The sequence below is a fragment of the Schistocerca serialis genome, chromosome 2 (genome assembly GCF_023864345.2).
Source record: "Schistocerca serialis cubense isolate TAMUIC-IGC-003099 chromosome 2, iqSchSeri2.2, whole genome shotgun sequence".
NCBI classification, from domain to species: domain Eukaryota; kingdom Metazoa; phylum Arthropoda; class Insecta; order Orthoptera; family Acrididae; genus Schistocerca; species Schistocerca serialis.
This window is the reverse complement of record NC_064639.1, coordinates 137272342-137416520: the sequence shown is the minus strand read 5'-3', so window position 1 is coordinate 137416520 and position 144179 is coordinate 137272342. Positions and strand designations below refer to the sequence as shown.

Genomic DNA, 144179 nt, shown 5'->3' with positions numbered 1-144179 from the left:
GGGCACCCTAAACAGTGAGGGGTCGCGTTTTCTGCCACAGAAACGATTGTTGTAGTCACCTGTTCATCCATCACATCGATGTTACCGTGTGGGGGAGATTCAACAGTGACAGCAGAGGTGAAAGTTTCCCAGTCCGCCTCGTTTAAAGCCTATCTGAGCAGGCGTCTGTGAGCCTGACGCCAGGGCAGTGATAGGAAAATGGGGAAGTGGTCACTACAACACATGTCGTCATGTGCTCTCTAGTGGATAGATGGGAGAAGTCCTAGGCTGAAAATTGATAAATCAATGGCCGAGTAACTACAATGAGACACACTGAAGTGTGTGGCGGCCCCAGTATTTAAGAGGCAGAGGTCAAACTGAGACAGTAAAGTTTCGAAATCTCTGCCTTGGCCAGTAAGCACGGTACAACCCCAAAAGTGGTTATGGGCATTAAAATCTCCCCAAAGTAGGAAAGGTTTAGGGAACTGATCAATCAGTGAAGTTAATACATTCAGGGCTCTGGAGGGGGGGGGGGGGGGGGTTGCTCCTGAACTAGGTGGTGCCGAGCAGGCAGCAGGAAGGGAAGTGTCCCCCACCATCAAGGAGGCAGGTGTAGTCGTCCAGCTCTGAGAGGTGACTGGGGCTGGTGGACCTAATGTGGCACAAACTGTTGTAGCGGTGGTGTAAGACGATGTTGTGCATACAGGATGTAGGCGTTCAAATTTCCTCTTAGCCTCGGTGTAGGTCAGTCGCTCCAGGGTCTTGTACTCCATGATTTTCGTTTCTTTCTGGAGAAACCTGCAGTCTGACGAGCAAGCCGTATGGTGCTCCCCACAGTTGACACAGATAGGAGGCGGGGCATATGGAGTATTGGGATGTGATGGGCATCCACAATCTCGACTTGTGACGCTGGTACAGCGAGAAGACATATGGTCAAACTTCCAGTATTTAAAGCACCGCATTGGGGATGGGATAGAGGGCTTAACACCACAGTGTTAGATCATCACCTTGCCCTTCTTGGGGAATTAATCACCTTCAAAGGCAACGATGAAGGCACTGGTGGCAACCTGATTATCCCTTGGACCCCGGTGGGCACGCTGAATGAAATGTATACCTCGCCGCTCTAAATTGGCATGTAGGTCATTGTCGGACTGCAAAAGAAGGTCCCTGTGAAATATGATACCCTGGGCCATATTTATGCTCTTATAGGACGTGATGGTTACAGAAATATCCCCAAGCTGGTCACAAGCGAGTAATGCCTGTTACTGGGCAGAGGATGCTGTTGTGATCAAGACTAACCCAGCTCTCATTTTGGACTATCCCTCCACCTCCCCAAACTTGTCCTCTAAATGCTCAACAAAAAACTGAGGCTTCACCATCATGAAAGAGTCCTCATCAGGTAATGAACAAGGTACCAAGTGAATAAGAGCCACTGCCATCCTTAGCCTGACGTTCCTGCCATGGTGCGGCCAGTGAGAGGAACGATTTGGGGGTCATACTTCTGTGCGTTGAATTGAGCCTGAGAACGCTTAGAGACTGCTGGTGTTTGACCACCAGCAAGAGATGATGTACTACGCTTCATCACATGCCATCCGCACCGATGCCACCCACTCCGACCAGGGGCTCTCCTCAAGAGCGTCACCCAGCAGCAGCAAAGGCCATTGTCGGGAGTCTCGATGCCCCAGGGGGATGGGCATCTACCCTTTGGCGTACATGGGGAGTTAATGGCGCAGGCATCAGCAGAGCGATCCCCGTGTGGTCAGGGGGCTACAACAAACAGGGTACATGGCAACCCCACCACAACGGACTGGCTACTGCGCTGGATATCAGGTACAAACAAGTCCATTACCATCGTCAGCGCAAAAAAGCATAATGCACAGTGGATGGAGGGTGACCGCGCCGAACAGCTGGAAAATGAGCAGAAGGGCAGATCCACACCAATGTAGGATGCGAAAGGTCTCATCGCACGATGGACATGATGTGGTGTCACCGCCAGACACCACACTTGCTAGGTGGTAGCCTTTAAATCGGCCGCGGTCCGTTAGTATACGTCGGACCCGCGTGTCGCCACTATCAGTGATTCCAGACCGAGCGCCGCCATACGGCAGGTCTAGAGAAACTTCCTAGCACTCGCCCCAGTTGTACAGCCGACTTTGCTAGCGATGGTTCACCGACAAATTACGTTCTCATTTGCCAAGACGATGGTTAGCATAGCCTTCAGCTACGTCATTTGCTACAAGCTAGCAAGGCGCCATTACCAGTTACTATTGATGCTGTAAAACATGTACCGTCAAGAGTGATGTTCACCAATTATGGATTAAAGTTAAGTATTCCAGAAGATACGTATGTTTTTTGCTAGTCTCAATTCCTTGTCCTGTTCCAGACCTCACGCCAGCCTGCGTGAGCTTAAACGCGTGCCTTTCGGCTTGCTATTAGTGGGTTGGCTGTCTTGCCAATCCACAACAAGTGGCGACGAGGCCACACCGCGTCCGTAACTATACTCTCCTGATTTACTTGTGTAATGGCTTCGCCACAATCTCCAGATGTACTGTCCGAATTTTGTCGCTTACAGAATCAACAGATGCAGGCCTTACTGGATGTCCTTGGACAGCTCGTCCAGGGTCAACGGGCAATGCAAAACGATGCGGCAGCCGCCGCTCCACCGCTCGCGCAGCCACAACACGCGGTTGCACCAACTTTTCATCCTTTTGATGCTGCACTGGAAAGCTGGACGGAGTGGTCACGCCAATTTGGATTCCATCTCGCCGCCTACAGAATTCAAGGTAATGAGCGGCAGCCTTTTCTCCTTTCCTCTGTAGGCGTCCAACGTACCGTGTGATAGTGAAATTATTTCCCCGACGTGACGTAGCAACTCTGTCCTACGACGAAATTTTGTCTGCATTAGATGCATATTTCAAAGACTCAGTCAATGTAGTTGCAAAAAGGTATACCTTCTTTCGTACAAAACGTATGGCAGGTCAGACTAATAGGGAGTGGGTTGCAACTTTGCAAGGCCTTACTAGGGATTGTGCTTTTGAGTGTCAATGTGGACTCCCTTATTCAGATACTATGGTATGTGATGCAATTGCACAGAACGTTTCTGATGTTCGTATAAGGGAACAGGTTTTGAAACTAGTCAATCCCTCCCTTCAACAAGTGATGGACATATTGCATCGGCAGGACACACTTGACTTTGCTCAGGAATCATTTGAAACTTCGCCACCCGTGTGTCAGATTAACCGGCCCACCGGGCGCGCTGCACGGAACAGTAAACAGCCCTCGCGCCCATCCACCAGGCTCTCAGCCACGTGTGCCGCTCAGGCAAGCAAATGCAGTGCTAAAATCATGCCCGCGGTGTGCTACTAGACATTCGCGTGAGAATTGCCCATCACACCAAGCTATTTGCTTTTTCTGTAATAAAAAAGGACATGTTCAAAGTGTTTGTCAGAAAAAGCCCAGATCGGACATTCACACCCATTCCAGGCCCTTTGCTTCGCGCCGGAATCGGAATCGAACCAAGGATGCTCGTGTAACTTCGCCTATGGAAATTCATGTAGTTCATTCCACTCCGCCCAGTGCTACTCTCTCTCACAGTGACTGTGTTCGTCCCACAAATAGTGTGCGTCGACATCGCCGGAAATCCCGTCAAGTCGCAAGTGATTCTGTACTAGAGTCAGTTCACGTTGCACGAGACAGTCACTCTTGTCGTCAGCAGGACAATAAACTTTTTGTAGACTTGGACATTCACAGCAAAGTGATACCATTCCAGCTCGATACCGAAGTTGCAGTTTCGCTAATCAATCACAACACGTACAAACAGCTGGTCACACCTCCGTTGCGTGCCGCAAATGTTAAGTTAAGTAGTTATTCAGGACAAGTGATCCCTGTGTTAGGGCAGAGCAGCCTTCTTGCAACATTCAAGGGACAAACAAAACTTGTGTCATTTTACGTCCTTTGTTCTTCTTCTGCAGTGAACTTGTTTGGATTCGATTTACTTCAGTTGTTTCACTTGTCTATAGTCAATCAGGTCCTATCAGTGAACCAGACTGTGCCTTCAGCCAGTGTTTCTCGTCTATGTGACGAATTTGCAGACATTTTTGCACCCGGCCTTGGTTGTGCTAAGAACTATAAAGCACATTTGGAACTGAAAGTAAACGCGCAGCCGAAATTTTTCAGAGCGCGCAATGTTCCCCACGCATTGCGTGATGAGGTCGCAAAGACATTACACGATTTGGAATCCCAAGGTGTAATTGAACGTGTGCAAGCTTCTCTCTGGGCATCACCCTTAGTAATTTTGCAAAAACCTTCCGGAAAATTGAGACTTTGTGTGGACTTCAAGGCAACAGTGAATCCCCAACTAGTGACTGCAACTTTTCCTTTACCCCGCCCGAAAGATGTTTTTGACAAACTGTGCCTGGGTAAATATTTTTCGAAGTTGGATCTAGCAGATGTGTACTTGCAAATACCGGTGGACGAAGAATCCCAGCGCGTCTTGGTGGTTAACACGCATCTTGGTTTGTACCGATTCAAACGACTGCCATTCGGGTGTGCATCCGCTCCTGCATTGTTTCAGCAATATCTACAAACTGTTTGTGCGTCGGTCCCTACTGCAGCAAACTATCTGGACGATATTGTGAACTCCGGAAAGACGGAAGAAGAACATTTAACCAATCTCAGAACATTATTTCAGGTCTTGCGATAAAATGGTCTTCGCTTGCGGAAGGACAAATGTGTGTTTTTTGCTCGTGACTTACCCTATCTGGGACATGTCCTCAATGCCCAAGGCATACAGCCCAGTCCCGAGCACCTCCGTGCCATACAAGACTTGCCTTCGCCGCAGAATTTGAAGCAACTACAGAGTGTGCTGGGAAAAAATAATTATTATCATCGCTACGTGCGCCACGCCTCTTCCATTTCAGCTCCGCTTCATCGCTTACGCCGTAAAGGTGTTCCGTTCGTCTGGACGACGGAACGCGAACGCGCCTTTCACCAGTTGAAATCGGCGTTGCTTTCTAATACTTGCCTTACGCCATTCGATCCCCAGAAGCCCCTTTAGTTGATGGTGGATGCATCGGATTTCGGGATCGGTGCTGGGCTTGCGCACAAAGATGGTTCGCACGATCGCCCTATTGCCTTTGCGTCCAAATTGCTCTCGTCTGCGCAACGAAATTATTCACAGATCGAGAAAGGAGCATTGGCTCTCGTATTTGGTGTTACAAAGTTTCATGATTTCTTGTATGGTCGTCACTTTTTTTTTTTTTTTAAATCTTTATTCTCAATGCATATATGATATAATACAACCCACCACCTTATACAATTAGTGGGTCCTAGTTGATACAGTTTGGTGTTAGTACTACAGCTTACTCTATATTTGTTTTCTATTGCTCTCACTATGGGCACTACTCTTTTATCTTCCTATGTTATTTTATCCTACTTATACTAAGCTACTTCTACCTGCAGCGTTACAAATGTGCCAGCAAGTATAAACCTACGTTGTTGGCCCTGTTCACCGAGCTAATCCCGGTGAACGTGCCCCTGGCACCGGGCTGGCCGAAGTTGTGGATCGCTGCAGCACTTTACCATCATCACAGACCACAAACCTTTGACATCGCTTTTTCATCCGACCAAGCCTGTACCTCCAAGTACAGCGCAGAAATTCATTCGCTGGTCTATTTTCCTCTCGCAGTACCGCTACAATATCTTGTATCGGTCCACTGCTAAGCACGGAAACGCCGATGCGTTGTCCCGTTTGCTTGTTGCTGAGGACAGAGCATTCGATTCCTCCGAACTTGCTTGCATGTTCATTGATTCGGAAACCGATGACGTGGTCGAATCGTTTCCGATTGATTTTCGTCGTGTAGCTACAGCCACAGCTGCCGACCCTGTCCTAGCTACCGTTCTGCGTTTTGTTGCTACGCAATGGCCCTTGTCAAAGTCACGGATCGAGGATCCGTTGGTTCGACGATTTTTTGCTCACAAGGAGAGACTTTGTGTACGACGTGGTGTTTTGCTGTTGCGTTCTGATAATGATCAGTCCAGGGTCGTGGTCCCACGTTCGTTACAGTCCTCTGTCTTACGGCTTCTCCATCAAGGACATTGGGGTATAGTGCGAACGAAACAACTTGCTCGTCAACACTGTACTTGGTCCGGAATCGATGCTGCGATTACGAATATGTGCTCTTCTTGCCTGGCGTGTGCCGAACAACAGTCCGCACCGCCGCGGAAATTCTTTGCATGGCCAAAAGCCACTTCCCCTTGGCAACGCTTACACATCGATTATGCTGGTCCGTTTTGGAATGCTCGATGGTTGGTTGTTGTAGATTCATTCAGTAATTTTCCTTTTGTTGTCCGTATGTCTTCCACAACGTCTTCGGCTACCATCCAAGCGTTATCCGCTATCTTTCGCATTGAAGGTCTTCCACAGAATATTGTTTCCGACAATGGCCCACAATTCATGTCCGCAGAATTTCAGTCATTCTGCAAGGCCAATGGTATTCAACATCTGACGTCCGCGCCGATTTCGCCACAGTCAAACGGTGCCGCTGAACGTTTGGTCAGGACTTTCAAGTCACAGATGTTGAAGTTAAAAGAGTCGCATTCTCGGGAGGACGCGTTATTGCTCTTCGTGTTCTCGTATCGCTCTCAGCCTCGAGGTGGTCGCTCGCCGGCTGAGTTGCTGCACTGTCGCCCTCATCGCACCTTGATGTCTTTGCTCCATCCGCCGCATCAGGTTGCTGTGCAGCGGCAGACACCTGCTTTTGCTCCAGGCGACGTTGTCTACTATCGCAACTATCGAGGTTCACCGCGTTGGCTCGCAGGGAGCATTCTTCGCTGCCTCGGCCCCGCTATGTATCTGGTTTTGGGGGCCTCTGGTGAGGTGCGTCGGCATCTCAATCAGCTGCGCCTCTGTCGTCGCACGGGATCTGCCGCTCCCCGTCTGCTTTCAGCGACGGTGCCGTCCGGTCAGCGCCCTGGGGACCCATCTACTGGCTCGCCTCAGCCCTAGGTGTTACCGACGCTGCCTTCCATTTTGCCCCATGGCGACGTGCCGCCGCCGCCGCCTGTTCTCCCGCCGGCGACGCCCGCAGTGGACGCGTCGCTGCAACCGCCGGGCGCCTCCCAGGGGTCCCGCGCCGCCGATCGCTTCCCGTGACCAGTTGTCCTCCGCCGTGGAACTCTTGCCCGCTCCGGACCATATGTCGTCTTCACCCGTCGGGTGCCCCGGCCCGATGGAGGTCGACCCTTCGGCCCCTCCTGTCTCTCTACGGGCGCATACACCGCATGTTGGCGTGCACCCTGGAGCTGGTTTTCAGGCGTTTCCTAGCTCCCCTCGGACCGAATGGAAGGGTGCGGGTGGCGCAGCCTCGCCTGTCGTTATGCTCCCCACCTCGTCGCATACGCCAACATGGGGTCCTCTCCACGGCGGGCGGAAGCCTTATGCCACAACCGTCCTCTGATTTGCGGGGGAGGAATCTGGTGTCACCGCCAGACACCACACTTGCTAGGTGGTAGCCTTTAAATCAAATGGCTCTGAGCACTATGGGACTTGACTTCTGTGGTCATCAGTCCCCCAGAACTTAGAACTACTTAAACCTAACTAAACTAAGGACATCACACACATCCATGCCCGAGGCAGGATTCGAACCTGCGACCGTAGCAGTCCCGCGGTTTCGGATTGCGCGCCTAGAACCACTAGACCACCGCGGCCGGCAGCCTTTAAATCGGCCGCGGTCCGTTAGTATACGTCGAACCCGCGTGTCGCCACTATCAGTGATTGCAGACCGAGCGCCGCCATACGGCAGGTCTAGAGAGACTTCCTAGCACTCGCCCCAGTTGTACAACCGACTTTGCTAGCGATGGTTCACTGACAAATTACGCTCTCATTTGCCGAGACGACAGCATAGCCTTCAGCTACGTCATTTGCTGCGACCTAGCAAGGCGCCATTGCCAGTTACTATTGATGCTGTAAAACACGTACCGTCAAGAGCGATGTTCACCAATTATGGATTAAAGTTAAGTATTCCAGAAAATACGTACTTTTTTTGCTAGTCTCAATTCCTTGTCCTGATCCAGACCTCACGCCAGCCTGCGTGAGCTTAAACGCGTGCCTTTCGGCTTCCTATTAGTGGGTTGGCTGTCTTGCCAATCCACAACACATGATGCACCATGAGAGGCGCTCTTCCCCAATTGGCTCGCTCTCCGGGAAAATTTTGAAATATGGAGGTCAAACCCTACAGGGGACCATCACATAAAATGTGTTAGACTCCATTTAGTCGCCTCTTACGACAAGCAGGAATGCCTCAGCCCTGTTGTAACTCTTGGACCCGCAAGGGGAAAAAAATCATGCCTGTTTTTAGGTGATTAATGAAGTTGTGAAAAACCTCAGAATTATTTTATGTGAATGAACTGGGTGTCATGTTATAGCAACATACAATTCGGTGTAGCTATCGATACAGGAAACTTCACGCAAAGCATAGTTGACTCGGCTCTTTTCATTCTTAATTAGAATTATGGTTTACAAGCTGCAGTTGTTTACTCCTTTGGTAGTAGTTTCACTAACGAAACAATGATTTCCGCATGTAAACCGTATGACTGTATGAAGGAACTGAGTGGTTGGGAATAGATATTGTGCTATGGGGTGTGAGAACATTGCTTACAAGCATATAGAGGACGTCACATTTATTTTCACTACCCAAAAAAGCTTTCTGTGCAGAACAAAAATAAAAGAAACTGTTTTGTGCAAATGTTGGTTATCTACCTACGGGACAATAACCGAGATGTTTGCTAACTTAGTAACTTTGTTCGTTACGGACTTAACAGCAGTACCTCTTCTTTTAAACTTTACCCAATGTTTGTGCAAAGACGTATCACCATGGACCACTTAAGTAAACATGCACGAGCATGCACGAGCGGTGGGACACAGCCTCTCCGAGGTAGCGATGAAGTGGGGATTTTCCCGTACGACCATTTTACAATCGTACCGTGAATGTCAGGAATCCGGTAAAACATCAGATCTCCGACATCGCTGTGGCCGGAAAAAGATCCTGCAAGAACGTAGTAGAAGTGCAACCCTTCCGCAAATTGTTGCAGATTTCAATGCTGGGCCATCAAGAAGTGTCAGCGTGCGAACCATTCAATGAAACATCATCGATGTGGGATTTCGGTGCCGAAAGCTCACTCGTGTACCCTCGATGACTGCACGACACAAAGCTTTAAACCAGGCCTAGGCCCGTCAACACCAGAATTAGACTGTTGATGACTGGAAACATGTTTCCTGGTCGCACGTGTCTCGTTTCAAATTGTATTGAGCGGAAGGACGTGTGCTGGTATGGAGAGAACCTCATGAATTCATGGACCCTGAATGTGAGCTGAGGACTGTTGAAGCTGATGGAGGCTCTGTAATGGTGTGGGGCGTGTGTAGTTGGAATGATATGGCACCCCTTATACGTCTACATCGACTCTGACTGGTGACACGTACGTAAGCGTCCTGCCGTATCACCTGTATCCATTCACGTCCATTGTGCTTTCCGACAGACTTGGGCAGTTCCAGAAGAACAATGCGACATCCCATATGTCCAGAATTGCTACAGAGTGGCTCCAGCAACACTCTTCTGAGTTTAATCACTTCCACTGCGCACCAAACTCCCCAGACACGAATATTATTTAGCAAATCTGGGATGCCTTGCAACGTGCAGTTCAGAAGAGATCTCCACCCCCTCGTACTCTTACGGGTTTATGGACAGCCCTGGAGGATGCATGGTGTCAATTCCCTCCAGTACTACTTCAGACATTAGTCGAGTCCACGCCACGTCGTGTTGCGTCAATTCTGCGTGCTCGCGGGGGCTCTACAAGTTATCAGGCAGTTGTATCAGTTTCTTTGTCTCTTCAGTGTAATAGCCATTAGTGTGCTGCTTCAGGAGTGGCTTTTACGTAGGCCTTGACAATAGTGTCCAGTCCATTAGCATCCTTGGTGTGCTTCGATGTAAGTGTAGTGGATTTTAGCTTCTCAGTAGTTCACTCTGTGCACATTCAAAGCAACCGGCTTATTGTCTCACAATAAGAACCCACATACAGTTAACACATAGTTCACAGGTCGTAGGAAGGCAGTGCAAAAACCAACTAGTCCATAACACTATGATCGACAAAGGTCACTATGTGTGGAGCATGGAACTATATTGCAGTGCCCTTCAGCGTCATCTTTCAGACACATTCAATTAGCATGACTGTTTCTGTAATAAAGTGTTTTGTGAGGTAACAAGATTATGCTCTCCATCCATAATTGAATCTGTGCCAAAACGAAGCTAAAAGGGTTTGCCAACGCTTGATCTTCGGGAGCAGATTTTTTTTTCAAACAGCAGTCAAGAAACTGAAATTAGTATCGTGAACTATTTGGCCATATTCCGAGTAAAAGAAGTGTGTTGTCACACATCGACCTCACTAAAAGCTGTGCGTTGAATCGGTGACTATTTCTCCACATTCGTCACAAGTGCCTGAATATATGTGAAAAAAAAGAGTGGGCACGATGGAACAGTAGTTGGCGAAAATACAGTAATTACAATTAGCTGAAGCCAAATGGGGATCAGAGTGGCAGGAAAAGAATAGGAATCGGCGTTAGCCAATGTTAAATGAGGCACTTTGCCAGCAGCGCTGCAGATTCTCGTTTATTTATTTAAACTTATGCAAAGAAGCGTTTAACTCTATCTCTAGTGATTCACTGACACTATGGGTACTAGGAAAGGATTAATAAAGCTCTGCAGAGAATTACACCGTAAATTATGTTCCTCTCACTTTATGGCATCGAGCGAAGGAAGCCTCGCAGTGAGAGATTTGCTAAGCCAGTCAGGTTAATGCTGATAAAATGTGTGACGTTAAGTACACCAATTTTGGGACCACCACATGCGTATGCAACATGTTAGACCATTTTATTCTTGTGTATTATCAGTCAATAGCTTAGTACATTCGGAACCTTTCTGTATATTTCGTCAATAAGGTACTTAGCACTCGCCTAAAATAAAAAGCACTAGTCCATACAGCCCTGTGCGACTGTGACCTAGTTCAGTTGGTAAATTCCATTTATATGATCTAAAGATATGTGCATAATTGCATGTATACGTTAACAGGCACAGTTAAAGTTATTCTTAATAATAATAACGTAAAACCGAGAAAGAAGCTTTCAGAAGAATCAACCATGTGCTCAGGGGTTTTAAGGAGAGTAGGAGAATCGTAAAAGAAAATAAGCAGTACATATGTGCCGTGTTACAGTCTAGATAAAGAATGAAACGAAGATGTAATAGAAATATAGATAAGATAACTGTGAAAAATTTAACATAAGTAACCGAACGAGGTGGCGCAGTTGTAGGTCACTGAACTCGCATTCGGGAGGATGACGGTTCAAATCAGCGTCCGGCAATCCAGATTTAGGTTTTCCGTGATTTCTCTAAATCGTTCCAGATAAATACCGGGATGTGTTCATAGAAAGTGCGATTTCCTTCCTCATCCTTGGAACAATCGAAGCTTGTGCTTTGCCTTTAATAATCTCGACGTCAACGGAACAAACTGTAATCTTCCTTCCTTCCTTGCCATATGAAGGCAAATGTCAGTTGAGCAGCTTCCAAGACACCCAGAAATAATTTAGTAGACAATGGAAGCAGGGGTAAACGAGAAACATCACTGCCGCGACGAATTTTGCACAGCCCACGTTATCGAAGAGATGCAGTGTAGTAGATATGCACCGATCCGAAACTGGAATGAGGTATAAAAAGGAGGGAAACAACTTAAACCAGTGAAAGTACTTATTAAAAAGGTTCAGTCTAGATATAGCTGCCATGAAAAAAAACCGAAAGACGATGAGGATTTTTAGTAATATCAGTCGTATGAAGGGAGTAGGATTTGTCATGAATAGGAAGATCGGGCTGAGACTGAATTACAGCGAACAGTTCATCGATAGGATTATACTCAGCAAACTCGAAAGAAACCCAATGGCAGCAGACATAGATCAAGTACACTCGCATTCACAAGTAGCAAATGAAGAGATAGAGAAGAAATAAGGACAGTGAACGTTCATGTCGTATGTAAAGGCACGTGGAAATCTAATAATCATGGGTGATTGGAACTCTCTGGAATGGAAAGGAGCAGAGCTGTTGCAGAATAGGAATGAGAGAGAAGAGGGACTAATTGAGTTCTGCAAGAGATTTCAGCTACAGTAACAGCGAATACTCTGTTCAAAACGCGAAAGAGGAGGAGATATTACTTCCAAAAGTCCTGGAGGGGTACCTATTGGTCAGACAGAGATTCCAAAATCAGGTACTAGGTTGTGAGTCGTACACAGGAGTAGTTAAAGATTACGATCACAATTTAGTAATGTTGAAGAGTAGACTGAAGTTGAAGGTTATTGATACTGCGACAATTAATACAACAGCAGGCAGTTCGTATGAAGGCCGGACATCTTTAAAATGGACAATCACAGAAGCTGCACAGACAAATACAGATAAAAGGAAAGAAACCTTGGCTAACAGCAGCATTATTTCGAGTGGACGATAAAAGGAAGCTCTTTAATATCCAAAAGAACATAGCAGTACAGCAACTTCAGTTGTTTAGGACGCATGGAAGGAAAGACGGAATGACTCGGGAAAAGTGCGAAGGAATTAAAAAAGAATTTACCTTGGAAAGAACGATTCAGGGTACAGAAAAGTCTGGATAACCTCCGGTGAAATTAAAAACAAAAACTTCAATGTCAACATTGTGAGAGTTAAACATAGAGGGAGCGGATAGGGGGAAAGAGTACATCAAAGGGCTCTACGACGGGGAGGAAGTGTCCGATGACGTGATATAAGAAGGAATTGAAGTCAGTATGAAGATATTGGGGATACAGTATTCAGAGCTTTCGAACAATTCGGACGAAATAAGGAAGATAGGGCAGAATTTTTGAAATTAAGTGAGGGAGTTGTGAACCAACAAGACTCGCCGTTTGTGTGGGTGGCTGGTTCCTGCAGTGAGGGCTGAGGGAGTTCAGTGAACTCAGCACGCAAGGACATTCCTTTTTGTGAGCACTGCTAATCCTGTCAAAGACTTACGCCGTCCTCTGCCACAGTAAACGGGACAAAGGTGGCTGCTCCCAAAGATTCGAGTAGCCTGTGTTTACCCTCCGTCGCCCGCATCCGGTCACTCACCTCACCCGCTGAGGGCAAGCCCAAATGAGAGAATACTGTAAGGGTCATGCGTTCATTCTCTGCTAATTACCGAAAGAATGAAATCAACACGCATTATAGAACTAAAAGAAATTAAAGGAAATCCTCTACAATCATCACACACTTAAACTGGTGACACCGCTCCTTTGCATATATACCGGAAATCAATGAGTTAGACGTATCATAGTGAGGAATTAACTACGTTGAGTAAAAGAGAACGAAACACAAGGCTGGTCACTGCCTGACGTGCTTAAAATAAAGCAAATTGTATTTGACATTGAAATGTGGGAATGCCATTCTTCTAATAAAGTAGATTGCATGTATCTCGTGGGATAAACGCGACCTTTTTGCGGATGTATAATTTCTATTTTCCACTGCGATGTTATAATTGCCAGTATGCACTTACACTGATCACCGAAAATATTATATCCGTCTACCTAACAGCGGGTACGGAAAACGGCGACGACGCGTCGTGGCATGAACGCTGTGAGGCCTTTGTCGATCACTGGAAGGAGTTGGCACCACCGCCTGATTACCTTAAATTCCGGGAAGTGGGGCCATGAGACTCTGACGCCACTTTCAGTCACATCCCAGATGTGTTCGATGGGGTTCAGATCTGGGAAGTGAGGGGACAGCACATCAGTTTCTCGAAACACTCCATCACACTCGTGGCCTTGTCACATGACCCATTATCTTGTTCAAAAATGCCACTACCATTGGGAAACATGATCTTCATGGCGAGGTGTACGTGGTCTGTAACCAGTGTACGATACTCCTTGACCGTCATAGTTCCTTGAACGAGCCCCACTGGACCCATGGATGCTCACATGAAAGTTTCCCAGACCACAATGGAGTCGCCGCCAGCCTGCCTCCGTCCCACAATCAAGGACCTGTTCCCATGGAAGACGATGGATTCGCGCCATCCCATCAGCTTGGTGAGGAAGGTATCGGAATTCATCAGACTACGCAAAGCTCTGCCACTGCACCAACGCCAAATGTCGATGGTCAAGTCCCCAATTCAGTCGCGATTGCTGATGTCGTGGCACATGCATGGGAGGTCCATCGTTACGAGTGTTCGGTGCACTGTGTGTTCAGACACACTTGTTCTCTGCCCAACATTAGCGTCTGATCTTATTTCCACCACAGCTCGACGCCTGTCCTGTTTTATCAGTCTGCCCAGCCTACGTTGTCCGACGTCGGTAAAGAGGGGTGGCCGCCCAACGTCACGAAGTCTGGGCGTGGTTTCACTCTGGATTCGCCAATTGTTGAAGACATTCACAATGGCACTCCTCGAACACCGGACAAGTCGTGCTGTTTCCGAAATTCTCGTACCGAGCCTCCGAGCCATCTGAATCAGCCCTCGGTCACACTCAGATACACGGACAGAACGCTCAATGACACTACTTGCTTGCACCTTAGGTGTGTCTGACTAGCAGTCATTTCTCGCCAGGTGACGCTGCTATCGCCTTGCCGATTTTATATGCATAGTAGGTCTGCGGTCATAATTTTCTGGCTGATAAGTGCCTGTAAATTCAAATAATATTTTGACATTATGCGATGTATTGGTATTTCCTTTATGTCTTGGTGAGTATATTTTTTATCTCTACCTCTGTATTTTCGCTTGTTTATTGATACGCATAATTTCCTTCTGGTAATATGTAAAAGAACTTTCTGATAGGTATATTTACTTATTTATTTTTGTGTTACCATGGATCAAATGACAGTAGTCTGCAGAATCGCTTAATCTATGTAAATAAATAAAATGCGATCGAGGCAATTCATTTTGCATAAATGCTTCATCATGATTAACGACCTCTATAACCGTTTTCTGTCTTGTTGTGTACTGGTTGGTCGACCCATTGTGGTATCTCATATCAATGAGACGAATAGCAGGACCAAACCGAATTTGTATGTAAATATGCCCCTCTTTTAACCATAATCTGTCTTAAATCTCTGAAACGAAATACCTTGCCAAGTGACTGGAAGAAACGCACCCGTCTACAAAGAGGGCAGCAGAAAGGATCCAGAGAACCACCGTCAAGAATTCTTGACACCCATTTGTTGTAAAGTCTGAGCACGTATTCTGAGCTCAAACGTAATGAGATACCTCGAAGAGAATGACTTCCTTCATTCCAACCACCATGGAATCCGAATACGTTGGTCATGTGAAACTTAACTCGTACTTTTCTCACACATCCTGAAAACCATGAATCTAGGAGAAACTAGGAAGTTAGGTAGATACAATTTTTCTTGATTTCGGAAAAGCATTTAACTCAGTATTACACATAAAATTACTATCGAAAGTATGATCATATGGTGTAAAGAGAAATTTGTAATTGAATTCAGGATTTTTCGGAGGAAGGATGCACCATGCTATATTGAATAGACAGTCACCGGCAGATACAGAACTAATTTAGGGCGTGACACAGAGAGATGTCTCAGGACTCTTGCTGCTCATATTGTGTGTTACTGACCTTGTCAAAAATACTAATAGTATCCTCAGATGTTTCCCAAATATGCAGTTACCTATAAAAGCACAGTATAAAAAACGCTATGCATTCAGCCAGATTTTGATAGGATTTCAAAGTGGTGCAAGTACCGACAACTTTCTTTCAAATGGTCAAATGGCTCTGAGCACTATGGGACTTAACATCTGAGGTCATCAGTTCCCTAGAACTTAGAGCTACATAAAAGTAACTAACCTAAGGACATCACAAACATCCATGCCCGAGGCAGGATTCGAACATGCGATGTTGCGGTCGCGCGGACAACTTTCTTTAGATGGTGAGAAACGAAAAAGTTCGCACTTCAAAAAACGGTAAACTGACTACAATAACAATGAGCTACACTCCCAACATGCTGACTCATACAAATACTTGAGCTTAAAGATTTGACAGAATATGAAATGGAACCATCACACAAACTCAGACATAGGTAAAGAAGGTGGCAGACTTAGGTTGGCTGGTAGCATGCTAGAGAAATGCAGTCAATTTCGAATACAGTGTCTACTAAATTTCACATAACTTCACTGGACGTTGCTAAGACTTTTTAAAAGTTAAATGTATAGCTTCTATCACGATGTAGGCCAACAGAAAGAATCTACCCCATAATATAAAGGGTGGGGCAAACAATACTGGGCAGAAATTATTTCTTACTTTTTAAGATACGCCACTCAGATTATCCACACGCGGGGAGGATGGGTGAATACGATAGCCTGTATTAAGGTATATGATGTATTCTCTGCGCCACTTTTATTTTACTGCCCTTTAGATCATAACTACAGACGGATTCCGTTACTGTAGCATTTTGTTCTTTGGTACAATCAATGCAGTCACTAGCTGGCGTGACGATAGATGCAGAAAACATGTGTCCCCCGTTCTTGTCTTTAGTGTAGCTCATATTCAGTATGTTATCAGGAGAAAGAAAACTGGCGTTCTACGGATCGGAGCGTGGAATGTCAGATCCCTTAATCGGGCAGGTAGGTTAGAAAATTTAAAAAGGGAAATGGATAGGTTGAAGTTAGATATAGTGGGAATTAGTGAAGTTCGGTGGCAGGAGGAACAAGACTTCTGGTCAGGTGACTACAGGGTTATAAACACAAAATCAAATAGGGGTAATGCAGGAGTAGGTTTAATAATGAATAGGAAAATAGGAATGCGGGTAAGCTACTACAAACAGCATAGTGAACGCATTATTGTGGCAAAGATAGATACGGAGCCCACACCTACTACAGTAGTACAACTTTATATGCCAACTAGCTCTGCAGATGACGAAGAAATTGAAGAAATGTATGATGAAATAAAAGAAATTATTCAGATTGTGAAGGGAGACGAAAATTTAATAGTCATGGGTGACTGGAATTCGAGTGTAGGAAAAGGGAGAGAAGGAAACATAGTAGGTGAATATGGATTGGGGGACAGAAATGAAAGAGGAAGCCGCCTGGTAGAATTTTGCACAGAGCACAACATAATCATAACTAACACTTGGTTTAAGAATCATGAAAGAAGGTTGTATACATGGAAGAACCCTGGAGATACTAAAAGGTATCAGATAGATTATATAATGGTAAGACAGAGATTTAGGAACCAGGTTTTAAATTGTAAGACATTTCCAGGGGCAGATGTGGACTCTGACCACAATCTATTGGTTATGACCTGTAGATTAAAACTGAAGAAACTGCAAAAAGGTGGGAATTTAAGGAGATGGGACCTGGATAAACTAAAAGAACCAGAGGTTGTACAGAGATTCAGGGAGAGCATAAGGGAGCAATTGACAGGAATGGGGGAAATAAATATAGTAGAAGAAGAATGGGTAGCTTTGAGGGATGAAGTAGTGAAGGCAGCAGAGGATCAAGTAGGTAAAAAGACGAGGGCTAGTAGAAATCCTTGGGTAACAGAAGAAATATTGAATTTAATTGATGAAAGGAGAAAATATAAAAATGCAGTAAGCGAAACAGGCAAAAAGGAATACAAACGTCTCAAAAATGAGATCGACAGGAAGTGCAAAATGGCTAAGCAGGGATGGCTAGAGGACAAATGTAAGGATGTAGAGGCCTATCTCACTAGGGGTAAGATAGCTACCGCCTACAGGAAAATTAAAGAGACCTTTGGAGATAAGAGAACGACTTGTATGAATATCAAGAGCTCAGATGGAAACCCAGTTCTAAGCAAAGAAGGGAAAGCAGAAAGGTGGAAGGAGTATATAGAGGGTCTATACAAGGGCGATGTACTTGAGGACAATATTATGGAAATGGAAGAGGATGTAGATGAAGATGAAATGGGAGATACGATACTGCGTGAAGAGTTTGACAGAGCACTGAAAGACCTGAGTCGAAACAAGGCCCCCGGAGTAGACAATATTCCATTGGAACTACTGACGGCCTTGGGAGAGCCAGTCCTGACAAAACTCTACCATCTGGTGAGCAAGGTGTATGAAACAGGTGAAATACCCTCAGACTTCAAGAAGAATATAATAATTCCAATCCCAAAGAAAGCAGGTGTTGACAGATGTGAAAATTACCGAACAATCAGTTTAATAAGCCACAGCTGCAAAATACTAACACGAATTCTTTACAGACGAATGGAAAAACTAGTAGAAGCCAACCTCGGGGAAGATCAGTTTGGATTCCGTAGAAACACTGGAACACGTGAGGCAATACTGACCTTACGACTTATCTTAGAAGAAAGATTAAGGAAAGGCAAACCTACGTTTCTAGCATTTGTAGACTTAGAGAAAGCTTTTGACAATGTTGACTGGAATACTCTCTTTCAAATTCTAAAGGTGGCAGGGGTAAAATACAGGGAGCGAAAGGCTATTTACAATTTGTACAGAAACCAGATGGCAGTTATAAGAGTCGAGGGACATGAAAGGGAAGCAGTGGTTGGGAAGGGAGTAAGACAGGGTTGTTGCCTGTCCCCGATGTTGTTCAATCTGTATATTGAGCAAGCAGTAAAGGAAACAAAAGAAAAATTCGTAGTAGGTATTAAAATTCATGGAGAAGAAATAAAAACTTTGAGGTTCGCCGATGACATTGTAATTCTGTCAGAGACAGCAAAGGACTTGGAAGAGCAGTTGAATGGAATGGACAGTGTCTTGAAAGGAGGATATAAGATGAACATCAACAAAAGCAAAACAAGGATAATGGAATGTAGTCTAATTAAGGCGGGTGATGCTGAGGGAATTAGATTAGGAAATGAGGCACTTAAAGTAGTAAAGGAGTTTTGCTATTTGGGGAGTAAAATAACTGATGATGGTCGAAGTAGAGAGGATATAAAATGTAGGCTGGCAATGGCAAGGAAAGCGTTTCTGAAGAAGAGAAATTTGTTAACATCCAGTATTGATTTAAGTGTCAGGAAGTCATTTCTGAAAGTATTCGCATGGAGTGTAGCCATGTATGGAAGTGAAACATGGACGATAAATAGTTTGGACAAGAAGAGAATAGAAGCTTTCGAAATGTGGTGCTACAGAAGAATGCTGAAGATTAGATGGGTAGATCACATAACTAATGAGGAAGTATTGAATAGAATTGGGGAGAAGAGAAATTTGTGGCACAACTTGACCAGAAGAAGGGATCGGTTGGTAGGACATGTTCTGAGGCATCAAGGGATCACCAATTTAGTATTGGAGGGCAGCGTGGAGGGTAAAAATCGTAGGGGGAGACCAAGAGATGAATACACTAAGCAGATTCAGAAGGATGTAGGTTGCAGTAGGTACTGGGAGATGAAAAAGCTTGCACAGGATAGAGTAGCATGGAGAGCTGCATCAAACCAGTCTCAGGACTGAAGGCCACAACACATGTGGCTGAATGAGACCCCTATGCCGTAGTGTTTCAAAGAAAACTTTTGAAGTACCTAAAACGTAAAGCATCTGTATATAACATCAAAATTTAACTAAACGAGGAAATCGTTATCATTATATTACATTATAGGACAGTAATGTGAAATTTGTACGAGGAATCATCTCTGCCATCTGGCGACTGGCTCAGACCCGAAAGAAGTTACGGCAAAATAAATCATTGATTAAGAAAGTGAAACTATTGCAGTTTTTTCTTGAATGATATTTGCGAAAACAGACGCGGTGTTTGCAAACCCATATGTGTGTAATGAGTCTGTTAAGCTCTTCAAGTTTCATAACAAATAATTCCAGAATGGCAAGGCAGCTCATTTGACTCACATCGGTGCTACTACCAGACAGAAACTAATAAACCGCAACCAAGAAAAATACCTGGGCACCCATGGTAGAGCATAGACCGCAGTACGTAACCAGACACTAGTAAGAGCGATTATATTCGGGCTACACACACCTCATCGTAACCAAGGAACAATTGCTACCGCTATATATATACTAAAGTACGGTATGTAAGTTATATCGCAGCACTAGAGCTAACGATATATGAAGTGGAAAAATAGAAGAAGAAAATGATGAAGAAAAGACGATCGAAATGTAATCGAGCTCCCAGAGAACTGTTGAAGTAACCTTGGCGATATTCAACATTGTGATATATGCCAACGGGATACCTACATCGTATTAAGTCCGTTAATGTGTTTTTTTGTGTTTTCATACTTTTATCCACCACCCTATAGCTTTACGAACGTCGATGGTTATATAGGGTGAGTCACTGACTATTGCTACCAAGAACAACTCATAAAGTATGGTAGGAGATGAAAAGTTGCATAGGACAACGGGGGCCATAATATGACGTTGGTTTTTTGTTGCTAGATGGGGTCACGTCAGAGATATGAAGGTCAACTTTGCTTTTTTTTTTAATCGGATGATATAGTTTGCTATTTATCTTCTGATAGCGGCTATTGAGACGACTCCAATGATGTGTAACAGTATGGTCTTTGAAGGTCAATGAAGGTAAAAAAGGTGGCATGACCGTCCATTTACAGAAGGTGTTCGAAGTGATAACCATTGGCATCTGTGCAGCGCTGCAGCCTTCTTATCACGGAATGAATGGTATTCTTCATCACATGGGCACTTATCGAAGCACAGCAGTGGCACGAGTACCAATTTCCGTTTCTTCGTTAGTAACTTCCCTTGGCCGAATAGGTTTCCGATGCCTTACAGATCCAGTTGTTCTCAATTTTCCATACACATATTTAAATGTACGACGTGTAGGGTGAGTATGTTGAGGATATCTTTCAACGTATAAGTCTCCAGCTCTCACTGAATTTCGTTGGCATTCTCCGTAAATGAGAAGCATATCCACTTGTTCTTCGAAGGAATACATCATTCACATTCGCTTCGTTCGACGGTACTGGTCTTACCGTTCCTATTAGTGTTGTATTGCGAAACCGTCGAATGGTGTTTACACGTCAATGGCACGTAGGATGCATACGCGGTATTCGGCGAACATTTGTTATTTGCATGATATACGAGAGAGAATAGTCAGAGAGTGTGCTTCGATAAGTGCCGAAGTGATAAGGGATACCGCCGGCCGTGGTGGCCGAGCGGTTCTAGGCGCTCAGTTCGGAACCGCGCGACTGCTACGGTCGCAGGTTCGAATCCTGCCTCGGGCATGGGTGTGTGTGATGTGCTTAGGTTGGTTAGGTTTAAGTAGTTCTAAGTTCTAGGGGACTGATGACCACAGCTGTTAATTCCCATAGTGCTCAGAGCCATTTTTGATAAGGGATACCACTCAGTCCATGATAAGAAGATTGCAGCACTGCATTGATACCAACGGTCACCATTTCGAACACCTTCTGTAAATGGATGTTCATGCCACATTTCTGACCTTCAAAGACCTTACTATTACACATCACTGGATTCGTCTCGATAGCCTCTATCAGAATATAAGTACCAAACTATAGCACCCCATTTAAAAAAAACAAAGTTGACCGTCATATGTCTGAATAGACTCCATCTAGCAACAAAAAACCAACCTCTTATTATGGCCCCCATTTTCCCATGCAACGTTTGTCCCAAAAACGTTTCAGCTACCACCATACTTTTGGATAGTTAGTGACCCACCATATGTATACGGCCGGAGATCCCTCTACTTATGAACATGACAGTATATGCATTTCCTTTCTAATTGTGTTCGTGCACATTTGTAGCATAGCTGATAAACACAAAAAAACGGGCCTAATACGGTGTAGGAATCCCGTTGGCATTCTGAACAACTTCTAGTCGTCTCAAAATGGATAAATACAGGGACTGTATGTCTTTCAAGAAAATATTGTACCATTCTTCCTGCAAAATAGTGGCAGGCTCAGGTAACGATGATGAGGTGGATTCGAATCGAGCACACTTCTCTCCAAAGTAGACAGCAAAGTCTCAATAGCATTGAGATCTGATGAGTGTGTGGTCACAGGAGACGTGACAGTTCGTCTCCGTGCTCACAGAACCGGTCTTGGACGTTGCTATCTGTGTGAACAGGGGCCTTGTCGTCTTCGAACACAGCGTCACCACTAGTGACCGGAATTATCAGCCACAATTGCCACATAAACCTTGCCAGTAATGCAGGCTTCCAGAGTAGCCATGGGGTCCATGGAATACCACCATATATCTGCCCTAATCATCAAACCATCCATTCCTCCACCCCCTTCCATATTTCATTCTTGGGACGTAACTAGAAGTGGTAGATAAGACCCATCCGACCAAATGACCTTTTTCCAATGCTCGATAGCCCAGGTTTTATGACTTCAGCTTCATTTTTTTTTTTTTTTTGTTGCGGGCATTTGCGCCACTGATGAATCCTTTCGGGATTCCAGCTCATTCTGTTAATTCCTGCTTACGGAGATCCATTCGTGTTTTGTTGCTGACAGGGTTCGCGAGTATGGAATTCAGATCTGCAGTGAATTTTGCAGTTGTCTCCCCTCATTTTTGGTCACAATCTGCTTCAATGAGCGTCTGTCACGATCACTCACTTTGGTCCGCATTGTGACTTAGCGGACGCTGTTCTTCGGCTTTCCCTGCACGTGGTGTAAATCTTCGATACGGTGCGTCTTGAAACACCAAACCCTTCGCCTAGCTTGGTTACGGAAGCACCCACCATTCCAGCACCAACAGTTTGCCCGCGTTCGAATTCTCTCGGCTCCGACGTAATGCACTCACAACTACACAGAGCACTGTTTGACCACCGCTGGCACTTGTAACGTACTACAGACATTGCACAGATGCCGTTCATAGTCAAAAATAACAGCGCAACTTTCAGACATGGCTAGAATCTATATTTATCTTCAAGCATGTAGTTTTTGCTGTGTGTCTATGTTTTTGCACAATTCTTGTAATTTGAAAGAGAATATACTATCGCAGGAGATAAGCCCACGGTGGACATTTTACATCCAGTTATCCAGTTTGGAGCAATACTCGTTAAAATAACTTCTATACATACATTTAACACATGAAGCGTCTGCAACTCCTAACAAATATATGGAGAAAAGATTCGTAATACAAGTCATTCTCATATCGAAAAACGTTGACGAAATGAACAGAAACTCATGAGAAATAGGGTCAGAGATCACTCTACTCATGAACATGAGTGTATATACATTTAGTTTTTAATGATGTTGGTTCATATTTCTAGCATTTTTAAGATAGCCTCTAAAACAGTAGGGCGTATAAACTTCTTGCCGATGGTAGGAGTTTTTTCCGTAAAAGCGCTGCACTTCCATCGTGCTTTGAGTGCCACCCACTATGAAGGTGCGACGTTGTTTAAGTGTCGAGGTTGACGTCACGTAGAGTTCTCCCAACGCCTTTCATTGTCAGGCGGCGGAGCAATGGACACTACTACAGGTGTACCCGATAATGGACTGCTAAACGGCGGCATTCGCGTGAACCCTATAAAGCAAGCAAGAGGAGCGTTTAGCACTGCGCGAAGTCGTACCAACACAGTCAGCAAAAGCGAGTTGTCAGTGAATTATTTCACGTCAGTCAGACCTCTACTGTTTATTCCACCTATCATCGTATGAATCGGATTCTATTGATCATAAGTCGCTGAAGTATACGTAACGGAGAATAAACAACAGCTGCCATCATAAGAAATTTAGAAGTAAATAGTAATAAACGCAAGTATTCCGGTCGAGATTGTATACCAACTAGATTCCTTTCGGAGTAATGCTGATGAAATAGCTGCGTGTTTATCAATCATATACAACCGTTATCCCGATGAAAGATCCTTAGCCAATGACACTCTAATCAACTTACTTGACTATGCCATATCGTCTTAGTTGTGCGATGGAATTCATTATTTCCTGCCAGAAAACTCTAAATGTGTAATAACTGACTGGAAGTGATGTAGTGAAACCGAAGTGATACCTCCGATTCGCCAAGGAAGTATTACGTGCCCTCTGCTGTTCTTAATCTATATAAAAGATTCACGAGACAATCTGAGCAGCCACAAGTCCTCCAAATGAGAAGTAAAATATCCATTAAAATTCTGTTGCACGATAAATTACGCAAATGTAAAGTTGTTCCACAAACTAAGTGCCTTCGAATTACAATTAAGAACAACTTGAACTGAAACCATCGCACAGAAGATGTTACGATAATAGCGAATCTAAGAATGCCTTTTATTGGCAGAACACTTACAAGATGGAACAAATCTGCTAAAATGACTGTGCAATTTGTTGCTCCATGTCTTAAACGACAATATTTTGTTTCTAAATTCAGCTGTAAAGTCACTTCGAAGAGCAGCTCGTGTTCTTGGTAACTTTAGATCGCTGATCGTCTGTCTTTGTGCCTCATTTTCCATCTTTCTCATGTCCAAATTACACTATTATTTCAGGGTTTGTACATGACATCGTCATTTGAAGGCAATAGTGACACCTGTGATAAATTATCAGCTTCAGTCACAATACAGCCGCTATGATGGAACGAACGTTTTCACGCTAGCTTCATCAGCGTACATTCCACAGCGCAGAGTCCTTAGAGGCCCTTTGGCCTCATAAGTGCGCTTTTCGTTATGCAATTAAGCACGATGACATGTTTCATTTGTTTCCTACAACCACGTTCAGATCTTTCAAATGGTAAAGCTGTAAGCAGGCATTGAAAAACATCACTAGCTGTACGAACAACCAGCAAGCTGAAGTAGCTGTGGGTCAGAAACGTTTATTAATCAATACAACAACAAACCAGTCCAAACTTGCAAACTTCACATCTTTTTATTCATTCCATGACAATTTCGGGGCCGAGACCCATTTTCAGACCACTTTGACCCGTATGTTACGATGATTTGAAAATGGGTTTCGGCCAGAAGGAAGTCATCGAGTGAATGAAAAAAGTCAAATTTGCAACTTTGAGTTGGTTTTTCGTTGTACTGATCATTATCTGTCGTCTCCAATGACGTGCATTCCTATTATTGCCAACAAGACTATGACAATATGTAGCTAAACTCCACCGTGAGGGAGCCAGGTTGTAAACCACAATCTCGCAAGACGACGGTTATTAAGAAGGAAAACAGCCAGTTGCATTAGCATGTGATGCAATTTCTGCCAACGTAACTGGTCATTTACGTTCTTTATTACCGTCATATTGCGAAATTATGGTTTAAAACGTAGATCTCTCACGACGGACATTAGTTATATACTGTTATACACCACACGCACTAATACCATAATACAAATACCATAATACAAATGCACTTCATTGTATGACTACAGGTAATGACGTCCCTCAACCCACGTTCACCACTTCTTTGCGATTTGAAGGCTCTAGAGATGGCTGCAGCAAACAGCCGAAACTAATCATCGTACTTTAATTGTATACTGAAAGCTGCAGTCTAGGCATTAAAAGAGAGAAAGTCGTAGGACTTGGTCAGCGTTCGTGTTCTGAGAGAAGACCCGGTGACTTGCACTTGAATCACATACAAAAATTACTTCAAAAACTTCGTTTATCGACGAAAGAAAAAAATTAATTTTATTGAATGAGGTGTATGATATATTGTAGAATGTGAAACGTCCAGATTACGCTACACAGTGAAGAAAAAAAATCAAGATTTGAAAGAAAGAGGACATTAATTTTTGTTTACTACTGAAGTAGTTTAAAACTAAAGAAAATAATAAAAAAGTATCAAGAGTTTAACTATGGTTTAAATATGCATAGCAATAAGGGAAGGTAGTGCAGTATTTCAGGCAGCAATTGAACGTTATAGGGGTTTTGTCTCCCTCCACAAATATTTTAGTCTACGAGAGTGGTCTGTTATGTTTCCGACGTCAGCATCAAGATAGAAGCACTTGTCAACAAACACTGGCGAATTTATCTGAGCATGCCTAGTAAAGCAGTCACCAATTTCAGCTAGTTTGGACGCACGGTTATTGTTTGACAGCAGTTTTAGTGAGTCGACGTGCATGTTTTCGTGGAAGTATGCAAAATCGAGTTCCAGCTGTCATTATATTTTTGTTCTTGAAAGACAATACGCCAACGCAAGTTAAACACGAGTTGAGAGCTGTTCACAGGGACACTGTACCATCATTTAACAGCGCGAAATTTAGCACAGTCGAATTTAAACATGGCCGTACCAGCTTGGGTGACGATGAACGTTTGTGACGGCCATAAACTGCAACCACTAGTGATAACATTGCTCAATTTCACCAAGTGGTGCTAGCGAACCGTCGACGTAGGGTGAGAGGCATTGTTGACGGTAGGAGCATATATAAAGAATGTGCTTTTTACATACTGATTGAAAGTTTACTGATGAGAAAACTGACCGCACGCTGGTTGTCACGATTGCTCACACGTCCGCGGTTTCCATGGCGAAAATTCACGAATTGCGATTTTCAATTGCTTGACCATCCTCCTTTCTCATCAAGTCTAACCCCAAGCGATAGCTTTTTGTTCGTCCGGATATAAGTTGAGCTCAGCGGACAGAAATTATCGTCTAAGTAAAATATCGTCACCTTCGTAAATAATTATTTTCCGCAGAAAGACAGTATTATTTCAAATGGTTAAAAAGACGGGAGCATAGCTGGGAGAAGTGTACAGACTTACAAGAAGATTATATTTAAAAGTTAAAACAAATTTGAAGAAAAAATCTTGTTTCTTTACTAGGTTTGAAATTTTCAGACTGCTCTGGCTTTTCATCAGGATAAAAATCGCTTAACGTTGAGCCATCGCTGTATTTGGTTTATTTTAGTTCGGTCTCAGAAACAGTTACTCACTTTGATTCTAGTGCGTCTTAAATCGGCTTTTGTGCTTGTTGCTGCTACTTGGCAATACAGGTCAGTACTACATTCTATGTTCTTGTTATATAGGTATCCAATTACGTGGGAAATCCTCTTTCTGATATTTTTCAACAAAGAGTACTCTGTGAGCTCTGGGAACTTCTGGGCAAAATTATAATGTTTCATTAATGCGATTTGCGACACATTCCGCATGGACAGAAGTCCGAGCTATTGGACAGCGTAAATAAGGAACTAAATGCAGATTTCTCTTCCATCAAACAAAATACGGAGAAGACTTAAAGCCGATGTTCTTTGTCTCCAGAAAACTATAAATGGTCATTAAAATTGGATGAGACCACCTTTCGCGTTATGACTGCTTCAGCCCTGATGAGGATTCTTTCAATGAAGAGACGGAATATTTGTGGAGGAATGGCAGCCCTTGAGATCCGAAACCAGAGGAGACAGTGATATTTGATGCCGGGCTCTGGAACGAAGTCGACGTTGTAAAGCGTCACAGATGTTTTACATTTGGTTCAGGACAAGACTCAGAGCAGCCCAGTCCAATTCAGGAATGTTATTATCCATCAACCGTTGCCTCACCGAAGCTGCCTTGAGATAGGTTGCAATATCATGCTGAGGTAAACAATCATTGTCTCCCAACTGTTCCTCTACTGCAGAAAGCTGTAATGCGTCTCCATATCACTCCGCAGTTAGCGTTTTCTTAACTGCAAAAATAGTTCCGCTCCATAACCGTGAAAAAACGCCCGTACCGTAACATCACATCGTTCGTGCTTCACTGTAGACACTACACATGGTGGCAGGCCACATTCTCCAGGCACTCACCAAATCCAAACACTTCTGTCGCATTGCCACAGAGTAGAGAGCCGTCCCTCACTCAAAGTCACTCGTTTTCAGTCATCTACTCTCCAGTGGCGGAGCTCTTTACACCGCTTCAAGCGCTTTGCAATTACTGCAGAAATAGGTGAACAGCTGCTCGACAGTTGTATTCGATTCACTTTTACTCTCTATGCACAATCAAGGAAATAAAAAGGCACCAGAGAGGCAATTATGACGCTGCGGTTCATAATGGAGACAACACTAAATAAAAATCGAGGCACGTTCATACAGTTCGTCGACCTGGAAAAATCGTTCGACAATGTAAAATGATTCAAAATGTTAAAAATTGTGAGAAAAATAGAGATAACCTTTAGGGAGAGACGGTTAACACAATATGTGCAAAAGCCAAGAGAGAATAATAAGAGTGGACGACCAAGAACGAAGTGGACGGATTAAAAAGGGTGCGAGACAGAGACGTAGTCTTTCGCCCCTACTGTTCAATCTGTACATAGAAAATAGTGATGGAAATAAATGAAAGGTCCCAGAGACGCATTAAAATTTATGGTGAAACGATATCAGTGACACAATTCGCTAGTGACATTGCTATCCTGAGTGAAACTGAACAAGAATTACATGATCTGCTGAATGGAATGAACACACTAATCAGTGCAGAATACGGATTAATAGTAAATCGAAGAAAGATGAAAGTAATGAGAAGTAGCAAAAATGAGAACAGCGAGAAACCTAACATCAGGTTAGATGGTCACGAAGTAGATGAAGTTAAGGAATTGGACTACCTACGTATAGAGGCCACAAGTGGCCCATCGGGACCATCCGACCGCCGTGTTATCCTCAGAGGAGGATGCAGATAGGAAGGGCGTGGCGTCAGCACACCGCTCTCCCCGTCGTTAATGATGGTATTCTATTCGGTCGAGTAGCTCCTCAATTGGCATCACGAGGCTGAGTGCCCGAAAAATGGCAACAGCGCATGGCGGCCTGGATGGTCACCCATCCAAGTGCCGACCACGACCGACAGCGCTTAACTTCGGTTATCTCTCGGAGACCCGTGTATCCACTGCGGTAAGGCCGTTGCCTAGAATTCTACTACCTAGGCAGCAAAATAACCAGTGACGAACAGAGCAAAGCAGACTAGCATAGCAAAAAAGTGCATTCCTGGGCAAGGGAGCTCTACTAGTATCAAACATAGGCGTTAATATGAGGAAGAAATTTCTAAGAATGTACGTTTGGAGCACAGCATTGTATGGTAGTGAAACGTGGACTGCGGGAAAACTGGAACAGAAGAGAATCGAAGCGTTTGAGATGTGCTGCAGACGAATATTGAAAATTAGGTGGACTGAAAAAGTAAGGAATGAGGGCGTTCTTCGCAGAATCAGAAAGGAAAGGAATATGTGGAAAATACTGACAAGGATAATGGACAGGATGATAGGACATCTGTTAAGACATCAAGGAATGACTATCATGGTAGTTAAGGGAGCTGTAGAAGGCAAAAACCGTAGAGGAAGACAGAGGTTGGAATACACGCAGCAAATAATTGAGGACGCAGCGTCTCTGAGACGAAGAGGTTGGCACAGGAGAGGAATTCGTGGCGGACCGCATCAAAATAGTTAGAAGACTGATGACGAAAAAAAAATTTCTGTGAATTTGCTAGCTGGGCTGCTGCTATCACTTCAGAACGCACCAGTGTTTCCTTCCGCTGATTTCATACGATTTTGTACAACTCCCTTCCGCAGTCCTCGACGGTCAGTGTCCGTCAGTACATGAGATGTGCCAGTTCTTCGTTTAGCAGTGGTTCACGCACCACCACACTATCTGCAATAGTCGACTTGGCGAGCTTGAGAAGGGCTGAAATGTGCCAGGTGGATCTGCTGCTCAGGTGACAACCAGTGACTAGCTGAAGCTCTAAATCACTGCGCTCTCGAGGCATACACATTCTGCTTTTGTAATGACAGTACTCACCAACTCCATTTATACGGGCAGGTCCGCCTCTCCTGATATCTAGTGACCGATTCCACATTGCATACCGGTGTCCGAAAGCGTTTTATCAAATAGTGTATCCAGTATCGCCCAAAAGTATTTTGTAGAGACTATAAAATCGAAAAATAAAGTATTTACGAGCAAATTTAAATCAAAGAACTTAATTACCAAATCCTTGTAATATGTACTTTTTATATACGTACTTCTTATATACAACTCTAATCCTTGCATTAATAATAAATCACAAGTACACTACTGGCCATTAAAGTTGCTACACCACGAAGATGACGTGCTACAGAAGTGAAATTTAACCGACAGGAAGAAGATGCTGTGATACCCCAATGATTACCTTTTCAGAGCATTCACACAATGTTGGCGCCGGTGGCGACACCTACAACGCGTTGTTATGAGGAAATTTTCCAACCGATTTCTCATACACAAACAGCAGTTGACCGTCGTTGCCTGGTGAAACGTTGTTGAGATGCCTCGTGTAAGGAGGAGAAATGCGTATCATCACGTTTCCGACTTTGATAAAGGTCGGATTGTAGCCTATCGCGTTTACGGTTTATCGTATCGCGACATTTCTGCTCTCGTTGGTCCAGATCCAATGACTGTTAGCAGAATATGGAATCTGTGGGTTCAGGAGGGTAACACGGAACGCCGTGCTAGATCCCAACGGCCTCGTATCACTAGCAGTCGAGATGACAGGCGTCGTATCCGCATGGCTGTAACAGATCGTGCAGCCACGTCTCGATCCCTGAGTCAACAGATGAGGACGTTTGCAAGACAACAACCATCTGCACGAACAGTTCGACGACGTTTGCAGCAGCATGGACTACCAGCTCGGAGACCATGGCTGCGGTTACCCTTGACGCTGCATTACAGATAGGAGCGCCTGCGATGGTGTACTCGACGTCGAACCTGGGTGCACGAATGGCAAAACGTCATTTTATCGGATGAATCCAGGTTCTTTTTACAGCATCATGATGGTCGCATCGGTGTTTGGCGACATCGCGGTGAACGCACATTGCCGGCCGAAGTGGCCGTGCGGTTAAAGGCGCTGCAGTCTGGAACCGCAAGACCGCTACGGTCGCAAGTTCGAATCCTGCCTTGGGCATGGATGTTTGTGATGTCCTTAGGTTAGTTAGGTTTAACTAGTTCTAAGTTCTAGGGGACTAATGACCTCAGCAGTTGAGTCCCATAGTGCTCAGAGCCATTTTTTTGAACGCACATTGGAAGCGTGTATTCGTCATCGCCATACTGGCGTATCACCCGTCTTGATGGTATGGGGTGCCATTGTTTACACGTCTCGGTCACCTCTTGTCCGCACTGACGGCACTTTGAACAGTGGACGTTACATTTCAGATGTGTTACGACCCGTGGCTCTACCCTTCATTCGATCCCTGCGAAACCCTTCATTTCAGCAGGATAATGCACGACCGCATGTTGCATGTCCTGTACCGGATTTTCTGGATACAGAAAATGTTCGAATGCTGCCCTGGCCAGCACGTTCTCCAGACCTCTCACCAATTGAAAACGTCTGGTCAATGGTGGCCGAGCAACTGGCTCGTCACAATACGCCAGTCACTACTCTTGATGAGCTGTGATATCGTATTGAAGGTGCATGGGCAGCTGTACCTGTACACGCCATCCAAGCTCTGTTTGACGTAATGTCCAGGCGTATCAAGGCCGTTATTACGGCCAGAGGAGGTTGTTCTGGGTACTGATTTCTCAGGATCTATGCACCATAATTGCGTGAAAATGAAATCACATGTCAGTTCTAGTATAATATATTTGTCCAATGAATACCCGTTTATCATCTGCATTTCTTCTTGATGTAGCAATTTTAATGACCAGTAGTATAAGTATGTCACACAAAATCAAAAACGTTTTGTGAGAACTAAACGGAAGAAAAATAATAATGAAGTCTTGACCCATGATGTTCTTGGCATAATACTTGGTTGCATAGTCCCTTACGTGTATTACTGCAGCACACCTGGATGGCATACAATCCGTGAGTTTTGCCACTCGCGAGGATTTTTCTACTATTGCTCGCACTATTCTTTCTGGAAAGCGCAGTATTTTTGGCGAACACATGTATTCAGCTCGCCCCAAAGACGTTGTATGGGATGCTACTTCAGAACTGTCTTCACGTGACCAAAAGTATGCTTCAGATCGTTGTCGTGATAGAATTGCCAATTACGAGGCCTATTTTGTGTCCCGTAAGGTATCATATGGCCTGTTAATATTTCGAGATATTTCAGAATATCCATTATTACATGAATTTCGACGAGAGAGGAACTACACCACTTCCTGAGAGCCCCACACCGTGACCAGTCTTCAGTGTTTCATGACGCGTACTTCTTGGCAAACTGTAGTCTGGCCTTCCTATATTTCGCGCTTATCATAGGCTTTAGAGAAAGTCGTCTACCATTCAGAGCTATAGCTGCTACGCGACGTTTAGCTGTCCAGAGATGTACCTTCACCATGTGTAGTATCTGTTTGTCATCACGTACTGCCCGAGCCGACTTAATGGGATCAGCCTTCGATTCCCTTCCGATGTTCCTATCACTGGGTGTGACAGGCCTACCACTTTGTGCACTGTTCTCTATCACCACCCCTCCCCCTTTTTTTCCTCACAAACTGTTGTGAGATCTAATCACTTTCTCAACGAAGGACTGAGTTTGGCCCTGGCTCAGTGCTGTTAAGGCAGCTTGTCTGCAACCTGCTGAATATTCTTTAATTTTAGGCGTTGCTGTAAGTAAATAAAAATATATTAAAATTACACTTTCCGTTGCGTTGTTATTTTTCTTGCTCTCTTCCCACTCCTGAAAATGCTTACGGACCCCTTGGAATCACAATTTATGTCTTGAGACCGTGCTTACCCGCGCTCAGCAATCAATACATGTAACAGTCTTATGTCCGAAAAAAAAAATGTTTTGATTCTGTACGTACGTAAACACGCTTACCGACCTACTAGTTCAAATACAAAATACTTCAGAACGATACTGTATGCTGAGGACGATTGAACCTATGAATACTAAACGCTGGCCTTGATTCATGACGTGTGACGTTGTACGTGCTCAGAGACAGAAGCCTGACAATATGTACTAGCACGTAATTTTTTGAAATGTAGATTGTGATAAACTTATTAGAAGTGTAGGCAACGTCTACATCTACAGCTTCATCAACTACCCTACTCTGAAACCAATATGGGGTGGGCGTTGGAGGGTACATCTGATACCACTGCCATTCATCTCTTCCCTAATCCGTTAGCGAATGGTGTGCGGGTAGAATGAACGTGAACGAACCCCCTATGAGCGGTAATTATTTTGATTTTATCCGGGACCGGCCGAAGTGGCCGTGCGGTTAAAGGCGCTGCAGTCTGGAACCGCAGGACCGCTACGGTCGCAGGTTCGAATCCTGCCTCGGGCATGGATGTTTGTGATGTCCTTAGGTTAGGTAGGTTTAACTAGTTCTAAGTTTTAGGGGACTAATGACCTCAGAAGTTGAGTCCCATAGTGCTCAGAGCCATTTGAACCATTTTTTGATTTTATCCGGGTATTCATTTCGCAGTACGTACGTTCTTCGAAATTTGTTTCATGGAACGTACACTTTCGGAAACTCAACACTAAACAACTCTATGATACATAACGCTGCTCTTTTAGCGTGTGCTACTGGAGTGGGGTCTCTTGATGTTCATAACACTCTCGCGTTTACTACACGATCACGTGAATACACGCGCCGCTCTTCGATGAGTCTCCTCTATGTCTTCTTTCAACGCAATCTCATAGAGGTCCCAGACTGATGAGAAATACTCGAGAATCAGTCTTACACGTATAAAACAGTTGACAGGTGGGCTGGTCTCCGCCCTGGGCGAAACGTTTGTCGCTGCATGATTTTCCATGTCAGTATCCACCCTTTGGGGTGTGAGATTCTGATCTGTGGTGTTTGCTACACGATTTAATATCATTCATTACTATAGCTTACCGGTTGAGACGTGGGGCATAGAGAAAGCAGGAAAGGTGTGGACGGGGCCTAATTAGTTACCGTTGCTTGCACAGAAAACACATACACTTTATTTTTAAAAAAACTTTCAACAATCATTAAAAAAAACTCTCAACAATCATTTACACTGGCGGCTGAAAGGCTTATTAGAAGAATTGCAAGTTACTGTCGGCTGAAGGCCACAAGCACTGTTACACACAATCAATGGTTCAATGCCTGATTAAGAAGGTTCAGAGTTATTCGTCGACAGAAGGTCAGAAGCAATTTCAAAAATACACAACGGCTGAAGGCCTGAAACACCAATAAGTTGAACTATCACACGTTAAAAATACTTGAACCATTTCTAATAATCTTAATAACTTGTAACAAGCTACAGAGACGGCTGAAGGCCTCACTAAAACAGGATTGAAAATTATTTGTCGGCTGAAGGACACAAGCAGTGTTACAAACAATTAACAAGTAGGGAAGGCAATAACGTGTTAAAACATTACGGTAAATTTTAAACTATTATGACAACTCGTCCGAATAAGATGGAGCGATCCACAGACAGTGTTCCCTGGAACGACGTGAGGAAGGTGACTACAGCTGTGCAAACGGTGAGACAGGCAGCCACTTTACTCACGTAAAAGGATGGCAATTCACACTTCGGGTAGCTTAAGCGCCGACCGCCGACTAACCAATCCGCCTAACATTCGATCACCGGTACAACGATGGAATATTTTTAGGCAAGGGGAAATATACGGACAGCACCACGTCTTCAGAAAACCACCCAAGGCCGAGGGAAACACTAGAACCAAGGTAGACCTCCCAACACACATATGCACAGTACAATTAAAGAGGCTGTCGAACTACACACCGTGTCCGACAGCATCAACACGACTTGGAAAGGTACACTGCCGAAAAAGTACGCTGACCTCCAGGGCAGGTAACTGGGACGTTAGCGGCCACAAGGCAGAAAATACCGCTGGTTGCACTTCACTAATAAGAATAATAGTAAACCCAAACTAACACCAAGGAGTAGAAGGAAGCTAATAGCTTCCGTCAAGAAGACAGACTCCACTTGTTGCGGTTGGTCTCACCGACACTGGGAGCAGCAACAGGCGAACAACAGCGAAATCTCAAACAGTGGAGGTTTCAGTACTGGGTATGTTTCACTCAACTTCAAACGTCCTGGGTTCGGTCGTCGGCTACAGCCCTTTGATCCGACAGTGCCTGCACTGCGGTCCCGGTCCCAGTCTGCACTCGCGCTGCGGACCTCCCCGCTGCTCCGTCCCAAGCCGAACTGATGTCCCCACCAAATCCAGTACGCAGACAGAATTAAAATAACTGCTCATTCAAAACCACAAGATACACACGGATGCGGGAAAACAATTCCACCAACAACTCACAATACTAAAACCATTCTCTGTGAAACAACACGGACGAATTGTAAGCCGGCACAAAAACACGGAAGCCTGAAGCGGTCGGAGTACCACATGCAGGTCGTCCGCTGCGACGGCCGACCAAACGACCAACCAACGGTCGTCCCCACTCAAGTCAGGCACGGGCGGACACACACACACACACACACACACACACACACAAGTGAAAGTTGCACTATTCGAATATCACGGTCCATTCAACTAAAACTTGATGAACCCGGTCCTTGACGTTGTCGTGCACTCTCGCGACCACCTCCTTCCGTGGGACAGTGCATGTGTGTCGCCAGCGGCCGAGCGAGTACTGGCTGTCCGGCACTCACTGGCGCTGCGTCCCAACTCAACTCACTCGACACACGACGACCCGGAAATACTAGAGGCCGCTCCAAACATGGTACCACAGTACGCGCTATGGATAAGAGCTGCTGCTGCCACTCACGGAGAGACAAGGCGAGAAAACGTAGTGGTGCCAGCGAACACACTAAGGAAACTAGACGCCACTATCGCTATTACAAGATGCCAAGTTACGAACGGCATCAACGCGAGCTGCATATGGCTTACCGGTTTTGCGTACTCTTCAGCGTTACATAAAACTGTCTGTTGTTTTTTTAATATGATTGTTGTGTTCCGTTCTGTACGTCAAGTGGTGTGGTTTAATTGTGTGTAACTGTGCAGTTTATTAAACAGTACAATTTGTAGGCACATATATGTGTAGTTAGACCTGAAATTACGCCAACCGCACTAAAGTGACAACACAACTTATCACGGAAAATTGCAGTCCTTTTTTTTTATGGGAATATTATTTGGATGTTTAATACCCGCAACATGAAACACGTATAAAGAGAAGTGTGAAGCACCGTACTACCTTGCATGTTAACAAAACGTTCAGTTTCTTTTTGGATAGCAATTTCATTGAAATTAATACTTCTTTAACGTCATGGATCCGCGTAGAGAAATATTATTGTGTGGCATGTTTATCACTGATCACTTCGGAGTCAGTTAATTTCAGTGACTTTATGAAGCTGAGATAAAAGATAGCAGAAACCACAAGAATTTAATGAAAACTACGATTAATCTTTGCAGATAAATTAAAATGTCACTGAAGTTAAAAAATGTAATTAGAATTGAAATTTTGTTAGTTTTTGCCGCAGCCGGCCGAAGTGGCCGTGCGGTTAAAGGCGCTGCAGTCTGGAACCGCTAGACCGCTGCGGTCGCAGGTTTGAATCCTCCTCGGGCATGGGTGTTTGTGATGTCCTTAGGTTAGTTAGGTTTAACTAGTTCTAAGTTCTAGGGGACTAATGACCTCAGCAGTTGAGTCCCATAGTGCTCAGAGCCATTTGAACCATTTTTGCCGCAGCTCTGTGCCGTTTAATATTGGCAATACTAAAAAAAGACGTTGCGGACGTGTAAATGGCCGACAACTATCATTCATATGCTCGCGCTGTACTGCACGTTCTGATATTCTGGCTGGCCGCTATGACCGAGCGGTTCTAGGCGCCTCCGTCTGGAACCGCGTGAAGGCTACGGTCGCACGTTCGAATCCTGCCTCGGACATGGATGTGTTTGATGTCCTTAGGTTAGTTAGGATTAAGTAGTTCTAAGTCTAGGGGATTGATGACCTCAGATGTTAAGTCCCATAGGCTCAGAGCCATTTTTTCCTGATATTCCGAAAAAATAAACCATTAGTTTCCTGACATTTAGTAATGCTAAATATACATAAATAATGGTTCTAAGAGCAAAGAATCACATATATTTAGCCAGAATGCAACATAATTGCACTTACAATGTCTCTCATGTCTGTCCTCTTCGAAGATCAAGACCAGAGTAATTAATTACTTAAAATCATTCGACTGTTTTACAGCTATTAATATTTTTAACAAATGTTTCACATTTACAGATATTTTTAACATAGAACAAAGAATAATATACGTAATAAATCGATATCGTCTATAAATATAATTGTGTTGAATGATAAATATTTCATCTGTACATTTTTACGTATGTCTTTCAAGAAATATAAAAATCTTAATTCATAACATTGTTCGTAATTCCATAGGAATAAATATTGTTTTCCCTAGGGCAGCAATACACTGTTTTTTAAGAGAGAGTCGATAATATTTGTGAGCTGATGATCCTTAGAGTTTTTTCACGAGCATTTTGTGGTTGGCTGTTGCAACATTACTGGTTGCCGAGCTACAGAATGCTTAAAAACGTAAATAAATAGTAAATGGAGAACCAGACCAGGTTTTTAAAAACAACTACCGAAGCATTTTGATTTTCCACGGTGGAATAAGCCCCGTGTCATCCAGATCCACACATGTTCAAAAATTCAATAACGTCTAAATGACACATGCCGCCTAACAACAGCATGCACCACCGGGAAGCGGCTGGGATCTCAGATCCTGAATTCCGATTAATTGCACGTGAGCAAGCTGAAAAATTTTGTTTCTCAATGAGGGCTACTCCCTACACCGCGCTTCATGAGGACCTGGAAGACTGAAAATCCTCATGGAATTTATTAGTATCGAACTTAATGACTCTCCGACGGACTATTCTCCCATTACAAGTAGTCTCCAGTGGCGATACATTAAGCTGGAAGATTTGGAGAACACTGAATCTCATTAGAACTGGTGTAGTGGCCGTGAAAACACATACATTAAATGCGTCCTTACAAACGAAAAGACAACAAAAGCCACTGTGGTGAAGCCTTCGTCATGGAACATCTTCTAGAATATCCCAGCTGCTGGAAGAGAAGCTCTGTGGCCTGACAAGATTGAAGTACTCGAAGTAGCCTGATACAGCACCGAAAAATTGTAAATGAAATTTTTCGGAAACTTAAAAGTAAAGTAACTGTAGCTGGTACCACAATTTGAAGAGGATTCCCGAAATTTAATTTTGCAGCACCATGCAGCACAACCTCACTTCGATAATGACCTTAACGGATACCTGAGTGAACATCTCACAGATAGAGAGGTCGCAGTGGTCCTGATGTTAAGATAGCCTGACGCGTCTCCAAGCATGACACCATAATACTTCTTTTTATGTGACTGTCAAAAATCAGGTCTTTGTTCCTTCATTGCCTCGAGGTGTGACGGAGCTGCGACAGGGGATACGAGAATGGCAGGTAATTGACTGTCTACTAAATACCTGTCGTGTCAAGCAGGGCGCCCACGTTAAATCTTTTTAAAGTAGTAAAACGTTTTATGGGATTTTCAATTTCGATAAGTTCCTCATGATGTGTCACTGCCAAGGAACACAACTCGATGAAACATGGACCATACATAGAAACAATTGTTACGTGTAGTGCAACAGGCAACTAAAAGAAATACGCAATGAGACGAACAGAAATTACTTACTTAAAGACAATAATGCCACGGAAGTCACCGGGGTTTATGGTGGTCTCCAGGACATTGTCAACCGCGGGACTTGATTATTAACAGAGTGTGTGATAGCCACGAACAGTAGTGCGTGACTTCCCGTGCTGGCTGCAGGGTTGGTTGTGCTGCATGTTGTTGGTAGGGCGCCTCATTACTCTACCAGCTCGATGATTGTTGGTTCATGTGGACATGCTGAAATGCGTTTTCGCAAACACATCTTACAGGTGCCCAATGCGATTCATTTCGGCAGAAATGGCAGGCCAGAACACTCGCCGAATATCTCCTCGTTCCGAGACCTCCTCCACCTGCGCTGTACGATGCAGTCGCGCATTATTATCCATAAAAACGAAGTCATGAGGGGATGCATCTCTGGAAAGACGCACATGGGTGAGGATTACAGTACCACAACAACGTGACCGGTGAGTGTACCGTGTTCTTTTGGAGGTGAGTGAACAAATGCAACATCATTTCCCCCACCTCCTGGACCACCAAATAGGTCATGTTGGACAAAGTTCTTGGGTGCATTGTGTCATAACACGTCTCGCCATAAGAGGGCACGTCCATTGTAGTCGAAAATGGTGATCCAGATGTTATGGTGAGGTAAGACATAATGTACAAGGGGCGATCAGTAAGTAATAGTTTTTCTAGGCCAATTTCGGTTAAAAAATGTGGAATCTATCGAGGGAAAAAGTGGAATATCCCTGCTTTAGCCGCTACAGTCTCATGAAGTTCCGGTAGATGGCGACACTACACGTAGTCTTTTAAATGGCGCCTCTAACAGAGGTGCATTCCAGGCAGAGAGTTGTCGCTGATTCACTATTGGTGGAAAGCAAAGCTTCGCACATTTTCATATGCGCTTGCAGAATGTGTTCGGAGGCCAGCCAGTGAACAAAAGCATGATGAATCGCTGGGCGAGGCGCCTGTCATAATCGAAACAAGATGGCGCACACTTGTCCGATCTCCATCTTGCTGGTCAGCCACACACAGCCATGAAATCTGTGATGGTGCAACGTGTGGACACACTCATTCGACCTGATCGGCGGATCTCAATGAAACAACTCTCTGTACAACTGGGCGTCTTTGTTGGCAGTGCCGACACGTTCGCCCAGCAGTCGGTGTACTTAAATATATGAGCCTCCTTGGCTCCCTGCTGCCTAACAGAAGAAGATAGAGAGCAACGAATAACCATGTGTGTGGAATTGCTTGCGCGTTACAAGGCTGATCGCAACAATTTTTTGTCGCACATCGTCACTGGCAATCAATCGTTGGTTCATTACATCGAACCCGAAACAAAACTGCAATCCTTGGAGTGGTGGCACGTTACCCCTGCTCCAAAGAGAAAGATCAAAGCCGCACCTTAAGCCGTTATAGTCACGGCTACGGTCTTAAGGGACTGTGATGGGATTATTCTGTTTGATGTCCTCCCTTGTGGTGCGACGATTAATTGTGAAGCAAATCGTGCCTTCACACAAGTCTGCGCACCCGAAAGGAGTTCACAAAACTTCACTGGACTCTTCTTCCTTGCGTACCCTACAGGCTGGATGTCGCACCTCCCGATCACCATCTCCGATCCCAATGAAGGATGCACTCCACGGGAAGCAGTACGCGGACGCTGGGAGGGTTACTGATGCAGGAAAACCATGGCTCCGAGGCCGACCAGTAGATTACTACTATGCGCGCTTAGAGGATCTCGCAGTAAGGTTGCGTAAGGACGTCGTATTGAACGGAGATTAAGTTGAAAAATAGGATTTTGTTGCCTAAAGAGTGGGGATTATATGGACTATTTGAACCCTGATAAAATCAACTTACTTTCAGAAAAAAAGTGTTGCATTACTTATTGAACTTCTCTTATCGTGGAGATACTGATCTCAAAGTCTTTGAATAAGGTACACTCACCGGTGAGACGTGGAATTAGTGGAATTAAGGAAAACGCAGAAGGGAGGACTCAGGAATATAACTTTCTTTTCACACAACCTGTTTATTTGACAATATATAATGAAATTTTTTTTCTTTTTTACAAAATTAACAAATTCGTGAAATGAATAAGCTTTTGCAAGACAACAACAAAATGCCAATAATTGCAAGACCACCGGACCTGCAGCCCGCCCGTTATAGGGTGAAACAGCGGCGTTTACTACAGCGCTGGACACAGTTTCTCTTATTAAATGCCCTTCTGCACCACATAAAAACTATATAAGCACCATTGATGACAAGTATGTTTCAATTACTCAAACATATGACGTAACTTTTAATTTGAATCTGTATGTTGAAAGGTTCTGTGTTAAGATGCGCACCTGTGTTTAAAGGTTAAACAGATTAGGAAAGAATTATGACACTGATAAGGCTTACTTCAAAGCAAGCAACCTCTTAATTTCAATCGCCAATCAAGGTGTGACTCGATCCCAACCCGTCCCTTCTGACAATCGTATTCTGACTGAAGCCCTGGTGACAGTTGCCTGTTAATATTTTCAAACTGACAGTCAGTTCTGAAGATCGCTCTGATGGAACGTTTTACAACATTACTTATCAACACTTATTACAAGAGAACCCACTCTGCGGATCCACAATATCCAGTTAAAAATACACCAACAATGACCCGGTCCTTCAAAGACAGGAACGCATAGCTTAGTACAACAGGTTATTCAGATTGTAAGTAATGCAACTACATTAATCAATTGAAATGGTTAACATCTGAATCTAACAACAAGATCCCTGTGGTGTTAACAGCAACCCGTGCCTTAGTACAACTGTTCCGACTGTATTTACGCCTAGGAGCTGATTCACTAGAACATTAATGATCGGGTATAAACCAGAAAGAAAAGGCAATATAATATCGGCACAAATTTTCAAACTACAACTAGTGTCTAGTACAATACTGCGGCCTATATTTACGAGCAAAGAGCCGACCGAGTAAAACTCTGAAGGTCCGATACAAACCAGAAAATAATTAGGAGGTCAGGCAGATAATGGCACAAATCACCACGAGGATTACAGAATCTTACTCCCATTCAACTGCAAGCAGTTCCATGGATCCACGGTGCGTCGCGGCGGTTACTGAGTTCTGCAGATGAAAGCCAGGTAGAGGAGGGCTGCCAAGCCACGAGCGGTCGCCCGACACCAATGTTGCCAACCAACCGACGGGATGTCGGCCTCTGTTTTTAGTCGACGCTGATCCCGGTTAAGTACTTCGGTATCTTTACTCTGCGCAGGACCTCCTTGCGCAGCTCGTGGCTTCGGCGCTCGGACCTCGTGACCGCCTCCTGCCACGGCGCTACCGCCAATCCCCAAACTTGATGTCTCCTCCTCTCGGGTCAGCGAACCCGTATATACGGGGTGGTCCATTGATCGTGACCGGCCCAATTATCTCACGAAATAAACGTCAAACGAAAAAACTACGAAGAAAGAAAATTGTCTAGCTTGAAGGGAGAAACCAGATGGCGCTATGGTTGGCCCGCTAGATGGCGCTGCCATACGTCCAACGGATATAAACTGCTTTTTTTTTTTAAATAGGAACCCGCATTTTTATTACATACTCGTGTAGTGCGTAAAGAAATATTAATGTTTTAGTTGGACCACTTTCGCTATGTGATAGATGGCGCTGTAATAGTCACAAACATATGACTTACAATTTTAGACGAACAGTTGGTAACAGGTAGGTTTTTTTAATTAAAATACAGAGCGTAGGTACGTTTGAACATTTTATTTCGGTTGTTACAATGTGATACATGTACCTTTGCGAACTTATTTTTTCTGAGAACGCATGCTGTTACAGCGTGATTACCCGTATATACCACATTAATGCAATAAATGCTTAGAATTATCTCCGTCAACCTCAGTGCATTTGGCAATACGTGTAACGACATTCCTCTCAATACCGAGTAGTTCACCTTCCGTGACGTTCGCACATACATTGACAATGTGCTGACGCATGTTGTCAGGCATTGTCGGTCGATCACGATAGCAAATATCCTTCAACATTCCCCACAGAAAGGAATCCGGGGACGTCAGATCCGGTGAACGTGCAGGCCATGGTATGGTGCTTCGACGACCAATCCACCTGTCATGAAATACGCTATTCAATACCGCTTCAACCGTACTCGAGCTATGTGCCGGGCATCGATAATGTTGGAAGTACATCGACATTGTGTCATGCAGTGAAACATTTGTAGTAACATCGGTAGAACATTACCTATTAAATCAGCATGCATTGCACCATTTAGATTGTCTTCGATAAAATGGGGGCCAATTATCCTTCCTCCAATAATGTTTCCCCATACATTAACCCGCCAAGGTCGCTGATGTTCCACTTGTCGAAGCCATCGTGGACTTCCCGTTGCCCAATAGTGAATATTATGGCAGTTTACGTTACCGCTGTTGGTGAATGACGCTTCGTCGCTAAATAGACCAAGTGCAAAAAATCTATAATCATCCAGTAATTTCTCTCGTGCGCAGTGGCAGAACTGAACACGACGTTCAAAGTCGTCGCCATGGAATTCTTGGTGCATAGAAATATGGTACGGGTAGCATTCTCAACACCGGCGTTTTTGAGATTCCCGATTCTCGCGTAATTTGTCTACTACTTACGTGCGGGATAGCCGCGACAGCAGCTAAAACACCTACTTGGGCATCATCATCTGTTGTAGGTCGTGGTTGACGTTTCACATGTGGTTGAGCACTTCCTGTTTGCTTAAATAGCGCAACTATCCGGCGAACGATCCGGACACTTCGATGATGTCGTCCAGGGCACCGAGCAGCATACATAGCACACGCCCGTTGGGCATTTTGATCACGACAGCTATACATCAACACTTTTCCCGCGATTGGTAAACGGTCCATTTTAACACGGGTAATGTATCACGAAGCAAATACCGTCCGCACTGGCGGAATGTTACGTGATGCCACGTACTTATACGTTTGTGACTATTACAGCGCCAGTTATCACAAAGCGAAAAAAGAGGTCCAACTAAAACATTCATATTTCTTTACGTACTACACGAATATGTAATAATAAATGGGGGTTCCTATTTTAAAAGAAACGTAGTTGATATCCGTTTGACCTATGGCAGTGCCATCTAGGGAGCCAACCATAGCGCCATCTGGTTTCCCCCTTCAAGCTAGACGAGCTTCGTTCTTTGTCGTTTTTTTGTTTGATGCTTATTTCGTGAGATATTTGTCCCGGTCACTATCAATGGACAACCCTGTATACCGGCAAGCAAAGAACTAAGGACACAACCCACAGATACCAACTGTTGCTCATAGATATTGGTAATAGTGCCGCACGAGGAAGTAGCGCCAGTCAGAACAGTCTACCTACTTAATGGCGCCACGGCTCAACCGGTAAATCTATCGTCACACTCTACTCCTTCCCCACGTGCGTCTCTTCAGGGGGCATTAGGTCCTTACATCGTTTATAAATGATCCGAAAGTTACTGAGCTGTGTTACTTGGCACTCACATATCCCGCCAAATTTGTTTCGTCCTTACGTTGCGGACAACAGTAGATTTAATGATGTGTCAGATCGGAGAAGCGATATCGATAATTGCAATATCGCCTTAGCTATGCTGTAGATAATACTCCTAGAATGAGTTGTCGATGAATCCTTTTAAAAACCAGCAAGGAACCGGAAAAGGAAAAGCGAATTACGCAATCAGGAAATGTGGGCGCAGATACCACGAACGCTGAACAGGCGGCACGTGGCTTCCTCGCCAGACTCTGCGGAGAGAAGTCAGGGAAGAGGAGGAGGAGGAGGAGGAGGGAGCGTCGTGTAGAGCGATGGACACGTCCAGATAGCGGAAGAAGGACGCCGAGCCGCCGGGTCGGGGAGAGAGTCTGAGCGACGCTGCGTGGGCGCCGGGCTGCATGCCCCAGGGCGGCGGCGGCGGATAAGCCAGCCCCCAGATCCCACCCCTAGCCGCCGCGCCGTTCCTAACGCCTCGGGGAGCCGCCTGTGACGCTCCCGACATAAAGCAGGCGGCCGGCGACAATAAGCTGCCGATGGCGGCAGGAACGCCGGAAATGCGAGGAATCTGCTATTCCGCTGCGACAGCCAGCTCCCCGTTACTTCATATGTTGTTAGAAGAAGCCGTGAAAGCCAGCCGTGGCACGAAAACGCAGTATATTGTGTGCAGTGCAGAAGAATCTGAGATTTCTTGCTACTGTCCGGAAAAAAAAAGATCCGTGACAGGAACAGTTTCTGATGGAGTAGCAAAAAAAGGTCACAGCAAAGTCACAGTCCGGTCTTTCATTACTGTTACGCTACTGGCCATTAAAATTGCTACACCACGGAGATGACGTGCTTCAGACACGAAATTTAACCGACACGAAGAAGATACTGTGATATGCCAATGATTAGCTTTTCAGAGCATTCACACAAGGTTGCCGCCGGTGGCGACACCTACAACGTGCTGACATGAGGAAAGTTTCCAACCGATTTCTCATACACGTACAGCAGTTGGGTAGATCACATAACTAATGAGGAAGTATTGAATAGGATTGGGGAGAAGAGAAGTTTGTGGCACAACTTGACCAGAAGAAGGGATCGGTTGGTAGGACATGTTCTGAGGCATCAAGGGATCACCAATTTAGTATTCGAGGGCAGCGTGGAGGGTAAAAATCGTAGAGGGAGACCAAGAGATGAATACACTAAGCAGATTCAGAAGGATGTAGGTTGCAGTAGGTACTGGGAGATGAAAAAGCTTGCACAGGATAGAGTAGCGTGGAGAGCTGCATCAAACCAGTCTCAGGACTGAAGACCACAACAACAACAACATACAGCAGTTGACCGGCGTTGCCTGGTGAAACGTTGTTGTGATGCCTCGTGTAAGGAGGAGAAATGCGTACCATCACGTTTCCGACCTTGATAAAAGTCAGATTGTAGCCTATCGCGATTGCAGTTTATCATATCGCGACATTGCTGCTCGCGTTGGTCGAGATCCAATGACTGTTAGCAAAATATGGAATCGGAGGGTTCACGAGGGTAATACGGAACGCCGTGCTGGATGCCAACGGCCTCGTATCACTATCAGTCGAGATGACAGGCATCTTATCCGCATGGCTGTAACGGATCGTGCAGCCACGTTTCGATCCCTGAGTCAACAACGGGGACGTTTGCAAGACAATAACAATCTGTACGAACAGTTCAACGACGTTTGCAGTAGCAAGGACTATCAGCTCGGAGACCATGGCTGCGGTTACCCTTGACACTGCATCACAGACAGGAGCGCCTGCAATGGTGTACTCAATGACGAATCTGGGTGCACGAATGCAAAACGGCATTTTTTCGGATGAATCCAGCTTCTGATTTAAGGCATCATAATGGTTGCATGGCGACATCGCACTGAACGCACATTGGAACAGTGTATTCGCCATCGCCATACTGGCGTATCACCCAGCTTGATGGTATGGGTTGCCATTGGTTACACGTCTCGGTCACCTCTTGTTCGCATTGACGGCACTTTGAACAATGTACGTTACATTTCAGATGTGTTACGACTCGTGACTCTACTCTTCATTCGATCCCTGCGAAACCCTACATTTCAGCAGGATAACGTACGACCGCATGTTGCAGGTCCTGTACGAGTCTTTCTGGATACAGAAAATGTTCGACTTCTGCCCTGGCCAGCACATTCTACAGATCTCCACCACAGATCCACACCAATTGAAAACGTCTGGTCAATGGTGGCCGAGCGACTGGCTTGTCACAATACGCCAGTCACTACTCTTGACGAACTGTGGTATCGTGTTGAAGCTGCATGGGCAGTACTACCTGTACACGCCATCCAAGCTCTGCTAGATTCAATGTGCAGGCGTTTCAAGGCCGTTATTACGGCCAGAGGTGGTTGCTCCGGGTACTGATTTCTCAGAATCTATGCACCCAAATTGCTCGAAACGTAATCACATGTCAGCTCTAGTATAATATATTAGTCCAATGAATACCCGTTTATCATCTGCATTTCTTCTTGGTGTAGCAATTTTAATGGCCAGTAGTATATTACCAGCTTCAATCTAAATATTTAGCTAGAGAAAAAAGTAGGAAAAAGTCTTCGGTTTTTCCAGTTAATCTCTGCTGGTCTGACAGATAAGGGTCGATTTGTCGCAACCCTCATCCGTCGCAGTTAATGTCCCTGTCCATCAATGTCGGTCCCGTCATGGAAGCTAAGCTACACTAAGGGGCGTAATCAACACTACAGTCTGACACTTACAGTTTTGACACTGAATGCTTTGAAAGTTGTTACCATCTGACAACTGGTGTGGCACTAGCGCCCCAAGCGGAGAGAAAGCCTCCAGTTTCTCAACCTTGCTTTAAGACTAATGTTTGTTGACGATAACATTTCAAAGTAATTTCTGGAATATTTACTATATTTTTTGTGTCCCGTAAGTTAGTACTGTATACAAGAGGTACCAGTTGGTTCAAATGGCTCTGAGCACTATGGGATTTAACTTCTGAGGTCATCAGTCCCCTAGAACTTAAAACTACTTAAACCTAACTAACCCAAGAACATCACACACACCCATGCCGAGACAGGATTCGACATCCATGGCCGAGGCAGGATTCGAACCTGCGACCGCAGCGGTCGCGCGGTTCCAGATTGTAGCGCCTAGAACCGCTCGGCCACCCCGGCCGGAGAGGTACCAGTGAATAATATTCACATCTACACTAAACTAGCTTACACACATGTTTACAGACGCAAATGGTATTTACCGAGAGGAGGAGTTACTGCAGCAGCCGAACTGGGTACGTCCCGGTGGAAACACAGCGGCCAGCGCCAAGTCTTCGCAGTTGCAGCTCTCAGCACAAGCAACCGAATTTACGAACACTATGTTCACGCACCACAACATGGAAGAACGGTTACCGACTTCAATGTTAAGAATTTGCGGATACAGTCATATGTTAGTGATAGGTGTTTGTGTTAACACAATACCGCAATAAAGACTTTAAAAAAATGCTACGTATCATTACATTAGTTCAAGATAAAATCACTCCACTCCATGACTACGGTAGTGGCATTGATGGAGCAACCGTAATAGGTCTTCAGAACAGAAAAACAGTCTTCGTTGCACAAGATAGGTCTATTTAATCTTCACATGTGAAGTGTTTCGCCTGTTCTAGGCATCATCACACCGTCTGTGGAAATTACAAACTCCTGTACGTATAAACTGCTGTTAATGGCAATAATAAATTAATAAAAATAACAAGAAGAAATTCATAGGTTGTACTATGGAGTGCCCGCATCTCGTGGTCGTGCGGTAGCGTTCTCGCTTCCCACGCCCGGGTTCCCGGGTTCGATTCCCGGCGGGGTCAGGGATTTTCTCTGCTTCGTGATGGCTGGGTGTTGTGTGCTGTCCTTAGGTTAGTTAGGTTTATGTAGTTCTAAGTTCTAGGGGACTGATGACCATAGATGTTAAGTCCCATAGTGCCCAGAACCATTTGAACCATTTTTTTACTATGGAGTACAGGGCCACATTTGTGTATCACGGGGTGATGGAGGTATAAATTTCAGTTCATAAAATATTGCATCATAACCGAGCTTGCCGATAAAAATTCTTGCTAATCGTAACAGAGGCGTCCAACGTAATTAAGAGTCCCATAGAACTAGTAGGCAACAGCCAGATGAATTCTTGCTAATCGTAACAGAGGCGTCCAACGTAATTAAGAGTCCCATAGAACTAGTAGGCAACAGCCAGATGTCCATTGTCAATGCTTCGTTACATAACCTCTAAAATGCTTCCTACTCGTAACCGCAGTGTCAAACGTGATTAAGAGAGCCAAAGAACTGCGAGGTAACAGCCAGATACACACTGTCAAAGCTTCGTTACACCACTCAGAAGCAAGACGAAGAAAGGCAGAAGAAGAAACAAAGCTACTAAAGCGTCCAAGCGGTACCTAACTAAGGCAAATAGATATATCCAGTGAACAATACTCAGGAGTGCAAAATATACATATATACATCTTTAGGAGATGGCTGGGCACTAATAAGAATAAAGAAACAGCTAAACTCTTTAGTAAAAATGTGGAGCAACGAAGCCATAAGCAAACTAAACCGGAAAACTAACTGTAACGATGATAACGTATCCATGAAGAAATCGCAATACTGTGAGCATGTGCTGTCATGCCACCAACTACACTGCCAAGCAAGTGTCTAGGCCCCATGGAACCATAGTGAGAAAAGCCTCACAAGGTGGCGCGCTAAAACGTAACTACCTGATAGATAAGGCTTGAATAAAATTCCTCATGTTATCTGATGATGCCTAGAACAGGCGAAACGCTTCGCATGTGAAGTTTAAATAAATCTACATTATGCAACCAAGACTATTTTTATGTTCTTTAGTTTAACTTATATTTTATGAAGTTAATTTAATTTTTTTGCGAGAAATAATAGGTTAAACTGTGGGGAGAAATCAAATGAAAACGAGACAGATGGAAAAAGTAAGTAAATAGCTTATCATTTCAAAAGTATAACAATACATTTAGCCGGTAGTGAGACAAGACGGATATTGCCTACATGGAAAAATTTTTGCGTTTGACTATGTACCTCTTTATCTCATATTGGGACAAATGTATTACAGATGGGGCGCTTGCTTTTGAAATATTGAACAATTTACTTCCTCTTTCCCATCTGTGTCGTTTCCATGTGACTGCCCCTTATAAATATGTGGGCTATTCGGAAAGTGAGGAAAGATCGGTCACAAAATGGAAACCACCGTGAAAATCCGATGAGGCTTTTCACAGACGTTTTGTGCAGTGTCTCTAGTATGCCCGTCGACCACATCAAGACGCATTTTTCAGTTGTGAGCGCGCTGTGTGCGAGTAAAGGTGCCTATAACAACAATGTCTCCCACCAAGTAGGAGGGATCGCTGAGAGGCTTCGCCTTACTGAATGCACCCCACCTAACACAACCGCCACGCACTTCCTTCTTCATAGCAATTCTCAGCCGCACTCTGCAGGGGCAGTGAAGTCGCTTCCTGCAGCCTTTTCGATGGGAAGTGTTCGATCACCCACAACCCAGCCTTAATTGGATCGTCCTGAGTATCATCTCTGTTCACATGAAACGCTGGATACGAGGACAACACTTGGGCGCAGGCTACGCGCTATAGACTAGCATAGAGAATTATCAGAAAACACAGGCAGTTGCCTTCTATGAAAACAATTTTGATTTTCATTGTGGCTTCCATTTTGCGACCGATCGTTCCTTACTTTCCGAACAACCCCCGTACAATGTAGTATCATTTTAATCCATGCCACAGCCCGCTTTTTACTAACCTGTTCTTATTTAACTTGGTCTATAGGTTCAAGAGATGCGCTGGGGGAATTGCGGTAAAGGTAGCCAGCGGTAAGCAAGCTAATGGTAAGAGTAGTGTAACGTATACTAAGGAGACGAGTGTCGAAATTCCAAACCAAAAGGAAGTGGAATGTAAGTAATTCAGGTGCTTAGACATGGAATAGGAAAGAGTTTTGGTTTCAAAACGCGTACTTGTGCATACGACTGCGTAGTGCGGAAGTATTATGCAATTTTCGTGAGTCTAGTCTTTTGAGGGATTTATATTACTTGTGTGGTGTTTGTTGTTTCGGACATGTATAATTAATGAGAGGACGGCCAATGATCACTTCAGTGCGGATGCCCACCACGCAAGGGTTTCCATCCGCAGTTTATTTTCTTCTGAAACCCTAGAAAATCTCACTTTTTGTGTACAGGAGAAAAATCAATTGCAGATGGAAATTGGTGTCGGAAACGTCATCCAACAAGCCAACAGATCATTGCATTCATAGGACAGAAGGCTTTTTCACGCGGCAGCTAGCACCATCTTCTCCACTGGCTATCATGGGAGTGAGTCGCGATCACTGAACAGCAAACAACATTGTGGGATGTTCTGCCTGCGATCCATCACCATGGAAAGCCACTTTTGCTGCCGATGGGGTGGTCTGAAGGCAGGCGCCGGCACGGCGCCTATAACTTTGATGCTCCGTAGCATCGTCAGATGACGTTTCTGGACACTGGTTCCTATCTTCAATTTCTTTTTCAGAACACCTCCTACAATACCTCGACGTTTCTCGCAACATTTCTGGGACACCCTGAATGAAGTTGTTATTATTAAAACGATGGTTCGAATCTAGAAGAGATGACTGAGCCAAAAACGTTTCTATAAATCTAGTTGTGCATTCAGGTTCCCCGTCCAGTGGTAGTTTACAAATTAAGGCGATTCCACAGCGCCCATAAATACCTGGTGGGAGGAATGATACCGAGTAACGCTCTGTTTCCGCCCACGACAAAGGTGAGGCCGTCTATAGGCCAGACTGAAATTGTGGCTGTAGCCTTAAGGCTTACGTCGCCTTGCCGCTTAACGCCTGCTGGGCGGGCAACCCAAATGAAACTACCGTACCGCGTAAAGTCTTTGCGCGTGGACCAATCTACTCCTATTAACAAACAGTAAGAACAACTAAAAAAATTGGCTCTGAGCACTATGGGACTCAACTGCTGTGGTCATAAGTCCCCTAGAACTTAGAACTACTTAAACCTAACTAACCTAAGGACAGCACACAACACCCAGCCATCACGAGGCAGAGAAAATCCCTGACCCCGCCGGGAATCGAACCCGGGAACCCGGGCGTGGGAAGCGAGAACGCTACCGCACGACCACGAGATGCGGGCTTAAGAACAACTGATGAGAGAAATGGTTCTAACAGGTGTCACTACTCAAAGTCAACGTTCTGAGCATGTGATACGACAGTCATAATAAACAAATGAATTACACCATAATTTGGGATTTGCTTATATTTTGGGCCGTAGGGCTGATGTTTGAAAAATGTCACATGGCAGGACATGTTACCGTGCTGTAACCTTCCCTAAAATTTGTTGCGAATCCACATAAGCTACGACGTTGAAACCGTAAAGAGGAGTGCGCTCTACCTCAGCGGTAATAGACGTTACAAATTACTTGCATACGTCAGAAAACTCACTACATTGTCCGCAACAGGTCAGTGAAAACCACACCGCCATGTAGTTATGCATTCTGGTTGTAAGCTGCCTAATCTTGTAATTCAATTTTGCGTAGTTAAGTGATGGTCTTAACTTCAAAACTTCAAGGAATAAAGAAAATACGGAACTAATCGAGAGCCACGTAGCTGACTGTACTTGTAAAGTTTGTAAAGTATCTACCCCTCCAGCACTCATTACGTAAGAAGAGTTTTATTTTAGGGGAAATAACATATAACTCTAAAGTTGAATTGAGAACAAAACTGCGTTCCCTCTCTTCTGTTTTCATAACTATTTTTCTAAATTAATGGAATCAAACCGGGTGTCGGTTTCTATCGATAAGGGCTGTTGCGCTATCGTATCGATAACCTGGTCCTGCTCGAAGCAGCTGTTCAACAAGCTTTCCTTCTTAAGCAACACCTTATCGGTTTTTTCGTCAATTTCGAAAAGGTCTACAATACTACCTGGAGGCATAATATTTTCTCGGAGCTCTATCAGTGGGGGTTTCCTCTGACTGATATTTTAGATACAAGATCGGAAATGTCCTCTCTGAGCGTTTTAAGCAGGAGTATGGTGTCCATCAAGGGAGTGTTTTAAGTGTCGCGGCATTTGCCATTGCAATAGAGAGTATTACGTCCATGATGTGACGTCCCGTATTGTCTTCCTTGTCTGCAGACGATTTCTCCGTCTTCTGTGCGTCCTGCAACATCGCAACGGCTATTCGCAATTGCAACAGACGATCAGGCGGTTGGATGAATGGTCCTACACCAAAGGTTTTAAATTCTCTTTGTAGAAAACTGTTTGCGTTGATTTTAATCTCTACCGCTCTCTTTTTAATTTTCTAGTTTTAAAACTGGCAGATGCCGTTCTCACTTTCAAGCAAAAGTGAAATATTTTGGTAAAACATCTATTGATGAGTACTTAGATGGCTATCGTACCTTAAAGAACTGAAAGCGACTTGTCTCAAGGCCTTAAACAACTTTGAATGCGTAGTTCATAGGTCTTGGGGAAGTGACATGGCTGCAATTTTATAGGGCGTTGTATACGGGTTCCCAGGGCTTTGTGTCAGCAAGGCCTTCATATCTCAAAATGCTGGATGTGGTTCATCACGAGAGTATCATGCTGTCAATAGGAGCCCGTCGCACGAGTCTTGTTGCTAGCCTGTGTGAGGAGGCTGGTGAGCCTCCGCTTTCTATTCGACGCCTTCTTCTCGTGGTACGCCAAGTATATGGCGCATTTTCCGTTCCTACATGGCCAGCATCCAGATACGTCACGCAGCCGCCACTGGAACAGCCACAGACAACGAGGCCATTTGGGATCCGTGCAATTAGAGGGGGGGGGGGGGGGGAGGGGAGGGCATTAAGGTCCAAAGCTAAGGGTAGATCCAGCGAAAAGCAGCGCGATTCGTCATGGGGACATTTAGTCAGCGCGAGAGCGTTACGGAGATGCTGAACAAGCTCCAGTGGCGGACACTTCAAGAAAGGCGTTACGCAATACGGAGAGGTTTATTATCGAAATTACGAGAGAGCACATTCCGGGAAGAGATGGGCAAAATATTACTACCGCCCACATATATCTCGCGTAATGATCACAACGAAAAGATCCGAGAAATTAGAGCAAATACGGAGACTTACAAGCAGTCGTTCTTCCCACGCACAATTCGTGAATGGAACAGGGAAGGGGGGATCAGATAGTGGTACAATAAGTACCCTCCGCCACACACCGTAAGGTGGCTCGCGGAGTACAGATGTAGATAGGTAGGTAGGTAGATAGTAGATAGAGTAGGGCATCCCTCTGGCTACCAACAAGGCTCAGATTACTTTTGGCTACTGCTTATAGGAAGCACTGTACCCAAGACTATATTTTCACAATTAAATTTAAAAAGATTTTACATTGGCACATAGATTTTATTACTGTTTACACGGATTGGTCGAAGATCCAACGGAGAGCAGCGCGCTTCGTTACAGGATCATTTAGTAATCGCCAAAGTGTTACGGAGATGATAGATAAATTCCAGTGGAAGACTCTGCACGAGAGACGCTCAGTAGCTCGGTACGGGCTTTTGTCAAAGTTTCGATAAGATACCTTCACCGAAGAGTCAAGCAGTATATTGCTCCCTCCTACGTATATCTCGCGAAGAGACCATGAGGATAAAATCAGAGAGATTAGAGCCCACACAGAGGCATACCGACAATCCTTCTTTCCACGAACAATACGAGACTGGAATAGAAGGGAGAACCGATAGAGGTACTCAAGGTACCCTCCGCCACACACCGTCAGGTGGCTTGCGGGGTAAGGATGTAGATGTAGATGTAGAAGCAGAGAGATTTTCTCTTCGGTTCTACCGTATTCCCCGACATCGCCCTAAGGATAGTGCTCTCAGAGCAGTTTCCAGTTTGTTACGGGGAATTGTTTGCTATGCTGAGGGCAGTGAAGTGTATGAGAAGGCGTTATGAGAAGAAATTCCTCTTCAGTTCAGATACTCAAGTGCCCTTCGCACTACTGGATAGATGTGTCGAGTATATCGAATGGTGCAAGAAGTGGAGGACGCTCTCCTCTTGCAAAAGCAAGAGGAGAAAATCATTTTCTGCTGGGTTCGTGGAACACTGTGATTCGGGGAAACTAACTCGTTAATGCAGCTGACAAGGAAGCTTGCTCCCTTCCTCCTCCGGCTCGCTGTTCGGTGTCCTGGAAGCTGCCACTTCATTTGCGATCAGGAAGGACATGCCATGGTGGGAGGCTGTGTTGTAACTGCGACCAGGACGGTCGCAGCCTAGCACAGACGAAAGGCGTGGCGGGACCCGCGGAGAGGCCCACAAACAACAACACAATGGGAAAGGACGGACACAACCAACGTAGGACAGAACGAATACGACAAGGCCGAACAAGAGAGTCACAAGGAAACAAACTCGTACACGAACCAGGAAGAAAGCAGTTTAGAGCAAGCGAGGTTTAAACCGAGGTAAGCGAGATAAGACTGACTGGATGAGCTTTTTTTTTTTCTTTTTAATTGTGATTTCATTCCCCTGCTCCATATGGGCAGGGGAGGGCTGTCAGCGGCGCAATCCGCCGCTCTTCATCCGAGTGACATGACAACTTAAAATAAGAATAAAATGTTACATACATAAGGCGATAAATTGGAACTTAAAACAGAATAACGGGAGAAAAAGTAGGTAAACAATACAGACTAAAAATGGAGACGTTCATGGAGGACAGTTAAAAAAAGTCTCCAGAAAGTTAAAAAACACAGTTAGCGATTCTTCAAAACTCATAGAAGACACTGAACGTTGGCCACAGCAGTAGAAACACTCCAGAACAACACACTTAAAACCCACTTGGAGCACACATGACGATGAATAAAACTACCAGGTGGGACCTGTCGAGGGAAAGGGCAGAGAGGATGGAGAAGGAGGGGAGAGCAAGGGGCAGCAGGGGAAGCGGCGGGATGAAGAGAGGAGGAGCATCAGTGGGTACACAAAGAGGCAGGAGACACGTGGGGCGGGAGATGAAGAGGGAAGACAGGGCAGCAGGGCGTGCACAGACACTGAAAGGAGGCACAAGAGATGGAGGGGGAGTAGGAGAGGGCAGCCGCTCAGGAGGAGGGAGGGGTAGGAGAGGGAGGCCTGAGGAGGAGGCAGGAAGATGGGGTTAGATGTGGTAGGAAGGGTAGATGCCAGGGCGAAGCTCATCATCCGGGAGGGGTAGACGGTGGAAGCTGCATTGGGAAAGGAGATGAAGGGTTTGGAGATGGAGAGAAGGTGGGACACAACGGTAAAGGTGCGGCAACTGGTTGGGGGTGGAGAGGAAGGGAGACACCAGGGGATGAGGGTGATCAAGGCGGCGGACAATATATAGTGTGCGGATGTGTTCAAGGACAAGGAGAAGGTGGGAGAAGGGTATGAGGTCGTAGAGGATGCGCGTGAGGGACGGAAGGCGGATGCGGAAGGCGAGGCAGAGTGCATGGCGTTCGAGGATTTGGAGGGCTTTGTAGAACCGGGGAGAGGCGGAAATCCAAGCTACGCTGGCATAACAGAGGATGGAGCGGATCAAGGAATTGTAGGTGTGAAGGATGGTGGAAGGATGCAGATCCCACGTCCAGCCGGACAGAGGTTTCAGGAGGCGGAGGCGGTTGTGAGCTTTGTTTTGGATGGTAAGGAGATGGGGAGTCCAGGTGAGGTGGCGGTCGACTGGATGAGCGAGTGGCCGGCGCTTAAGTACGCTCTCGGGGGCGCCGCTATTGGCCGCTGGGACCACGTGTTCGACTGTGACGCCCCCACACTAAAAGCGGGTCAGGAGGCGCGAGCCGCCAGAGCTCACGGTGCAGCGATCTCTATGGGTCTTCGACGTTCATGGCGTCTGGCGGGGATTCAAATTACGCGGCGCGTGGTACCAGAGGCTCAGTTACTAGAAGTGAGGAATAATACACTAGGTTCCGTGAAACCTTCGGTGCGACCGTGGTTTACCTGTTTCCGCCCATGACGGTCTGAATAAGTAGCCCTTACACGGCTTAGAGAGGGACATTACCAACTGACACAAGCCTTCCTCTTGTGTCTCGAGGAGCCTCCAGTATGTCACAGATGCGGGACGCAGCTATCAGTGCGACATATTTTAACTGAGTGTATTTTATACGACGATTGAGTGTTGATCTGAGTCTCCCATAGCATCTGCCCTCTGAAATGATAATGAGTGAACGTTGTTCGTGACCAGTATTCTTCGCAAAATATTGGGTGTGAGATTTTAATGTTTCACAGGATGGCACCGTCATTCGTTACTCATGAGTAGTCACAAAGCTACCATTATCTGTCCCTTTTTAAAGTTTCTTTAGTGGCATTTCATCTATGATTTTATCTAGTTATTCTATTGTGCCTCGTCGGTATTTTATTACTGGCGTTTCTGAAGCTCTCCTTCTTGGGGATGCTTTTCAATTCTTGTAGGAGAATGAAACTTGGCCTTCTGTTTTATTCTTACGTTTAACAGATTTTCACCATACACATCGGTACATCGGTAATCCAAGGGCCGCTGATAACCTTGCTGTTTACCGCAGTCATCCATAAATCATCATCATCATCGTCATCATCATCTCTGACTTACCCGCCTAGCATGTAGTGTCACGGAGTCCCCCCTAGAGTGCGCTGTGCCCGCTTTTAGAGCGTTGTCCACGCATGCAGGCTCTCAGTCAGCCGTGGAGTTTTCGTGCTGCAGCTGACCAGATGTGCTCTAGTCCGAAGGCACGGACTAGTCTCGAGTAGAGGCTAGCTAAGGAACTAGTTGTTTGGCGACTTCATCCCACGTACTGTCAGAGGATCAACAAGGACAATTAATTTGGCTAAAAGTCTCTCAGAAGACTTGTCCTCAGCGTTCTGGTCTTACTCAACGAATTACTGGTGTCTTTCTGTGAGATTAGGCTTGTGTAAATCTGTCTTGCCAAGCTTCATCTGTTTCTGCAACGTTTGAGCGGTGTAGTCTAGTTCCAGTGGTATTGCTAGTATTATTTGTAAACGATACTTTGTCGTAAACTGACACTTTGACATCGTGGCTCTGTACAAATTGTAGGTTGCTTCTTTGAAAGAAAGGGTCAGCAATCAGCCACTATCAATAATGCTAAATATTTAAATAAATAGCGCCATAAATACTTACATAAACAAGGAGGTTTAATAGTGGCTAGTAGCTGTCTTTTTCTTTGAAAGAATGAACCTACATTAGTTGTAAAATTGCTAACAAATCGCACTGGATTTGCCTTTGGGTTATCAGAACGATCTCCGTTATTGGTTTTGATTGTGGGCTGTTCTATGTTTTTAAGAGGTTAATAGCTTTTATCTAATACTGCTTTTATAGATATACACTCCTGGAAATGGAAAAAAGAACACATTGACACCGGTGTGTCAGATCCACCATACTTGCTCCGGACACTGCGAGAGGGCTGTACAAGCAATGATCACACGCACGGCACAGCGGACACACCAGGAACCGCGGTGTTGGCCGTCGAATGGCGCTAGCTGCGCAGCATTTGTGCACCGCCGCCGTCAGTGTCAGCCAGTTTGCCGTGGCATACGGAGCTCCATCGCAGTCTTTAACACTGGTAGCATGCCGCGACAGCGTGGACGTGAACCGTATGTGCAGTTGACGGACTTTGAGCGAGGGCGTATAGTGGGCATGCGGGAGGCCGGGTGGACGTACCGCCGAATTGCTCAACACGTGGGGCGTGAGGTCTCCACAGTACATCGATGTTGTCGCCAGTGGTCGGCGGAAGGTGCACGTGCCCGTCGACCTGGGACCGGACCGCAGCGACGCACGGATGCACGCCAAGACCGTAGGATCCTACGCAGTGCCGTAGGGGACCGCACCGCCACTTCCCAGCAAATTAGGGACACTGTTGCTCCTGGGGTATCGGCGAGGACCATTCGCAACCGTCTCCATGAAGCTGGGCTACGGTCCCGCACACCGTTAGGCCGTCTTCCGCTCACGCCACAACATCGTGCAGCCCGCCTCCAGTGGTGTCGCGGCAGTCGTGAATGGAGGGACGAATGGAGACGTGTCGTCTTCAGCGATGAGAGTCGCTTCTGCCTTGGTGCCAATGATGGTCGTATGCGTGTTTGGCGCCGTGCAGGTGAGCGCCACAATCAGGACTGCATACGACCGAGGCACACAGGGCCAACACCCGGCATCATGGTGTGGGGAGCGATCTCCTACACTGGCCGTACACCACTGGTGATCGTCGAGGGGACACTGAATAGTGCACGGTACATCCAAACCGTCATCGAACCCATCGTTCTACCATTCCTAGACCGGCAAGGGAACTTGCTGTTCCAACAGGACAATGCACGTCCGCATGTATCCCGTGCCACCCAACGTGCTCTAGAAGGTGTAAGTCAACTACCCTGGCCAGCAAGATCTCCGGATCTGTCCCCCATTGAGCATGTTTGGGAGTGGATGAAGCGTCGTCTCACGCGGTCTGCACGTCCAGCACGAACGCTGGTCCAACTGAGGCGCCAGGTGGAAATGGCATGGCAAGCCGTTCCGCAGGACTACATCCAGCATCTCTACGATCGTCTCCATGGGAGAATAGCATCCTGCATTGTTGCGAAAGGTGGATATACACTGTACTAGTGCCGACATTGTGCATGCTCTGTTGCCTGTGTCTATGTGCCTGTGGTTCTGTCAGTGTGATCATGTGATGTATCTGACCCCAGGAACGTGTCAATAAAGTTTCCCCTTCCTGGGACAATGAATTCACGGTGTTCTTATTTCAATTTCCAGGAGTGTATGTTCAGAGCTCTGAAACTTGTGGAGTTTACCATGTTCACTGCTGGACGCTTAAGATTTCGGCACTCGGAACGAGGCAGGTAACGCTAACTTGTATGCAGACGAAATAATACCACGTCATGAGACAAAGCGCTGTCGGCACACGGGACAGAAATGGACGCACATAGAACTCCCACGTTAGCTCTATTAAAACGCACATTTACTCCCTTGTCCTAATGCTAGTCACGTCGTTCTGTTTGTGGTGCACATAAATAAGAAATTCATTTTCTTTGAACATGTTATAAGACTAAAGCGAACTCATTTCTGATATAGAACGTACTTATATTTACGTAGTATTACCCGGCCGAGGTGGTCTCGGGGTTCTAGGCGTTCAGTCCGGAACCGCGCGCCTGCTACGGTCGCTGGTTCGAATCCTGCCTCGGGCATGGATGTGTGTGATGTCCTTAGGTTAGTTAGGGTTAAGTAGTTCTAAGTTCTAGGGGTTGATGACCAAATATGTTAAGTCCCATAGTGCTCAGAGTCATTTTTACGTAGCATTAAGTGTTACAGAAATTATTTATACTAATTTCCTTACGAAGGCCCATAACCCTTTAGAAAACAAGAAGGCGAAAAAATTATGCACAACAGGACTAGAATCCTCTACTTGCGCAGTCCTAAGACACCGACAGGACACCGACCAGCGCAGCGCCGCGAAAGGGCGTCAAGAAGCCGCTGAACTGCGCACCAAGGGAGGGAGCGTGCAGCGCCACACCTCCATGAAGATAGCATTCAGCCCCGCCTCCCCCCCCCCCCCCCTGTCAACACTGATTTAACTAGGCGTCCACCACTGGTCTCCCCAGTTCGGTAGCAAACTTCGAAAGCATCAGTACTGAGTAACAGGAAGTCGAAACTTAGCGTTTGTTCTGCGAGTAGTAAGAGTGAAAAGTACTTGTAGGAGGCACAGGAAGCAACTTATGTTTACTTTCTTTTTAGAAATAAAGGGGTCATATAATCTGCAAGTGTTATGTACTCGCCTTTTTGGATTCCCATCATCGGCCATCGCAACTACTCTTCTTCCTTGTTTGTGTCGGTGCTGACTCCCACAGTAGCCAACACAACACTATCGACCTAACCTTTGTTCCGTCACGCAGTTCCCCTACCCAAGAGGAATCGAATGCTCTACCGACCTAACCTCTGTTCCATAACGTGGTGCCCCTACCCACTATACTAACTGCAACTTCGTGATTAGCGTGATTATGTTAAAGTCTTTCGTAGGTTTCAGTCGCCGAAATGTTATTAATTTACATTTAAGTACAGCAAATCCTAACAAGAACGTGTTTCTTATGAATCTTCAATGTGCCCTTGTCTTAAGACGGATTACTCGCATAACGCGCGAATTATAACGCTATAATAGCTAAACACGAAAATTCTTTAACCACTAATATGACGTCGTTTTATTAAAGCAAATCCTACCGATAACGATTCGTTCTCGAGACATTGAATGTCCTGGTGCTTAATTTTTCAAATGGCTCTCAGCACTATAAGACTTAACATCTGAGGTCATCAGTCCCCTAAAATTAGAACTACTTAAACCTAACTAACCTAAGGACATTGCAACATCCGTGCCTGAGGCAGGATTGGAAGCTGCGACCTCCGGGCCGAGCGGTTCTAGGCGCTTCAGTCTGGAACCGCGCGACCGCTACGGTCGCAGGTTCGAATCCTGTCTCGGCATGGGTGTGTGTGATGTCCTTAGGTTAGTTAGGTTTAAGTAGTTCTAATTTTAGGGGACTGATGACATCAGATGTTAAGTCCCATGGTGCTGAGAGCCATTTGAACCATCTTTTTAACCAGTGACCGTAGGAGCAGCGTAGTTCCGGACTGAAGCGTCTAGAACCGCTCGGCCACAGCGGCCGGTCCTGGTGCTTAAGAAACAACATATATTAATGGGATGTAAGGTATAACATAAAGTCCACTAAAATATAGTGTCTTGCTTTCTGTGCGCCTCAAGCTTTCTCCTTGTGATGTAGGGAGCTTTCTTGCATTGTATTGGTTCTACTTTGACGTCACACGTCGCAGAAACCTCGTAGAAATAATTTTGAGTTTCGCGTGACGAAATAGTTCCTCAATGAGACACAGATTTAGTGGTAAAATGTCCTAGCCGATAGCCCGTCAAAAACTGAACAAAGAGTAAGCATGAAAACAAGAAGAAGCTGTACTGATCCGCGAAAACAGAAGCTAAATAGAAATAGTGGACGATGCAAGCTCAAGACCTGCGACATCGAGCGAAATGCCAGTCCCACAGCGGCGTGGACGTGCGGTAATGGTGTTGGACTATAAATCGGGAGATGTACGTTCAAATGTCCTTCGTGACCCATACTTTTTTTTCACAAATTAAGAACTGCCATTCCGGCTATTGACGTGTCTGTTTTCCTTCTGTAATCTTGACATTTGTTATACTACACACTGGGTATAGGGCACGAGTCTTTTGGTAAGAATATACAGGGTGTTACAAAAAGGTACGGCCAAACTTTCAGGAAACATTCCTCACACACTAATAAAGAAAAGATGTTATGTGGACATGTGTCCGGAAACACTTAATTTACATGTTAGAGCTCATTTTAGTTTCTTCCACCTACGCTCAATGGAGCACGTTATCATGATTCCATACGGGATACTCTACCTGTGCTGCTAGAACATGTGCCTTTACAAGTACTACACAACATGTGGTTCATGCACGATGGAGGTCCTGCACATTTCAGTCGAAGTGTTGGTACGCTTCTCAACAACAGATTAGGTGACCGATGGATTGGTAGAAGCGGACCAATTCCATGGCCTCCACGCTCTCCTGACCGCAACCCTCTTGACTTTCATTTATGGGGGCATTTGAAAGCTCTTGTCTACACAACCCCGGTACCAAATGTAAAGACTCTTCGTGCTCGTATTGTGGACGGCTGTGATACAATACGCCATTCTCCAGGGCTGCATCAGCGCATCAGGGATTCCATGCGACGGAGGGTGGATGCATGTATCCTCGCTAACGGAGGACATTTTGAACATTTCTTGTAACAAAGTGTTTGAAGTCACGCTGGTACGTTCTGTTGCTGTGTGTTTACATTTCATGATTAATGTGATTTGAAGAGAAGTAATAAAATGAGCTCTAACATGGAAAGTAAGCGTTTCCGGACACGTGTCAACATAACATACACTCCTGGAAATGGAAAAAAGAACACATTGACACCGGTGTGTCAGACCCACCATACTTGCTCCGGACACTGCGAGAGGGCTGTACAAGCAATGATCACACGCACGGCACAGCGGACGCACCAGAAACCGCGGTGTTGGCCGTCGAATGGCGCTAGCTGCGGAGCATTTGTGCTCCGCCGCCGTCAGTGTCAGCCAGTTTGCCGTGGCATACGGAGCTCCATCGCAGTCTTTAACACTGGTAGCATGCCGCGACAGCGTGGACGTGAACCGTATGTGCAGTTGACGGACTTTGAGCGAGGGCGTATAGTGGGCATGCGGGAGGCCGGGTGGACGTACCGCCGAATTGCTCAACACGTGGGGCGTGAGGTCTCCACAGTACATCGATGTTGTCGCCAGTGGTCGGCGGAAAGTGCACGTGCCCGTCGACCTGGGACCGGACCGCAGCGACGCACGGATGCACGCCAAGACCGTAGGATCCTACGCAGTGCCGTAGGGGACCGCACCGCCACTTCCCAGCAAATTAGGGACACTGTTGCTCCTGGGGTATCGGCGAGGACCATTCGCAACCGTCTCCATGAAGCTGGGCTACGGTCCCGCACACCGTTAGGCCGTCTTCCGCTCACGCCCCAACATCGTGCAGCCCGCCTCCAGTGGTGTCGCAACAGGCGTGAATGGAGGGACGAATGGAGACGTGTCGTCGTCAGCGATGAGAGTCGCTTCTGCCTTGGTGCCAATGATGGTCGTATGCGTGTTTGGCGCCGTGCAGGTGAGCGCCACAATCAGGACTGCATACGACCGAGGCACACAGGGCCAACACCCGGCATCATGGTGTGGGGAGCGATCTCCTACACTGGCCCTACACCACTGGTGATCGTCGAGGGGACACTGAATAGTGCACGGTACATCCAAACCGTCATCGAACCCATCGTTCTACCATTCCTAGTCCGGCAAGGGAACTTGCTGTTCCAACAGGACAATGCACGTCCGCATGTATCCCGTGCCACCCAACGTGCTCTAGAAGGTGTAAGTCAACTACCCTGGCCAGCAAGATCTCCGGATCTGTCCCCCATTGAGCATGTTTGGGACTGGATGAAGCGTCGTCTCACGCGGTCTGCACGTCCAGCACGAACGCTGGTCCAACTGAGGCGCCAGGTGGAAATGGCATGGCAAGCCGTTCCACAGGACTACATCCAGCATCTCTACGATCGTCTCCATGGGAGAATAGCAGCCTGCATTGCTGCGAAAGGTGGATATACACTGTACTAGTGCCGACATTGTGCATGCTCTGTTGCCTGTGTCTATGTGCCTGTGGTTCTGTCAGTGTGATCATGTGATGTGTCTGACCCCAGGAATGTGTCAATAAAGTTTCCCCTTCCTGGGACAATGAATTCACGGTGTTCTTATTTCAATTTCCAGGAGTGTATTTTCTTTCTTTGTGTGTGAGGAATGTTTCCTGAAAGTTTGGCCGTACCTTTTTGTAACACCCTGTATTACCGTCGCAAGTAAATGTGATGAATAGCGAGAGCAGGCAAGAAACCGCACAGACCTCTCACGGAAATTACAAATAAACGGGTGTGAACTATGTTACAACAAAGGAATTCAGAAGTGAAAACTTCCGAAAAGGAACGCAAGAGTCATAACACGTGGCACTAGCAAAGCAAGTAAGAGGTATCCACCTTGATGGTCCCTTCCTTACATCTCGCTGTTGCAAACGGATGTTACAGCCCGACACAGACACAAATTTGTATGCATCGAAAACACACGCGGCCCGACGGACAATTCATAATTTGTGAAGTAATAGGGTGGAGGGGGGGGGGGGGCATGAGGGAGATTTGAACTCGGATCTCCTCTTCGCATTCCAACACCGTGAACGCATAACCAAGAGACTACTCAGTTTCGCTCTATGTTACGTTTCTTGAACTTCGACAGTAAACTGTTTATATTTAGCTTCTTTCTCGCAGTTCAGTACAGCTTCTTCCCGTTTTCATGCTTGATGTGTGTTGTGTGTTTCTGATGGGCTGTCCCTTGAGCAATCTAATCAGTAAATCTGAGAAAAGCGTGTTGGCGAGTTTCCCTTGTGAGTGATATTCTAAAGTTTATATCTAAATTGAAGGTGGAGGGAGTAAGAAAGGAAAGAGAAGGAAAGGGAAGGGGTTAATGATGTCAGCTGCAACAGGATATTACTCGGAATCAGCGCGAAGAGTGAAAACGTGAATCCGACAAGGATTCGAACCCGTGACCTCCTGCTTACTAGGCAAGTGTGTTAACCATTGCGCCATCCAGGACACAGTGTTGCCGCCCATGAACGGACTATCTCAACCCGCCTCATGGCCGACCCACATTCCCACGGAGAGCCACCAGTCCGCATTTCCTGCCGATTTCTTCCGTGCTCGCTGCTCTGTAATTCCCACAGGAGGCCAGGCGTACTTGTGCGTCCATACTGAAGAAGGGGGTCGCCCAGGCGAATCAATTACGTGCGTGTTGTCTGTTCTTTCGGACATATCCGAAAGAACAGAAATCCCCGTGTTGTCTGTTCTTTCGGACATGTCCGAAAGAACAGAAATCAAACATTAATATATTTCTCATACTTGCCAGTTTTAGTGCGCATCCAGACTCGCTAACAAAAGCCAATTCCTAATTGTATCTTTCCTCTTTAAACTCACATTGTATTAACTTACTGGTGTCATTGTGACATGTCATTAGTTCAAATGGTGCAAGTGGCTCTGAGCACTATGGGACTTAACATCTGAGGTCATCAGCCCCCTAGAACTTAGAACTACTTAAACCTAACTAACCTAAGAACATCACACACATCCATGCCCGAGACAGGATTGGAACCTGCGGCCGAAGCAGCAGCGCGGTTGCCAACTGACGCACCTAGAACCGCCCGGCCACAACGGCCGTCGACATGTCATTCATTACTTGTTTTATTGTTAAGTCTTTTTGTATGGTGCACCTCCCTTGCAGTAGCTACAAGAAATTTGTGTTTATAGTTCACTGTCATTGCATGAAAACATTCATTGTTTAACAAGCAATGTATACTGGAGTGCAAGAAAGGTGACATGAAACACTGTAAAAAGTTCACTTAGCTTTATAAGATGGCTTCAATGTCTGGAGACGTTGAAATATTGTCTGTCACCATATTCGAGGTTCAGGATGTTAAACGACTCTACACGGACTTGATAGTCATTCTGTGAGAGAATGTGGTTTATTTAACATTTCACAGGTAGTGTCACATCTCCACAGGAAAATATCAGCAATAGAAAATAGAAGTCTTTTTCATTATGATTCTACCGCGTACATTGCAAAGAGCCTTACAGGTGTCAACTGAATCCACATCAATAACAATCTGACGCAGTTAGCGCCTGCGAATGACTAGCAAATTTGTTTCGAAGCTTTCAGAACTTGAGATTGGTCAACACTATGCACTGATGCCAGCACCGATAGCTGAGTGAAGCCGGCTCGGTAGCTCAGCGTGTTCGGTCAGAGAGCTGGTTGGCGTCTGTGATAAAAAAAAAACTGAGTGGAAGGATCACCAAACTAACTTTAACGGATCTCATGTGACGTCCGCTACGACCAAACACAACGATCAACAACGAACAAAGAGGAAGTGGTCAGCGTGACGGATTGCCGTCGTACGGGCCCGGGTTCCATTCCCAGCTGGGTCGGGGATTTTCTACGCTCAGGGACTGGGTGGTGTGTTGTCTTCATCATCATTTCATCCCCATCCGGCACGCGAATGTAATGAGACCTGAACCAAGGCAGCCAGGTCTGCCCCGTAAGGGGCCCCCGCCCATTGACACCAAACGCTGATTTCCAATTTTTATGCTCTGATTTCCGTTTTTAGGTAATTCACGAAATTTAGTTTATTGCACATTTCTTGAGGATATATATTTCTATGAAGACTTTTAGTAATAACATGTGGTAAGAAAGGTTAAAACAATTGCAAATATTAAAACTGGAAACGAAAACAATACCAAATCTGGCCGGAGTTTAGGCGTTGTCACATACTTCACCAGTTAGAAAAAAGGTTCCGCCAGACAATGTTTTATTATGACCGGCATGAATGTATATAAAGAAACAAAACACCGTAATTTTTCTTATAGCATTTCACTACTGACTTTTAAAACATGAAAGTAGTTCTTTTGCACAAATATTTCGTGGTCCAGTCGTTTAACTCCTAAATCCTCGCCTCACAACCTCTCAGGGGTAGTTCTTAGCGTAATTCCACGTGGCTGTTGAGGCAGTTGGAAACAACCGAAAAAATCTTTTGACAATAAGAAGTCTTTGTTGATGATCAGATAATTTCACAGAAGTCGGAGGATGATTAACAATAGTTTCCTCATTGCTTGGGATTAATAGTCAACTTACCCGAAACTATCAAAACAAAAAAACAAAAAATCGTTTTAAAACAAAAATACCCAGTACGTTCTAAAATAATGCTAAACAGAAAAATCTGTAGAACACGTAACAACGGCAGCACCTATGCTCACATACCAATATATAACCAGTAATTACAGAAAAGAAAGAAAGAACGAAATATATATTTTGCATGATTGAAAGAATAAAAACCGGTTCACAAATTGAAGGAGAATGTTGAAATGAAGGGCACAGAAAGAATATATAGAGATGTAGGAGATTATAGACCTAAAGAAAGAGAGATAGAGGAAGACCAATGGAAAGGTGGCTTTCGTGGAAGACGGAACATGCTTTACATCTACTCCTCAAATGAACAAGAAGATTACTATTTGCGAACTACGTTGTTCGTTTAACAGTTCTCTGGAGGCTATTTGCCATTCAGGTACATCTAAGGCTCTTCCAGCAACTTCAAATAAAACTTCTTTAGACCTCTGTGAAGTTCTTCTATATGTTCTCCTATTGTGTGAAATTCAGTTCATGTTTGCTGCTTTTCATGTACGCTCCAACAGCTGTCCCTCTGGTCTGACATTAACCTAGATACTCGTACTGTATCTCCAGGCTGGGAAGAGAGACTTTCAAGTGGATGTTGGAGCATGAAATAGTGAGGAATGGTCAGGAAGCTAGGAAAGGCATCTGAGACTCGATCTAAGGAGAGGATACGAGCAATACGTGTGCAACTGGTATCAAGCGTGTGGGAGGATTCGTGGGTCAGCAGGAAGGAGCCTATTGTAGATACTTTGAGATATAAAGTGAACAGTTTGGAGTTGGAGGGGGGCTGGAAAGTGTTGGGATAGGCGGGACAGCAGCTCTGGATTGCAGAGGGTTGGATATAACTTAGGTATGCTTAGGATTCCGAGATTAGATGTCTGTAACATGTTGCGGAAGAGCGCCTGTAGCCTGTAGTGAACGAGATATTAAGTTTGCCATCGCTAAGAAACAAAAAGACGGAGTAAGCTATTTATCACAAAATATCTTCGGAGCTACGATATGTAAAATAACAGTCCTGGGCATCAAGGAATTTAATTCATTATCCGATTAGGCAAGAAAATTAGATGGGCATCCAATAAATTACAGCCATCGTGTCAGTATCCATGGAGTATATTAAACTACCTCTGAATGCTGTAGCACTTATTTTCGGAAAACGACTTCAAGACGGCTGCCCAGAGCACTGATGTCACATTAAGTGTCGGAATTTTGACCAATCTGCTGTTGTTACGGGCATACGATTGTGTTTGATGAAACCTACCTACCGATATTCACTCACCAAACTAACCGTTGAGATCGTGAGAGCAACAACGTTTTCCAGGACAGCGGCTAGCGGCTGTACCCCTCGTGTTTCGTGGAATCGAGTGCTCCATGCTGGAAGAGTAGACTGAGCTGGACTATCCACTAGCTAACAGAACCTGTATCAGTATTAATTTTGTCGATCACAGACATAATCCCTTGTAGCATTTGCAAGCTCCGAGACTTCGTGAAGTCTGTCTGACATAATTTTGCGAATTACAGTCTACAGTAGGACATGGCCTTTTAGCACGACAGGTCTGACGATGACGGCAGAGGAAGTGGCAAATCCTACGCGATAAGAAATCTGAGAAACATTTATCGAATTGTATATTGTAGTGCCTCTGTTGTTACGAAGAATGATGCAATACAGGCACTGCTACATTGTATTTATTCGCCGATACCAGGCAGCGAAACTCTAATTGAGTTCGGTAATTGCAAAACGTGTCCGAATAAAGGTTGTAACGGAGGAATGACGACATAGATAAGGGTGGGTATGACAGTGGCCCAAGCACGGATAGCCGAAGCAGTTATGACGAGAACCCCAAGTAAAGCGGGAAATCCAGGATCGAGTCCGCTCCCGGCAATAATTTACGTCGTCACCGTTCACTTATACAGCTGATGGTGCTTCGTATTCGCAACTGCGAATACATTTCATGTATTTATCGAATAATATCTGAGCGGAAACCGGTATTCTTCAATTAAACTATATTTTTACGCGCTGCTCTACTGCGTAGGTCCTCATAATAAGCAGGGCTGGTCACAGCAGTAAAATTTTCTTCTGCTCCACTACTTGTCAGAGGACACGAGACGCTTCTTGATACTTACGTGCACGTGCACGTAATTTTAATACACAATGACAGCCAGACTGCTATGTTCAGTGAATTTTTTAGACGCAAAATGTACAGAAAGTAGTCGAATGTGTGACCTTAGCAGCTGCAGCTATGAAATACTGGTTTATACAAGCGCCTGTGTAAAGCTGTGCATGATGGCAATGTCGCACAGTAGAGCGGTAAAGCATTCACAATTTTCGATGGATGAGTTAGTCGTCGATGCTTCTTTTCGTCCTCATTAATAACGCGCCTGGAATAAATATCAGAATTTGAAGTGCGGACAGGCGGCAGCATCGAATATCATTACACGTGTTTATGGAGCAAATGCGAGATAAACACGATCGACTGAGTCTCATAATGTGAGCTGGATAATTTAATTGCCACTATACATGCGGTCGTGCAGGTAACAGCTGTCCTTCAACCCTTTGTATTGTAGCGTTTGAAATTTTGTCGTGAGATATTTAGTTCCATGGGTTTGTAGAAAACCCGCTAAAAGTCGTACCTTTTTTTTTTAAAAAAATATTGTTACCAAAACATTCGCACATTTTCAGATTCAGTGCTTGTTGCTAGCTTTTTGTAACAGAAAAATCTAACAAGTACACTAAATTTTGCTTAATGGGTGCAATACACAAAGCTATCTCAACTACAGCTACACCGTTGGATGTCAAATGTGGGCGCTAAGTTGCTGGATTTAGTCACTTCTGCCCATACCACAGGTGCAGCTTGTGATGGTTTGCTGAGATCAGTGTTTTTAGTTTAGATTTTGTTTTTAGTTAATTAATATTATCCAATTTCACAACGTTCAAGAAAGCCCATTTATTTCGACGTCAGTTTATGTTGCACAGTTCAATGCTTTGAAATCAGTAAAATGAATAAACAAACGTTCCCTAATCGTCACGTGAATAATATTCCATATATGAGGACAGAGGACTTAAGAATCTTACAAAATTATGAACTTTAAATTGCAGATCAACTGTCGCCCATATTCCTGTATTAAAAAAATGTTTATCGCCTTTAAAGCCACTTATCTAAAGACATTTCGTAATTCAATGTATACAGGGTATTTGAAAAAAAAATAAAAAAATAAAAAACAGTGTCACATTCCTTCAAGAGGTAATATTTATCAAAAGCTATATGTCCGGAAAATAATACCTGCGGCCAACAGACCACCGTCACCGATTACAGTTCTACCAGCTGATTCTAGAACAGACTGCTAAAGATCCGAGTTCACAGTCTGCATTTTATTTACTGAAGAGGAAAAATGCACAAGATACAGTATAGTAACTTACCACAGTACGAAGGTATGGGCAGATGCAAATCATTCAGTCATAGAGGTGAGACACCAGAATCCCTCCAGCATCAGTGTATGGGCAGTAACTGTCGGTAACAGACTCGTAGGGCCGTACACTTCACCGAACAGATTAACAGGTGATGTGTATCAGCGACGAATTACCAGCGCTATTGGAATATTGTTTGCGGAACGACAAATATTGTTTTCTATGGATGAAGGTGCACCACTCCGTTATCTAGGAATCGTACAACAGTGCCTCTCCGCAATGTTGCCTGGGCGATGAATTGGTTGAGGAAGTGCGGTAGCATCGCCTACCGTTCATTTGACACCAATCAGTTCTATTCGCAATCCATCGACGTTATGTAGGCGTTGCAGTAGCGCATTACCAATGTGTGTAACGTAATCCAAATAGAGCCACGTGTATTGAGAAGTTCGTAATGATTCGTTGCGAAGAAGAGTTTAAGAATGTGTCTTGATGCATGGTAACCACATACAGGAGATTGATTGGCTCTTATTTCAACAAACTATTGATTTTCTGACATATTATTACACGAACTTTTCTTCTGGTTTTGACTGATATGACCTCCTATAGGAATATGTGACACTGTTTTTTTAAACACGCGTAGTATTTTCGTTTAGGCAACTTCCTTACGTTAAGGAGAACTCTGTTTTGAATCTCCCGCAACAGCCGCGTTAGTTACTACAAAATTATTACGTAAATAAGCACGTTTGTTAACAAACCTTTGTATTCAAGCGTAAAATACCCTATACGTATTAGAGAGAACCGCTAACAGGTACCGGCCGCTTCCTTCCCTTCAGTTTTCTCTCACTAATCTTGTGATCCCTTTCCAGTAACGATGTCCGTTAGCCATTCACTCAATACGTAGTTTCATTAACGTGCTTTCTATTCAGTCCAAAACGATGTCACGATTTCAGCCGGAACCTACGAATATGTGCCTACCTACTAAGAATAGTGTACTCATTAGTCATGTTTTAATGTACAAATGATGATTTAAGAGATCATACCAAATGGTAAGCAAAACGTTTCCTTTCTGTAACTGTTTCAGTGATAATATATGCAGCTGTGGTACTTGTTTCGAATTTTTAGACTACTGTCCAGCATTACTGGACAATAAAGTATTGTGCATGCTGGCGAACAAATACATTACAGAATTTACAACTACCAAAGAAATTCATTGCTAATACTTAATAAATGAAGTAATATAGTCAAAACTCTAGATTGATATTTGAAAATATCATGTTTTTCGGAACAGTGACAACTGCAATTGCAATGAAGAAAGACGCTGTCTTGGTCGGTTACAATGTTTTATGTGTGCTACCAGTTTCGCTTTGTGATGGAGACTGTCTTCACATCCCTATAAATGATGAAGGAAGAAAAAAAGAGATGTACAGTACCAAGCCAACAGTAATTTGATATTAAATCATAGAAACAGTGTCATTATGAAAATCACATACCACGAAGTAGTTCACTCCTATCACTTAAAAGGAATCAGCAGGACGAGGATTGACTCAAAATTGCTAAATGGATGGCGCTTTACGGAAAGTTATGTTGTCAGCAACATAAATCTATGTGCTTAGTTCAGAGCTCTAATATAAATAAAACCCAAATAAATTGTGAGTAAAAAATTTTAAAGTAACAGCACAAACGGTGATATTACGTGATCTAAAAACTTCAAAAACACTTGAAGTAAATAGTGCAGATGTTAACAAGTCCAGAGGAATCTCTTAAGTGCCAGTGACGTACAAAACCTATTCAAGGTCCTTCAAAATGATTTGCAAGAGCAGTTAGATTCTAGGTCGCTGAATGCCGAGAGGAATTTAGAAATGGCCGGTACTGGTAAGAACATTACGCATTCCATACAGGTTTTAAGGAACTCATGTGTAAAGCAAAATTCGTGTCGTACTCTTTTGTAGACTTCCAAAAATCCTACGACTCCGTAGACAGAGAAACACTCTTCAATATAGTAGAAGAATTCGGCCCAAACAAATATGCTTTAGCCACACTTGAAGAAACATCAACACAGAGTCTAAAATAAAATTCCGTGTGGATATTTCAGAACTATTTCAATTAAAAACTCCTGTAAGGTAAGGTGATCCTCATCGTTTTGGGGAAGGTAATCAGCAAATGGAAACCTATATTTCAAGCAAAAGAAATCCAAGAAATCAGACAGACATAAAAACGCGAACGTCAAACTCAGCTAACTAGCCTTTGCAGATAATTTAACAAACTTTTCCGAAAACACTGACTAAACAACTGAGCGAATTAATCTACTGAAAGAGACGACCAGAAGGCTGAATTACAAATTTCTGTAAAGAAGTTAGATTTCACGTTGAACTTTGCAAATACTACAACATTCCTATGCACAAGATAGACAGACTCAACAGAGTGAATAAATTTAATTACTCAAGGGAAATAATACAGCCAAACGGTCTAGATAAAGAAGGAAACAAAAACAGAGCCATGAAAATAGAAATGAATTATCAGTCAAGGAAGGACATTTAGAATAAATAGTCTCTGGAAAATCAAAAATCTAGCCCTGCAACACGGTCACAAAATTGGAGTGCCTTTATGCAGTGGAATCCTTAGTCATGAACAAGAAGGTATATACTGAAGAGTTGGAGCAAAAGGAAAGGAAGGTACCAGGGAAATTCTCGGTCCGACACAAGTTGGGAGAACGTGAGTCAGAAAACGTACTGAAGAAATCTACACCCAAACTGGAAATCTATCTGATGCTCTTAGGAAAAAGTGAATTTCGCTTTAGAGTTACTTGATTCGAATTAACTCGGAAAATTGACTAAACAATTACTCCTCAAGTGTATTACGGCAAGGCTACCACACAGAACCTATCCAGTGTGACATGATAAGCACAGTGTGGCCTACATATTTCCACTTGGTGTCAACAGCTGACCATACCATTCATCATCTGTGCCACACGAGGCTCTACAGGGCCAAAGGGATAACAGCCCCTTAATACACTGGCAGAGGCCTTCATATTGTATCCTGGATGTTTTCAAGCCCACTTACAAGTTTTGCACACCTATTTCTATAAATCCAATAAATGTCTAAAGAGCTAATTTTGAAACTGTGGGTGTAAGCTAAGATATTGAGTAAAGCGCTTGGAATTTTATGAATTTTGTATTACGCTTGCAGAATTGTAATTAAAAAGTGTTAACATTCTCCTACTCGATATATTCAAAAAAACCTCATGAGAAAAGCTCGCTATATGCAAAGAGATTAAACAGAAAATTTTGTAGAAACTTCCTGAATAGTTTGCGTTGTCCTCACCATTTCATCATCATTCCTGAAAAGTGGCGAGACTGGACTGAGCAAAGGTTGGGAATTTGTATGGGCGCTGATAACCGCGCAGTTGAGCGCCCCATAAACCAAACAACAACATCATCATCATCATCTTGAACAGTTTCTGACAAAAAGATACATAAATTACTTTTTTAAAATAAAATTTTAAATTCCATAAAAAGTTAAATGACTCTAATGACTTGTAGAGAAGTAGCTGCAAGATGTAGCTACTCAACAGATTGATTCACGAGGAAGGTATGTGTATTTAATTTATAAATGTTTCGTGCGAATAGGTTCAACTATGACGAATTAAGGAGGAACGTTGGTGAAAAACACACAGTATTTAAAACATGCATCAAATCCACAATTTCAAAGATATGTCAATGAAATTTTGTACCACACGTTATATGAAATGAATACAATTGCTATGATATTCCTTGGACTACACATATTTAACTTTTTTATGTAATTTAAATTTTTTAAAAAAAGAGTAATTTATGTATCTTTTTGTCAGAAACTATTCAAGAGGTTTCTATAAAATTCTCTGTTTAATATCTTCGCATATAGTGAGCTTCTCTCACGAGGTTTTTTGAATCTATTGAGTATGAGGATTTTAATAGTATTTTAATTATAATTCTGCAAGTGTAATACAAAATTCATGCACTTCCAAGCACTTTACCCAATGTCTCAGCTTACAGCCACAACTTCAAAATTAGCTCTTGAGACATTTATTGCATTACAGGCAGTAATGGTAGCATTGATAGAGAAACAGAAAAGAATGTGTGTGTGAGACAGATAAACTGGGAGCTCATGACTTTTTTGTTTCTTGTTTGTTTTGCGCATAATTAGCGCCGCACATCTTTCAGTGTTAGTCCACTGTGTATTATACACTTATAAAATATGAACTGCGTTTTATAAGTGATAAAAATTTATTGATAGCGTAACATCTGCGCATTTGTGTAATAAAAACAATTACCTTTGATTCAAGTACAGTTTACATGCATTTACATTTATAAAATCTGTATTATTGTTGTTTCGTGTTCTGATTAGAACCTTCATCATGATCAAAGGCAAGACTTTCTTTCAGTATTGATAAGTTCGAAAGTTGTTTACGAATAACAAAAACACATTTTACATACAATAGACGAACTATTGTTTTTCTTTTGCGGTTACTTGATTTTACCTTAATTTAGGAAATTGTGTCGTCTGGCACTATATGATAAAACGTATCGTTTTCTATTTTTACTACAATTTCCCTCTGTTTCAAATTACAAATCAACTATTTTCTAATGGAACCAGAATTAAATATTGACGATTTCAATTTTGCAATAAATACTGTTTATTTTTAAGTAACAGGCAGGCCCTTTACATGAAGACTTTTATATATATTCTCACTCAGTTTAGACAGTTCACCGCTTACAGTTTGTAAAGGAATCTAGTAAGACACTGACTGCATACGCAAACAAAGTGATGGAAGTAGGTAATGCCCAATAGGTATGCAACCTCTAGCATACAAGTAATATGGTTATGATCATAACTTACCAAAATGACTAGGAAAACTACCACAATCTCCGCTTACCTAATGTCATCTGCCGTAGCTTCCGATAGTTTTAAAACTCTAGCGGTAGCACACAGCGGCCTCCCCGCAGCTGCAGTTCCAAGAGGTTCTACCATTTTCCACTAGATGGGAATGGCATCGTTTTCACAGCGGCAGGGGACTTAAATTTGTGATAGTTAAACCGATTTGCCGATATATTTATTATTATTATTATGTGCGATTGGACCCATACGGATCACGCAAAGCTTTTCCGATTCAATTTTTTAATTCTCCAAACTTCTCTCATTCTTTCCCCATGAATTCTCTTTCTTTCCTCTGTCCATTTTGTCCCCTGTCTCTTGCAAACTTCATTCTCGGGTTGTATTTTCCAACTACTGATTTTTTGCCTGTATACATTTCTGTTTATAACTTCTGAAGAATTTATTTGTGCATTTGCTAGATCTGTTTTGGTTTCTTGTATCCAGGGTATGGTTTTCAATTTTTCAATGTATATTAAAATTTTGTGGGAGAGTCTGGGTGTTGGGAGTCTGTGGATATGACCGTAAAATTTTAGTCTTCTTTTCCGGATGTCTGCGGCGAGGTTAGATAATTTTTCTGTAGTTTTCCGACACTGTAACCTGTATCCATCTCCCGTTCTTTTTGGGCCAAGAATCTTTCTGATAATTTTGCGTTCCTCTTTCAGGATGCCTTCCAGGTCGCCTTTTCTATGGAGTGTGAGTGTTTCGCTGGCATATAGTGCTTCGGGCTTGATTACTGTATTGTAGTGTCGTATTTTTGAGTGAATGGAAAGACACTTTTTATTGTAGATGTTGTGGGTTTTCCAGTAAGCTCTTTTCAGTTTTTGCAGTCGAACTTTTTGTGCAGTTTTCTCTCCCCCTGTGGGTTCTAGGACCTCGCCTAAGTATTTAAAGAATGGAACTCTCTCAATTTGTCCATATTTTGTAGTCAGTTTTTGAGTTTCAAATTTTGAGCAGATGAATTTGGTTTTTTGGAAGGAAATTTGTAGCCCAACTTTTCCGGCGCATTCTTTGAGAATGTCTATCTGTTTAATTGCTGTGGTCTCGTTTTCTGCTAGAATGGCCACGTCATCTGCAAATGCCAAGCATGAAATTTTAATACCATCTTTAGATCTTCCTAGTTGTATAGGCTTCCAGTAATTTTGATTCTTCAGTTCTTTTTCCCATTCTCGGATGACTTTGTCTAAGACAAGGTTGAAGAGGAGTGGAGACAACCCGTCACCTTGTCTGACGCCGGTTTTGATCAGGAAGGGCTCTGATATTTCACCCAGGAATTTTATCTTAGAAGTTGTGTTTGTGAGCGTTTCTTTGATAAGGTTTAGGGTTTTCGGATCGAGTCCTAGCTCCTCAAGGATAATAAAGAGAGATTGCCTATCGATTGAATCATAAGCCTTTGCGAAATCAACAAAGGAACAAATGATCGGACTGTTTCTGACTGCTTTGTATTTTAGTGTTGTCTTCAAATTGAAAATTTGTTCTGCACAGGATCGGTGAGGGCGAAAGCCAGCTTGGTATTCACCAATACTGTGTTCGAGTTGTTCTTGTGTTCGTTGAAGAAGACAAGCTGAGAGGATTTTATAAGTGACTTGGAGAAGGGAGTTCCTCGATAGTTGTTTATATCTGCCATGTCTCCCTTTTTATGCAGTGGATGAATTAGGGCGCATTTCCAATCTTCTGGTAGTTTTTCTGTCTGCCAAATGTCTGTGATGATTTGAGTGAGTTCTTTGAGGGAATTTGGTCCAAGATTTTTAAGTAGTTCTGCAGTGATATTATCTTCTCAGGATGCCTTGTTGTTTTTCAGTCTATGAATATGTCTTTGGATCTCCTCTAGTGCAGGTGGTGGGGATTCTGGATTTGTGTAGATAGTAGTTTCTTGAGGGAATCTTGAAGAAGGTTCAGGGCAATTGAGGAGTCCGGAAAAGTATCTTGCCAGCTCCTCACAATTTTCCCGATTTGTGAGCGCTAGTTTTCCATCTGGTTTTCTGGAACATAGATTTCGTGAGCCGTATCCATTGATTCTCCCAGCAAAGGTCTTATAGAAGTCTCGTACATTATAGTTACGGAAATTTCCTTCAATAGACTCACACTGTTCCTTGAGGTACTTCCTCTTGACTTGTCTGATTGTTTTTGCCACTTGTCTTCTGGTGTTGTGGAAGTGATCTAGATTTTCTGGGGATTTTTTACTGTTATACTTCAGAAAGGCTTTCTTTCTTTCTTCCAGCGCTTTTTCACATCCAGAGTCCCACCAGGGGTGTTTTGTGTTCTTTTTCAATGGGATCAGTTCTTTTGCCTTCTTTGTAATTTTTGTTCGAAATTTTTCCCAAGAGTCAGCTGGTTCCTTTTCCACTCCTCCTTCAGATTGGCTTCTTTGATTGTTCGTGTGTCAAATTTCATCATGTGTGTTTTCTTCGGATAGAATTTTTTTGGGGTGAATTTCACTTTAATGCGTGTTAAGTAGTGGTCTGAGTCAATGTTCGCCCCCCTGCGGACTTGGACATCATGGATCTCTTTCTGTACGAAATAGGAGATGGCAATGTGGTCAATCTGATATTCGCCGATCTCTTGTATGGGGGACCTCCAGGTCTTTTGTTTTCTAGGTTTTTTTCTCAAAGATGTAGACATTATTTGTAGATTATTTTGTTGACATAGTTCAATAAATCTCAGTCCGTTTCTGTTGGTGAATCTGTGTGCTGGATATTTTCCTACAGTTTTTTGGTGTTCTTTCTCTCTGCCAATTTGTGCATTGAAATCTCCCATTAAGATTTTGATATCATCCCGGGGAATTTTGGCCATGACATCTTCAAGTTTAGTCCAGAATTTTTCAGTTTGTAGTTGGCGTTTTTTGTTGTCTATGTTTGTGGGTGCATGAACATTTATCAATGTGTATTTCTTGTTGGCGCACTGGATACGCATGGTCATGAGGCGATTATTTATGGAAGAGACCTCTCTAATTGAGCCTAATATATTTCTGTGCACCGCAAATGCCGTGCCCAGGAGTGGCATACCATTGGCAATTCGTTTGTCAGTCTTGCTCTTGAAGATGCGATAGTTTCCATAGTCTATTGTATTTTCATCCGTGAATCTAGTTTCTTGTAACGCTAAGACCTTAATTTTTTGTTGGTCTAGCTCTGTTACTAAGTTGTGTAATTTTCCAGGTTGAATTAGGGTCTGAATGTTAAAGGTACCAATGTACATGGGAACCTTGGGACGAAGTTTGCTTGAGAACTCTGATCATGATGGCCCGGGTTCCCCAGAATCCGAAAACCCAGTTGTCGTCTGTCGACGAGTGGATTGGTTACCACCTGTGGTAATTCTGTCATCACTCTCACGAATCATGATAGCTTGTAAGTTTTGGTCCAGTGTTTCCACTGGGTGTTTAGAACCAGGGATTGTCAGTCCCTGGAGCATATAATACAGCCGCACCTACTAGATGGACAGACGCTGACCTCGCTGCCGCTCGACTCGAGTACAGACGCATTGAGGATTTGGAATGTGAGATTTTGTTTTCAAGGTTTTCTCCTATAGATCCGCCGTGTTCTGCGTTAACAGGGTCACCTCGTGTAAGATGTGGCTCTTCACCACGCACGGACCGTCTTGGACGTAGCTTCCTCAGAGGCAAAGGTCTTGCATACCTCCTCAGCTCGTAATTTACACACACACACACCTTCTTCGTGCATCTGTCGATTAGTGAAAAACCGTATCAAAATACCTAGTGTAGTTCCTGATATTAGCACAGCCATAAAGAGAGAAATCCCGCAAAGGCTTACAGTTTATATACTGAAGCACCAAAGGAACTAGGATAGGCATACGTATGCAAATACAGCGATATGTATACCATGCAGAATATGGCACTGCAGTCGGCAACGCCTACATAAGACAGCAAGTCTCTTGCGCAGTTCTTAGATAGGTTACTGTCGCTACAATGGCAGGTTATCAAGATGTAATTGAGTTTGAACGTGGTTTTGTAGCCAGCGCATTAGCGATGAGACCAAACATATCTGAGATATCTATGAAGTGGAGATTTTCCCGTACGACCATTTCAAGAGTGTACCGTGAATGTCAGGAATCCGGTAAAACATCAAATCTCCGACGTCGCTGCGGCCGGAAAAAGAGGAATGGCTGGTTCAAATGGCTCTGAGCACTATGGGACTTAACTTCTGAGGTCATCAGTCCCCTAGAACTTAGAACTACTTAAACCTAACTAACCTAAGGACATCACACACATCCATGCCCGAGGCAGGATTCGAACCTGCGACCGTAGCAGTCGCGCGGTTCCGGACTGAGCGCCTCAACCGCGAGACCACCGCGGCCGGCAAAAAGAGGACCAACGACGACTGAAGTGAATCGCTCAACGTGACAGAAGTGCAGCCGTTCCGAAAATTGCTTCAGATGTCAATACTGGGCCATCAGCAAGTGTCAGCATGCGAACCATACAATGAAACACCATCTATATGGTGTTTCGGTTTCGAAGACCCACTCGTGTACTATTGATGACTGCCTGACACCAATGATATGATTGGAAACAGGTGGCCTGGTCGGATGAGTCTCATTTCAAATTTGAATTGGAGACTCTGTAATTGTGTGGGGCGTCTACAGTTCAAGTGATATTGGACTCCTGATACGTCTACATACGACTCTTACAGGTGACACGTACGTCTGATCACCAGCATCCATTCATGTCCATTGTGCATTCCGACAGACTTGGGCAACTCCAGCAGCACAATGCGACACCCCACACGCCCATGATTGCTACAGAGTGGCTCCAGGAACACTCCCCAGACATGAACATTGCTGAGCATGTCTGTGCTGCCTTGCAACGTGCTGTTCAGAAGAGATCTCCACTCGCTCGTACTCATGCGGATTTATGGAGAGTCCTGCAGGATTCATGCTGTCAGCTTCCACCAGCTCGACGTCATATATTAGTCGAGCCCATGACACGTCATGTTGCGGCACGTTGCGTGGTCGCGGGTCCCCTACACGATATTAGATAGATGTACAAGTTTCTTTGGCGCTTCAGTGTATATCTATAGAAGATAGATAATAACATAGACAAATGTAATGTATTGCGAAAACATAGAAAGAAGGATCCTTTATTGTATGATTATATGATAGCGGAACAATCACTGGTAGCAGTTACTTCTATAAAATATCTGAGAGTATGCGTACGGGACGATTTGAAGTGGAATGATCATATAAAATTAATTGTTGGCAAGGCGGGTGCCAGGTTGAGATTCATTGGGAGAGTCCTTAGAAAATGTAGTCCATCAACAAAGGAGGTGGCTTACAAAACATTCGTTCGGCCTATACTTGAGTACTGCTCATTAGTATGGGATCCATACCAGGTCGGGTTGACAGAGGAAATAGAGAAGATCAAAAGAAGAGCGGCACGTTTCGTCACAGGGTTATTTGGTAAGCGTGATAGCGTTACGGAGATGTTTAGCAAACTCAAGTGGCAGACTCTGCAAGAGAGGCGTTATGCATCGCGGTGTAGCTTGCTGTCCAGATTTCGAGAGGGTGCGTTTCTGGGTGAGGTATCGAATATATTACTTGCCCCTATTTATACCTCCCGAGGAGATCACGCTTGTAAAATTAGAGAGATTCGAGCGCGCACGGAGGCATTCCGGCAGTCGTTCTTCCCGCGAAGCATACGCGACTGGACCAGGAAAAGCAGGTAATGATAGTGGCACATAAAGTGCCCTCCGCCACATACCGTTGGGTGGCTTGCGGGGTATAAATGTAGATGTAGATGTAGATAGTCGTTATGCATAAATTATGTCAGGATTATACAGGGTGATTCAAAAAGAATATCACAACTTTAGGAATTTAAAACTCTGCAACGACAGAAGGCAGAGCTAAGCACTATCTGTCGGCGAATTAAGGGAGCTATAAAGTTTCATTTAGTTGTACATTTGTTCGCTTGAGGCGCTGTTGACTAGGCGTCAGCGTCAGTTGATGCTAAGATGGCGACCGCTCAACAGAAAGCTTTTTGTGTTATTGAGTACAGCAGAAGTGAATCGACGACAGTTGTTCAGCGTGCATTTCGAACGACGTATGGTGTTAAACCTCCTGATAGGTGGTGTATTAAACGTTGGTATAAACAGTTTACAGAGAATGGATGTTTGTGCAAAGGGAAAAGTTCTGGACGGCCGAGAACGAGTGATGAAAATGTAGCACGCATCCAGCAAGCATTTGTTCGCAGCCCAGGAAAATCGACTCGCAGAGCTAGCAGAGAGCTGCAAATTCCACAATCAACTGTATGGAGAGTCCTACGAAAAAGGTTAGTTATGAAACCTGAATGTCAACTACCGGAGGCGATGGATCGGCCGCCAGGCAGCCCGTGACAGAGCACTTCATCACTGGCCTCCAAGAAGCCCTGATCTTACCCCCTGCGATTTTTTCTTATGGGGGTATGTTAAGGATATGGTGATTCGGCCACCTCTCCCAGCCATCATTGATGATTTGAAACGAGAAATAACAGCAGCTATCCAAACTGCTATACCTGATATGCTACAGAGAGTGTGGAACGAGTTGGAGTATCGGGTTGATATTGCTCGAGTGTCTGGAGGGGGCCATATTGAACATCTCTGAACTTGTTTTTGAGTGAAAAAAAAACCTTTTTAAATACTCTTTGTAATGATGTATAACAGAAGGTTATATTATGTTTCTTTCATTAAATACACATTTTTAAAGTTGTGGTATTCTTTTTGAATCACCCTGTATTATTTAACCTGTTAGTGTATGTAGAGGGTACTGGGTTTTTACACCAGTCAAATGTTTTCTGTATTCTGGTATAAAGCGATTGCATACAAGTTTGACTTCAGTATATGAGTGCGAATGTGATAGTGTTTCGTTAAGACTTGTCACTGTGTAATTTCGAGAAACACTACGTTGAATAACATCTCTACCGTAGATTAGAAAAATAGCTCTGTAATATTCTAAAGAGAAGACTAGAATGAAATTTTGATTTTTCTTTTGTTTGTGTGACTGATCTGATGATGGGTCACACTACACGAAACCGCCCGCCTTTGGAAAATAAACACAGCTATGGACAGGCAGAATATAAAGGCTTCTAATTTTATTCGCAATGACGTGGGTTTTGAACCGAGAGGACAGAGTGCACGCATGCCACTTCGAAAGATTCCGAGAAGATATGTGATTTCATTGTTTCCTTGGCCACAATAGAGTCCAGTAGCGAGTAGGGGTGTACGCGAGTCACACTGTGCGGACGGCGGTGCAGACCGAAGCTCAGCCAGCGCTGTCCCGCATTCGTCCTATCCCGCCTGCGGCGGTATTTACCTGCTCGCGCAGCCTTCATAAAGGTGCGAGCAGGCGCCTCGCCGACAAACACTCGAGCCGTGGTCGCATTGTCGGACACAGGCGGGCTGGCTAAATATTTCCCCTGGCCGTGTGCACAGGCTGTACAAAGAGCACGCCGAGCCGCGACGCGTTGCCCCGTGCCGGGTCGATAGCGGGCGGCCGGCCGCGTTCTTGGGCGCCGCCGACCGTGGCCGGCCGAGCACGCCCCACTTGTCGCGGTACAGGCAGCAGGTGGCGGTGGCCGACACGCGAACCACGCCAGCGGCTCTGCCGGCGCCCCAGTCACAGCAGGAGTTGGCGCCGGCGCCGAAAAGCGGCTTTTTCGAATGAAACGTCGCGACCACGTAGGTGTCAACACGGGGGTTGGTTGGTTGATTTGGGGGAGACGGGTGTGTGTGGGGGGGAGGGAGGGGGGGGGGAGGGGGGGAAGGTCATCGGTCCCACTGGATTAGGGAAGGATGGGGAAGGAAGTCGTCTTGCCGAATACTAGTCCAGAGTGCTAACCACTGGTAATGCGGAGGGTTAAGAAAATTGACACTCGTCATTTGTCTTCCTCTGGCCTGTTTCAACGGGTGGAGGACCACCTCGTCCTCAGTTTTGTGGGCTAACATGACGAACAGCGGAGTGCCACCTTTTTACGTAAAGGCACTTTTTTCCCCCCGTCAGTCTTTTCACTGGTTCGAAGAGGCCCGCTACAAGTTCCTCACCGAGAGAGGTGGTGTAGTGGTTAGCACTCTGGACTCACATTCGGGAGTATGGTTCAGACCCGCGTCCGGCCATCCAGATTTAGATTTTTCATGATTTCCCTAAATCGCTCCACGCAAATGCCGGGATGGCTCCTATGGAAGTGCACAGCCGATTTCCTTCCCCATCCTTGACGCAATCCAAGCTCGTGATCCGTCTCTAATGACCTCATGACCTGGATGTTGACGGGACGCTAAACCCAATCTTCCTTCCTTTCCTTCACATATCCGTCTCCTGCGCTAACCTCTTCGTCTCAGACTAGCACGTCCTCAATTATTTGCGGGATGTATTCCGATATCGGCATTGGTTCAAATGCTTCAAATAGCTCTGAGCACTATTTGACTTAACATCTGAGGTCATCAGTCCCATAGAGCTTAGAATTACTTAAACCTAACTAACCTAAGAACATCACACACATCCATGCCCGAGGTAGGATTCAAACCTGCGACCGTAGCGGTCGCGCGGTTCCAGACTGACGACCCTAGAACCGCTCGGCCACTGCGGCCGGCCAATACCGGCATTCCTCTAAAGCTTTTACCCTTACAGCTCTCTCTCGAACACGGAAGTTATTCCCTGATGTCTTAACACCTGTCCTGTCATTCTGTCCCGTCTTCATGTCAGTGTGTTCCATATATTCCATTCCACCTCATTGCTTACCTCATCAGTCTACTTATTTTCAAAATTATTCTGTAGCATCACATCTCAAATGCATCGCTTCTCATCGGTTCCGGTAACCTCACAGTCCATTATTCACTACCAACCAGTGCCATGCCCCAAAAGTACATTCTCAAAAATATCTTCCTCAGATTAAGATCTTCTCATCGCTTCCGATTGCCCCACAGTCCATTATTCACAACCAAACAGTGCTATGCTCCAAACGATCATTCACAAACATTTCTTCCTCAGATTAAGTTCTATGTTGTTACCAGAAGATGTCACTTGACCAGTATGTCTTTTTTGCCACTGCTGGTCTGCTTTCTACAGCAAGTCCTCGGTGCTTCGTTTATCATGGGTTATCTTCCAAGTCCCCCCATGAACCATGGACCTTGCCGTTGGCGGGGAGGCTTGCGTGCCTCAGCGATACAGATGGCCGTACTTTAGGTGCAACCACAACGGAGGGCTATCTGTTGAGAGGCCAGACAAACATGTGGTTCCTGAAGAGGGGCAGCAGCCTTTTCAGTAGTTGCAGGGGCAACAGTCTGGATGATTGACTGATCTGGCCTTGTAACATTAACCAAAACGGCCTTGTTGTGCTGGTACTGCGAACGGCTGAAAGCAAGGGGAAACTACAGCCGTAATTTTTCCCGAGGACATGCAGCTTTACTGTATGATTAAATGATGATGGGGTCCTCTTGGGTAAAATATTCCGGAGGTAAAATAGTCCCCCATTCGGACCTCCGGGCGGGGACTACTCAGGAGGACGTCGTTATCAGGAGAAAGAAAACTGGTGTTCTACGGATCGGAGCGTGGAATGTCAGATCCCTTAATCGGGCAGGTAGGTTAGAAAATTTAAAAAGGTAAATGGATAGGTTAAAGTTAGATATAGTGGGAATTAGTGAAGTTCGGTGGCAGGAGGAACAAGACTTTTTTATAAATACAAAATCAAATAGGGGTAATGCAGGAGTAGGTTTAATAATGAATAAAAAAATAGGAGTGCGGGTTAGCTACTACAAACAGCATAGTGAACGCATTATTGTGGCAAAGATAGACACAAAGCCCATGCCTACTACAGTAGTACAAGTTTATATGCCAACTAGCTCTGCAGATGATCAAGAAATAGATGAAATGTATGACGAGATAAAAGAAATTATTCAGGTAGTGAAGGGAGACGAAAATTTAATAGTCATGGGTGACTGGAATTCGTCAGTAGGAAAAGGGAGAGAAGGAAACATAGTAGGTGAATATGGATTGGGGGGAAGGAATGAAAGAGGAAGCCGCCTTGTAGAATTTTGCACAGAGCATAACTTAATCATAGCTAACACTTGGTTCAAGAATCATAAAAGAAGGTTGTATACCTGGAAGAATCCTGGAGATACTAAAAGGTATCAGATAGATTATATAATGGTAAGACAGAGATTTAGGAACCAGGTTTTAAATGTAAGACATTTCCTGGGGCAGATGTGGATTCTTACCACAATCTATTGGTTATGAACTGCAGATTGAAACTGAAGAAACTGCAAAAAGGTGGGAATTTAAGGAAATGGGATAAAGTAAATCAATTGGTTTTCAATCATTATTTATTAAGAAAATAACGGAGAATAAAAATAATGCAACACACCATTTTTCTCTGCCTCGTGATGACTGGGTGTTGTGTGCTGTCCTTAGGTTAGTTAGGTTTAAGTAGTTCTAAGTTCTAGGGGACTGATGACCATAGATGTTAAGCCCCATAGTGCTCAGAGCCAACACACCATTTCGAATTTCCTTAGTAATCTTGCCTTGTGATTTAAGAACTTCACTTGTGGGCCAAAGTGTAATATGCTGGTAGAATTCTTGATGTTCATTAAGTTTGCAAGTGAGTAATCTAGTAATGTCCTCTATTTCTGTTGCTTTTCCCAATGGGATATACACAGTTCGATGGAAAAGCAGAGTTCGAAATATGCCAAGGTTGACAAAAAGGGAATGTGTGTTACTCTGTCGAACAAAATACATTAAAACAAAACCAAATGTATAAGCTTGAAAGGACAAAAACCAAGAAAAATTTGTGAAAGCAAAAATAAAAGGTACCACAGACAAAAGAAATATCGCAAGTTACCTTGAAACAGTCATAGCCACCAGGTGAATCGCAGCCTGCAAGCCACACGTACATGGAACAGATGACCATATTGAAACTAGAGTGCACAGCAAACCATGTTTCTCGCACTAGTAGGCCTGTATGTCAATACAGGGTGGTAGTGTCGGTAAAATTTCACTAAACTATGTAAATTGATCGTGGAGGCGGAGAAAATAGGGGAAGGGGAGTGTAGAAGTCAGCTGCATCCGGACTTTATGCGGAACCAGCGGCGACGAGTGAAAATGTGTGCTGTACCGGGGTTCGAATCCAAGATCTCAAGCTTACTGGGCAGTTGCGTCACCCACTGCGCCACCCTTGTTGCGATAATGACAGAGTGCTCGTCCAACGACTCACCGAACTTTTGTTCACTGCCGGGTCTCCGTAGACATTCTGCAAGCGCCTACGAATATCTACGATGCTCTGGTTTTCCGCCAAAAGAACCTCAAAGACAACTTTCTGCTTGGAACTCATATCCGTTAAAGGCGCCATTTAAAAGGCTACTCATAGCGCCTCTACCTGCCGGAACTTGGTGAAACGTATGGGCTTCAGCGGAAAATTCCTCTATGTCCCTCAACAAATTCCGTATTTTTTCAGCCGAAGTTGTCTGAGAAAAAATGTGTTCCATTACTTATGTAACTCCCCTCGTATGAACGTGTTTCAAGACGGATTTCGGAAGTTAGCTGTCTCTTCACGTTCCAGCAGTAAACGCGAGAACCCTGGCAGTGCCCAGTCCTTAGTTCCTCCCTCGCACAGACACGTCCCGGAGGCTGCCGGCTGAGTCTTGTTTACGACCGCCGCCGGGGGCAGACTGCTCGCGAGTTGGCGCGGCGGCCCCAACTGCCGGAAGGGACCCAACACGGCCGCGGGCTCCGCATACTGAGAGGGCGGAAGCGTGCGACGCAGGCCACCCCGCCTCCACGTTCGTTAACCTCGGAGTCTGGTCCCCTCAGGGCACACACCACCCACGCATGCTGGAGGCGCAGCCAAGTCAGCAACTCTCGCAAGATATTTCGTCGTGTGCGATTATGTAGTTTATTCATTTGATTTCCTGCTGTAAATCGATGGTGCCGGCAAGTGAGAATACTAACGAATCATCACTCCCATGTCCGCCACGATATCTGAGTGGACAGCGCGCCGGCTAGTCACGCCAGGGGGCCCGGGTTCTATTCCCGGCAGGAGATTTTCTCCGATCAAGGGACTGGGTGTTTGTATCGTCTTCTTCATCATCATTTCCTCCTCATCGACGCGCAAGTCGCCGGAGTGGCGTCAACTCAAAATACTTGCTCCAGGCGATCGGGTCTACCCATCGGGAGGCCCTCGCCACACGACATTTCATTTCATCCGCTTAATAATTCGTGGTACCAAAGCACTGGCACGAATTAGCTCCAGAAGAGGCCGATCTTAAGGCACACAAGCTTCGTTTCAGGAGAAATGTAGGAACACAAGCGGCGGTACTTAACCTACGCTCGCATTCTGGAGGACGACGGTTCAATCCCGTCTCCGGCCATCCTGATCTAGGTTTTCCGTGATTTCCCTAAATCGCTTAAGGCAAATGCCGGGATGGTTCCTTTGAAAGGGCACGGCCGATTTCCATCCCAATCCTTCCCTAACCCGAGCTTGCGCTCCGTCTCTAATGACCTCGCTGTCGACGGGACGTTAAACACTAACCACCACCACCACCACCACTTAACCTACGACTCATGTAGGGAACTTCAGAAAAGAAGTTGCACATTTCGTCCCTCGACAACACCATTTTTTCAAAAGAGCAGTGCATTGTCAGGAGAGAGAACATGTTACGGGTTTCCTGTAGACACAGTACAGCTGCGGTACGGAAAACAGGGGTATCACACTGTTCAAGTGAAGTGACGCTGCAGCTGTAAATGTACCCCCAATTGTAATTACGCGGGAGGGTATGGCTCTTGTGGGCAACACGACAACGGTCAGGCAGTCTTTTCGGCAATCTGAAAGAAAATTTGAGGGAGAAACATGTTTTCAAACCATGAGGACATCGGGATGTTTCCAGAATGAGATTTTCACTCTGCAGTGGAGTGTGTGCTGATATGAAACGTCCTGGCAGCTTGAAACAGTCTGCCGGACCGAGACTCGCACTCGGGACCTTTGCCTTTCGTGGGCAAGTGCTCTACCATCTGAGCCATCCAAGCACGACTCACGGCCCGTCCTCATAGCTTTACTGTGAGAACATCGGTTCAGCGACTCTCAGTTGGACTCATGACCAAGGACCGCATCTTTGTTATGGAAGAAATGAACGATGGTTGAACGTTGCAACCCTTTTTATAGAGGCTGAACAACTATTGTAAGACGTCATGGTCTCCTGACCTTCATTGATTACATATTCCGCCCTCACAATCATATTCCGCACATCAAGACGCTTCATTCGAACCGAAACTCGATAGTATAAAGTCAATTCATATAAACGATATGCAAATAATTAGTAAATCGCAAGTGCGCACCGAGATTGAAATACTCAAGACTGGTGTACAAACACACATTCAAGACACAACAGTCGCCGCTTCTAGTTCGGGAGAGGCAAACCACACGCTGGTCCCTTCAGAGGACGAGTCAACCTATCTACGTCAGCTGGCGACTGCCCATAGAGCAGACAGCATTTGCCTGAGTGAAAGGCAGAACGACCCTGTGTTGTTCAGCTTAAAAGCAATCCCGCCACATTTTGTGGGAGCGCCCAGCCTACACATTCTTTACAAACATAGCATGCAGTTTCAGAGGTTTTCACAGGGAGACAGCAAACGCCAAACGCCGATGCTACAGATTTCTGGATTGGTCGCCTTAAACGAAACGTCATTCTCCTGTTTTAGAAGAGCAATATTTCTGATGCCTTGAGCTGAAGGAGTAATCGAAGAGACTAAAAGATATACCCCTTCACGTCTGGCATGGAGAGGGGCCGTTCCATTGTCGCTCTTGGAGCGAGAACACGTAACTAGAGTATGTGCGCTTGTACGGGTACTCGAAGAGCGAGGAACAAGTCTCTCCTCAGTACTTCACTGGGAGAGCACCTCTGCCAAGAGCGAAATGGAGTGCGACTCTATACTGAGTCCTTGCGATTAAGCATTGTTCCCTGTGTTGGCCACCACACTTATTGTGCAGTGTGAACGGACAGAGTTATAGTTAAATGCCTGCGGGCGAATTTTTGAGAGGCATCGCAGTGGACTGGTTATCTGACCGGTGTACCACGCCAATAGGTAGACTAGGGGCGAATAGGAGTCCTTGACTTCATCAAGGCGTAGGGAGAGTTTGATTGGCGAAGGTCAATCCAGATAGAACTAGAGTTATCTTATTTGTCAGCAGCGAGCGGCGCAGACAGCAGTCATCACAGCTTACGGTATTGTGCACTACAGCTCTTGCGAGCCCCATATTTCCTCCACAACAGTACACTTCACTGCATTTCACACACGACAGCCACGACCATACCTAGCAACATTCTAACAGATAATTATTCAAGTTGAGTAGGCACGGCTCTCAGCCATTCTGCCAAGTCAATAACAATATTAAACTTTGTATAGAAATTTCATTAGCGAATCCTATCCTTAAGAGGTAACTTCTCATTCCGAAAAGAACCTGGAAATAACTTTTTCAGTTCATTACTAAAAGTGCCATTGTGATTTCTCAGAATTTTTGCAAAATAAATAATAATTTTCGTTAGTTTCACGTTTTTCTTACACTAACTAGCACTACTCCAGTACCCAAGTATCCCACTAGTTATGTAAGAAATTTTGCGAATTTTTGTGTCATTTCCTTACAGCGGACGACTCCAGAAGATATTTATTGCTGAAAGTTTTTCAGGCATTTCTCTTTAGAATGTTATGAGCGTCTGTCTGACTTCTGTATTAGTGTCGGGGTGGAAATTGCATCTTGCAGGAGCCACAGGGTAAAGGGTACATCTCAGATTAATCCATTGCGCAGAATGACAGAATAGCACCCACATGCTCACACTATATGGAAGAAAATTACCATTGATCTGTGTCACATGGCAATGGTAGCAGATCCGGAAAAAAATCAAGACATATTCACCGGATTTGTCGGCCTGGAAAAAGTGTTCTGAGAATAATAAGAGTAATCTGTAGGGTGTCCCAGGAGGAATGCTCAAAATTCAGAGGTATGACAGGAACGACCATTCGAAGCAAAAAAGTCGAGTAAACACGGGCTCTAAAATGCCTACCTTAAGATCTATGAGTATTTCTTCGGTACTGTGAAACAAATCTCTTCTATTAGTACATCGAAAAATCAGTTTCAAATTTTACTTCTTTCATTCACTCGATGACTATAGGGCCGAGCCCCATTTTCGGATCACCATAACATATTCAAAAATTATATTTTCGAAGACGTGAAAACCATTTTTCTGACATCGTTTCCACATCTTCGGAAATACCACTTTTGACAGTGTTGTGATTATTTGAAAATAGGTCTCAGCAGGAAACTAGTCATCGAGTGAAAAAAAAGTAAAATTTGCAATTTTGGACCGGTTTTTCGTTGTACTGATTAGCAGCACTTGCACACCCACATCTTCTCCAGCATGCGGGAAGTGCGTAAATCTCTTCTGTTGCAAGCTGTTTGCATTCCACGTCTTGAGAGGTGGTAGTGCGGGCCAAAACAAGGACAAAAATTGTCTTGTAACCATGGGTCTAAAGTGCGTACCATAAGAGCGACGCGCACTTTTTTCAGTGGAATAGATACGTTTCACAGAGGCGAAGATCTGTGTCACTTGGCAATGGTAGCACAACTGAAAAAAAAATCAAGACATGTTCACAGGATTTGTCGGCCTGGAAAAAGGCATGTACTTTAAAGCCCATGTTAACGAGATATTTTCTTGTTCTGGTCCATACTACGACCTTTCAAAATATGGAAAGCAAAGAGTTTGCAGTAGAAGAGTTTTGTTTCACAGCATCGAAAGAAGTGCTGATAGCTCATAAGGTATGGGTTTTAGAGCCTATGTTTGCCGGACTTAGTTTGCTTCGAATGATCGTCCCTGTCATACTCCTGAATACTGACCATTCCTCCTGGGACACCTTGTATAAATAATCATGGGTAACAGTATGTCGAAGAAACAAGGATGAACTATAACACTGGAAGACCAAGAAGGAAATGATCGAATTGACAAGGGTGCAAGAGAGGGTTGCAGTCTTTCGGCCTTACTGTTTCATATACTGTATACATCAACGAAGACATAAAAGGAAGGTTCAAAGGTGGGATTAAAGATGGGGGTGAAGGAATATCAACGATGACATTGTTGTCCTCAGTGAAGGTGAAGAAAGAATACAAGGTCTTTGAACGGAATGAAGAGTCTAATGATTACAGAATATTGACTGAGAGTAAAATAAAAAAGACGAAAGTAATTATATGTAGCAGAAATGAGAATAGCGAAATACTTAACATAAATTTTCGTGATCAAGAAATAGACAAAAGTAAAGAATTCTCCTACCTAGGCAGCAAAATAACACATGACGGACGGAGCAAGGAGAATACGAAAAGCAGACTAGGACCGACAAAAACGGCGTTCCTGGTGAAGAGACGTCTGCTGGTATCAATTTGAGGAAGGAATTTCGCAGAATGTACTTGTAGTGCACAGCTACAGTCAGGCCATTTAACCCACGAAACGTCTGCCGTACAGCCCCTCACCTTCTGCTAATACCGACCAGTGCGACTTCAGGACCAAAAAAATTTAAGAAATACACTCCTGGAAATGGAAAAAAGAACACATTGACACCGGTGTGTCAGACCCACCATACTTGCTCCGGACACTGCGAGAGGGCTGCACAAGCAATGATCACACGCACGGCACAGCGGACACACCAGGAACCGCGGTGTTGGCCGTCGAATGGCGCTGGCTGCGCAGCATTTGTGCACCGCCGCCGTCAGTGTCAGCCAGTTTGCCGTGGGATACGGAGCTCCATCGCAGTCTTTAACACTGGTAGCATGCCGCGACAGCGTGGACGTGAACCGTATGTGCAGTTGACGGACTTTGAGCGAGGGCGTATAGTGGGCATGCGGGAGGCCGGGTGGACGTACCGCCGAATTGCTCAACACGTGGGGCGTGAGGTCTCCACAGTACATCGATGTTGTCGCCAGTGGTCGGCGGAAGGTGCACGTGCCCATCGACCTGGGACCGGACCGCAGCGACGCACGGATGCACGCCAAGACCGTAGGATCCTACGCAGTGCCGTAGGGGACCGCACCGCCACTTCCCAGCAAATTAGGGACACTGTTGCTCCTGGGGTATCGGCGAGGACCATTCGCAACCGTCTCCATGAAGCTGGGCTACGGTCACGCACACCGTTAGGCCGTCTTCCGCTCACGCCCCAACATCGTGCAGCCCGCCTCCAGTGGTGTCGCGATAGGCGTGAATGGAGGGACGAATGGAGACGTGTCGTCTTCAGCGATGAGAGTCGCTTCTGCCTTGGTGCCAATGATGGTCGTATGCGTGTTTGGCGCCGTGCAGGTGAGCGCCACAATCAGGACTGCATACGACCGAGGCACACAGGGCCAACACCCAGCATCATGGTGTGGGGAGCGATCTCCTACACTGGCCGTACACCACTGGTGATCGTCGAGGAGACACTGAATAGTGCACGGTACATCCAAACCGTCATCGAACCCATCGTTCTACCATTCCTAGACCGGCAAGGGAACTTGCTGTTCCAACAGGACAATGCACGTCCGCATGTATCCCGTGCCACCCAACGTGCTCTAGAAGGTGTAAGTCAACTACCCTGGCCAGCAAGATCTCCGGATCTGTCCCCCATTGAGCATGTTTGAGACTGGATGAAGCGTCGTCTCACGCGGTCTGCACGTCCAGCACGAACGCTGGTCCAACTGAGGCGCCAGGTGGAAATGGCATGGCAAGCCGTTCCACAGGACTACATCCAGCATCTCTACGATCGTCTCCATGGGAGAATAGCAGCCTGCATTGCTGCGAAAGGTGGATATACACTGTACTAGTGCCGACATTGTGCATGCTCTGTTGCCTGTGTCCATGTGCCTGTGGTTCTGTCAGTGTGATCATGTGATGTATCTGACCCCAGGAATGTGTCAATAAAGTTTCCCCTTCCTGGGACAATGAATTCACGGTGTTCTTATTTCAATTTCCGGGAGTGTACTTGACGTCTTTAATCGAACACCATCAGCGATGCAGTATATTGGAGCAGTCGCACCGCAGATACTTAATCTACACCATCTACCGGTTTCAGGCTTTGTCTCAGGCTGATACTGATCTTCGGCCTGACATGGCTGCTTGTCCTGTTCCAGAGGTTGCCCCTCAGTCTGCAAGATCCGGGCGGTCGCAGAGGGTGGGCATATTGGTAGCAGGGAGCTCCAACGTCAGGCGCGTAATGGGGCCCCTTAGGGATATGGCAGCAAGAGAGGGGAAGAAAACCAATGTGCACTCCGTGTGCATACCGGCGGGAGTCATTCCAGATGTGGAAAGGGTCCTTCCGGATGTCATGAAGGGTACAGGGTGCACATGTCGGCACCAATGATGTGTGTCGCTATGGATCCGAGGAAATCCTCTCTGGCTTCCGGCGGCTATCTGATTTGGTGAAGACTGCCAGTCTCGCTAGCGGGATGAAAGCAGAGCTCACCATCTGCAGCATCGTCGACAGGACTGACTGCGGACCTTTGGTACAGAGCCGAGTGGAGTGTCTGAATCAGAGGCTGAGACGGTTCTGCGACCGTGTGGGATGCAGATTCCTCGACTTGCGCCATAGGGTGGTGGGGTTTCGGGTTCCGCTGGATAGGTCAGGAGTCCACTACACGCAACAAGCGGCTACACGGGTAGCAGGGGTTGTTTGGCGTGGGCTGGGCGGTTTTTTAGGTTAGATGGCCTCGGGCAAGTCCAGAAATGGCAACAGCCTCAACGGGTGCAGGGCAAAGTCAGGACATGCGGGGACCAAGCAGCAATCGGTATTGTAATTGTAAACTGTCGAAGCTGCGTTGGTAAAGTACCGGAACTTCAAGCGCTGATAGAAAGCACCGAAGCTGAAATCGTCATAGGTACAGAAAGCTGGTTAAAGCCAGAGATAAATTATACCGAAATTTTTACAAAGGTACAGACGGTGTTTAGATAGGATAGATTGCATGCAACCGGTGGTGGAGTGTTCGTCGCTGTTAGTAGTAGTTTATCCTGTAGTGAAATAGAAGTGGATAGTTCCTGCGAATTATTATGGGTGGAGGTCACACTCAACAACCGAACTAGGTTAATAATTGGCTCCTTTTACCGACCTCCCGACTCAACAGCATTAGTGGCACAACAACTGAGAGAAAATTTGGAACACATTTCACACAAATTTTCTCAGCATGTTATAGTCTTAGGTGGAGATTTCAATTTACCAGATATAGACTGGGACACTCAGATGTTTAGGACGGGTGGTAGGGACAGAGCATCGAGTGACATTATACTGAGTGCACTACCCGAAAATTACCTCGAGCAATTAAACAGAGAACCGACTCGTGGAGATAACATCTTGGACCTACTGATAACAAACAGACCCGAACTTTTCGACTCTGTATGTACAGAACAGGGAATCAGTGACCATAAGGCCGTTGCAGCATCCCTGAATATGGAAGTTAGGAATATAAAAAAGGGAAGGAAGGTTTATCTTTTTAGCAAGAGTAATAGAAGGCAGATTTCAGACTACCTAACATATCAAAACGAAAATTTCTGTTCCGACACTGACAATGTTGAGTGTTTATGGAAAAAGTTCAAGGCAATCGTAAAATGCGTTTGAGACAGGTACGTGCCGAGTAAAACTGTGAGGGACGGGAAAAACCCACCGTGGTACAACAACAAAGTTAGGAAACTACTGCGAAAGCAAAAAGAGCTACACTCTAAGTTTAAACGCAGCCAAAACCTATCAGACAAACAGAAGCTAAACGATGTCAAAGTTAGCGTAAGGAGGGCTATGCGTGAAGCGTTCAGTGAATTCGAAAGTAAAATTCTATGTACCGACTTGACAGAAAATCCTAGGAAGTTCTGGTCTTACGTTAAATCAGTAAGTGGCTCGAAACAGCATATCCAGACACTCCGGGATGATGATGGCATTGAAACAGAGGATGACACGCGTAAAGCTGAAATACTAAACACCTTTTTCCAAAGCTGTTTCACAGAGGAATACCGCACTGCAGTTCCTTCTCTAAATCCTCGCACAAACGAAAAAATGGCTGACATCGAAATAAGTGTCCAAGGAATAGAAAAGCAACTGGAATCACTCAACAGAGGAAAGTCCACTGGACCTGACGGGATACCAATTCGATTCTACACAGAGTACGCGAAAGAACTTGCCCCCCTTCTAACAGCCGTGTACCGCAAGTCTCTAGAGGAACGGAAGGTTCCAAATGATTGGAAAAGAGCACAGGTAGTCCCAGTCTTCAAGAAGGGTCGTCGAGCAGATGCGCAAAACTATAGACCTATATCTCTGACGTCGATCTGTTGTAGAATGTTAGAACATGTTTTTTGCTCGAGTATCATGTCGTTTTTGGAAACCCAGAATCTACTATGTAGGAATCAACATGGATTTCGGAAACAGCGATCGTGTGAGACCCAACTCGGTTTATTTGTTCATGAGACCCAGAAAATATTAGATACAGGCTCCCAGGTAGATGCTATTTTTCTTGACTTCCGGAAGGCGTTCGATACAGTTCCGCACTGTCGCCTGATAAACAAAGTAAGAGCCTACGGAATATCAGACCAGCTGTGTGGCTGGATTGAAGAGTTTTTAGCAAACAGAACACAGCATGTTGTTATCAATGGAGAGACGTCTACAGACGTTAAAGTAACCTCTGGCGTGCCACAGGGGAGTGTTATGGGACCATTGCTTTTCACAATATATATAAATGACCTAGTAGATAGTGTCGGAAGTCCCATGCGGCTTTTCGCGGATGATGCTGTAGTATACAGAGAAGTTGCAGCATTAGAAAATTGTAGCGAAATGCAGGAAGATCTGCAGCGGATAGGCACATGGTGCAGGGAGTGGCAACTGACCCTTAACATAGACAAATGTAATATATTGCGAATACATGGAAAGAAGGATCCTTTATTGTATGATTATATGATAGCGGAACAAACGCTGGTAGCAGTTACTTCTGTAAAATATCTGGGAGTATGCGTGCGGAACGATTTGAAGTGGAACGATCATATAAAATTAATTGTTGGTAAGGCGGGTACCAGGTTGAGATTTATTGGGAGAGTCCTTAGAAAATGTAGTCCATCAACAAAGGAGGTGGCTTACAAAACACTCGTTCGATCTATACTTGAGTATTGCTCATCAGTGTGGGATCCGTACCAGATTGGTCTGACGGAGGAGATAGAGAAGATCCAAAGAAGAGCGGCGCGTTTCGTCACAGGGTTATTTGGTAACCGTGATAGCGTTACGGAGATGTTTAATAAACTCAAGTGGCAGACTCTGCAAGAGAGGCGCTCTGCATCGCGGTTTAGCTTGCTCGCCAGGTTTCGAGAGGGTGCGTTTCTGGATGAGGTATCGAATATATTGCTTCCCCCTACTTATACCTCCCGAGGAGATCACGAATGTAAAATTAGAGAGATTAGAGCGCGCACGGAGGCTTTCAGACAGTCGTTCTTCCCGCGAACCATACGCGACTGGAACAGGAAAGGGAGGTAATGACAGTGGCACGTAATGTGCCCTCCGCCACACACCGTTGGGTGGCTTGCGAAGTATAAATGTAGATGTAGATGTAGACATGTGCAAGACCGGTACAACACAAACAAAACTCCAGTTCTTTTAGTAGGTTTACCATTTTAAGAGTTTTATAAGATAACAAGGAAGTACACCAGTGGGATTTCAATGGGATTGTAATCATCTGCTGAAGCGCTCGTATCTATATCTTGAATAAATCAGTGTAGATGTCTTTTTTATTTAAATATTATTACCACTTTCGTGCAAATTACGTCCCCTTGGATCTAAAACTAGAACAAAGAAAATTAATAAAACTCGTTAGTCGTCCCCTCTCATTACGGATATGTGAGAATGCGGTTATGGATGGATATAAAATCCTGCGCTGATGTGGGTGTCCGCTTGTTTATCTGTGGGTAACGGCAATAATAATTACGTTTTGGTTAAGAGGAAAAAGTAATATGAATTTCGGTTATTTCCATTGTAAATGATGGATTTCAAGAATTGCAATATGTATTTTAAGTCACTATTATTACCCATTGGAGATATAGTGAATGCACAGTCTGTTGGAAATGGTAGAGGCGTTGTCGCCACCTGCCAGGATTAAGTGCGGCTATGCTTCCACCTATCCCCAGAATTACACGAATATCCTGGTTCCGTCGCAACGCCAGCTGTCTTATCTTTAGGTTTCCCTGTTTCGTTCACAGTAACATATGTCACTTATATAATTACCAAAAGTTTCATAAAACCGAGATAAAAACTAGGACGCGACTAGGACACACACCCACTGGGATCTTCATCTCACGGTCTCTCTCCTGTTTGTGAAAAACAAACTCCATAAATAATGTCTAAAACAAAATCAATGAATTTATCTACGTTTCTCTTAAATATGGTTACATGTACGCAATGTAGCACTTCACACGCTGACATTTAACGTTGTGGCATGTTAATATACATTTGATGAACGTATAATTTGATTAACAAATAAAATTATACAGTATGAGACAACATGTACCACAACTTCATTTGACTTTCCCATGTTGTGGACAGATTACATGGCGATGGTAGTAGGGAGCTACAGTGGCATCATCCGAAGATCCGTTATCCAAGATGGCGGCCATGACATCAGCTGATGACGCAAGTACTGTTATCCAACATGGCGGCTTTTGATGGGACGTTTGACTTTTGGCGGGAAGATAGGTCAATTGCTCTACCTCTACTAACTTAAAGCCCTCCCCCCTACACCCATCACCCCTCCACCACAAAATGGCGGGGGGGGGGTCCAGATTCCATCAGGACAATGCAACACACTCAGCCTGTGCTGGACATGTCTTTATTTTCAGACTTTATTTCAACAATTAGAGGCAGTGTCACCGTCAAGTGTGTTCACCATAAGGTCCAGAGTCTAGCTGACCCAGTACACAGTACCGCCACCTGAGGGTGCTGTTATCCCTCCCGTGATGTAATCGAAGATGGTGGTCTGAAGGGGGAAAAATGGCGTGAAAATGACTCAACCTGTGCTGTGCTGCTGGAGAGAGGAATGAGTGTACTATATGTATTTCCGGAACATTTTATTTATGGGCTGATTTCACATATTTTATTTGTTACACTGATACAAAGCACACTCTGATGGGATTGGGGTCGCAATTCACAGCCTACAGACCAGCAAACTGCTCATAAATTACCAAAATAACGCATGTTAAACGCTCTGCAGACAGGCTCACTAATTCTGAACTGTCCAAATAACACTAAACAGCACACAGGCATGCAAACTACTCGAAAATTATCAAAATAATTCAGTACACTAATGTACAGACACGAAATCAACGCGTAAATAGCCGAAATAATGCATATACAGGTTGTTACAAAAAGGTATGGCCAAACTTTCAGGAAATATTCCTCACACACAACGAAAGAAAATATGTGATGTGGATATGTGTCCGGAAATGCTTACTTTCCATCTTACAGCTCATTTTATTACTTATCTTCAAATCACATTAATCATGGAACGGAAACACACAGCAACAGAATGTACCAGCGTGACTTCAAACACTTTGTTACAGGAAATGTTCAAAATGTCCTCCGTTAGCGAGGATCCATCCATCCACTGTCCGTCGCATGGAATCCCTGATGCGCTGATGCAGCCCTGGAGAATGGCGTATTGTATCACAGCCATCCACAATACAAGCACGAAGAGTCTCTACATTTGGTACCGGGGTTGTGTAGACAAGAGCTTTCAAATGCCCCCATAAATGAAAGTCAAGAGGGTTGAGGTCAGGAGAGTGTGGAGGCCATGGAATTGGTCCGCCTCTACCAATCCATCGGTCACCGAATCTATTGTTGAGAAGCGTACTAACACTTCGACTGAAATGTGCAGGAGCTCCATCGTGCATGAACCACATGTTGTGTCGTACTTGTAAAGCCACATGTTCTAGCAGCACACGTAGAGTATCCTATATGAAATAATGGTGGTGAATCGAGGAAGTATAATACATACTGACGAAATTACAATGAGCTCTAACATGGAAATTAAGCGTTTCCGGACACATGTCTACATTACATCTTTTCTTTATTTGTGTGTGAGGAATGTTTCCTGAAAGTATGGCCGTACCTTTTTGTAACACCCTGTATAACGCTGAGCCAATATGCTCACAACACTTAAATAGCCGAAAATAATGCACTGCACATAAACTCAATGCATGCAAAAAACTCTTTTGAACTGTAGTCAATACTGATGTATCAGAGGCTACATTGTGCAGATATGTCGACACTGCGACGAACCACTGCTGAGCCACACATAGGTTTCTCTTTGGGTTCCGGAGGCATAAGGTGGTGGCATCCCTTTCATACTTGGCACATGAGAAATTCATGTAGAAAATACGTTTTCACCAAGGCACTGTTGCTACATGATGATGCATAGCTGAAGTGCGGGTCCAGCGCCGAGAGAAATGTGTGCATAGCAGCTAAGAGGTTTGCAATGTTATACTGAAATCACAGGTCATGCTATAGAAATATGTTTGACTGCAATCCTAGCTGGACAGCCCGTTTGTCACTGAATTAACTCATCAAACTGTTGCCGGTGTGGGAGCACCATCTGCCATTGTTTTCTGCAGATGAGACTTACATCAGCAAAAACTATTTTTCTTTTATACAGATCGCCATACTGCACTGACAGTTAAACCCTGCAAAAGAGCCCTACACATCGTCAAATACAGAAAGACTCTTACTCAATTACACTGCTCTGCCACTGAAGACGGGAGCGAAGACCAGACGGGAGCAAAGACCTATTTGCCGAGTGACTCACTCTCACAGAGACTGCAGAAATCCATTCCATTGTTTCGTAGAATAGCACAGGTTGGTTTCTCTTCCTTCCCATTCTAACAGGACATTCGAACTGTGTCTAGCTGTGCACGCATGCTTACCTGCCCAGCGCGGCTGATGCATTTCCACAAATTGCGCTGGCGTAGCTACACACCATCGCAAGTGCATCTAAAAATGTTATCAATGTTATACTGATGTCGCATGATTATGTAAAATAAGAACCAAGTCGACCTCTCGGAAATTGTATAGTGTCCCAGAAATAGTTAATTCTCGCTTTTGTAGGAGGTTTAGTGATATCTCAGCTTGCATGCATGAAAATTCTTGCCCTAACAGAATCTTTTTACGAAACTAGCGCAGAATAACGTCGAATGCATTCTTCCTCATGGCACCCCATCCATCACGTGTTCCCCTTTCTACTTTCAACATACACAAACGTTTTCTCCGCTATGTAGAGACTTCGATATCCCAGCACAAACGTTGTCTTGTGAATGAATGGGGCTTTATGATTGGCTCTTGTCGAATTTACCGCCGAATTACTGATGCCGCCCATGTGGAAGCACTGTCCGCCTTTTCTTTTCTTTCTGCAGATCAGACTTGCAGGGCAAAAAGCTATTTTACACAGATAGCCATATTGCACCGACAGTTAAACCCTGCAAAGTGCCCTAAACATCGTCAAATATGGAAAGACTCTTACTCAATTACACTGCTCTCCCACTGAGGACAGGAACTAGAATATTAGAGCATGAAACCGATTACCAACCCAGTAATATATCAGCATGTACCGTGTCGATATAGTAAACATACAATTCATATCCTGTGCCATACCTGTACAGGTGTGAGCAGCAGCCCTTAGAGGCACACCTTCACACATTCCTTTTAAATATTTTGTGACTAAAGCCCTTCTGGCCTGTTATTTATTTTATAAATGACATTTAAATACTGTCTCTGTCTTGTATTGTTAGTCATTACACTTTTTCATATAATATTTTTTGTTACATTAATTTTTAATTTTGTTATAGACCACTTTAAATGTCTAAATTCTGATGAAGGCACTCATAGAAGTGTTAAAACCTGATTAATGAGAATGAAAATTGTGACTGAGGGCTCATTTGTTTCAATTTCTTTTTTTGTGAGTAGTGTATTATTATTGAATAACACCGACATGTGACTGAGGAATTGTGCTATCGAACGAACGAAAGCTATATGAAGACAGATTCACCTAGCGGCAACTGCTGAATATTTAGTCGGTAGTAGGAGATTATTCACGTGGACAGTATTTTCAACGATTTCTAATTTTCTGGCATGTTAGCTGGCTTGACAGAAAGGCATTGGGGTTTTCCCATGCAACAGCTCACTATCTTCTGCAGTTGTGACAGTATGCATAGGCAAGTTTTCGTTGCCTGTGGCAACAAGGGCTAATATTAATACCATAAAGAGGATTAGCAGTAGTTGATGCAGCAGATATCTTTATTTCTGTTGAAATTTGGCTTCAGTCATGGTGCTAAATCCCTGTGAATTCATAAATACAAGCAGATAAATTGCAATACCTGCACATATCAATAAAGAGTACTTGTCAGACCGAGCGTTAACGCAACAGAGCTAGCTATTTACAGGTACCAATGCAACTTGGCTAGCTGCTTATGGGACGTACCCAGCTAGCTAACTGCACACGTCAGTGTAAGCAGCTAGCCCAGTTACCTTCTGTCTGAGAAGTATTTTTTATTGAAATGTGCAGATATTTCAATTTTACTGCTTGTACTCATGAGTCCACACTGCCTTAATACTATTACTGGTGATGGTCACGCAGTGATTGGAATCGATTTGCAACAGAAAAAAAGATTTCTGCTTCAACCACCAGTGCTGACGCTCCTTTTGTTTGTAATAGCGGTGCTGTGGTCGTGGTGCACGCAAATCTCAATGGAGTCCTCATTCAACAAAGATTAATGGTCAGCTGTGTAGCAACCTTAACCGGGCGTCGTATGCGAACGTCGTAAATCCGATGGCTAGCTCGAAACGCACGTACAGCTTGAGCTAACATACAGTTTGACAGCGGTGTCCTAATCGCAGCTGCACAGCTGAGCGTGGGCGTAGAAACGCAGACGGCGCCAGCGGTGGCCTACAATCGATAGGTGGGCGTGTTAAGCCGTGAGCTCTCTTTATTACCGGGCTGGACTCGAGCGGCCAGCCACGTGTGCCGGGGATTAGCGCACCACCAGACCGCAGCTGCGCTACCACCGCGAAATTCACCTCTGTACTCCCAGCTGGTCGCTGCGTGGCATCGTCCGATCACACTCGATTCCGTGATTTTGAATAGCCTTTCGCAACCGTTCGCAGCACTGACAGTCACCCGGCGTTGCGACTTCGCGCTATGAAACTTGGGGATTGCTCCTGGACGTATTGCGTCCTGAGAGTGCCGCACCGATTGTATAGAAGTAGGGCAGCGTTTAGGCAGGAATGCAGATTCGCAATGGGCGAAAACCGTGAAGAAGGGGAAATGTGAAGGCGGGAGATGAGGAGGCGAAAGTGGTGGTGTTGGTGATGGACGAGGAGGAGGAGCAGGTGGAGGAGGAGAAGGAAATAGAGTGAGAAGGAGCAGAAGAGGAAAGTATTCAAATGGTTCAAATGGCTCTGAGCACTATGGGGCGTAACTTCTGAGGTCATCAGTTCCCTAGAACTACTTAAACCTAACTAACCTAAGGACATCACACACATCCATGCCCGAAGCAGGATTCGAACCTGCGACCGTAGCAGTCGTGCGGTTCCAGACTGTAGCCCCTAGAACCGATATGCCACTCCGGCCGGCTAGGAAAGTATTATGGGCACTAAAATGGGAGGGGAGGGGGGGGGGAGGAATATAAAAGGACCTCAAAAAGACTTGAGTTCATGAGACGTACAGGCAGTTCCACAAAAAAATGTACTCTATTATCTGAATGAAATGATTCAAATGGCTCTGAGCACTATGGGACTTGACCTCTGAGGTCATCAGTCCCCTAGAACTGCTTAAACCTAACTAACCTAAGGACATCATACACATCCATGGCTGAGGCAGGATTCGAGCCCGCGATCATAGCGGTAGCGCGGTTTCAGACTGTAGCGCCTAGAACCGCTCAGTCACACCTGCCGGTTATCTGACATTATAAATATATGTATACATCGAAATAACTGTTATTACTAATTTGCACAATTGCCTAATATTTAATCCAAAAAAATGGTTCAAATGGCTCTGAGCACTATGCGACTTCTGAGGTCATCAGTCGCCTAGAACTTAGAACTAATTAAACCTAACTAACCTAAGGACATCATACACATCCATGCCCGTGGCAGGATTCGAACCTGCGACCATAGCAGTCGCTCGGTTCCAGACTGTAGCGCCTAGAACAGCACGGCCACTCGGGCCAGCTATTTAATCCAATCGCCATCATTATCGACTATAGCTTCCATATTTGTGGCATGCTTTCCAGGAGATGTTCTTCATATTCTCTCGGTGACGTTCTCCATATCGTCTTGATTGTATACGACATTTGCATCAAAGTATATTGGCTTTCGTTTTAAGCTTCGTCTCAATCTATGAAAATACATTTCCGTTCGGATTTTCATCCGGAAACATTGCAGGCCAGTCCATCGTGGACACTGTTAAGGAGGAAAGTCAAGCGCCGGCACGCCAATCGGAAACGAGAGAGCAGAGAGGGCTGTGAAGAAGACATCGGCCAATCGCATGGTGACTGACCACTCTCCAAGACGACAACGCGACAGCAGCGGGCTCTGGAGCGAAGAGGACGTAAGTGCCACTCCGACTGGTCGCGTCCGATTCTACAGCAGTATCAACATTAGGCAGTTCAAGGCCAACATCTTAGGAATTGAATATACTGAAGATGTTTCTTATTTGCAAGTCGCCCTTTGCTTGCGATACTTCTGTGTTATTGTCAAAGCTAAGTATTTTCATTGTTCATTTCGTAATCAAACTCATTAATACGATTTACTTAAATTGTTGTCTAGCGATCCGAGAAAGCAGGTTTCCTAGACACCCCAAATTCGGCGACTAGGCAGGACTCAACAGATACCCCATTGTCTCTTTTCCACGCAATGCAGAGACGACTGCGATGTGTCGGATCATTATCCTCTTCAAGCATCCCGTTTGTTACTTTCGAATGAAAAAGCTTCTTAACGGGCCTCGGAAGGCGTTTTTGATAAATATTGCATATTTTTGAGCATTTAAATTGGCTTGAAATAAGTGCAAAATAGTTCAAATGGTTCTGAGCACTGTGGGACTACTTAATCCTAATTAACCTAAGGACATCACACACATCCTTGCCTGAGGCAGGATTCGAACCTGCGACCGTAGCGTTCGTGTGGTTCCAGACTGTAGCGCCTAGAACCGCTCGGCCACTCCGGCCGGCTGTAAGTGCAGATAGCCAAACTGCGTTTAGAGAAACATCCTCAAACATGCACTTTCTACCGCGTGTTTCACAGTCTGCTGAAGCAACCTTTCACGATTCGTACAACAGGCTTTTGAAAGAAGAGACCAGCCTCAAAAAGTTGATTTACTAGGAACACTGCCTCGTGAGGCTCCAGATATTTTGAACGCATTTTAAAATGCAACTGACAAAACAGAATATTAAATTGTCACGCTGTTTATCTATACACTGTGCAAAAGCGCTTTGATTTCAGATTCGAGACCACTACCAGAAATATCACTGCGGATGTTACACTTAAAATTATGGCTTACACTTTCTTGTCGAATTGACTGTACATCAGTTAATGTACTAATTAGTCATTAGTTTTAAGCTGCTTATTGAACGCAGTCGTCATGCCAAGTAAGACTATATGATGAAACTTCAAAGAAAATATTTTAGTCTTGTTTTCTTCTTCATTACAGCAATTTTTAATGAAAAAGGAACCTCATTATTGTTGTAAATAATGTGTTGTTCAGTGGTTAAAGTTACGTTTATTACAGCTAAATTTCGATTTCAGTTAACTTATTTGTTTCGACATCATCTTACTCTCAGACAGAGATTCAGAAGTGTAATCCATTTGATGTCATGCATACTAAATATGTTTCCTCGTGTGCTGTGAGACAATCCAGTACACACGTTCGGGTGTTATACGAGGGCAGTTCAATAAGTAATGCAACACTTTTTTTTCTCGGCCAATTTTGGTTGAAAAAACCGGAAATTTCTTGTGGAATATTTTCAAACATTCCCGCTTCGTCTCGTATAGTTTCATTGACTTCCGACAGGTGGCAGCGCTGTACAGAGCTGTTAAAATGGCGTCTGTAACGGATGTGCGTTGCAAACAACGGGCAGTAATCGAGTTTCTTTTGGCGGAAAACCAGGGCATCTCAGATATTCATAGGCGCTTGCAGAATGTCTACGGTGATCTGGCAGTGGACAAAAGCACGGTGAGTCGTTGGGCAAAGTATGTGTCATCATCGCCGCAAGGTCAAGCAAGACTGTCTGATCTCCCGCGTGCGGGCCGGCCGTGCACAGCTGTGACTCCTGCAATGGCGGAGCGTGCGAACACACTCGTTCGAGATGATCGACGGATCACCATCAAACAACTCAGTGCTCAACTTGACATCTCTGTTGGTAGTGCTGTCACAATTGTTCACCAGTTGGGATATTCAAAGGTTTGTTCCCGCTGGGTCCCTCGTTGTCTAACCGAACACCATAAAGAGCAAAGGAGAACCATCAGTGCGGAATTGCTTGCTCGTCATGTGGCTGAGGGTGACAATTTCTTGTCAAAGATTGTTACAGGCGATGAAACATGGGTTCATCACTTCGAACCTGAAACAAAACAGCAATCAATGGAGTGGCGCCACACCCACTCCCCTACCAAGAAAAAGTTTAAAGCCATAACCTCAGCTGGTAAAGTCATGGTTACAGTCTTCTGGGACGCTGAAGGGGTTATTCTGTTCGATGTCCTTCCCCACGGTCAAACGATCAACTCTGAAGTGTATTGTGCAACTCTTCAGAAATTGAAGAAACGACTTCAGCATGTTCGTAGGCACAAAAATCTGAACGAACTTCTCCTTCTTCATGACAACGCAAGACCTCGCACAAGTCTTCGCACCCGAGAGGAGCTCACAAAACTTCAGTGGACTGTTCTTCCTCATGCACCCTACAGCCCCGATCTCGCACCGTCGGATTTCCATATGTTTGGCCCAATGAAGGACGCAATCCGTGGGAGGCACTACGGGGACGATGAAGAAGTTATTGATGCAGTACGACGTTGGGTCCGACATCGAGCAGTGGAATGGTACCGTGCAGGCATACAGGCCCTCATTTCAAGATGGCGTAAGGCCGTAGCATTGAATGGAGATTACGTTGAAAAATAGTGTTGTGTAGCTAAAATATTGGGGAATAACCTGGTGTATTTCAATGCTGAATAAAACAACCCCTGTTTCAGAAAAAAAAGTGTTGCATTACTTATTGAACTGCCCTCGTATTAACGTTTATTGGAAGACAGATGTACACATTGGTCGAGAGGACATAAAACACTTCGCAGGAGTCTGCTTCATTAACCGGATGCATGAAAAACAATATGTACAGATTTTTAGATGCAATCCTAACAGATACGGTAATTATAAGTAACAAAAAAATGTTCAAATGTGTGTGGATTCTTAAGATACCAAACTGCAAAGGCCTACGGTCCCTAGACTTACACACTACTCAGACTAACTTACACCAACTTATACTAAGAACAACACACACACCCATGCCCGAGAGAGGACTCGAACCTCCGGCGGGAGGCACCGCGCAATCCATGACATGGCGCCTCAAACCACGCTGCCAGTCGGCGCGGCTATAAGTAACGATTCCGTATAAAAAAGGCAGGCAATGCGCGAAGGACACCATTCAAAATTTTAATTTTCTCATGTGTTTTGAATCTGAACTTAGCCAACGATTAGCTATTTACGTTGCCTTTTGACTCAGAGGTGATGAGGTAGATAGGGCTTCTTCAGAGATAACTAGTTTCTGAGCTCTCTTAACAACCAGACGTGTGTCCTTTATCACCATGTATAATTTTTCTTAAGAATTTAATAATGGCGACATTTTATCATTATTGACATATAAGAAAGTGGTCTGTGGGTAGCGCCTATGGGTGGTATCTTTTGCTAATAATCAAAACGTCCTGGGTCCCACTTCAAACCGAGCCACTAATTCAGTTGTGAATACAAAGCTTCAGCAGTGTCAGCCAAGGACTACGGGTCACTCTCATCCTACCATCTGACCATCAGACGGGACGGAAGAACTAAAGAGGATCAGGGTGCCTTCTTGCCCTTAGGATGGCAAACAGCCCGTAAAACGAGGAGGAATAAGCATCGGTCAATGACGTGAGGTATTGGGATGCAGAAGGCAATGGAAACCACTGCGTGAAAGACCCACGATGTACATGCACAGGATATGTACTGTTATTGAAAAAGTGTCATGATGATCTCTCCATCGGCAAAAGATTCCTTATTAGTCCCCCATTCGCATATCCAGGAGAGGACTGACAAGCAGGAAGTAACCATGAAAACAGATGAATAATCAATGAGCACGTAACACAGCGTGGAATGTCAGATGTTTAAACCGGGCAGAGAATCAACAAAAGTGAAAGGGAAATGCAAAGGCTCAGTCTACATATAGTACAGGCCAGCGAAGTGAAATGAAAAGAAGACTAAAATTTCTGGACAGACGAATATAGGGTAATATTAGCAGCAGCAGAAAATGGTGGAACTGGAGGAGGATTTGTTATGAATTGGAAGATAGCATAGAGAGTGTGCTACTGTGAACATTTCAATGAGAGTGATGTTCTCATCAGAATTGGCACCAAACCAACGGAAACTGCAACAGTTCGGACAGACAAGAAAAAACGCCACAAGCAGAAGATCAAGAAGTAGAGAAATTAACTAACTAACTAACTGCGTCCGAACAGGCCTTCGAAGGTCCAACGGTACCGACCGGCCACCGCGTCATCCTCAGATGATAGGTGTCACTGGATGCGGATATGAAGGGGCATGTGGTCAGCACACCGCTCTGCCGGTCGCATATCAGTTTATGAGACCGGAGTCGCTACTTCTCAGCCAAGTAGGTCCTAAGTTTGCCTCACAAGGGCTGAGTGCACCCCGCTTGCCAACAGCGCTCGGCAGACCGGATGGTCACCCAACCAACTGCTAGCCCAGCCCGACAGCGCCTAACTTCGGTGATCTGACGGGAACCGGTGTTACCACCGCGGCAAGGCCATTGGCTAAGAAGGCAAAATATACGACAATATTCTTTCTTTTGTCTTAATCCTCTAGCTACACGAGGTTGGCATCGTTATAATTGGATTAGGAGAGAGGAGAATTGTGATATAGATTGCAGGTATTACACAAGAGTTAATGCACTGTCCATATAAAAATTCGCTAAAATGGAGGTATACTTGGAAAAGCTCCGTACGCGACGAAAAATTCCAGCTGACTGACAAACTGTGAAATCTGATATTGGACTGTTTGCATCTTTATTATCGGATTATCACTACTAATGTTATGCTAGAGAGGGGCCAGATGCCCGTAAGCCCTTTGCCCCCCCCCTCCCCCTCCTCCCCTTGCTACCCACTCTCCAACGTTCTGCGTGTAATCTCATCCATGTGAAAGAGTGGGAACGTTTGCGAATCATGGTGGGGAGGTGGGACGTGGATACCAGCTCTGGAAATCACCAATTCGGATGCGACCAACCTCTTTAAAACCATATTGATGCTCGCTGGCACGTCGTTAATCCGCCGATCGGATTAGATACGATGCCGGGGCGCCTGACGGAATCCTGGAAGCGATGTGCCAACACGTTAGGCTATCTCGGCTTATTCAAAGGGTAGTTTTGTATGTGAAGGAAGATGATTACGCAGTACCAATCTGAGATGTGAACGTGGTTGTGCGGGAACGAATAGAGGGAAGGAGTACAGGAGAATATGCGCCTGTTAGTGGAAATGAGAGAGGAGATGAACTGAGTTATGAAACAAATTGTAGGTATTACTCTGTAGCGAAAGCACTGTTCAAAAATTACGAGAAGTGAAGGTATACTTGAGGAAAAAGCCTCTAGAGATAGGAAGATTCCAGATGATTTACTTCACAGAAAGACAGAGACTCTGAAATTAGTTGGCTCAAATGGCTCTGAGCACTATGGGACTTAACATCTTTGGTCATCAGTCCCCTAGAACTACTTAAACTTAACTAACCTAAGGACATCACACAACACCCAGTCATCACGAGGCAGAGAAAATCCCTGACCCCGCCGGGAATCGAACCCGGGAACCCGGGCGCGGGAAGCGAGAACGCTACCGCACGACCACGAGCTGCGGACTCTGAAATTAGTTGCCGGCCGTTGTGGCCGAGCGGTTATAAGCGCTTCAGTCTGGAACCGCCCTACCGCTACGGGCATGGATGTGTGTGTCGTCCTTAGGTTAGTTAGGTTTAAGTAGTTCTAAGTTCTAGGGGACTGATGACCTCAGATGTTAAATCCCATAGTGCTCAGAGCCATTTGAACCATTTGAAATTAGGTACTGACATGTAAGACGTGCCCGGGAAGAGACGGAGGGTCACATCACATTTCAGTAATGATGCTTCATTCATGTCGTACTTGGCCTACCTAGAAGTCAACTAAAGTTTTTCTGTTTCGTGTTACTGTTATGCAATTGAGTAATTACAGCTAGGTGTAGTGTTAACAGTTAACTGTCGGCCTTGTAAGATTTTAGTGACGCCAAATAAGAGAATTGTAAGGTCGTTGCCACTACATTTCTGTTTACAGTAAAAAGTGTCTAGCGTTTCCGAGCTTGATTGACAACTTTAACTCATCTTATTGATGATGATGGGATAGAGATGTCCTCAATGGGAAACAAACATCCACAGAAATCTCCTATACTGGAACAGCTTTGTCGATCCGGAGCTCCGATTTTCCACCGTGTATGACTGCTTGCGACGCCCACAAGAAGCCTCATTAAAGGATAATATCTTGACTACAGCATGTTAAAACAACAAATTGGAATGGCTGTGTTCTGTCGCTGATAGTTATTCTTGCAATACGTCTTCCTATCATGTGGACATATTTCCTGTTTGTGACTTACAGCACAATTGGTTTCATATCACGGGACACAGTCTTCTTTAGCTGGTGATGATAAGCATCTGACAACACAAAAAAGGAGCCCCTTAAGTTAACAAGCGTCTGGATGAGTTGGTCATCAATGATGACATTGAAGAATTTTCTGACATCCTGGAGATTATTGTCCATGGAGGATTTTCATTTGTGGTGGTCTCACCTCCACAGAATGTTAGCTCACGTACTCTGATACTCGAAAACTCACTCGTGAAAACCTGTAGGGTACGTCCCGTTGACCTAGAATCATGAAATCTGGTAAGAAGCAACGTTTCCTAGTACAAGCAAAGGAAAAAGTCTGGTAATTGTTAATTTGTAATTATATCACACGAAAAATATATATTTATTTTTTTTTCATCCGTATACCACCATTAATGTCACATATTTTGATACTCGAAAACTAACTTATCAAAACCTGTAGCGGACTTTCCGTTGACTTACAACCAGCAAATTTGGAAATAAGTACAGTGTCACACTGTAAACAAAGGAAATATATCAGGAAATTTTTGAGTTGTAATTATGTCACATAAAAATATTTTACTGGTACTGCACCTTACGTTGCATGCATCTGTGGAAAGCAAAACAGAAAAATAGTACCCATGTAACTAGGATGTTTAGGTTTTTATGTTGGTGACGCCACGTAGCGCTCTGCCGGCCGGAATTGCCGATCGGTTCTAGGCGCTACCGTCTGGAACCGCGCGACCGCTACGGTCAAAAGTTCGAATCCTGCCTCGGGCATGGATGTATGTGATGTCCTTAGGTCAGTTAGGTTTAAGTATTTCTAAGTTCCAGGGGAACTGATGACCTCAGAAGTTAAGTCCCATAATGCTCAGAGCCACGTAGCGCTCTGTATTAAAATCGCTGTTGCAATATTCGCTTGTGTAGTGTTGGGCAGTTGGATGTGAACAGCGCGTAGCGTTGGGCAGTTGGAGGTGAGGCCCCAGCTGTGGTGGATGTGGGGAGAGAGATGCCAGAGTTTTGAGAGGTTACCATGAGCGGACGATCTGGACGTGTGTACGTCAGAAAAAAGAAATTTGTAAGACTGGATGTCATGAATTCATATACAGGGTGTTGCAAATAGGTACGGCCAAACTTTCAGGAAACATTCCTCACACACAAATAAAGAAAAGATGTTATGTGGACATGTGTCCGGAAACGCTTAATTTCCATGTTAGAGCTCATTTTAGTTTCGTCAGTATGTACTGTACTTCCTCGATTCACCGCCAGTTGGCCCAACTGAAGGAAGGTAATGTTGACTCCGGTGCTTGTGTTGACATGCGACTCATTGCTCTACAGTACTAGCATCAAGCACATCAGTGCGTAGCATCAACAGGTTAGTGTTCATCACGGACGTGGTTTTGCAATCAGTGCAATGTTTACAAATGCGGAGTTGGCAGATGCCCATTTGATGTATGGATTAGCACGGGGCAATAGCCGTGGCGCGGTACGTTTGTATCGAGACAGATTTCCAGAACGAAGGTGTCCCGACACGAAGACGTTCGAAGCAATTGATCGGCGTCTTAGGGAGCACGGAACATTCCAGCCTATGACTCGCGACTGGGGAAGACTTAGAACGACGAGGACACCTGCAATGGATGAGGCAATTCGTGCAGTTGACGATAACCCTAATGTCAGCGTCAGAGAAGTTGCTGCTGTACAAGATAACGTTGACCACGTCACTGTATGGAGAGTGCTACGGGAGAACCAGTTGTTTCCGTACCATGTATGCAGACACTATCAGCAGCTGATTGGCCTCCACGGGTACACTTCTGCGAATGGTTCATCCAACAGTGTGTCAATCCTCATTTCAGTGCAAAAGTTCTCTTTACGGATGAGGCTTCATTCCAACGTGATCAAATTGTAAATTTTCGCAATCAACATGTGTGGGCTGACTAGAATTCGCACGCTATTGTGCAATCACGTCATCAACACAGATTTTCTGTGAACTTTCGGGCAGGCATTGTTGGTGATGTCTTGATTGGACCCCTTGTTCTTCCACGTACGCTCAATGGAGCACGTTATCATGATTTCATACGGGATACTCTACCTGTGCTGCTAGAACATGTGCCTTTACAAGTACGACGCAACATGAGGTTCATGCACGAAGGAGCTCCTGCAGATTTCAGTCGAAGTGTTCGTACGTTTCTCAACAACAGATTCGGTGACCGATGGATTGGTAGAGGCGGACCGATTCCATGGCCTTCACGCTCTCCTGACCCCAACCCTCTTGACTTTCATTTATGGGGGCATGTGAAAGCTCCTGTCTACGCAACCCCGGTACCAAATGTAGAGACTCTTCGTGCTTGAAGAGAAGTAATAAAATGAGCTCTAACATGGAAAGTAAGCGTTTCCGGACACATGTCCACATAACATATTTTCTTTCTTTGTGTGTGAGGAATGTTTCTTGAAAGTTTGGCCGTACCTTTTTGTAACACCATATATATATATATATATATATATATATATATATATATATATATATATATATATATATATAATGACACTTGGACACTATTAAGGTAAGTACATTGTTTGTTCTCTATCAAAATCTTTCAATTTATTGGCGCTCGCTGTATTGCAGCAGTTCGAGTCACGAAGATTTTTGTGCGGTAAGCGATTCATGAAAGGTATAAGTTACTGCCAGTAAGGACCATTCTTTTGTATGGATTACTGAAAGTAACATTGCGTTGCGCTAAAATACTGTGTCTCAGTTTAGTGACGATCAGAATAAGTAAAGAGAAAACTGTCTGAGTACGTTGAGTTTTGCTCAGCTGTTTGAAAATCTTGAACGTAAGAGTTTTTCCAGCACTGTCCTTCTTTACATACAAAGAAGAAGTTTCACCCATCAAAATATAAAATCTGCCGGCTGCTGTGGCCGAGCGGTTCTAGGCGCTTCAGTCCGGAACCGCGCTGCTGCTACGGTCGAAGGTTAGAATGCTGCCTCGGGCATGGATGTGTGTGATGTCCTTAGGTCAGTTAGGTTTAAGTAGTTCTAAGTCTAGGGGACTGATGACCTCAGATGTTAAGTCCCATCGTGTGTAGACCCATTTGAATCATTTGAAAATGTAAAATCTAGGTTGCAGTAATGTTTTTGTTAGAAGTTTCTCGATTCCTCGGATAGAACTTTCTATATACCGGATATTCGCCACGTTACAACACGAAAACTGTTTACCGTACGAGAACCAAAGTTGGCAGCATTAATGACCAGAGCATGGGGTGCATGATTTCCATGCCCACAGCGTCACCGTCCGGTTCCAACCATGGCCACCAGGCGTCGTGATCAGATTCATAGTCTCACACTCCTGAGCAGGCGCAGTGCACTTGTTGACGTGTCAACACGAGCTTGTACAAAAGGAACAGGGCATTATTGATGAAGCTCTATTATCAAAACGACAGTAATGCTGCAGCTGTACTTCGAGAATATCGCCGGCTGAAAGGAAGGGTCCTCTTTCTCCACCTGTTGAGCGGAGCATGATAAAGAAATTCGAATCAACTGGATAACTGGGCGTCGCTCCAGGAAGAGGCCGACGACCGGTTGCACCATAGGTGATGGATGAAATCGCCGTTGCTGTGGCAGACAACCCTGCACGCAATTCCCAATCGTCAGGTAGTGCGCGTGCTGTGTCACGACATTTTAACATTCCGTGGTCCACTGTACGGTAGGTGCTTCGAGCCTTTCTCGAATGGTATCCATACAAGACCCCTATCGTACAGCAGCTTGCACCACAGGACGCACAACGACGTGTCGGCTTCGCTCTCCACTTTCTCGCAAGGACTGTAGTTGACGAGGGACCATCCTATGGACGGACAAAGCTCATTTTTATCTGACGGTTGAGTGTGGCGATCTTCACCTCCAGTCACTGTGCATGAAGTTCCTCTTTATGTTGAACGTGTCATGTATGGCGTGCCTTCATGACTATGTTCATCATTGGTCCATTCTTTTGAACAGGTTGGCGCTGAAGGACCAAAGACGTGCAGCGTGACTGGCCAGCATTACTGACATTTGCTTCGCCAGCCTGTCATACCCGCCCTACAGGAGAGAGTCGCATTGAATTCAACAGTTTTCATGGAAGATGGGACCACACCGCACATCGCTCGTGAAGTTCACCTGCCTCTCCGAAACACGTTTGGAAACGATCGAATTATCAGCCGATCGTTTCCAAATGCTTAGCCGACACGGGTAGTCTGTACCTCATTCCCTGTGATTTCTGGCTGAGAGGCTACCTGAAGGACAGGGTTTACTAGGGGAACATTCACACAAGTGCTGATCAGAAGCACAGCATATCAAGAGAGATAGCCAGCATACCTACTAACATGCTTCGTTTTGCTGTGCAGAATGCTATGCTGCACTTTCAAACCCATCTGGACACTGATGGGCGCCATATTGAGCCCCTTCTGTAGCAGTAATGGTACCGGTATGCAACGGTTTGATGCTCGGTAGAATCAGATTAAAAGTGTTTCGGTGGAACTGATTCTGCATTAATTCTCTTCCCCATGTCCTTGACATTAATGCTACCGATTTTGGTCCTCGTACGGTAATTAGTTTCTGTGTTATAACGTGTCAAATAGGGAAAGTTTAATTTTAACCACCCAGTACATATGTTAGTTTTTACGGATAAATCAGTAAGCGAGTCTTACTTGTACTGGGCAAAATTCTTTTTTGTTAGTTTCACGTTGTGATTTCCCATCAGCGAAATAGCACGGTTTCTTTACCTTTTTTACAAAACACTTGAGATTATGTCTAGTTCGGAGGTATATAATTTTTCTCCTCTTTGCCGCTGTAACAGGGTCGGGACGGCAAATTAAGATACAAAGTGTCCCCTGCCGAGGACTCTACAGTGGTTCGCGGTACGTGCGGGCAGATGCAGGTTAGAAGCCAGACAGGAGCCAGCTCCTTGGCCGTTGGCGCATTTCCCATTGGGTAACCAAAAACAGCGCTTTTGCTCGGGAGTGGCGGCGGCTACACTGCCGTGCTCTCAGGGCGACAAGAAATATTTGACGTCGGGTAATGGAGAGTTTTTGCCGGTGCGCTCTGGGCTGTCTGCAGTGGAGACCATTATGTAGGGGCGTCGTGGTGCCGGCATAATGAGGCAGCGGGGCTGCCACGGCTCCGGCTTAATGACTTCTGCGCAACAAGGACGGAGAGCGGCGGAAAATACACACCCAGCTCACTACAGGCCGGGACGGCTGCCCGGGTGGGGAATATATTAGTACAAGGGTGAACCGCGTCCGATTGCTGCGTCTGTATGTGAGGTCTGTCTCAAATGAAACGAGATTTGAGATGCACAGTTGTGAAACTGTCAAATAACGTACCTCAATACCTCAACAGAATATTAGTTACCTCATTAACCCTTTGTTGCCTGACGGTACTTAAAAGTACCAGTAAGTTTTGACTCTCATTATTTTCTCGTGGTGCAGTTTCGTGAACTGAGAGCCTGTCGGTACGTAACAGTAACTCTGCTCTACTGTTTCATAGATGTTATTGTGCAATACATAGACCTCTCTGGCGGTCAGAACTTGAAATTGTTTTTCGCGCGCTGCTGTGAAAACAGAAGATTGTATGTGCTTGTTTCCATGGTGTTGCCTGCATTTGTGTGCAATTTATTGAAACTTCCGTTGAGTGTTCCATTGTACGTACTTACCTTCTTTGTTTTTTTATAATAGTTTGAAGCATTACGTTACAAGTGAATGAGATAAAGTGGAAAATATAAAGCGGACTTATTAGTACCGTCAGGTTGTGCGAACACTTAATTGTAGCAACAATGCGTTACCTCTCACTAGTTGTTCTGTCCACTTTTTCTCAGCCGGCCGCGGTGGTCTAGCGGTTCTAGGCGCGCAGTCCGGAACCGCGCGACTGCTGCGGTCGCAGGTTCGAATCCTGCCTCGGGCATGGATGTCTGTGATGTCCTTAGGTTAGTTCGGTTTAAGTAGTTCTAAGTTCTAGGGGACTGATGACCACAGATGTTAAGTCCCATAGTGCTCAGAGCCATTTGAACCATTTTGAACTTTTTCTCACACAGAAATCCGTAAATACATTTGCCTGTGGAACAATTAGAACAAACAGGACAGGTTTGCCAGGGAATTTACCTAAAGAAAAATGTCTAAATCGTGGGGAATCAAATCACAGAGAGTCATCTTTAGACCAAACAGTATTTCAAAGGAGGGAAAATAAAGTAGTGTATTTTGCGTCAAACTTCCATGGCACTGAACAGAGCGTAGTGACAAGGAAACAGAAAGATGGAACTAGTATGGCTATACCATGACCAGTTATTGCATGTGATTACAATAAACATATGGGTGGTGTGGATCATGCAGACAGATTACGTTCAACTTTGTTGACAGGCGATCAAAGAAATGGTGGCACCGTCACTTCTGGGGAGCAATAGAAATTGCTTTTGGCAATGCTTACGTCATTTTCCGTGATCTACATGGGGCACAACCACTGCTGGAATTCAGGAGCGCTGTGGCACTAGGGCTAATGAATAAACAGCAAGTGCCAAACCTCAAAAAGAGAAACTCTGGTAAAGATGAAATAACTCCCCCAAAGACAAGAAAGGACAACTTTTCTCTTCCGAAGAATGTACGTCTTGGCAACCGAGAAAACGATTTTGTGGTGTTCACTTGTAAAAGAGGAAGATGAGAAATGTGTGCGGAAACTAAAATTCAGTCGAGACCACATTCACAATGTAATACATGGAAAGTGTATTTGTGCTACAATGAGAAAAAGAACTGTTTCCTACAATTTCATGAGGTATCACTAACACTAAATATGTGATATGTATATACTGTCAAAAATGTATAGCTAAGTTACTAAGTATTGCGAAGTTGCTCTAGAATAAATTTATGCGAACTTTACAAAATAATTCAGAAATATCATATTTATGTTAATTAATTTTCTAATGTAAAAATATTTAATATTCATGTGGAATGAAGTACAAGTTATAAAAATTGGAGCATTTTTCTGCGCATATTGTGATTCTGTCCATGGAGTCTGACGGTACTTCTGAGTACCAGGAGAGAAAAAAGTTGTGAAAAATAAAATAAAATTTTACAAAAAATTCTACCGTCATTTGAGGCCACAATAGCATAAATTCTGCAAAGAAAATGTTAAAAAGTAAATTTTTTCTTATGTCAGGAAACATTATGACCAGTCTTCACCGCGACATAGGGATGTGCGGGCACGAGACGAGATACCAAAGATATGTAAGCAGAACGCCATAGCGAAGATGTGGGATTCAAATGGGGAAATCCACTTAGATAAGCGATTTTGACAAATGACAGGTTATTATTATGCAGAGCCTGTCAACGAGAATCTCGAAAACGGCGAAACTGGTCGAATGTTGACGTACTACTGTGAGCATCTGTGGAAAAAGATGGAAGGTCAGTGAAACTAGCACCGGGCGCCAAATGGTTGGACGTCCACAATACTTCTGCTATGTAAAGTAGGATAGATGGTGATCCGTGACATCCCTGCCGGAAGGGGACAATGTTGGTGCACGCACAACTGTTTCGGAGCACACCATTCATCGCACGATGTTGAACATGGAGTTCCGCAGCAGACCACCCCTATGTGTTCATACGTTGACCCAACGGCATCGTCAATTACGTCTGCAGTCGGCACGGGACCACAGGGATTCAACCTTCGACGAGTGGAAATTGGTCGGCTTTTCGGATGAATCACATTTTTGCTACCTACAGGTCGCTGGTCGTCTCGACAAACGCCGTCATCGAGATCAACGGCGGCTCGAAACGTGCAGCGCGCCACGGACGCAAACTGGTGGGAGCAGTATTTTGCTATAGGAGACATTCTCCTGCACTTCCATGGGACCTGTAGTAGTAACAGGAGACTCGCTGACAACTGTGAACCACCAGCATCCTTTCATAATTCATGTCTTCCTGGACGGTGATGTCATCTTTCAGTAGTATAGTGGTATAATTGTCCGTGTCTCGGAGCCAGAACCGTGCTACAGTCGTGTGAGAAGCGTTACAGTGGACTCACGTTGTAGTCTCGGCGGCCAAATTCGCCCAATTTAAACACTATGGAAACCATATGAGTCGCTTTCGGGCGGTATAACCGGGATACGCAAATCAGCGGCCCGTTATTTACGCGAATTACATGAAATATCCGTAGACATCTAATGCCACATACCTCCAAAAACCTACCAACAAACTGTCAGCTCCATGACAGACAGAATCAGTGATGTATTTCGTTCCAAAGAGGTACAGAGAATCTGTTAAGCATGTGGTTATAACATTTTGGCTAATCAGTGTACACACTAAAAGTTTTGGAACGCTACTCCTAAAAGTCATAGTTTAAAGATGGGTACCGCAAATAAAAACAAACTAGCATATATCCACACAAACAAGAAGGTAAAGTCTGATCTCAGAAGTGGCCTTCGGTACTTGAAATTCATGATCGTCCTTCCACTAATTGGTACTAAACGTGTTTCTCTGTGACCCCAACCGTGTATGTAGATGCTGGTACCTATATACATGCTCCGCAAGCCACAGTACGGCGGCAGAGAATACCCAGTACACTACTTGCCATTTTCTTTCCAGTTCACCTCTCAAACACAGCGAGGGAAAAACGACTGTCTACACGCCTTCTTATCAGTCCTATCACAATTCCCTTGGGCACTCCAGACGATGCCCTTGTGTTTGGTGAACACGCGTCATCGAGGACAACATACTGTATTCTACTGAGAAGCCTTCGAGCCTTTGGGAACCGGTTCCATATGCTCGTACCTCCGTTAGCAGTCTGCAGTGAAGCAACTTGTCAAATGCTTTTCGGAAATCTAGGAACGTGGAATCCGCCTGTTACCCTTCATCCGGTGTCCACAGTCGTACTGTATCCTTCACAGAATTCCTTCCCGTAATTTATTCTCCTTTGTTCTATTGTGCATGGTTTCTAAATTTCTGAAAATATTCATCATGAATGTTAATTACTGTACTTCACATCGTAAGAGATCGCATTTAGTATTGTCTTAAGGCAGCCATAAGGATACATGACGAGAGGATTTGATTATATTCTGTCTGTGACTTCTAAATTCACGGGAGAGAATTTTCATCTCGTTTCAGTTTGGGGCCCAATATCGATGATGATTCGTTGAATAGTTCGCACGCTGACATTTGTCGATGGCCCAGCATTGAAATCTGCAGCATTTTGTCACGTTCAAAGATTCTCTTCAGTCGTCGTTGGTCCCGTTCTTGCAGGATGCTTTCCCGGCGGCAGTAATGTCGGACATTTGATGTTTTACCGGATATCTGATATTCACGGTACACTCGTGAAACGGTCGTATGGGGAAACTCCCACTTCGTCGCTACATTGGAGATGCTGTTTCACATCGCTCGTGCTTCGACTATGACATCACGTTCAAACTCAGTGAAATCTTACGCCAGATACTTGTAGTGTCACACTGGCGTTGCCGACCGCAGCGCCGTACTTTGTCTGTTTACTTATGTCTGTATTTGATTGGCGACTCCATGGAGGGCTGTGTGCACCCCGACCATATATGTTATATTAAAAGGAAGGTCAGCGTTGGTAGTAATATTGATGTTTTATTGATAGCAGAATCGATTTTCGATCACACAGTGATCATCTTCGGTTCTGTACACATTAAACTCAGACACTGGTATCAAGTTATCAATAACCAAAACTGAGAAGCGATCACAATAACTTCTAGCCGTAATAGACCTCGGGTGAACAGCCTGGTATGAGTGTGCATAGGACACAATATTTCGGCAATCGTCCACGTTGCCATCATCAGGTGCGCTGATGATGGCAACGTGGTCGATTGCCGAAATATTGTGTCCTATGCACACTCATACCAGGCCGTTCACCCGAGATTTATTTCGTCATAAAATACGCCTGGAAAAATTGAAGAATCGCGTTCATTATTGGTTAGGAGGCAATTAGAACCATATGCCAATATGTTTTGTCACATAACCAAATTTTACGTCGTTTATTCTGACACAGAGAACGAAAGGCGACACTTTTCGTGACATCCGTGTCAACCTGCCGACAGATGTTTGTGAATTTCGATTGGTGAAACGACATCTGCTACGCTAAATTCGGCACACCCTTTGGTTCAAATGGCTCTGAGCACTATGCGACTTAACTTCTGAGGTCATCAGAGGCCTAGAACTTAGAACTAATTAAACCTAACTAACCTAAGGACATCACACACATCCATGCCCGAGGCAGGATTCGAACCTGCGACCGTAGCGTTCGCTCGGCTCCAGACTGTAGCGCCTAGAACCGCACGGCCACGCCGGCCGGCGGCACGTCCTTACCAGTACGTGGAGATCCTGCAGGGAAAGAATGAATGTATGCCGTAGGAATCAGGCCAATTACTCCTCTGTACAGTTATCAAGGATTGGATAGCTAGGTTATGTTTCTAAACCAGTGACTGATTAATGTCCCATCCGATTGTGAGATTTCATGCAATTAGACAGCCGCCAGATACGTAACGAGCACGTAGTAGTACGCTGTCACCGTTAACAAAGGCACAGAGCTCAACAGAGAGCCGGTTAACGTGGAAAGCGTCACGTAAGGGGCTACTTTGCCTAGTTTGTCGTAATTGGAAGCAGCTCTCTGAGAGAAACAACATGTCGGCGAAACAAACGAGAGCCGAGATGATAAGCAGATTATTTGGATATTCAAATGTGTTTAATCGGATACGACTAAAGCGCATTACAGCAGCGTCAATATTAATTAAATACCGTAACATCTGACATTATTAAATGCTGTAAGCGGTGTACGACGGCCGAACTCAATGTTTCCATGCACTATGTGAAACTTTATCACTATTTCGTTCTTAATACCGTCACTTGTGTAAGAGGTGATTCCGTGATGATGTTACAGACTTACACGGATGATGGAGACGGGTAATTGTATCAATCAAGGGTAAGCAACCGTAGTCAGGAAACGGACGAGTCACAAACCTAAACAAAAATCTACTCAAGTTACGCCTTAGCCTCACGCAGTGTTCATGACATGCAGAATTTCTGCTGAACCCCCCTCACAGATAATTTCACCTGTTGAATTAGTAACGGCGCACGCAACTTGATGTCTGAGAGCTGGAAAATCGTAAGTCTGCGGCGAAGTAATAATGAATTTCATTTACCTTCAGAAGTATCAGAAGCTGCTACATCTGTAACAGTTGTTCAAAAAGGCGTCCCCCATCCTCAATGCAACCATGGCATCGTCGGACAAAGTTCTGTCTTTCCCGTTTTAGTATCCCCGGTGTCGTTTGGACACTGTCGCAAGCTGAATTCATGCCAGCAGAGCCACTTCAGTTTCGACAGGTAGCTCGTATTTATATGCACGGTAACGTGGATTTATGTGCACGGTTTAAAGTTGGCTGTGAACCTCAGAATTTTGGGAAATGTCTTCCCCCTGAGGGCATATGTTTACTAACAGAAGTTGACATTGCTAATTTCCTGCAAATTTGTTCAAATATTTTCAGCACAGATTTTGTGTTACTGATTCGTTGGTACGAATATTTACTATCGCATGATGGTGGAACTAGAAATACATAATAAACTGAGCAATTTACTTGATTAGTGTTCCAAAAGAGTACACGCTCACATGCGTTCCGTTTTTATGCTGAATGAAACATTTTGTCACTTAAGGGATTAACTTGAGGCAGAAATTTCTGATAATGTACGTCTGGAGTTGCAGCGTCAAATGGGCGAAATCGTGGACTGCGGGAAACCGGAACAGAAGAGAATCGAACCGTTTGGGATGTGGTGCTACAGAACAATGTTGAAAATTAGGGGGGCTTATAATCTCTGCAGCATCAGCGGGGAAAGGAATACATGGAAAACACTGATAAGAAGAAGGGACAGGATGATTTATTTCTTTACAGTATTAGTATTATTATTTACAGTATTAGTTTCCACCTCCCCGGACCATCCTCAGATCTACAAACAAAGTAAAACTTAACTTTTAGTTTGATATATAAATGTTTACTATTTATTATTTTAAAAAAGTAGAAAAGTATTGCCAATAACTGCTCAATATTCTACGTATCTGCGTTGGAAACTCGCCGTTTCTGTATTGCTTCTACACGTGACAATATTGCGGTGTACAACTGTGTTCCATGTATTAAATTTGTATCTGCTGTAGCGAGGCGAGCGGTGGGAAAAAGAGGAAGAGTCAAAAATGGTTCAAATGGCTCTGAGCAATATGGGACTTAACTACTGAGGTCACTAACTAACCTAAGGACATCACACACATCCATGCCCTAGGCAGGATTCCAACCTGGGACCGTAGCGATCGCGCTGTTCCAGACTGAAGCGCCTAGAACCGCTCGGCCACAAAACGAGCAAGAGATGGAGGGGGTTGGGAGACGTGAAAGAGGACAGAGGAGGGGGGCTGGACGAATTTCTTGAACTCTACGGATTTACATTCGGTAAAACATGACAGTAACTTCTGTGTAGAGAGAGTATTACGCCTACAAATATAAAAAGAAAAATTATGATAAACTTTTGTTTAAATATTAACCCTGAGCTTCCCAGGTGATTTTTTTTTTATCACACTCTGCCCAGATACGGTCTGACCGAGCATTATGTTTAAATAGCCATAAAAATTCCACTCAGCCGTTTCAGTGAAACAGTTCAGTTTTTTATGTAAAAGGTTACACTGATACCACACGAAAAAATATTCAAATAAATTTTAAAGTATATTTTTACGATAAAGCACATTTAAACAAAAAACTGCACAAAACGAACATAATATTAAATGATAAAGCTATGAAACCTTAAATACCCTGCACTCTAAATTTTAGTTTTTGCTACGTTTTTATTGTTAATTATACAGGTAATAATATCATAAAACTCCCATAAACCTTTCAAAAAAATTGAAAATCATACTAGTAACTTTCAGGTGTATTTTGGGTCACAGGCGGAGCATGTTTTGGGTTAGTCCAATCGTTCTACGACTTCCACTCTTGGTTCTACTACACCCAAACCACACTGAATGGGCACACGAAGTTCGCAGCCTATATGACCGTTGTTGACTCGGTTTTTATCGGCGGTGTCACCAACGAGTTTGCAAGCTTCTTCAGAAACTCAACGCGGCTCAATTGAGTATCGCCTTTGCAGGAATTGTGAAGGACAGACGTATTCACGCCGATCATATTCAGCATGGGAAACGTTGGACGAGGTTTCGACGACCAGCAATATTTGTTTCAACTACGTACATCTCTAGTAGAAACTTTAGCTAAAGATTCAGTGTTTGCAATTCTATGTACATCACTTTGATCACTAGTTCCATTCAAGGACTTCATTGGTGGCAAAACGAATTCGTCTTCACTTTCGCACTGTTCCTGTTCTGAATTGCGTTCGCTTTCAACTTCGTTCTCGCAGTCTAATAAGACATCACTTCCGAAACCCTCGTCAAACCATTCTAAAACAGTGTCCTCAAAGTCAGGGTCCGTAACACGAACAGCAGATGAAGACTCCGCTACTGAATCCATAACGCAAAGCCCCAAGTGTGGTCTCAGAGACTAAAAAAAAAAAAAATAGAAACACTGCACTAAACAGGCCATAAAGAACCAACGTACCTACCTGTCGCAGTGTGATCCTCACCACTTAGGCACCACTGGGTGCGGAGGGGCGCGTGGGCAGTACATCGCTCTCCCAGCCGTTGTCAGTTTTCGTGACCGCTGCCACTACACCTCAGTCAAGTAGCTCCTCTGTTAGCCTCACAAGGGCTGATTGCACTCAGCTAGACAACAGCACTCGACAGACCCTGACGGTGACCCATCCAAGTGCTAGCCAAGCCGGACAGCGCTTAACTTCGGTGACCGGACGGCAAGGCTGTCGCCCGGTCTCAGAGACCGCTAGCACAAAGAAGCAGCATTACTACAGGTCCAAGTCACATGAAAGTGGCTACTGACAAAGAAAATCACTGCATCTTTGGTAAAGAACAACTACACAACGCTCTAATCTCCTGCCCCGCCCCTATGCACTGGCAACAAAGTAACAATAAACGCTAACGGCCTCTGAGACCACATCTGGGATGTTAAGAGTTAAGAATGTACAACAATCTGTAGGGCATGTCCTTAGCATGATGGTTTTATATTCTTTCGGCATTGTAGTATGTGCTCAGTGAATAAAAACAGAGAGTCTTACTCCAAAATGTGCCATATTAACGATATATTAAAACTCTATTTCATATCAACACAGTTACTGATTTCTCTCGTGCCAAATATGTCGGCTGTAGGGCAAAAGGTTTTTACCTCGATTGTTTTTCACCAGTTGCAAAATTAAGAACATCATCGTAATATGAGCCACACTGGATAGCGAACATTTCAGTCACGTCGGTATCTGCAAAGAACTTTGCCATGTCACCGGAACTACAGCAACGTACAGTCTGATGCAGAGACGGTCTTTCGTGAAAGCCAACACACCGCCGCAGTCCCCCTTTCTGTCAGATAACGCGGCGTGGCGGAGGAGAAGCCTGCTTTCTCATAATAAAACTTCTCCGGCCTTTGCCGATCGGCGAGGGGTTTTTGTAGCCGAGCGTCGATACTTTGACCTAACCTTTCACTTCTGTTGTGTTGCGGCTTCGAAACTCCACGCTCCACAGAAACTTATCCTATATCCTGCTTGTTAAGCTTCTTGCAACGTCTTGCCTTCCAATACTTTTCTGGGCCACATTGACGACACACATCATAAACTCATGTTCCCGTGCCCCGAAATACTTTGTCACCAGCGAAAGCGTCCGACATGAAGGTAAGTTTTCTACCTTGAGCAAACTGCTACGCTCAGCTCTTTTGAGACTATATAGCTCAACACTCTGCCGCGAAAATTTTCCATTACAGTTACGTTTACATTTTCTCCACCGAGTACCACGCATTTAGTGATCTCAAAAAATAAGTTACACACGTCGTCCCACGTCAAGGCCATCACGCAGTAAGGGCGGCGTATTGACAGTAGAAAGTATATATTCCAGTTTTCTTTCAGACGGAGTTCTTCAGCAGTATGGATAATAGGTGCACCATAGTGTGTGACTGAAAGGGCAACGCACTCCAGTGTAGAAGTGCGCGGCAAAACGTCCAAATTGCATAAAGATTCATCTTGAAATTCTGGAAATGTATGGCGATATAAGGCGATTGGAATGTTGCCAGAAATTCGCTCAAGACTGCTACGACGTGGGAGGTATAGATCTCGCACCATTCGATTTCATTATTTTAGACAACATCTCGGGCGGAAGAGATTTTCTAGTGCCCTTGAATGACCTCGTTATCGAAGGATGACACACCAAACACTTCAGCTAACTTGCTGACTGAAACACTCACCATACGATCACTAACAGTTTGTCCACTTTCGAATTCACTTAGCTCCGACATAATGCGCTTGCAAACTTCACAGAACACTGTTCTGACGACGACTGACAATTGGAACGTACTGAGGACATGGCGAGGTATCGTTCGTGATCGATTACAACAGAAGGTTTGACTGGTATCTGTATTTATGGTAGATTGTAACTGTGTGCCGGACCGATACTCGAACTCGGGACCTTTGCCTTTCTCGGGCAAGTTCCTTACCATCTGAGCTACCCAAGCCCGACTCACGACCCGTCCTCCCAGCTTCAATTCCACCAGACTCCTTCGTGCTTGGGTACCTCGGATGGTAGAGCACGTGTCCGCGAAAGGCAAAGGTCCACAGCTCGAGTCTCGGTCCGGCACACAGTTTTCATCCGCCAGGAGGTTTTCAGCGCACACTCCGCTGAAGAGTGAAAATTTCAATTATCAGTTATGTTCAAGAATGTATTTCTCACAGTGTTTTCACATTTTTCTTCAACACCTACAACTCCCATAAAAATCCGCTAATTCTCACTAAATGATAGACATTTGTTGGCATTATGACTCAAGCTTTATCTTAAGTGCTAGAGTGTTACCTAATAAATACTTATAGATGCAAGCATAGCAAAAGTAAAAATCGTAAAGTGCTTAAAAACACTATTTATGGCATGAATTCCACAATGACATTTTTCGATTCATGAATTGGGGAGCTGTGCCAAAGACGCTATAGAATTAAACAAAGAATTTCCAAATCCTGCCAATAAATAACAGTGGAACAGAACAATCTTGTAAAACACAAGGCTAACGAAAATCAGTGCAAAAAAACGATCGTATCGCCATAACCATATAATACAGAAACTGCCATTACGTAAGCAACTCGTGACTAATGGACATAAACAACAAAGACGGCGAAAAAACGTGTTGTCATTAAGGAAGAGAGTCAATAACACCACTTTCATGAATATTTAGTGAAATTTGGGCGTTGTCTTTCCGACAGTAGCTATTTCTCTTGTTTGTATTTTTCGTTGCCACGTCAAACTTAGCCTCTGACGAAAGATGAGTACATCTGTACCTATTATGTACCATAATGCAGTCCATTTTCCTTCTCACCTTTCCTCTGTGTGCGTGTGTTTGTAATTGGAAGAGAATAAATGATTTGATATCTGCTCCAATGTAGTCAGAGTTTTTAATAGTCGTAGTTTCGTAGTGCCAACCTAAACTTTCCTAAAACCAGAGACACTGGTCCGTCACAGAGAGCTGAAGTCTTGTTTCGAGAGATACAGGTCCCTAGTTCGCAACACCCTTTCCCCCCTGCACCGACTCGTCATGAATACACAGCCGGAAAATGAAGACGAGGGATTTTACAGCGGATCCTGAAAGTGATGGACGCTCTAGCATAATGTAGTAAGCATTTAGAACAATTCATTTGGAGTTTGCAGTTAATTTAGCACATCTGTTTATGGAGTTAATGCAAAGGTTTATATAATAAAATGTTTAACATAAATTTTTCTTGGAGATAATTCCTACATTTTATGCAATCTCATGGGTACTGCTTGCTCTTGAAACGATGACCATTAAATTTGTACCTTGGCGGTGTTTGTGACAGTATACAATTGGAGATGTTCCTTGCAATGTGTTAACATATTCTTCGTAATCACTTATCGGATTCTATCTGTTGTATGATTTCTCTTTATAATATGTGTCGCTATGTCAGTGTTCCATTGTATCCTGGATATCAGCCAACAACATTGTCCTCCATCCAAGATTATCAATCCACGGCCATATAAAACGTCGTGAGTTTAGTGGTTTCTGAATTTGTGGAAAATAATTTTCACTATAGCCACCAGCCAGTCTCGTGGTTCTGGGTCCACGTTTAAACGTTATACCTCTATTTCATTAGTTTCATGAGTACCCAAACGTAATTTTAAATTACGCCGTAGTTTACGAATTTATCAAAGCTGGACTGCATTTTGGCCATCAGCTAGCCTGCCAGATTAGCTACTCGTGGCTATGTTGAAACGTTAGTCTTATTGACCTGAGGCTATTGACTAGCCAGATACATTTATGATTACAAATTACTTGGTCTTTCCTTAGTGTATTGAAGATAAGCTATTTTTTGGGCATAATCTTGAATTCTCACCCGTCTATGACGCTGATTAATTTGAAATAATATACAGGGCGTTTCAAAAAGAAAGAGCAGATTTCAAACATTTATTTCTCAAAAACTACAAATGATAGAAACACAATTCAAACGTTTCTTGTCAGAGAAAGGTTCAAAGTTTTTCAATGGTCCGCGCAGAAGTTCCATGCAAATCCGCAGTGGCGCTGGCGTTTGTTTGTAGGAAAATGGCGACGACACCACAGGAACGATCATTTTGTGTGCTGCAATTTGCAAAGTTAGAGTCCATTGTTGGTGTGCAACGTGCATTCCGCCGTCAATTCAACAAACAGCCGCCTCGCCATAAGCAAATTTATGAGTGGCATCACAGATTCGTAGAAGATGGTTGCATCTGCAAGCGAAAAAGCACGGGTCGTCCACGCACATCGGATGAAAATGTCGAGCGTGTCCGTGCAGCTTACGAAAGGAGCCCTAGAAAATCCACGACACGGGCAAGTCACGAACTAAACATGTCTAAAACAACGGTATGGCGCGTTCTGAGTAAGCGTCTGCACATGAAGCCGTACAAACTGCAGTTATTGCAAGCATTGCGTCCTGACGACCACAACAAAAGGTTCGAATTTTCAACTGCAATTCTACAGGACATGGAAGAGGACAATTTTGCCGAACGATTAATTTTTTCAGATGAATCAACGTTTCACATTTCTGGTAAAGTTAATCGGCATAACGTACGAATTTGGGCGAGTGAAACTCCGAGGGACGTTATTCAACATGAAAGAGACTCACCAAAGGTTAACGTCTTTTGTGCAATTTCGGTAAACAAAGTTTATGGACCTTTCTTTTTCATGGAGAAAACTATCACAGGAACCATTTACCTGGACATGTTAGAAAACTGGCTATTTCCTCAACTTCAGGAAGATTCAAATCACTTCATCTTCATGCAAGATGGCGCCCCACCACACTTCTCTGAACCTGTACGACGGTACCATTCCAGGACGGTGGATTGGAAGAGCAGGAGCACAAGATCAATGTCATTGTCTGTGGCCTCCCAGGTCACCAGACCTTACTCCCTGCGATTTTTATTTGTGGGGGTACATAAAGGACTGTGTTTATGTCCCACCTATGCCCGCTACTCTTCAAGAGGTACGACATCGAATTGTTGCGGCCGTGAATTCGGTAACTAAAGACCAGTTGCGTCGTGTGTGGCAAGAAATGAGATACCGGTTTGATATTTGTCGTGTAACAAATGGTGCTCATATTGAGGTACAGTTTTGATATTTGTTGTGTAACATTTGGTACTCATATTGAGTGAAGGACCGTTGGAATTGTGTTTCTATCATTTGTAGTTTTTGAGAAATAAATGTTTGAAATCTGCTCTTTCTTTTTGAAACGCCCTGTATTTAAATAAGCTTTTAATTATCTTTAGGCTTTTGAATGGTATTTAGTTCTGACATAATTCACAGGTTCCAATAAAGACAAAGTACTGAAAATACAGAGTCCCGAAAAGGAAGTAGTGGCTGCAACACGGCTGTGCTCAGTACCATACGAACCGGATTCTAGAGGCCGGCGAATTTTTAGTAAGATTTGTGAATTTATTTAATGACCATTTGCTAACTCGATCGCTGTCTTATCAAGCTCCTAATTTCGCCATACCGGAGTAAACTCCTGAAATCTTAAATAAAGTGGTTTGATATAATAAAGAGGCATACAGAATCAGGTTAAGCCTCACTGTATGTTATTAATCAGTCTTCCAATACCAAATTCAGTAACTTGCACAATGAACAAAGGCACTGATAACGCAAATTCAGTCACACTTCCATGGAGCTCCAGAACAAAAGATAATGATGTTACATGTGTCTTCTCGATAAAAAATGGTCGAAATGGCTCTGAGCACTATGGGACTCAACTTCTGAGGTCATCAGTCCCCTAGAACTTAGAACTACTTAAACCTAACTAACCTAAGGACATCACACACATCCATGCCCGAGGCAGGATTCGAACCTGCGACCGTAGCGGTCTCGCGGCTCCAGACTGTAGCGATTAGAACCGCACGGCCACTCCGGCCGGCTCTTCTCGATAAAGACGAGGAACAATAGAATATGGTCTGGAGATCAAGCTCACGGAGCACAACTAAGTAAAACAAAATAAAAGGTACATTACGAGGCAACCACATACTCTGATTATGAATACTACCATAATGCAATACGAATACTCACTTGTACTTATCGCAGAGCGTATGAGATAATCATGGTATTCATTATACGTTTCTTTTGGTTAATTAGTTGTGTATTTTTGTAGTCTTACATGCGTTGGTTTTCGGCTCCAGTTCTTCATTTACAAATACCCCTCCGGTGCTCTGTAGTACACTCTACGTTTAGGTGAGTATTTTGTCATTTAGAGTAGGACTGATAAAATGCTACATGCAAGAGTGTACGAGTGAAACAGACGTGCACTCCTTCTTTTCCTACGCAGCCCTCTAATCTCTCCCTTGTGGACTGTATTTCACTATTTAACCCTTTAATATTCTTATATGTTACATGAAAATGGTTTATCAGGGATCATTTATTTACTGAACCGCGAAAGAAATTGGTACAGGCATGCGCATTTAAATACAGAGATATGTAAACAGGCAGAATATGCCGCTGCGGTCGGCAACGTCTATATAAGACAACAGGTGTCTGGTGCAGTTGTTGCATCGGTTACTGCTGCTGAAATGGCAGGTTATCAAGATTTAAGTGAGTTTCAACATGGTGTTATAGTCGGAGCACGAGCGACGAGACACAGCATCTCCGAGGTAGTGATGAAGTGGGAATTTTCCCGTAGGACCATTTCACGAGTGTACCGTGAATATCATAAATCCGTTAAAACATCAAATCTCCGACATCGCTGATGCTGGAAAAAGATCCTGCAAGAATGGGAACAACGACGACCGAAGAGAATCGTTCAACGTGACAGAATTGTAACACTTATTCCAATTTCTGCAGATTTCAATGCTGTTGTTGTTGTGGTCTTCAGTGCTGAGACTGGTTTGATGCAGCTCTCCATGCTACGCTATCCTGTGCAAGCTTCTTCATCTCCCAGTACCTACTGCAACCTACATCCTTCTGAATCTGCTTAGTGTATTGATCTCTTGGTCTCCCTCTACGATTTTTACCCTCCACGCTGCCCTCCAATGCTAAATTTGTGATCCCTTGATGCCTCAAAACATGTCCTACCAACCGATCCCTTCTTCTAGTCAAGTTGTGCCACAAACTTCTCTTCTCCCCAATCCTATTCAATACCTCCTCATTAGTTACGTGATCTACCCACCTTATCTTCAGCATTCTTCTGTAGCACCACATTTCGAAAGCTTATATTCTCTTCTTGTCCAAACTGGTTATCGTCCATGTTTCACTTCCATACATGGCTACACTCCATACAAATACTTTCAGAAACGACTTCCTGACAATTAAATCTATACTCGATGTTAGCAAATTTCTCTTCTTCAGAAACGATTTCCTTGCCATTGCCAGTCTACATTTTATATCCTCTCTACATCGACCATAATCCGTTATTGTACTCCCTAAATAGCAAAACTCCTTTACTACTTTAAGTGTCTCATTACCTAATCTAATCCCTTCAGCATCACCCGATTTAATTTGACTACATTCCATTATCCTGGTTTTGCTTTTGTTGATGTTCATCTTATATCCTCCTTTCAAGACACTGTCCATTCCGTTCAACTGCTCTTCCAAGTCCTTTGCTGTCTCTGACAGAATTACAACGTCATCGGCAAACCTCAAAGTTTTAAAAGTGTCAGCGTGCAAACCTTTAGACGATACATCACCGATATGGGCTTTCGGAGCCGAAGACCCACTCGTGTACTCTTGATGGCTACACGATACAAAGCTTTACGCCTGGCCACGGCCCTTCAACACCGACATTAGATCGTCGATGACTGGAAACATGTTGCCTGGTCGGACGAGTCTCTTTTCAACGTGTATCGATTTTATGGACGTGAGCAGGTATGGATATAATCTTACAAATCCAAGGATCATGCATGTCGGTAGAGGACTGTTCAAACTAGTGGAGGCTCTCCAATGGTGTTGAGCGTGTGCAGTTTGAGTGATACGGGACCCCTGATACGTCTAGATACGAGTCTGTCAGATGACATGTACGTAAGCATCCTATCTGATCACCGGCGTCCATTCATGTCCATTGTGCATTATGACGGACTTGGGCAATTCCAGTAGGACAATGCGACACCCCACACGTTCGTGACTGCTACAGAGTGGCTCCAGGAATACTCTTCTGAACACACCCGCTGGCCACCGCACGCCCCAGACATGAACATCACTGAGCGTATCTGGGATGCCTTGCAATTTGCTGTTCTAAAGAGATCCGCACCCCCTCGTACTCTTACTGATTCATGAACAGCCCTTAGGGACTGATGGTGTCAGTTCCCTGCAGCACTACTTCAGACATTAAAGGAGTCCATGCCACATCATGTTGCGGCACTTCTGAGTGCTCGCGGGGGTCCTACACGATATTAGACAGGTGTAACAGTTTCTTTTGCTCTTCAGTTTCGCATCGTGTGTTACAATTGCATTCATAAGTCTTAGTTTCCGGTAAAGCTTTCCATTGTGATGTTAATTAATAAACTAATTTTGAGCCATGCGTGCGCACTCATACTGATACTTACGCTAGCAGAACTGCTTGGTGTTTCGTTATCTCTCTGGTGTCTTGGTAGAAGGCGGCTTTTCAGCTCTGTGACCAGAATGTTAGCACACGTGAAGTTCACGTTAGAGGTCTGACAGGGGTTTAGTGTCAGTGAAGAGGTCTGACAGGGGTTTAGTGTCAGTGAAGGACTGTGTCTGGGTCGTGGGCAGAACTTGCTTGCCGTGCAGGTCGGCTCGCCGCAATTGAGTTGGTGGGTGTTTACTTTGGCAAGTGTGCCTGCGGCTACTGCTGAGTCGCGGCTTCGCACTGGCTTAGCGGTAACGGGTTGTAGTTTGGAGTTCGACTAGGCCTGTTTCTTGCTGCCTTGGTTGTTGGACGTGCGGGACGTACACTGTTCTTAAATATCGAAGGATGACTCAGGAATGAAAGGTAAGCACCACATCTCGGGTTCGATAAAGTGTCCGCTGTTGTTCGTGAAATGCCTCGTGCTTTTACTGTTGACATTTGTTTGGCGTTCTTACCGTAAACTGATTTGACTTATACTGCTTAGCTATTGAGTTTTGTTTGGTGTTCTTATTGTAATCTGATGTGGTTTATACTACTGGCAGTTTTTTTTTTTTTTTTTGGCAGTTATTCTTAACGTGCATTAGCATCCCGCTAACTGGAACGTGTACGAGTTACACATGGTTCAGTTGTAAGCGGGCTTGTGGTTTTTCTATTTCTATTTTGTGAGTACCTGATCTAGGAAAGTTTGCTTTTTTCTGCACTCCTGGTGCTTGTATTTCGTAAGTTTAGGTATCTTCAAGATTTTTCGTTGTCACTTAGCTCTGATTACTTGCGGATGAAATAGGCTCCCCTTGTTAGTTATTTGGTTTGGATTCTTCGGTCAGGATTAAAAGGCCCATAGATACTTGCAGGGCTAACGGGCTCATTTGTCTGTCCTGATGTTCTCTGTGGTCGTTGGAGGTCGGTGCACTATTTGCAGTTTATTTGTTCCGTAAACACAATGTGTCCTCAATGTATGTGTTTCGAGTCTGCACTGATTCGATCAATCGTTTCGGACAGGGGCTGAGCTCATGCCTTTTATCGTGCGTTGGGTCATCCATCTGTTTCAGTCCCTTTATTGGTTTTGAATTTGCCGCAAGGAATCTCAATGATTGGGGTTGAACCATCTTCAGCCGTTAAGTCCCGTTTCATATTGATCCCCAATGATCAAAGAAGTGTCTGGAGACACTTCTTTCAGCGGTGGGATACCAACATTTCTTTCACCCCCCACCTCGCCATACGGTCTGAACTCAGGAGTGATGGTATGTGGTGCCATTTCACATCATAGCAGGACCTAATTGGTCACCATTCGCGGCAGCCTTACAGCATAGCGGTACGTCGGCGATATTCTACGCCCCGTTTTGTTGCCTTTTATGTCAAGTCATCCTCGGCTTACATTTCAGCAAGATAATGTCCGCCTGCCTTAGGCGAGGGTTTCTACTGCTTGTCGACTTGCATGCCAGACCATACCTTGGCCCCAACGTCGCCGGATCTGTCCCCACTTTTGGAGCATTATAGGCAGGACACTCCAACTAGGTCTGGATTTTCACGACGTAACCCGCCAGTTGGGCAGAATCTGGCACAATATCCCCCCAGGAGGTCTTCTAAAAACTCTGTCAATACCTAGCCGAATAACTGTCTGCATAATGGCCTTAGGTGGACCAACGCGTTGTTGACTTGCCCAATTGGTAAAGCTCTTTCTGTCGAATAAATCCCGATTTTCGTGAAATTTTAATCATCTGTTTGTCTGTATATGTACATGACTTCTATCGATTTCCGTTCCATTTGGATAATTTCTTCGTGGTGTGTCTTTTTTATAAGTAAGCGTTAAATCCATTGAGTGCCTCTCGGGACAATTCTCTAATGTTAATCACGTTCAGAAGTTTTTCTTTGATACAAAATAAGAAAGGAGGTACTTTGAAGTAATCAAAGGACCGTAACTTAAGGTTTCATGTTTGACCGCTGTGGCAAATAAACATTGCTCAACAATGTCAATATCAAATTTTCTCTGTGTGGCAAATAAATATGCTAAAAGTAATGTCCACCCCTTACCACTTCTAGCTCCAAGGTCGCTGCCGTTTGAAATTTCATGATCAGAAAATTTCATCGTGAGTGATCATAGCCCCGCACTTCACCATCGCCTTCCCACTCAGTCACTTTGAACATCCCCAGAACTATACATTGAATAAGACATTTAAGGAGACTCGTATTAAACAGGAAGCTGTGCATGGTGCGAGTTAAATTGATGAAATCACTGGGAGTATTGAATTGCTCGCGATGCTATTGTCTCCATCTCTCTGTATCGACGTAGAGTAGCGTCCTTATTCATTGCACATGAGAGATAGGTCTGTTTTCATTATTGTATCTGGCTAATTACGTAGTTTACTACATAATTCATTTGACTGGCATATAGGGAGGCGAATATGAAGCGAGAGAACGGGGCGCGAGGAAAGAGCATATGAGCTCAAAATGAAATTGAAAGAGTACAGCGTTAGCTTTCATTACGTATGTAAAAGTATTGGGTTACCCAGTTAGTCGTCTCGTTAAGAACAAAATAAGGTTAGAAACAAGTATGTACAATATAATGTACATAGTGTGATCATACAATATGATAATGAATAATGAATAAAAGTGATTACAGGAAATCGTATTTTCAATTCGCACGTAAAACGGTTAAATTGCTAAACTGTATGTATTCAGTGGTCTGCTGTCAATGAGAAAAAGAAAACAGGCAATGTTGAACTTAATGAGGTGAGTTAAACAAGCACGTTGCGTAAATATACGCCGTGAATTTTCATACACATAGACCCGGGAATTTCAGGTGTACATGCAAATCTAGAAAATAGCGTAACATCAAAATAGGATAGCAAAACAACAGGACTGGAATAAGTTTGGTTACACAGCAAGAGCGTGGGCGATGGCCATAAAGCACATCCACTACTAAAACTGTATCACAGTTACACCGTGAAACTCCCATCATAAACGAAATAAACGTCTATAAAAGTATGCTGTGCTAAGTATGTAAACCTACGTAAACAAGAACGTTGCGCAGCCAACGCTAAGTGACTTAAAAACAGGAACGTAAAAACTAAACCAGTCGTTCAGGATGTTGTTACTTTCCCTGTACTTACACTATCTGATCAAAAGTATCCGAACACCTGTTAGTGGACATTAATATGGGCATGTCCACTATTCCTTTGCGATGTATTGAACTGTGTTGGAGAGACTTTTAATGATAAGTCTGAAGGTCTGTGGAAGAAAGCCAGTCCGTCCTTCCTCAAGAGCAGAAAGCGGAGAAGGCTGTGATTTTCGACGCTAGGCCTGGAACTATGTCGACGTTCTAATTCATTCCGAAGCCGTTCCATAGCGATCACGTCTGGACTCTGCAAGGACGGGAATGTTATTGTCCAAAAACCACTGCCTCACACTTGCTGCATTATGACTTGGTGCATTCTCTTTGACTTCTTCCTCTACTCTTAAAAGCAGACAGTTCTGTAAACTCTATTCATATCATCCCACATCTAGCGTTTTCTTAACCACAAAAAGGGGACCACACCCTAAGCACGAAAAACTACCCACACCGTTAAACAATCCCCACCCTATTTCATTCTTGGCACGGTACGTGATGGCAGGTCACGCTCTCCACGCAAACCCAAAATCTTTCCTTGGACGGCCACAGTGTCTAGGGTGATTCATCGTTCGAAATCTTTAGTTTCCAGCCACTGTCCAGTGGCGTAGCCCTTCAAATCGTCTCAAACGTCGCTTAACAGTGAGTACCAAAATCTGTGGCTTATGCGGAGTTGCTCTACCACTGTACCCATTCCTTTTTATCACCCTACGCTCTGTCGTGTTAGCTAGAGTACTGGTAGCAGTCTGAAACTCAAAGCCCGATTCCACCTGCTGATTTCAGTGATTTTTCACAACCACCCTCCGGAATGTTCGATGGTTCATGTCTGTCAGGATATGAGGTCTGCCTGGCCTCTGTTTAGTTGTTGTTGCTCCTTCACGATTCCACTTCACAAACGCATCACCAGCATTTGATTTGGATAGCTTTAGAAGTATTGAAACACTCTCATTGATGTGTTACTGATGTGAGCAGTGTTGCGGCTCGCGTTGGTGCCGTTGGTAGGTTGGCATCGTGTCATAGGGATAGTGACGTCTCGGTTTCTTCTCGTGTTTACTGGCGCCACTACGTTTGCTAGCATTATCTGTCCGCGAGTGGGAGCAGAAGAAATGGTTCAAATGGCTCTGAGCTCTATGGGACTTAACTTCTGAGGTCATCAGTCCCCTAGAACTTAGAACTACTTAAACCTAACTAACCTAAGGACATCACACACATCCATGCCCGAGGCAGGATTCAAACCTGCAACATACCGGTTGCGTGGCTCCAGACTGTAGCGCCTAGAACCGCTCGGCCACTCCAGCTGGCTGGCAGCAGCAGCTGTTATCGATATCTAGTACCCTAGTACTATCTTTGGAAGGGCGTCAAGTGTTTTCCGGGTCGGAGTGTGTCGTAGAGTCCGGTTGGGACGGAGCAGCAGTGAAATCCGACAGCGCGGGGACATGCCTGGACTGCTGGCGGCACGCAGGCACTGCCGGATCGAGGGGCTGTAGTTGCGAGGGCCACAACCTCTTTGTCCACCAGACTAAGGGCTTTTGAGTTGAGTTAACATTAAACCAGTAGTGAAACCTCCACTATTTTGAGATCTCGCCGTTTGTTCGGGCGTTGCTGCTCGCTGGGTCGCTGAGACGAAGAGCAATGAGTCGAGTGTTTGGACTTGGCGAAATTAATTAGACACCCTCCACTTGTTATTATTAATCATTGAATTCCTTTTGTTTATTGATGAAGTTCAACCAGCTGCATTTTTCTGCCTAGTGGACGCTAACGCCCCAGTTACCTTCCCTGGAGGTCAGCGTATTTTCGCGACAGTGTACCTTTCCTCGCCCTGCGGCTGTTGTCCGGTAAGGCGTGTAGTTCGACAGCCTCCTTGATTGTGGTTAAGATACTTGTTTATTTTGGACTACTTTGATCGTAGTGTGTCCTTCTGTATGTTCTAAACACCGGATTCTGGAGATGCAGTGCTGTCCGCTGGTTCCGCCTTGCTTGGGTTATACCGTCGTTGTATTGGTGTTCAGATGTTAGGTAGATGTAGCAAGACCGTTGGTCTACCATTAAACTGTCACTAATTTGAGTTGCCATCCGGATAAGTGAATGCTACTCTTGGCTGTCCGTCTCATCGTTTGTAAAGTTGAGCGACTTTCCCAGGTCGATCATTGGAGCAGTGTCTGAGGGCCACTTCTGTCTTGATTTGGTCAGATTGTGATGACTGTCAAAAAGGCCTTCAGCCGTGAATGCCATTTGTCTCTTAATATTGAAAATTTCATGATTGTCCTTTTTTATAACATTTTAGTATCTCTTGAAGAAGTTTAATTCGTTCTTAAGAATTTGCTGTCCAGGCCTTCAGCTGTCAAATTGTTTTGTGAGTTATTACTATTGGGGCCTTCAGCCGACAAATACCAGGTGATCAAAAAGGCAGTATAAATTTGAAAACTTAATAAACCACGGAATAATGTAGATAGAGAGGTAAAAATTGACACACATGCTTGGAATGACATGGGATTTTATTACAGCTACCCCATATTGCTAGACGCATGATAGATCTCTTGCGCGCGTCGTTTGGTGATGCTCGTGTGCTCAGCCGCCACTTTCGTCATACTTGGCCTCCCAGGTCCCCAGACCTCAGTACGTGCGATTATTGGCTTTGGGGTTACTTGAAGTCGCAAGTGTATCGTGATCGACCGACATCTCTAGGGATGGTGAGAGACAACATCCGACGCCAATGCCTCACCATAACTCCGGACATACTTTACAGTGCTGTTCACAACATTATTCCTCAACTACACGTATTGTTGAGGAATGATGGTGGACATGTTGAGCATTTCCTGTAAAGAACATCATCTTTGATTTGTCTTACTTTGTTATGTTAATTATTGCTATTCTACATCTACATAGTTAAATTACAAATCACAGTTAACCGCCTGGCAGTAGGTCCATCAAAAGACCTTCACACTCATCTATTATTCCACTCAAGAACAGCGAGCGGAAAAAGCGAACACACATATCTTCCCGTGCGTTCTGATTGTCCTTATTTAATTATGATAATCGTTTCTTCCTATGTACGTCGGCGTCAACAAAATATATTCGCTTTCGGAGGAGATAGTTGGTGATCGGACTTTAGTGAAAAGATGCCGCCACCGCGAAAAACGAGTTTGTTCCAATGATCTACACACGAAATCCTGCATCATGTGCGTGACAGTCTCTCTCTCTCAATAATACAACACGTGCTGCCCTTTTCTTGAACTTTCTCGATGTACTCCGTTACTCCTATCTAGTAAGGATCCTATACCGAGCAGCAGCACTCCGAAAGGACAAGCGTAGTGTAGGCAGTCTCTTCAGTACACGTGTTGCGTCTTCTAAGTGTTCGCCTTCCCCACAACATTTTCTGTGATCATTGAAATTTAAATTTTTCGCTATTGTGGTTCCTAGGTATTTAGCTGAATTTACGACCTTTAGATTTGGTTAACGTCTCGTGTAACCAAAGTTTAATGGATTCAGCATGAATTTACGACTCACGTATTGACTTTACCCTTTTAGGATCAATTGACTGTTTTCGCACCATACGGATGTCTTATGTAAATAGTTTTGAAACTGGTTTTGATCTTCTGATGACTTTAGAAGACGATAAATGATTGCATCATCTACATACAACCTACGACGGCTGCTCAGAGTATCTCCTAAATCGTTTATAGTAATAAAGAACAGCAGACGGCCTATAACACTTACTGGGGGAACGCCTGAAATGACTTCTTTTTTACTCGATGACTTTCCGTCAGTTACTACGAACTGTTACCTCTCTGACGGAAATCAGGGATCCAGTCGTATAACTGACACAATATTCCATAAGCAGGCAGTTTGATTACAAGTCGCTTGTAAGATATGGTGTTGGAAGCCTTCTAGGAATCTAGAAATGCAAAATCGATTTGAAATCCCTTGCCGATAGTTCTCAACACTTCGAGTGAGTTAAGAGCTAGTTGTGTTTTGGAAGAACGACGTTTTCTAAATCCGTGCTGAGTGTGTGTGTCAATAGAGCGTTTCAGAATCCTGCAGCATATCGACGTTAATAATGTGAGCCTATAATTTAGTCAATTACTCCTTTTGCCTTTCTTGAAAATTGGTGTGACACGTGCAACTTTCCAGTCTCTGGGTACGAATCTTTCGTTGAGCGATCAGTTGTATATGATTGTTAAGTATGGAGCATGAGGATTCCCTGAAAAGTACTTAATTTTTAAATAGTCTGGACCTGAAGACCTGTTTTTATTAAGTGACTGAAGTTGCTTCACTGCTCCCAGAATATCTGTTACTAAGTCACTGATGTAGAAAGTTGTTCTTGTTTCGAATTCTGAAATGTTTACTTCGCTTCTTTGGTTAAAGAATTTCAGAAGGCGGTGTTTACTAACCCTGCTTTAACAGCACTGTCATCGTTAGTGTATCCATTACCATCGCGCAGAGAGGGCATTGATAGTGCCTAACCACTAACATACTTTACATACGACCGGGATTTCTTTCAATTTTCAGCCAGATTTCGAGACAATGTATCGTCGTGAAAACTATTACAGGCATTTCGCATTGAAGTCCGCGCTAAATTTCGAATTTCTGTAAATATCGCAAATCTTGCTTTCGCTTACATTTGGTAGGCTCTTTTCTTACCTGTTTCGTGCTGTTACTATTCCTCTACTGAGATCACAATAATCCCTACCACATTTCGTGAAATCTAGTGGTAAATTCACAATTATATAGGGAATTCTGGATACGTTTGACCAGATGGTGTACAGCTGGCTGTTCTTGTGCCACGCGGTCGGCGAAGTGATTGAGTGTGCCAACAGTGTTCAAGAATATACCTTTTAGCGTTTTGCATGGTGATTAGACATTTTTGAGTCAAGCACTATAGAAATTTAGGTACGAATACTTGTGTGCATGTTTTTGGCCAAATATTTGTGAACAAGCAACTGAATGCGAGCAGGTGCATTACAGTGCTGCGAAAGTTATAAATTATTTCGCCACAAATCGATGAGTATTTTTTCTGATTGACGATGCAAACAGATCTGAACTTGTAAGTAACTGATCTTTCGGCCTAGTGGCACGAATTCATGGTATGCTATTCAATTAACATAGAAGAACACATTGAGCATAACCTTCACTTTTGACAGCACATGTCAAACTGTTTTCGGTCTTGGTGATCCAGAAGGTATGTAATGGAACGACCAACCGTTACTCTCGTCATTTGCGTAAACCAAAGTTACCGACCTTCATTTAGCGACTCCTGACAAACTTACATTCGCTGCTGTTTCAGGCCGAAATTTAATTTTTTTTTAATAAATTTTGCTGTCACACCCTTCATATCCAAACCATTCGAAAATACTTTCGTGCGTGATGCCATTAATATCCCAACATCATCAGCGACGTCTCTGTGATTCGGAGATCGTTCATAATTTGCTTCCCTTTTTTCACGATTTCGTCGGTTGATGTGGCGGAGCATTGAGGGCGCTCGCCATTCTCCTTTTACGCCATTCTTCGAAACTTTTGTACCACTCGTAACCAATATACACATTTTCTAAAACTTTGCTGCTCACTGTTCCGTTCTGACATAAAAATTTTATACAAAATTTCTGATTCATTTTTATCCAAAATAAATAATCACAGGTACCCCTGAAATATATGTAAACATTTTGACAGATGACAGCAGGATAAATATCCGATAAGGCCAAAACTGTACAGAAGCGTTTCATACACTTTTATCGAAATGGAAACGGAACGATTGCTTTAAACCAGGGCTTAACAACTGGCCGGTTTTGAGCGCGAGTACTCGCGTCTGCTCAGGCACGTGCTCGCGAGCAGGGCCGCGGAGTAGGGAGGGAGGGGAGGGAGGGGAATGCGCGCGCACTTTTGGATAGGGCCGCAGCGTGCCTATTGAATTCGCGCCGACTGTGTAATGTTTAAAGTACTACGATCAGCTCTAACAGTCACTTCGCTGGTTAAGAATCATGTGAAGTCGCCGTTGTGTAACCCCAACCATGCTTTCGCACTTCAACCACCATTGGGAGGAATTGTATCTGTTTACAGAATAAGATAGTGTTGCAAAATGTTTAGTATGTCACAAAACGCTGAATTCTTTTAGGAAATTTAATTTGCAGCGACATTATATGTCGTACCACGCGAAAGACTACGGAAGTGGAAAATGTGATGGACCAGATAGTGCACAGGAAGTTATTAAACTTAAAAGGAAGCTATCCGAAGAAGATCTGGACGACGAAGAAAAATCAACTGAGGCAGCTCTCAGAGTGAGTTACAAAATTGCTTTGCTTTTAGCTAAATCCCAGCTCCCCATCACTGACGGCGATTTAATAAATGAATGTTTGGTGGTTGCCGCGGAACATTTGTGTCCATCTCAAGTTGAACAGTTTCGGAATGTGCCATTATCTAACATGACCATTATGCGTCGCATACAGGACATGGCAGACGACGTCTAGAGCCAGCTTGCAAATATCTGTAAAGATTTTATGGCGTATTCTCTATCTCTGGACGGAAGTGTTGATATCACAGGAACAGCGCAGCTTGCCATATTTATTAGAGGTGTTAATAGAGATCTTCAGGTGAGGGAGGAGTTCCTCGATGTAGTAGCCATGAGGAACACTACAACCGGAGGTGATATTTTAAGTAGTGTTGAAGAAAGTGTTGAAAATATAGGATTTTCGTGGAATTCTTTAGTTTCAGTGTCTACAGACGGTGCACCAGCGATGACAGGGAAAAAAATCAGGTTTCGTCGCGCTGTTGAAGGAGAAAATGCAAAAACTGACTGTGCCGAATGAAACAAGGGGCGTTCACTGGCTGATCCACCAGGAAATCTTATGTGCAAAGAGTATCACACTAAAAAATGTGATGAGTGTTCTTTTTCGTACAACCAATTATACAAGGAAGCATGGGCTACAACACAGGCAATTTAAAAGCTTTCTTGAGTATGGAGAAAGCCAGTATGGTAGCCTGCCTTATTACAGCGAGGTCCGCTGGCTTAGTCGTGGCGAATTATTAAATCGATTTTTTTGCCTATTAGATGAGATAAATATGTTCATGGAAATAAACAATATGCGTGTTCCTGAACTGAAAGAGCCTTCATGGAAATGTGATCTCACGTTCTTAGCAGATTTAATTAGCCATCTGAATGCTTTGAACATTTCACTATAAGGTAAAGATCTGCTAATTACTCATTTCATAGATCGAATACGAGCTTTCAAAATGAAATTGACACTTTGGGTGAGTCAGCTGGAAACAGAAAATCTAGCTCACTTTCGTAAATTATCATGCATGCAAGATGTTCACAAGGACTGTGAACATTATTCACATAGTTTAGTTGCCCTTAAGGAAGAATTTGATCAACGCTTTCAAGATCTGACAGCACTAGACAGTGATTTTGATCTGTTCTCCTCTCCATATTCAGCGAATATTGAAGAGATTCGTCCTGAGTCACAACTAGAAATTATTGACCTGCAGTGTGACAGAGAATACAGAGACAAATTTCAGAACAAGAAAAACATTTTGGAATTCTACAGAGGCTTCCCTCAGGATAGATTTCCTCGTTTGCACGAACTGGCAGCTACAATAATATCAATGTTCGGTTGCACGTATGTTTGTGAACAGCTGTTCTCTGCAATGAAATGTAACAAGACCCGCCTGAGAAACGCATTGTCTGATCGAAATTTAAACTGCACGCTGCGCCTACAATGCACAAGAACAATTACTCCAAACATAGACGCAATTGTAAAGGGCAAAAAGTACAAGATAACCGAGAACCCCACACTTCAGTGACACCTTTTATTGTGTAACAGTGCACAAATTAATACGAATGAAGAGGCATACACTAAGCTAATAAAATTATGTGGCACGTGTACATTCTCCTTTATTTGTTTCATTTGTCGCAGTAATAATTCGTGAGTGATATCCCTGCAGGTGTCCGCGGATTTACATTGACTGGCGGCAGCTGTTGTGTGCCCCACGTGACGCTCCCCACTCTCCGCTCTGGTCTGGTAGTGGGGGTAGCGTGCTCCCGCTGCTCCGTTCTCGCGCCTTGCTGCTCACAGCTTGCTCCGCGAGCACGTATGTTGTGAAGCCCTGCTTTAATCGGACAAAAATAAAAGGCAAAATTACAAAATTCCCCAAAATTTTTGAACATACCGCGTCTTACGGCGAGGATCAGTGTCACAGTTCCCCTCGCACTACTTCGAAAAAGCTGTCGCTCATACAGGAATATATGATTTTCGTTGTCCGACTGTATTTGCGGTTCTGGAAACCCTGTAGCAAATCATTTCCTTCATTGACATGACACTGGGGTGATTTCTCACGAGATGTAGGCAACTGCTGTATTACACAACCTGCATTAAATGTTTTCACTGTAGAACTAGAGTTTTCTAAACATTCGTCTGATCTAGATATTTGCCCGATGCATATATCCAAACACATACACTGTGAGAAAAGCCGTGGATAGCGGTATACGTATCTACAGCTTTTATCACGTACACAAGACATAAAAGGGTAGTGCGCTGGCAGAGCTGTACCTTGTACTGAAATGATCCATGTGAAAAGATTTCCGACGTGACAATGGCCTCACGATAGGATTTAACAGATTGTGAACGCGAAATGCTTGTTGGAGCTCGACGCATGGGACATTCATTTTCGGAAATCGTTAGGGAATGCAATATTCCGAGATTCACATTGTCAAGAGTGAGCCGAGAATACGAAATTACCGGCCTTCCATACCTCTTACCATGGATAACGCAGTGTCTGACGTAGAGTTGTCAGTGGTAACATACAAGCGGCAATGCTTGAAATAACGACGGAAATCAATATGGGACGTACGACGTACTCATCAGTTAGGTCAGTGCGGCGAAATCTGGCGTTAATGGGCTATGGCAGCAAACGACAAATCCGAGTGCCTTTGCTAATAGCACGTCGCCTGCAGCGCCTCTCCTGTTGTGGTAACCATATTGCTTAGATCCTAGACTACGGCAAGATCGTGGTCTGGTAAGATGAGTCCTGACTTCAGAGCTGTTTTTAGGATTCCAGTGTGGCGCAGACCCCACGAAAGCATGGAGCACAGCTGTCAAAAAGGAATTGTGCAAGCTGGTTGTGGCTCCAAAGTCGTGTGCGCAGTCTTTACATGGATCGTTGACTCGAAATGGTAATTTTCCGCTACGTTGAGCCCATTTGCAGCCATTAATGGCCTTCATGTTCCCAAACAACGAAGGAACTTTCGCGGATGACAATGCGTCACTGGGCCGTAATGGTTCGCGATTTGTTTGAATAACATTCTGGACAATTGAAGCGAATGATTTGACCACCCAGATCACACAGCATGAAACCCATTGAATGTTTTTGGGTCATAATCCAGAGGCAGTTCGTGCACAAAATACATTATTAGTCATTAAAATTGCTACACCACGAAGATGACGTTCTACAGACGCGAAATTTAA

The 144179-nt window shown here is 44.3% G+C and overlaps 1 pseudogene; it reads right to left on the bottom strand.

Moving 5' to 3' along the window:
* Nucleotides 1-107463: 107463 nt before the first annotated feature.
* Nucleotides 107464-107581, bottom strand: LOC126459719 (5S ribosomal RNA; annotated as a pseudogene).
* Between the last annotated feature and the right edge of the window lie 36598 nt (nucleotides 107582-144179).